Source organism: Halichoeres trimaculatus, unplaced genomic scaffold (assembly GCF_033239565.1).
Source record: "Halichoeres trimaculatus isolate MK-OKI-2021-1 unplaced genomic scaffold, fHalTri1.1 fHalTri1_scaffold_11, whole genome shotgun sequence".
NCBI lineage: Eukaryota > Metazoa > Chordata > Actinopteri > Labriformes > Labridae > Halichoeres > Halichoeres trimaculatus.
Genome location: NW_027437189.1, coordinates 15488409 through 15599588, shown reverse-complemented (window position 1 = coordinate 15599588; position 111180 = coordinate 15488409). Strand labels below are relative to the sequence as shown.

Below are 111180 nucleotides of genomic sequence, written 5' to 3'. Positions count from 1 at the left end.
ACATGTTTCCCCTTTAATGCCTTTACCTTCACAGGCAGGATGGATAACACGCATCGGTCTTTACCGGCCCCTGTATGCCCACATGTCTTGAGTTGTCCAGGCTGCTTAGATGGTTCCCTTTCCTGTTCCAGAGCTGCAGTTTGTCTTTTGATGTGAAGCACAGTGGGATGCGATTGATTACAAACCTGACATGTCAAGCGCTTCTCACAATCTCTGCTCATGTGACCAACACATAAACATGCAAAACAAACCATCTTTTCCTTCAAAAAGATAAGCTTTTCCTTGTGCTTCTTTCCTTTAAATTGCTTACACTCCTCCAGCGAGTGATTACGAGAGCAGTAGAGGCATCCTATCCTTTCAGCCCTCCCTGGATGAAATGTTGGCTCCTTGACTTCCTCAGGCGGCTCCATAGACATTACTGTGGTTGCAACAACACTGCCTTTGAACTTGTTCCTTGGCTGTGACTTGAATCTGGTTAGAGTTTTATTCCCAGTAGCATTGGTTGATTGATCTTGTATGTCACCAAAAAGAGGGTCCGAAAGGATGCTGACACGACGCTCAATAAACGTGACTAAATCGCTGAAAGTAGCTCTGTGGCCTGCGTCCTCCATTATATCATGTGCTTTGGTCCTCCATTGTTCCCTCATTTTGTATGGCAACTTTGAAACGATGGCTCTCATGTGTACAGGCATGTCAAGTTCCTGCATGTACTCTAGTTCTTCCATTACATTGCAGCAGCTGCGCAGGAATAAAGAATAGGCCTGGAGTGTTTTCACATCTTCTGATTTTATTGATTGCCAAGCCAGTGCTTTTTCCATGTATGCAGTTGCGGTCTTGTATTGGTTTCCAAAATGTTCCTGCAGTAGACCCTTTGCCACTGCATAACCACGCTCAGGAGACATATGTTGACAGCTGCGGACCAGTTCTCGTGGTTGCCCTCTTGTGAACTGTTCCAAGTAGTACAGGCAATCTGCTGCTCCTGCCTTTCCCTCCACACCTTGTTCAAAGGACTTAATAAAAGCTCTGAATTGGAGAGGATCACCATCGAATGTGGGAATATCTCTTGGTGGTAAAGACAATGAGCGCTGCTGTTGCACCAGTGCTGCTGTGATTTCATTTTGCTTCTGCATTATGGTAAGAAGATCTCCAGATGGGTTTTGATTGAAGTGCACAGGATATGTAGATTGCATTTCCTCATCTCTCACAGTTGCAGATCGACGTTGAAAAGGCTGTGATGTTCCCAAATGATTGTTCTCATGTTCATTGGGAATATGATGAGCATTTGAGGCACATTTAAACCACTGCATGTTTTCCTTTGACCATGTATCCTGTGTGTTGTCTTGGAGTAATGTCATATCCTTTTGTTGAGATGATTTGCATGTTTCCAGCTTGAATTCCTTTGCCGTTGGGTTTAAGACACTGACACCCTTTTTCCCTTTTTCTCTTTCCATATAGGAATTCATGCCATTTGAAGGTGCTTGAGATGTACTTTTCAAGTCAGGGGCATTCAATACTGCTAGCTTAGCAACAGATGCAGCTAGGTCAGTTTCCAACTGAAGCTGTTCCTTCTTCCTCTTCAGCTTTTGTTCCTCCTCCTCCAGAGCATGTTTAGCCTTTAAAGCTGAAATGCGAGCCATGACTGAAGCTCTCTCTGCCTCAGCTTTAATCCTAGCAGAGGATGTGGTACTTGATTTACTACTGTTACAACTCCTCTGACTCGAACGTTTGCTACCAACATTGGAAACGCTATCCTCTGGATTTATATTATCAACATCATCACCACATTCATCTGCTTTACTCTCACTGGAAGAAACCCACTTTTTCACACTTGCAATGCAATCATGATTTGAAAGCATTTTGGCTTTAAACCAAATTTCATGTTTTTCACGTTCATCACATGGCAATAAACACATCAAAGAATCATGCATGTCTTTTGCTTCATCACACATTTCAATCAATTTTTGAAGAGCACTTTGAACCTTAATTTTGTCACCCTTAGACATTAGATCTTGCATTTCATTTCTCATACATGTTGCTTTACTTAGTTTGGCCTTTCTGCCATTTTGTAACCTGTCCAGTTTCTCAGCAAGCGCTTTAGCAGTCAATTTAACTACTCGCTTCTGAGTCTGAGTCTCGACACCGCTAGCCACACTACCGGCTCTACTAGCAGTTCGCACACCGTTCCCGGTAGTTATGTCCGTCGCCGTATCGCGCACTTCCATGTTGAACAGTCAGTCGTCCAATTAACGATCCGCCGCAACGAAACGATAGTAAACGCGGAATTTATTATGCGCGCCAGCTACCAATGCATTGGTTTTAGGACAGATTATGTGTGCACACATTTTAGATGGCCATCAAGAGTGTAGCGCTACACATACCTCCTTGCGTTGGGCGCCGTGAGATGATCCGATGCTCCGAAGCCGTTAATAGCATTAGATACGCAGCTCCTTCTCACCCATACAGCAGCAGCCCTCCTCCAACAGCGACAGCCGACCTCCTCCAACGGCACAACGGACCTCCACGGCGGCAGCAGACCTCGAACAGCGTTAGCAGCTCTCCTCCAACAACGATAGCAGCTCTCCTCCCACAGCGGCAGCAGACCTCCAACAGCGACAGCAGCTCTCATCCGACAGCATTTCCTCCAACAACGGCAGCAACCGGCTCTAAGCTGCTCTCCGTTTCCTCCTTGCTGTTCGTTAGTCCCCAAAACGCAATGATCCTTCGCCAGAAAGTTCCAACCGTGCAAGAGTTTTTGACAGAATGTAGGAGCTAGCCCAATGCTAACTACTGAGGCGTCTTCCCCGGCGTTGCTTTATTGACGCGCTTCACCTGCTTGACTGAGCTGCATGTCCAAGGATCCACAAAAGGCTTTATGGTGCAAACAATCACATTTATTCATTGCCATTCAAGTGTACCTACAATCGAATCAGCCCACAGCATACAGCGTGCCGCGGTCAAAACCTTTCTTGCCCTCCGGGGTTCGTGACCCTTTACCTCCACAAAGACCTGCCTATATCTGTACCTGTGCCTCAGGCATATAGTGACCCCAAGTGTAGAGACAATGAACTGCATAGACCTCCTGATGCCTATTTGGCTCCTACAAACATTTTGGTTGCTATTACCTCCCAAAGGGAAAAAAGGGAATTCGTCCTGCCTGTACATGTTTTTGCATCTAGGGCAAACTTCACTTTCTCTCCTTCATTTTACTAACTACACAAGGTGAATACCTTGCTGGGTATTTCCAAATATTGTTCAGAGTTGTGGCCTCCTGGCAACTCAGTTAAAAGGTTACTAATTAGTGCAACTGGAAAGTCTGCATTTGGGTTCTCTGACTGGGCCGGATAAAATCCACATCGCAGAGCACAGAGACACTGCAAATGGCAAGCTAACTCTAGCAACAGTCCAAAGAACAAAGTGACCCTTTCCACTTGATGAAACACACAGCTCATAAGTAAATGCAGCCAACACATATACAAGAGACAAACTGTTGAAATTCTGGGAACAGAACAAAGGTCCATGAACATTTATGAATTTACACTTCATAACGCTGAAAAAAACTTAAATTAAGAAGGTAATAATACCTTTTCAAATAGGGTAGAGTTCATGAAGGCTAAAATATTTCCCTGGATTTGGCTGCAGAAATTGTTGAAAGCTGTGTTTTGGATTATAAAGCACAAAGCCAGGGATTTATATCAAATGATACTTAGACCAACTCAACTTTCAAAACTATTTTTTGTGGTAATATTGTTTTAAAATCTGAGGAGGCTTGTGACAGCAGAATCTGACTGTCCTGACTCATTTTTAATCTCTTTTTCTGTCGTACTTAACATAAAAAGGCACTGACATTATATCGTATTTATCATAACAGTGCATATTCAGTCAAGTTAGTTCAAGCAATGTAATATTTCTTTATAACATATTCAACAACAGAAAATTATACCCACATGTGTCACTTTTGGGAAACAATTTTTAGAATCTTCATCAGAAAATAAATACATCAATACAGTACCTTTACTTAAACCTGGTTGTATCTTGACTTTATATAAAGTTTTTAATTTTCAAATTCTAATCAAGTTCTGTTGTACTTTTTTCTTGTTTTGTGAAAAGTATTTTTAAATTGTAACTTAAGTTTATCATCATCAGACAGTGACCAATCAGGGTCAGGTAGTGTCATGGTAGTTGTAAAAGTATAAATGCTAGTTGTGTCCAAACCATGGACATCTTAATGGTTTGATATCATCAGCTGTCTGATAATATTGATATATCCAGCAGCTGTCAGATCAGCACAAGAGAGGGTGTCTTGTCTTGATATAGTCAAGATTGCACTTCTTACTGCAGCCTGGTCTTTCGTTTTTGTCATGTCTGGTTTTATTTTGTTGTGACTTCTCTCCTCTTGTTTCAGATCACATCACTTCCTGCCCTGGTGTTTTCCAATGGAATTAGATTTGTGTCAAAAAGAATTAAAAAAAAAAAATTAAATTGCAAAAGATATATACAAATTTGAGAGATATAATCTAACTCCAGCAAAAAAAAAAGTATTAATTGCAATCAAGATATTCATGTAATTGTGTAAATAATTAGACTTTTACTTTCCTTATCATTATTTATTTTGTTTACAGTTCTGTCTTTCTTTCTCACTGATCAGACTTTCGTTCTCAATGTCAGCTTTTTTGTTTTTGGCACAAACCTCTTGAGTGGGTGGGCTTTGTGTGGAATGCGTTCTCATTGGCTGGATAGTTTTTGGGTGACACCCCTTGCCCCAGATGTTGTTCTGTGCGGCGGGTGAGACCCTTTGGATAGTCTGTGCGGAGGGAAAACCAATGGTTCACGATAAAGAAGTTCAGCATTCTTTAAATTAAGTTTAAGCATCTATCATATATGATGTCTGTTCTGAAGTTAACGTTTTATATGACATATGTCCAACAGAAAAAGAAAACAGCGTATTCATCCGACCTCCTGCTTGTCAAAAAAATTAACACTTTTCCTGCAGTTAGAGGGATTCTTGGCATGGGCTAGTTTTTCAATCTCCTCCGGAGTTATTAGGCATGATGTGGAGTATCTGAGGAATAAAGTTACAACTTGTGACGTCACATCTGTGCCAAAACAATAATTCTCTATGGATGCGGTTGTGCTGCACGTGACACACGGTGAGAACTAGGGCTCTAATTTTGTAGACCAGGCGCAAGGGCAGGCGCATCTGCCCTGCGCTGGCCTTCACCGTGCAGACAGGGCGTGACCGGCGCACTTTGCAAATTTCCTGCAGTGCCAAGAGAGGCGCAGTCAAGGCGCAGAGGAGCGGGTGGGTTTAACACAGCCGAGCGCTGTTTTCAACAATCAAATAAGCGCCTCTCCTCACCTTTAAATGCCCTGCGGCCGAGGCACAGCGTCTGATTGGACTGAGTGATCCCCAGCACTGCGGAAACAGTGCTGGTAGCGGAGACGGTCAGAGCCTCTGTCCCTGCAGCAGGACAATGGACAGCGGGGCACATCGGAGGACACAAAGCACGTTACCATGTGGGCCAGATCCCGGGACAGATGTAATCTGTTCCTTTGTCATTATCAGGAGTACAAAATTAAGAGGCAGTTACGCAGCTGGCTTATCCATTCAGACTACTTTTGATCCACCTGCACTCCTGGTTTGTCATTGCCAAATAGCAGAACCTTTGGTGATATACCGTATACTCTCCTGGTGTCTCCGCCTCATCCTCCTTACAATAATGTACTCCATCTTTTTAGATCACGTTAAAAATAAAGACTAAAACAGAGAAATATGGGAAATCACGGGTAAATCCTGAGTGACATACATTTATTTTGTCTCTTTTTTCTTCGTCTTTTCTCTCCCTATTTTCTTTAAATTAAATGAAATGAGAGAACCAGATATACTCAGTATCAGGTGTTAAGGCTGTTTATTGTTTAATTGTAAGATGTGCATCAAACTTCCGGCTGCCGTCAGGTTAACTTTCCATTATGACAAATGGCTTTAATCTGACATCAGATGTGACGGAACAATTAGTATAGATGAAAATGTATATGCTGGCTCACACGGTTATATTAAACAGCGATTACTGTGATAGTTTTCTGCATTGAAATGTGCCTGACACTCCGGAAATTTGCCTCTTAGGCTTTGATGACATGTGCGCACATGTGCGCCCTTCACCAAATTACAGCTGCGGATGGTGCGCTCCGCCTTGCACCGAGGATAGACCAGGTTGGAGCTGGCGAGCTTTCAGCGCACTTTTTTGGCACAAAATTGTCACTGCGCCAACATGAATCTGCTGACACGTCCCCCTGGTGCGCTGTCAACTCCCCCTGGCGCGCAGTCACACCCATCTCTGCACAGACAGTCTACCAAATTGTCAAATTGGCAGCGCACGGTGGTGAGCCGCACGAAATAAGCACTGTGCGCCAGGCTTGCGACCCCTGCGCTGCGCCACAAAATTAGAGCCCCTTGACTTTACAACAATGTAAAGTAAATTTGAACGTTGCAATCACAATTTACACACACGATTATGTACTATAATCTGTCATCTGTCCGAGACGGAGGACAAATGTGTCGCTAACACAAAATAGTGTGTGTATGTGTTTGTGAGAGAGAGATAGAGGGAGAGAGAGAGAGAGCTATCATCACAGGGCTGCAAGTGTAAACTTCTAGTCTGATGTTCACACATTGCACATTGGCAGCAACTCTGGCGTTCAGTGCATTAATAGACAAAAAATACACTTTAAAATAACGACATATACTGTGAAATATAAAGTAAATACCTGATGCACCGTTTCCCCTCCTCAGTTTCACTTAAATAAAGAACTTGCAGGCTCCTTTGATAATTGAAATGACCAAGCATAAATTTTAGAATTTCTGCCAGACTGGTTTGTTTACATCCCAGAATTCCTTGCACTCAAACCAAAGTCATAAATTGCCTGGAACGCTTTCAGGTAGGAACTCGGAGATTTCAACTGGGAAACATACTAGCTACGGGTTGCCTCGAACGCAGCACACGTCCGCGTCCTGTGTCAGATTGTCCTGTCCTGTCCTGTCTGTTCTGTTCAAACCAAGCGTGAGAGTTTTTTCGGTTTTGATTTGAAATTAAGACCTTCTGTTGCTGCCTTGGTTTACCAGCTTTGCTGGGATTTTTAGTTCCTTTTTGTGATCTTCCATCCAGCTTTGCAGATGAACTTTTGATTGAACCTTTTGTGAAAATTAAAGCCCTTTCTGTTTTGACAGTTGTTGCATCTGGGTCCTTCATACAAACCTTGTCAGAGGGTAGACAGGTATGACAGCTGACAGCTTTTACTGTCCGAGACAGATATCAATGGTTTCAACTGTAACAGGGAACGAAGGAAACATATTTGTTACTGTAAGCAGATCAACATCAATTACTACAGGAAAACCTCTGATGTTGGTTTCCTGGTTTGCTTGTTCGTATTGATGGTTGGTGTTTTGGTTTGGTAGATAACACTGTTGGATGTTTTTAATTAATGTCTTTCCCATACATGTTGGCCTGTTGAGCCTCACTCTTGATCATCTATGTGTCCATCATATTTCTAAGGCTACTTGTCAAAACGCATACAATTTACTGGATAGAGACACTCATATTTTCTACCCCCCCAAGAATTGCGATAACTAATCTCGGACATGTTTGTGAAAAATGGACAGTGGTTAGACTTAGACTTTTTTGTTGTTGCTTTGTTTTTGTTTTTCTACGGGCACAAACAAGAGCAGGTCAAGATAATACATACCACATTTTTGTAGCTGGTGAGATAAGTGATTGAACTGATATTATGATCGTTGTCATGCTGTCATGAGTCGTCGTTGTCATGAGTCGTCATCGTTGTTGCTTTGTTTTTGTTTTTCTACGGGCACAAACAAGAGCAGGTCAAGATAATACATACCACATTTTTGTAGCTGGTGAGATAAGTGATTGAACTGATATTATGATCGTTGTCATGCTGTCATGAGTCGTCGTTGTCATGAGTCGTCATCGTTGTTGCTTTGTTTTTGTTTTTCTACGGGCACAAACAAGAGCAGGTCAAGATAATACATACCACATTTTTGTAGCTGGTGAGATAAGTGATTGAACTGATATTATGATCGTTGTCATGCTGTCATGAGTCCTCTTATCATTAAAATCACTGACACACCTTATTTTCAGAAGCTAAGACACATAAGCAGCTTGGAGGTGCCTACTTTATTGACCTCGGAGCATCTCAAAGCCGAGGCCTATATCACGAAGCGCGGTCAACTTATCCGTGGTAACTCACACCTATCCAGGATTGAGTAACAAGAAGCAGCTGACCAATCACAATCATGAGCGACAAAGAAATCTCCGTACTTCACCGCTGAAGAGCAGCAGCTGATAATGAAGCAATACAAGGAGGAGAGAAGCAATAACTCGGTAAGGGGAACACGGTAGCAGCGGCCAACCGCAGACAAAATGCATGGCAACGCATAGTGGACTGTGTAAATGTTACTCATCAGTGGCTCAGTATGATAGTTATCACACTTCTAAATCTCATAAAATAATAAATGCTTCTGTGCAAATGACTTGCATGTATTCCAATTATCATGTCATTCTCCCAGATGTAATCCTTCTGCAGTCAGAGGAACATGGGAGCAGATAAAAAACAAATACCAGAACATCATCACATCTGTTTCAAGCAATGGCGATTGCTGCAAGACTACGAGGGAAGCTCAGCTTCCCCTAAAATGTTCCCAAAAAAGTGGTGATATGTTCTACTGTGTGTATGCCTACATTTCATTGACAAAATATGCGCTAGAATTCCTTCATCTTTTGTTCAGAATCAGCTACCTATCACATGTAACTGGCTCCACCTCCTTCTCATTCATCCTGGGAGCGCTATGAATTCGTCCCTCGGTTACGTGAGGGCAGCAGCCACTTGATGCACAACGGGATGCCGTAAACTTGCTCAGCCGCTCCTCATCCCCGACAGAGTACATGTAGCTGCCCGTGGTAAAGAACCACAGGGCGATGCACAATGTCTGTGGGACAGTCAGTGCACCGCTCCTGCGGGTTACACGGGCAATGTACGGCTCTAATATTTCCAAGAGGTAGAGTAGTCCGGGCCGTGAGAACCTATACCTCTCATACAGGAAATCGTCGCTTTGATCGAATGGATCTGATCGATCTTTAAACACTCTTTCTCTTCATAAAGCTCTTCTTACAACTTGTGTGCCTCTGTCCACCGGGTTTGGGAGAAAAGGGCAGGCCATCGTTTCTGAGAAGCCGATTGGCCAGTGGGAGGGGCTTATTATAGGATCAGATTCAACCTCCAACCTATCCTGCTCCAGAGCAGGATAGCCGGTCAGAGTAGGTCACCATGGTGATCTACTCTGATAAAAAAGGAACCACTTCGTGCTATCGGTAATCGAGAGTTAACCCTGAAGTTATCTCGCTAAGACACTAATCCTGCTTCGTGATATAGGCCTCTGGTCAGATACTCCATTGGGTGTGTCAGCATGTGAGTAAACTCAGTCAAATCGTGGCTTGACTAATTTGCAGTAACTACCCTTCGCCCACACGTCCATTACCCGCATTCAGCAGTTGCATACAAACTCACCACCAGAGCAACACACCACACACCAGACACACACTTTGGGAATGACTAGGAGCCTGCTGCCAGAGGAGCGCAGAGTCTGTCAAGGTTCATAGGGTAAAAGCAGTCCTGAGAGATAAGAAGGCCCGAGACCATTAAGACATTTAAAAACAAGTAGAGGAACTTTAAAACTGGTTCTGAAACACACAGGAAGCCAATGCAGTGATTTTTAAACTGGTGTAATGTGGGCCTGCCTCCTGGTCATAGTGAGGACACATGCTTCTGAGTTGTGTAATAATTGTAAACCTGAAATATTTTTGTTGGGAAGACCAGAAAGCAGGGCATTACAGTAGTCTATACGACTGGTAATAAAAGCAGAATTAGCGTCTCTGTGTTAGCCTGAGAGAGAATGGGGCAGACTCTGGCTATGTTCTTTAAATGATAAAAACTTAATTCAAAACTTAGGCCCAAGTTTTTCGCTTCTGGTGACTTATTAAAAGACAGTGCTTGCAGTTTGGGTAAAAGTATGTGTGTTGTTGTATGTTGTTTCTTTTTGTTGTTGTTGTTTCTTGGTGTTGTTGTTTTTGTTGTTGTTGTTGTTGTTGTTGTTGTTGTTGTTTACTTGTTGTTGGTTTTTGTTTGTTGGTTTTTGTTTGTTGGTTGTTGCTGTTTGTGGTTGTTTGATGGTTGTTGCTGTTTGTTGTTGGTGTTGGTGGTGGTGGTGGTGGTGGTAATGTTCATAGGGTGGCATACTTAACAGGATAGCTTACAGACGCTCTTTACACAAGACAGCCAGAGCTTAACATCACTGATAGAGACATCCTTTGTGTGCAGACTGCTGGTTTCTGTCATGACCTGTGTGAATAATGAAATGAGAGTGAAATATTGACAACCCCCTCCCCTCTCCTCTAAAAGTTAAATAAAAACAAGAGCTGCAATCATTAACAATTTGAGGCTTGGATCAATCAGTATCATTTAGGAGAAAGAGGCAGCAGCTATGGATGCTGTTGAGTTGTGACATAAGCCCATGAAGAGATTTACAACCGGTTAACAACACCAGATTCAAGCATATCTAATCCAGCTGTAATGGCTTTTGATTAAACATGCCAAATCTATGAAATGTTTAAAATGTGTATTAACAAAAAAATCGTAATACCCAAATGATCTGCATTAAGCTACATGAGAAGAGTTTCAGTTTCCGTTTTACTCCACTCCCCTAGAGGTGTGGTTGCATACTTGTATGAAGCTCTATAAATGCCATAAAGATTGTTGATTCTTGTTTGGTAGATTTTGCCAAACATCATCAGCTATCACCTGATTGTTTTCAACAAATACTATTTGACAACAGTGTCTGAGAACTCTGATGACGTTTTGAGAACATGCTCCCTCTCTTTTGCAGCATACATTAACCACCCTTGTACATCTTTAATGATTTCACTTATTCCAGCTTACCGTGCAGTCATGTATTGCAAAAAAAAGGACAATGATTCAATAAAAGGATTCAACTGGGTTGTACAGTAATATTATCACGTTGTCAGCACAAAGACAGTTTGATTTTCTGGATCGTATATTTGTTTTGGCTTTTAATTGTACCACTTGACAACTGCAACAACAGGTGTTATCTACGAACCCAGGGAAAAGTTCCCTGGCTCAATAACCTTTTTTTTTTTTTTTCGGAATTTTCTCTTGGACATGCAAACTTCCAAACACCCCATCTTCCTAAGTACTTAATGTGAAAAAAGTATTAAACCATCACATTTTCTGAGTGTGACATATCCAGTGTTTCTGGTTGAAGAAAAGTAATGTTTCTTCTTATAGCACCTTTTTTTTTTTTTTGATGTATTCTCTGTTTCTATCTGAAATATCTATTTCAATGACAGAAGAGTACCAATGCAGCTACCAACCTGGTAAGTATGGTAGAGTTTTAAATACCAGGTGTGTCCAAACCCTGGGTGTGGTATGGGCAGATCTGTTTTGATGAGCTATTTAAATAGTCCATCAGCTGTGAGATCAGCATTAGAGACTTCTGATGAAAAACCCTGTTTGATCTGACCAGTGAGTATCACGAAGTGGTATGCTGTTCGCAAGAATTGGGGGAAGATGTTGGGATTTGTTTTCTGGGTTCTTGGTTAAATTCTTCTTTTTTTCATTAATGGTTGTGTAGGTTCCACTGAAAGTTGTTTTTAATCATGTCATTCCAATTAAGTTAGCCTGTTGAGACTCACTCTCAGTCAACTGTGTAGCGATCATGTTATCTAATATGACCTTTATTATCTAGCTCTTCCCGGATTGTAAGCAAGTCGAAAAAATGGCCGAAGGGTAAGTTTCTTTTCTTTCATTAATCTGCCCTTAAGAGGTACATTAATAAAGTCAGTTTCTAGTTTCTTTGCAGCCCTCCTTCTCTCTCTCTCCTACTATGAAATTATTTATCAGGGTGTTTTTTGGTTTCAGTGAGCCAGTTGCAAAGAAACCTGCAGGCAAGGTAATACACAAAAAAGTCCTCACAGAGCCCTCAGGGCAACTGGAGCTGTTTTTTTGTGCATGTGTCCTTTTAGGCATCAACACAAAGTATTTTTTGTTTTCTTTATGGGTAGGTGTTCAATGATCCCATCCATGGGCACATTGAGTTGCATCCACTTCTCATTGCAATCATTGACACACCTCAGTTCCAGAGGCTAAGAAACATAAAGCAGCTTGGAGGTGCCTACTTTGTTTACCCCGGAGCATCGCACAACCGGTTTGAACACTCCCTTGGGTATGTCAGCATTTTTCTTTACAGAAACATTTATCATAATAAGATTATGAATGGTTTACAGTGAAACACCTTATGAAAGCGTTAAAACAATTTACCGCTTCATATCAGGACTGCTGATTCTCTTCAACATTTTAAATCATTGATAAAGACACATCTTATTTCGGCCTTCAGCACTGAGTAGAGCTTAGTATTTTGGGTTTTTTTTTTGCTGTTGATTGATTTTATTCCTGATGTTCTCTTTTATTGCTGTTAGACTTTTAAACGTTTTAAACTTTTAAAAAATTAAAACTTTTTACCTGTGAAGTGCTTTGAGCTTTTAAAGTTATGAACTGGCATTATAAATAAAGTTGACATTGACATTGACAAAATAAAATTACATTGTAATTTCATCAAGCTTTACAATAGCTGCCCAGTGTTTGTTTTGTGTTTTTGTTTTGTTTTGTTTTTTTGGTTCATTGTTGTTTGTGATGTTGACAGGGTGGCATACTTAGCAGGACAGCTTGCAGAGGCTCTTCGCACAAGACAGCCAGAGCTCAACATCACTGATGAGGACATCCTTTGTGTGCAGATTGCTGGTCTCTGTCATGACCTGGGTGAGTAATGCCCCTGTCATTCATTTTGCATCATATTGACAAAAATGTACAAAAAGTACACACTGGGAATGCATGAGTCTTTATTCTTCATCGAGGTCTCTAGAATGGGCTTGTCACAGTTCAGAAAGGACCCAAGAGCAGATAACTACCAGACAGAATTTGAGGGGAAAAACTGTTCTTTGATTCCACAGGCAAAAGGGGCAAAAAACAGTCCAGCAAAACCCAGAACATGGCACATGCAGTGTTCAAAAGCCAAGAAACTAGAACAATCCAGGCAAAAGCACAAAACAAGCAGGCAAATTCCAAAACGAAAAACAGGCAGAGATCACACCTGACAGACTTTACAAGAGCTGGAACAAAACAGGCAGGAGCACTAACAACGAACTGGCAACAACAAAGGAAACTGGAGACAGCTCCAGCATTGTCCAAGCAGGAGGGAGTGGGCTGGGAGGAGCAGACAGCTCCAGCATAGTCCAAGAAAGTGAGCAGGAGGGTGGGGGCAAGGAGAAGCAGACAGCTCCAGCAGAGTCCATGACAGGGCTCTATATTTAGTGGTTGATTTTAAAATGCTTTCTCATTTCTTTTCATCATTTTATAAGCCTTTTATGCACTTATGACTGGTTGTGCTCCCTGCACCTTGTTAGGCAGTCTACTTTGTGGTATAAGCAACATGCATGCCAGTAAAAGCATTTTATTCTACTATTACTGTTATTGTCAGGGAATGTCCAGCCTAATCCTGGTCCAGATTCTATCTGCTTCAACACTCCAAATGATTTTAAAACTAGATCTGGACTTGGCATTGCTCATATAAATAATAGAAGTCTATTTCTTACACTGGATCTTGTGGAAATCTGGGTGAAATCCTCTGACCCCTATTCTTGTGTTATCTGAGACCTAGGTTACTAATTCAGTTCTTGATAAAGTGTTGCTGTTAAGGGATACAATGTCTATCACTGTGATCGCCTAAGGAAAGATGGTGGCATTGCAATTTATATAAAAAACAAATGTCACGCTGTCCTTTCCTCGGGTTCCCTGAGCAAGCAACTGGAATTCCTTGCATTGAAAGCAGAACTTTTAACGGACCATTTTATCAATATAGTGGGCTGTTATAGGCCCCATTCGCTAATAATGCGGCTTTGCCTTCTCTACTTTCGTTCATTTATTTCTCTATGTCAAGGTCATGGGCCATTCTCCCACCTGTATGATGGAACTTTCCTCAACAAGATTGCAGAAAAAAAGAAAGAGGAGGGAGATAAAGCTGAGGACGAGAGACTGAGGACCTGGAAGGTGAGAAGTAATCCTTTCAGTCAGTCATGAGTTTTAAAATACCAACTAACCTGTAAATAATTGTTGTTTACGTTAGGAATCTTGATTTTTAAAGATTTACCCACTAAGAAGAGTTGTGACTTCAATCATATTAATGATAACTGTAGATTGTGAGCCTTAACACTTGTTGACCAAATGTCACTGGTCTGGTTAGTATGTTGTATCTGTGCCGAAACCTGCTGTTTAAAAATCTTAGAGATAAGACATGCATTCTCCATCTGTGTGTCCTCTCTATCTGTTACAGTTATAAAATTATTTTCTGTTTTTTTCAGTGAGTCATTCCTTTCACTTTGTGTCTACCAGCATGAACAGGGCTCCTGTGACATGTTTGACCATCTGGTGAAAGAAAATAATCTCTTGCCACTGATGAAAGATTGTGGACTAAAGTTGGAAGAGCCACATTGTGACCTGGACTTCATCAAGGAAATGATTGTACATCCTGACAGTGACGAGAAAAACCAGGAGGTCAGTTTAGCTCACATGTAAAATCAGTTGGTATCTTTATTGTGACAACAATGCCACCAGTGTCACTACTGTCTATCATCTCCTCAGTGGCCATACAAAGGCAGAGATAAAGACAAGGCCTTCCTCTACGACATTGTGTCCAACAAAAGAAATGGTGTTGATGTGGACAAGTTTGACTACCTTGCCAGGTTTGGTTTTGATAAATATCTACTGTCAAGAAAATATATTCTTAGCTCAGAACATCTAAGACCTGTTTGTTCCCTCTTGAAAAAATGAAGTATTCTCCTGATTATTTCAAGAATATGCAGCACTCTGAAAAAAAAATATTGTTCAACTTTGTTCCTTTGTTTCTTTTACGCGTTTTCTAAATTGATTTCTCCACAGGGACAGTCACCACCTGGGAATCCAGAACAACTTTGACCACCACCGCTACATTAAGTTTGCCAGTGTGCATTTGTGTGAGAATGATGGGAGGAAGTACATCTGCACTAGAGACAAGGTGTTGATAACTCCTGCTTTATCACATTTTTAACAGAAGTCTGAATGAATCTTTTGTTTTAACTAAACCATGTGTGCTACCTCAACAGGAGGTTGACAACATGTATGACTTGTTCTACACAAGACACTGTCTCCACAGAAGAGCCTGCCAGCACAAAGTGTACAAAATCATAGAAGATATGTAAGTTGAGAGTAATTAAGCCCTTTGGGTCTCAGCCAGTGAGTCAGGGCCTAAAAGTGTGTTCCCCCTCTCCGGTCACTCACAGTGTCCTTATGATGTGTCTTATTTTTCAAGCTGTAAGATACTTTTTTGAATAACATGATGTTTGGTTTAATCATCCAGGATTGCAGAGGCTTTTTTAGAAGCAGATGACCACATCCAGTTTGAAGGCTCAAATAAGGAAAAGTTCACTCTCTCAACAGCGATGACTGACATGAAGGCATACACAAAGCTCACAGGTGTGTAGATTCTGTGTGATGTTAAGTCATGTCTGAAATCACTGAAGTTGACTCACGCTACAGGAGAACTGTGCCAGTTTGTACTCACATGGCTGTAACTAACAAACTAATTTGAGTTTTGTAATTCAGTGTTGAGCCAAGATTATTTGATAGCCTGTTAAGAGTCTTAACAATTGAATTTTTAACATCCCAAACTATTTGCTGTCTTGATAATATCTAGCATGTCTAGCGTTAGGAATTTCGAATGATTGAACCCTCAGAAGATATTCACACAGGCATTATAAGCAGAAGGACACAGGGAGACACTAAAGCCTTACTCACATGATATGCACACAATTTCTTAAAACTTCCTGAATGCAAACAGATAAGTTTTTTTTTTATCTAACCTTTGCTTTTTTCTGCCAGCTGTAACACAAAAGGTTTATGTGAAGTTGAGGTGAGAAAATTATAAGTTTAAAAAGGTGCTACAAGTAAGCAGATGCATGCACTTGATTTTTTTATGATTTGATATTGAAACAGTGTGCCAAAAAGAGCTGCATGTTCTCCTCTACTGTGAGTGTATGCTCAAACACTACAATGTAGCTGTGTGAAGAAAAAACAGGTCCACCAAAAAACAACCTGTGTGTGTGTGTGTGTGTTTGTGTGTGTGTGTGTGTGTGTGTGTGTGTGTGTGTGTGTGTGTGCGCGTGTGCGTGCGTGCGTGTATGCGTGTGTGTGTGTGTGTGTGTGTGTGTGTGTGCGAGTGCGCGTGCACTTATTTGTATTTTTTTTAAAAAGTCATGGTTGTTTGTAACCCTGGAGTGGTGGCTTTTTTCCCTTTCTTTTTTGAGGTGCAACATATCCTCCTGCACCTCAAAGAAAACCTTGCTGCTGGTCCAGTAACCTACACTGGGGTATCACTGGACCTTCAGCTTCTGCAGTGATTTGTAGTAACATGGCAGATCCCATGTGCCTTTGTCACTGATATAACTGACTTGCTGCTCTTTGTGACTTCATCAGATGTTTTTTTAAAAAACATCTGCAGGCACACCTCTGTCAGTCTTTCTTTTCCACTGCCTAGATGTTACGTCACATTATTAAAATTTAAGAAAATGTTCTGAGGTGTACATAAGGGGATGGTTATGACGCTTTTTAAAGATGTGTTACAATCCACCCCACCCCTGTCAGCCAGTGTTTCGCTGTGTTAGCATAGTGGATTGAAATTAGCATGGGAAAAATGCATCACATTTAGCCTGAGAAACTACAATTGATTCTGATACAAGTAAAATAATTTTCCCTTGAATAGAATAAATTAGAGCTGTTTCTTGAAGTAGTCTGTAGTTTCTTAAGTAATATGATTACCAAACAAAATATAGTCTAAGTCAAAAAGTATCCTTTCTTACCTCAGAATCATTTTTTTCCTCTTTAGAATCTGCATGCACCTATTTCCAGCCCTAAGCAAAGAATTTAATAATCAAAAAAAAAATTCAAAACACAAAGGAAAAAGCTGAAAACCAATACTTTTGAGCTCTGGTCTTCAGCCTACACTGCATTAAAAACAAATGTGTCCTTCAAGTAGAAGTAACCAACAGAATCAGAATCCCTTCCAGGGCGACAGTCTATGATCACAGTTTGTCAATGAATTGATAAATTGTACCTTACAAAGAAGATGCCACTTTTAAAAAAAAATATCCAGAAGCACCTTCACCTGCAGTGATTAATTGCTATTAAAACAGACCACCACTGGCTGTTTTCTGTAGGGCTGCACGATTATCGCAATCGCAATCGCAATCGCAATGTCAGCACACGCAATTATGTAATCGCAAAAGAGGATATCGCAAACGCAATCGCAATGTCAGCACATGCAATTCAGATTTTTCAGAACCAAGCAAGCGTGTAGACTCATCATGACACAACTTTTTTTATTAAATCGCAAGCACAATCGCAATCGCAATATTGTCCACCTAATCGCAAATCGCACCTTTTCCCCAAATCGTGCAGCTCTAGTTTTCTGTTATTCATTCATCCATTCATTTTCCCAACCGCTTATCCTGTTCAGGATTGCGGGTGGCTGGAGCCTATCCCAGCTGTCATTAGGCGAGGGGGGGGGTTTACACCCTGGACTGGTTGCCAGTCCATCACAGGACTGACACAGACAATTTTTCACACACACATTCACACCTATGGAGAATTTAGAGTGTTCAGTTAACCTGGTGCGCATGTTTTTGGACTGTGGGAGGAAGCAGGAGTACCTGGAGAGAACCCACACATGCACACTCTACACAGAAAGGCCCACCGGGCAAGCTGAGAATCGAATCAGTGACCTTCTTGCTGTGAGGCTGCAGCACTAACTGTTGTGCCACTATGGAACCCTGTTTTCTGTCATACTTTTTGTATCTCCATATCTGAGTTAGCTGGTAATAGGAATATACTTGTGGAGATTTTGTATTTGTTCAAATCTGGGTTGAAACATAAAGCATTTTTAAAAGAGATGTAAATTTTTACAATTTAGCTAGCTATCACACACAGGCACATACATCACTTGAAATAAACGGTATGTTGAAGTCTGTCAGGTAGGTGATACTGGTTTTGGCACAATGCTGTTCTTTAGCTGCCTCGATTTTAGATAGTGCATTTTAAATGACTTTTGGATTTAAAAACAAATGGCATATTTAGGAAACACTTGATGACACAAGTCTGAAGGGAATTTACCAAGGTTTGGAGTTGTGATTTGCAGAACAGGGGTTTATTCGAACTCGTTTCTTATTAACTTTATTGCTTTCTTTGGCTTTTAGACAGTGTGTTTGAAGAAATACTCAACTCCTCCTCCGATGAACTCAGTACGGCTAGAAGGATTCTCCAAAAAATCCAATCCAGAAAAATACCCAAGTTTCTGGTTGAGATAAAGCTGGAGGAAACCATCAAGAATTGGGAGGTATGACTTTTATGTGCCTATATCTTTTGTGTGACATATTGCCTAATTAACAGTCAAAACAACCTGGGAATGTGCTCATTTCACAGACTAAAAGACACTTTTTCTCTTGGCGATATAGTTTCAGGACATAACATGCACAACCAAACCTTTGAAATGTATGGAATACAGTTTTGGCATCAGCATGAGCATTCATAGAATAAACCAATAAAAACAAGAAACAAACAAAGTGTATCACTTTATTTACCAGCGTAATGTAGGGATAAGCTTTGTCACAATATTTATATTCTTAAGTCTTTTCCTTACAACTGTTTACATCTTGTCTGTTTCCTTCTAAAGACACTGAGTGCTGCTTTGAAACAAAAACTGGATCAACACTTAAGAGCCTTGGAAGTTTCAGTGAGTTAAGATTTTTTGTTTGTTTGTTTTTAACCTCAACATATCCTAAAAGGTATTAAAGAAAATAAAAAAAATAATAATAATTTAAAAAAGGGTAAAAATGTAACAAAAAAAATAAAAAAAAAGTTGTCTTTAACAAAGAGTGCAATCAAAACAGATCTACCTCATAGCATCTTTAAAAAAAATCTACCTATAATGTTGAGTCTTTCCTGGGAACTGCTCACATATTGTCTGTTTCCTTCTAAAGACACTGAGTGCTGCTTTGAAACAAAAACTGGATCAACCCTTTAAGACAGTAGTGTCGTTAGGCCTAATTTGAGGGGCTGAAGCCCCCCCTAAAGTATCATCATTCAAGCCCCCCCAAATGGTTTGAGGTGATTTCAACATACTACACGCACCCGCTGTGGTTTTCGCGGGAGACGTGAAATCACGAACGGTTCAAGTGTTTTGTATAGCTTTTTCAAATGAACGGTGAGAGCCGATTGACTGTCGTGAGTGTGCTGTTTGTTCTGAAACGTGCAGGCAATTTGTATTCAGTAATGGCCAGCACACAAAGGGCTGAGCCAGAGCAGCGAATCAGTTCTTATTGTTCACTGATAAGCGCTGTTCAAAAGAGTCGACACGTTAGAGAACTTCCCATCTCTCGCGAAAACCATCCCGGTACTAGTACAACTAAAGTTACGAAACAAAGCCGCTTTTTAGTACTGGAAGGAGATAACACTTTGATAGTAGAAGCTAGCTTAACTAATGAGGTAAAAACGACTCACAAAGGGCACACAAGACCGTTTGGAGGGCTGAAGAGTTTATCTGATGAGGCAGAGACAGGCTAAACTTTCATATTGATTCCCAGCGGTTGAGCTAAGCTAGGAGCGGTGGGCAGGCTTTATCCGTCTCTTCAATCTTGTTACTGGACGGACAGTCAAAAGGATGGAGGCTATCTTCTTGTCATGGACTCAGGAGTAAAGCAAGACACAAGAAGTCTTTATTTAAGCCATCAATATAGAATGGATATCAGGAAGTTTTTCCAAAAAGTAAGTATTTATCACTGATGGTAGTTAACAATTGACTCCAGCTCCCGCTAACAGTAGTTTATGATTATTATCAGTATCATCATATTATTGTCATTAATATAACAATAATAACACATTAACAATAATCACTGCGCCATCCCTTTTGATCTGTAGGAGTCAGGGCAGAGGAGCACAGGAAATGAGAGGGGAGAGACCTCCACTGGAAAGGTGAGTCTAAAGATAGAGTAATTTGTCTGTAGGACACTGAAAATAAATAAAATAAAATTTGAATAAGTAATATGGTAAAAATGAGATAGCCTAACTCGGTGGGTAATAAAAACAGCTAAAGCAGAGCAGGTCATAAAATTAGAAGTGATAGATCTGGTCTAAAAAGGAGAAATAAAACAGGTTAAGATGATTTAAATAAATAAAATTAAAACAATAAATTATACTAAATACAATCAGCTGAAAGCCAGACTAAAAAGGTAGGTCTTGAGTTTACTTTTAAAAATATGAACAGTAGGAGCTACCCTCAGGTCTTGAGGTAGGCTGTTCCACAGATGGGGGACATAATAATAGAAGGAGGCTTCCCCAAGTGTTTTAGTTCTAACTTCAGGTACCATTAAAGTCAACTACCTGATGACCTGAGAGCCCTACTTGGCTCAAATGATAAAAGCAAATCTGATAAATATAAAGGAGTAAGACCTTTAGGAGATTTTTTAGACTAATAAAAGAATCTTAAATTCTATTCTAAATCTTTTCTAGTTACTTATGTGCCGAAATTTTATCAATCTGACTTCAAAATACAAAACTATTATTGTGTTGTCTGTGAAAGTCATGGCATTAGCCTCTATGTTGAGCAGTTATTAACTCTGTGTTGTTTTCCGTTTGTTACACATTTGATCATTTGCATCTCCTGGGCCTGAAGCCCCCCCTGTCCCTAAATCCTAGTGACACCCCTGCCTTAAGAGACATTAAAGTTTCAGTGAGTTAAGATTTTTTGTTTGTTTGTTTGTTTTAACCAAGGTTAAAATAGTTTTGAATTTGTCATTATAGATTAGTTTTAGTTAGTTTTGACTTTTTTTCTATTACAGTTTAGTTTACATTAGTTTTGGAGCGGGCATTCTAGTTTTTATTTAGTTTTAATTTTTGCAACAAGGCTTAGTTTTAGTTAAGTTTTAGTTTAGTTTTAGTTTAGTTTTAGGTTTTTCATACCTTATTAGCCAGGTGCAGGATTCAAAAAGGTCAGAGTATATTAATATTAATAGTAATATTAATATTAATATACTCTGACCTTAATAATAGTAATATTTTGTAATACAGTTTATTTTCCAGTCCAACATAGTGCTCACTGCTCAGTCAATGCTGAAACTGAACTGTTGGCTGATGCCTTTAACACAAAAAAATAATATAAACTGAATATCAAAATATAAACATAAATTATATAAAATAATGTTAACATGAATTAAATAAAAATTCTAGAACCATAAATTATATAAAACAATATAATATGAGCTTTAATGGTTAGAAACTTGGACTCTGTAACAATAAAGTCAGACTCACATGAAATTAAACTATTACAGATGCTCTGATTCATTGCTCCTCTACGTTTTGTCGCAGCACAGCGCACAGCCAGTCAGTGCAGTAAACAAGCACGTCCCAGTACAGCGCTGTGATGGTGCCGTACAGCGCTGACAACTGCCGAAAACTGTTGTAAAATTGGTTGGGAAAATGTGTCGGATAAATTTAAATCCTAAAGGCTATTGATCTTGTCAAAAACTATAACTAAGGACATTTTGTTTTAATTTTGGTTAGTTTTATGAACACAAGATACAGTTTTAGTTTACTAATTGTTTTTGTTTTCTTTTCTAGTTTTTATTAGTTTGAGTTAACTGCAATGTATTTTAAATTTTAGTTTTCCTTTTTAGTTTCGTTTGTTATCTATTAACCTTGGTTTTAACCTCACCTTATCCTAAAAGGTATTTAAGGAAATAATAAATCTTTAAAAAAAAATTCTTAAAAGGGTAAAAAAAAGTTGTCTTGAACAAAGAAAATATGTTTTGATCCGATTTCTATTTAATTCCAAAACAAACAGACACCTCCACAAAAGCAATCTACGACAGTGTGCAAAGACTCTGAGCCACAAGGTGTCAAGGTAGTGCAATCAAAACAGATCCTCCTCATAGCATATTTAAAAGAAAACTACTTATGTTAAGTCTTTTCTGGGTACTGCTCACATATTGTCTGCACCCTTCTAAAGGCACTCAGAGATGATTTGAAAAGACTACTGGCTCAACCCTTAAACCAGAAGGACTTTGACGTTTCGGTGAGCAGGGTTTTTTTTTGACCTCACCATTTTGTGAGAAGAAAAACTTTATTTATTTGTTTTTATTATCTATTATTTTAAATAATATTATGGCTCTTTTTCTTACTGTTAACATCTTGTCTGCTCCCTTCCAAAGGCACTGGTACTACCCTTACCTGGCATGGAGACTCAAGTAAGTTAAGAGTTTGCTTTCACTATGTTGTAAAAAAAAGTATTTAAAAATGCATAATTGTAGCACCCTACCCATGTAGGCATAATTAACCAAATCATAAAAGAGTGTAGTGGTATTATGGGCAGTAGGGCTGGGACGATATGCTATTATTGCGATTCAATTCTATTGAGGTTTTCTGGGGTGCCGATTTGATTTAAATTGTGATTCTTTGATATTTATGCTTTTTGGGATTTTAAGTTTGCTTTTATAACACCGGACCACGGGAAAAAGTTAAACGATGATGTTGATGTCTATAGACTATATCAGGAGCCATTTTATTTCTCATAAAATGCACATCACGTGAGTCAGAGAGAAATATTTCACCCTCTGCTGGAGAAAAGTGGTACCTTTTTTCTGATTCAGTCTTTAAACAGACTGAAATAAAAAAAAATTGCATTTAAAAAATAAAACTTTTTTTTGACAAAAATCCCAATTTTGATATTGTCACACTCAAAAATCCTGATATATCGTATATCGATTTTTTTTTCTCACCCCTAATGGGCAGGGCCCTGGACATTCGTTTTTGCTTGAATTTCATAATATTTAGGGGTGCCTCTACTTAATAGGATACTATTATTTTGTGCACTTTAATCCTGCTAACAATTTATTTCTAAAAGCAATATTTTTTCTCAGGTTAAACAAAAGAGTAAATGTGATGCAAACTTTACTTACAGTTCATGTTTTATTGAATTTAGTAGACTTAAAAAATCAAACACAAGTAAACATTAAACTCACCCAAGTGCATACCAAACACTAACAAATATATCACTTTTAAAAATAAACCTTTCTACATAAGGGGGTGTTAAAGGGACTGTGAGTAGTTTCTGAGTGATCTTGAAAAAGTCTCCCTTCCAGATATATGCCTGATCATAATCCACAACTTAAAATGACATTATCAGCATCAATATAGGTTATTCTTAAATGTTATGTTTAAGCTTCCCAGTCGGGTCAAGGATTTATTTGATTCATTGATATCAAAGTCTCTATGACAACACCTCACCGGCTGATGAAGTTTTGTAATGAATAGAGAGATCTGTGTTTTTCTCAGCTGAAAACTACTAGTGAGTACTTATGTAGTAACGGTGAACACGAGAGCTGAACATTCTGATAGTAAAAGAACAGAAGAGCAGAAGAAAGCTTAACAGGAGCATGATAGAGTACAAGCCAAAGGCTAAAACAAAGGCTGAGCTGTTTGTAATAATGTTCATTCCAACCGACATACAATCGTTATTCTGCAGTGGTTGGTTCAAACCTGAGAGTCAATCAATAAAATGAAGAGTGAGGTTACCTTAGCTCTGCTTGGTAGTCCACTGGCAGGACATATCTAACCAGGATATACCAATGTTACACATTACAGACATGTCTTAGAGCACGGGGCTGTGAGTCCTGCTAAATATAGCTGGCTACTGAACAACAGTACAACACATTTGCTTGTTTTCATGTTTCTAACAACAGTGCTACATATCTGTTGATAAATACCTTACCTTGTTGCCTTGTATTTTGTAAAAAGTTTTCTCAAACAAAGAAAAGTCAGTGTTGAAAAGAGGATCCAATCTCCACTCATTTCCAAAACAAACACACGCCTTGTCAAGGGTCATGTCTTCATGGTGTTCATGAGACTCTAGACTGCAGTCCAAATAGAACAGATTCTCCTCAGTCTCTTAAAGTAAATGGTTCAAAATGCGTACTTTTGAAAATAGACTTCAACTTTGACCCTTTTCATACAGTGTAAAGTTCACACCTGATGAGCTCAAGCTTTATACGTCCTTCTTCTGTACTTGTTAAATCAAATAATGGTCAACACTTGACATTAACAGTCCCTTTATTAACATTAGTACATGCATTACCAAGCATTAATTATGTTTGGTAATCATTATACTCTGTTACCTAACATTAATTAACATATTTGTTAAGCATTAAAAAGCAGTAGTTAATGTCTACTGTTCAGATTTAATTAATAGATGGTTTAGCATTAATGAAAGTTAAATTATGCAGTTAGTTATCCAACATTAGTAGCCTGACATAAATTGCAATAAATGTATAGGAATGCCTTATAAGCATTACCTAACCATGGTTAACCATTACTGAATGCTTTTTGGGCCTTTATTGTAAAGTGTAGTACATGTGTCCCTTAGGTAACACCCATCCTGGTAACACTTTTGTTAACTACACACTATTTGGCATTAATTAAGCCTTAGTTGAGTACTAGTTTCTACTGTAAAGCATGAGTTACAAAAGCATAATGAAATTTAAGACCAGCAGCCCCTCAAGACACAACAGTAAGATGTTCATTCAACAGAAAAAAGAAAAAGACACAAGACAAACTTAAACTACATGTGTAATTGTGTTTTATTTTATTTTTTTTACAAATAAAGGTAACATTCTCTGTGTATAACCATGGTGAATGGAATAATCTTGATATTACAGTTTTTCCCAGTTGCTTTGGTTCATTTCTCAGATCAGAAGTGCAGTTCTCTAAACTACTTGTTCAATCTTCACATCATTGTGACACTTATGCACATCAAAGAAGCCCTTTCTCATTTCTTTGAAGAAGTTGCAGATGATTTGGGCTATCCATGCAAAAGATTCTGTACAATACTCTGTTTCCTACATTATCAGCTGCATATGTCATGTAAATCAAAATGGATTATCATGGGTCTCTTTTGAATAGTCTTACTCCCCACAATATTTAGTCATTAGTTCATCCCCAAGTCTTTACATGCAAAAAGGTTGTTTGACTCTTACCTGGGGGAAAGGTGAGTCTCGTTTTTCACCGTACCTCTCTCTTTAACCCCCTCTAATTCCAAGAACTGAACCCTCTGTCTAGGACAAATCCATCCGCTGAGGAGCAGAGCAACATAACGTAGGCTACAACGATACACCCGGTGGCAAGCAGGGGCGTGCCCAGACTTTTTAGACTGGGGAGCCCCGAGCAGGGTACTGAGGATTTTGTGGGCCCACACTCCAGCAACATTTATTTTTGCTTATTGTACAGGATCAGCTTTAACAATTAATGAAACTAATGGAAACCAAACTAGACTAAAATAAAAGATTTGAAAAAAAAATAATTCAAATCCAAAATTTAACTGAAACAGTGCTGTAAAACCTTTCAGTTGTATTTTAAATTCAAAATGTATAAAATGAATATTTTTGTTTTTAATTATTAAGTAAATGTTTTACAACTACCAATGTCTGCATCTTACTTTAAAATAAAACATATTGACTCATATTAATATTCATTTTAATTGCTTGTGCAATTTTTGCCAAATTATGCAGCTGGAAGTGTTGTCAGCAGCTGCTGAAAGTAACTAATAAAGTAACTTGTAATCTAACTTAGTTACCTTTAAAATTAAGTAGTCAGTAAAGTAACTGAGTTACTTTTTAAAGGAGTGATCAGTAATCAGTAATCGGATTACTTTCTCATAGTAACTGTGACAACACTGTCTCCCACAAACACTAAGATGTCACTTACTATTTCCAAACTGTCAGCACAACTTTAGGCATAGTTTACATCACAGCATCCCTCCAGAGTAAACTGTTATGCCGCGGCCACACCAAACTCGAACACGCGAATTTACTCGCTCGAATCGCCTGTCACGCGCCGCGTGAACGCCCAAGTCTCGCGGCTGGACTTTTTTTTAAAAGCTGAGGGGCGAACGCGCGTTAGCGCGGTACTGCTGCTCAGAACTCCGCTGAGGAAAACACAGTCGGACTCAGTGATAGCCGGTGCAGGCAATTCCAGCTGGGAACGAATGTTTTCAGAACTTACATTCAAAACCTGTCTCCTCAGAGACTTTCGCCCAAGCCTGATCCTGTTTTTCCGGTCTCTGTAGAGTACACACGTCGTATCGTATAACTCTGGATGATGACACACCACACAGATTGTTTTCTTCTTCATCCCCCGGCGGAGTTGGAGCCGGAGCAGGTGGCAGTTGCCCACCAATGTCGTCAAAACAATGACGTCGTGGGGGAATATTTTGAACTCGAGCAAATTCGCGTCTACCGCCCAAACGCGTGAATGCTCCTAACTCGCCGCGCCAAACGCGCCAAACGCGCCGCCTGAGGCGAATCGGCAGCTAAACGCGTCTTTGCATTGACTTTGTATGTAATCGCGCCGCAAATTCGCGTGTGGTGTGGCCACACCATTATACTCACAACATGACTAAGCAATTTGACTGTCCTACCCATACACAATGACACAAAGACTCGTCATTCTAATGCAGACATGTTTACTGACACAGAAATTTAGTTTTGAGAGATGAACAAAGGATTTTGAGAAGGAGAATGACTTTTGCAGGTAATCCAGGGTGTTTTGCTATTTGTACAAACTGTTTTGCGAAATGCACTTACTGTTTTGCAAATTGCGAGGATGATTCCAGAAATGTACAAGCAACTGAGAAAAACTGTAACTGACAATCTGCTGTCAAATAAAAAAATATCTCTGAGCTAGTGGCAAAATCCAAATGCAATACTAAATACTAATATTTAAGAAGGCACAGTAACATTTACAAAAAAATAAATGAATAAATAACACTGGCTTTATGGTTTTATGTATGATGGATACAAACCTTTATTGTTTGTCCTCCATTTGCATATTCAACATTTCATTCTTCAGTTTAGGAGTATAGCATGTGACCTGACCCATGTAGCTTTATAAAAATTTAGATAATAAAAGGGTGTTGTAATACTTTGGGTATTGTTCTCTTTATTCTAACTGTGTTTACCTGTGTAACCTATAACCTGTGTTACCTGTGTAAGCAAACTAATGACTATTAAACATTTAAAATGTCTGACGAATCTCCAAAAAGTGGCGGTGCCTACAATTAGTAGGATGGTATAAATTTGTGTATTTTGATCCTGATTATGTTTTTTGTAACCACAACATTACTTCTAAAAAAAACCCTTTAAAAAGGGAAAACAATGCAGGAACTTCACTTTACACTCACATTTTTGGAATTAAGTAAACTTGAATAATCCATAAACTCATTTTTTTTTCATTTGTTTGTCAAACCAAAATTATCTCAGATAAAATTCCAAAAGAAAAAAACTTTTGCTGGCCTGAATCGTTGCTTGGTAGTGTAGAGGACAAAACAAACAAAATGCTTGAAATTTTATTTCCTTACTAACAGCTAGAGTGACAGACCTGTCAGTTACGAGTAGGGATGGGTATCGTTGGGATTTTTACGAATACGATTCCGATTCCGGTTCTGCTCATCGATTCCGGTTCCAAACGATTCCTTATTTCGATTCCAAAATAGTAAAAAAATTGAAGGTCAATAGTTTATTTAACTAGAGTAACATTCCTTTACCTTAAGGGAAATTGTAAAAAAAAAAAAAAAATGTGCTAGAATACTAAACTGCATTGCATTCACTGTAAAACAATAAATAACGTCAAGAAATAAAGTGCATTCAGTAAATAATAGCTGCTTACTATTAGTAGATATCCCTGATAAATAAGTCAAGTCATGTCTTGGCAGTAATGAGGTTAACAGCTAACTAAAATAAAAGTAAAACATCCTTATACCATGGTCAGTGAGAATTTCAATGTCAACTGGCGTGCCAGATTGGTCTAAGGCACGCCAGTTGAAAGTTAGTTCGGCAAGTTAAATCACCTTTGTATGACTCCGCTGTGCGCGTTACCATAGCAACGCGTCACACACATTTCAAGGCATGTGAGGGCAGCCTGCGCTCCTACTGGGCCCCGTCTCTATAAAGCCTGGCTCACACTACAGGATTCTCGCCCGATTTAACCCAGATTCGGTCCTCCCGACAATCGGGGAAGAAATCTGGCCGGGGACTAAAATTGGGCCCGACGTTCGGGCAAGATTATCTTCTAGTGTGAGCGGTTGACAGATGAATCTTTAGCCCTACGATCGTCTCACAGACTCGTCGGAGCCGCCCCGATAATTTTCAAACACGTTTGATATTTATCTGAATGATTACAACATTCAGTCTCACTGAGGATGACAACAGACAATTAGAAAGAGCCCCAGAGACCGGACAACAGACAACACACGCAGGCTGAAAGTGAAACTAAAAGGATCCGGGTCAGCTGACTGCGCACTCCACTGGCCCACTCGAGACAGTTCAATAATGCCTTTAAAAAAACACATAACCACGCCATTTTCAGTAGCAAACTGTTGTTTTATCAGTGTTCGGTGTGAGATCATGCCATTATTGGCTGATACAGCAACAGTTTCACCTCTGTCCCCCTGCGTGCGCGTAATGGATGAAAGGCACCGCTGCAGACAGCTCCACTTCTCTCTCCTCCTGTCCCACCAGTGTGCTAAAAACCTCAGCTCAAACGACTGAGCACATGTGGTCCATCACTCTCTCTGGTCAAATTATTCATCATTTCTTTTAAAGTTTACAGTTTGTGGGACCATGGTATAAGCGGATTAAACAAGTCGGAAGCGTGCATTAGACCGTTCTAAGGCACGACGTGGAGTGGGAACACCACGACGCGCAGCGGAGTGGTGTTACTCCCTCGTTGTTTAATCCTTACATATATAAGTCCATCCAAGAACCGAAAAGCAGAACCGAAAGTAAATATTTTTTATGGGTACCCGGTACCCGCGGTTTTTGATTCGGTTCCTACTTAGAACCGAATTTCGGTACCCAACCCTAGTTACGAGAGCTGTGACTTTGATTGGACAAACTTGTGATCTTAATACCTTCAAAAATGCTACTTAAAAAAAAAAAAAATCACCTCTGTACAGTGTGTGCCAATCATGAAATTGACCCAAGCTGTTTTTTTGAACCATGCTATAAGTATGTTTTTTAACACCATAGAAGTCTGTTTGTTTCTGCTTGGTCTGTATGTGGCTTCTTTTCTTTCTGCAGCCAGCCTCAGGTGGACTGTCAAGAAACTCTGACTTATAGCAATTCTGCATTAGCTTCATTTTTTGAAAAACAGGTGTTGCCCCTTGGTTGTATAGTGACCATGCAACTTTTTTGTGCACAGTATTCAAACTTGTTCAAATTCATCGATCTTAATTTACACCATGACAAGAAAATCTTCTACTGTCTATTTTTTAACCCATTATGAACTTTCTTTTTTATATATACTTCCATGAACTCATTCATCATATCTATTCATTATTATTTTTATTTGTCAGTTATAAAATACGTATTTGGACTTTCTACTTATTTAGTTCTCTGAAAAGATATTTTTCAGACCAGGTTATATAATCTTAAATCATTTTCCTGGCTTAAAAGTCTTGGTGAGTTAGGGTTTTTGTTTGACCTCACCGTTTTGTAAAAAAGTATTAAAACATTTTTACAATCTTAAGGCTTTTTCTTTTATACATCTTTCTATGCACATCTTGTCCGCTCCCTTCCTAAGACACGTCCCACTGATTCAAATGCACAACAGGCTGATCAAAACGCTCCAAAAAAGAAATTCAAGATTTTGGTGAGCTGAGGTTTTTTTGTTTGACTTCACAAATTTCTATTACCCTTTTACTTAAAAAAAATGAAGATATAGGTCAGGCATTATTTACATCTCTCTCCCCTTTCTTTTAGGTCACTAAGATGGACTATGGCATGAAAGACAAGGACCCTGTGGAACACATGTATTTCTACAGCAAGTTAGGTTCTACGGCAAAGAAGCCGAGTCCAGAACAGGTCGGGACCAAATTAGAACTTTAACCTCATTATTTCTTCATGTCCAGGATAATTTTGCTTGAGTTTGATTGTTTGTTTGGAAGCCTTGCTATGGTATTACTATAAAACTAAAGTGTCCATCAATCTTGTCAGGCAACCAGGATCCGCACAACATGCTTTTCTGAGACACTGATCAGGGTTTACTACGAAGCCCCTTAGAGGAGGCTGAAGCTTTCTACAGAATTTCTGGTAAGAATTAAACCTCTGTTGTAAAACATGGAATGCTGTGGCTAATGTTTGGGGTGATGGCATATTGAGCAGAGATGAAGTGATTGCATGTCTAGAACTTGGTCTGCTCCCTGATTGACATCACAGCGCTTCCTTTCCATTCTCCTAAGATTGCTGTTCTCTTGCTTTAAGATTATGAGTCAGTTGGTAAACTCTGGGATTGCAGTTAAAGATTAGGGGCTCTAATTTCGACCAGGTGCAGGCGCAGGCGCACCTGCCCTGCGCCGGCCTTCGCCGTGCGCACAGGGCGTGACCGGCGCACTTTGCAAGTTTTTGCAGTGCCAAGAGAGGCGCAGTACAGGCGCAGAGCTGCGCGTCCACGCCTCCCTCCGCGCAAATGGCAGAGAGGGAGGAGAAAAGCCGCGAGTGGGTTTAACACAGCCGAGCGCTGTTTTCACCAATCAAATGAGCGCCTCTCCTCGCCTTTAAATGCCCTGCGGCCGAGGCGCAGCGTCTGATTGGTCTGACTGATCTTCAGCACCGCGGAGAGAGGTAGCGGAGAGAGGTAGCGGAGACGGTCGCTGTGCCTGCAGCAGGTCAATGGACAGCGGGGCACATCTGAGGACACGACGCGCGTCATTGTGTGGGCCAGCTCCCGGGACAGATGTAATCTGTTCCTTTGTCATTAATAGGAGTACAAAATGAAGAGACAGTTACACAGCTGGCTTATCCATTCAGAATACTTTTGATCCACCTCCACTCCTGGTTTGTCATGCCAAGCAGAACCTTTGGTGATATACTGTATACTCTCCTGGTCTCTCCACCTCATCCTCCTTACAATAATGTACTCCATCTTTTTAGATCACGTTAAAAATAAAGACCAAAACAGAGAAATTTGGGAAATCACAGGGAAATCCTGAGTGACATACATTTATTTCGTCTCTTTTTTTCTTCGTCTTTTTCTCCCTCTTGTCTTTAAATGAAATGAAATGAGAGAACCAGATATTTACTCTGTATCAGATGTTAAGGCTGTTTATTGTTTAATCGTAAGATGTGCATCAAACTTCCAGCTGCTGTCAGGTTAACTTTTCATTATGACAAACGGCTTTAATCTGACATCAGATGTGACGGGACAGTTAATATAGATACAAATGTATATGCTGGTTCAGACAGTTACATTAAATAGTGATTGCTGTGATTGTTTACTGCATCAAAATGTGCCTGACACTCTGGAAACCTGCCTCTTAGGCTTTGTTGACATGTGCGCCTGTCACCAAATTATAGCTGCGTGGGGTGCTCTCCGCTTTGCGCCGAGGATAGACCAGGTTGGAGCTGGCGAGCTTTCAGCGCACTTTTTTGGCACGAAATTGTCACTGCGCCAACATGAATCTGCTGACACCTCCCCCTGGTGCGCCGTCAACTCCCCCTGGCGCGCCGTCACACCCATCTCTGCGCAGACGGTCTACCAAATTGTCAAATTGGCAGCGCACGGTGGTGCGCCGCACGAAATTAGCTCTGCGCAGGCTGCGCCAGGCTTGCGCCCCCTGCGCTGCGCCACGAAATTAGAGCCCTTGGAGTTCTACATATTGACTGATTGACTTTGAACTATCAAGCAGAAACTGATTTTTAAATTAAACATATTTTCTATTTCCCACAAAAGTCAATGAACCAAAACTGTGGCATAAGGAGATCACCCTTACTTTAACTCAAAATCCCACTCAACCCATTCCAAAAATGTAACTTTTGCCTCTGTTAATCACTCTTTAACCTTTCTCTACACTGCTTTTTCTAAAACTGAATGTCTTACCTGTCTCTATGTACATACAGGATGAAGGCACATCAACTCAGCCGTCCAGCTGTATGGAATGAAACTCAAAATAATGTGCCAGAAGTTTTCAGACATGAAGATCATATTTAAAAAAGAGAAAGCTTGGGTTGATTTGGTGTTTGTATGGATTTTCTATATTGATCTATCTTTCCTCATCTACAGCATTTATTGTGGCTCATTTGTTTTTTCTTAATCAGTTCTGTGTTTTAAGATTGGCTCCTCTGAAACGCTTTGCATGAACATTAATCTAAAATTAGAACTGAACTATTTTTACCCTGATGTAATCATTTTATTACTGATCAACTGGCTTTCTTTAAAAGTAGGGAAAAAGTTAAGATAAAACATCTACAGAGGGGAAACCACACAAAGCCAAAAACTGTGTGCAAAAAGATGCTGGTGTAGTACTTCATTTGTATCTTCACTCTAACCATGAGTGAAAGTTTCCTCTGCCATGTTCAGTGTGAACACTAGAGGAAGTTGTGTGTTTCATAGAGGGTAAATGCTGTATATTCATTTGTCTAATATCCATTATTAAAGTACAAGCTCTTGCCGTGTGCATTAGCTTTAAGTTGGGACTATTAAAGGTTTATAACATCTTCTTTTTGGTGTTTAGAGTTGGGCAATATAAACGTGTTTGATATTTCCATGGATTGTGTAGAAAAATAGATGTAGCTGAAGTGACATCACCATGACTAGCAAACAGCTAGTGTCATGTTTGATGCAGGTTTATAAATCACATCAAACTATGTTAACCTATGTTTTCAAAGTTATATACTCCATATTAATAACTATGTTAATGTTAGTCATGGTCATCATGGTGTTGGGGAGTGTCAGGAAACAGTCATAATTTTCATCTTTGCATGAACATTAATCTGAAAATAAACTGAACTATTTTACCTTGATGTTATCATTCTATTTCACCTTTCATTCAAGGAGCTTCTTAGATGAGAGGTGTCATAACTGTCTCTGTAATAACTGCCATTTTCCATTGCAGCAAAAGTTCATCATCATAACACTTTTGCACTTTTGTTCTTGGACCGCATTATATTGTTGCAATTGTTGTTGCTTCAAAAAACTCAAAAACTCAATAAATGTAACCCACAAGAACCTGCTCTTTTTCTTTTATTTTTTTTTTTTTTTATTTTTTATTTTTTTTTTTTTTTGGGGGGGGGGGGGGGGTGTACAGACAAGATGAGATGTTTTACATGTTTTTTATGTTTGGGGGTCAGGAAGTTGAAAGCATTTTGTTTTTCTATAGATAATAGATATATCTTGTGAAGTGCAGCTTAGAGATTCTTATAAAATGATTTTGTTAACCTTAAAAAGGCAACTTGGAAATCTTAAAACATAATAATGTCAGGTAATGTTAGCCATCAGCTAGGATTTCTCTTTAAGTTTCCATCAGAGCTGGAGGTTATCTGGAGGATAAATCTTAGCGAAGGGGGGCAAACCATCTTTCTGGTAGCTACGACTTTGCAGAGGTGTGGGCATTCACCTGTGAACTCACCCTTTCCATGACAAATTATGCCTCCTTAAAAACATCCAACAGTGTTACACAATAGCAACATATACAACTCCTCAGCTTAAATATTAATGACATCAAAGAGGAGGAATGTCGAAGGTTGACTAATAAAGACACATTATCCCGATGTAATATGTAAATTATTATTATTAGATCATAAATAGACTGTATTTCAGAACAATTAAGGTGAAAGTCTTAAATTAGAACATTTTGGTGGCTATTACCTTCCAAAGGGAAAAAAGGGAATTCATCCTGCCTGTACATGTTTTTGCATCTAGGGCTCTGTGCTGTGATGCTGGCAACCATTTATTCTCGAGTTGGAAAAGACACAACAACACGTCTTCCAAGCCACAAGAGGGCGCCAGAGGGGCAACACATAGAATAACCCACTACCATAACAATATAGGGCCTATAAAATGGTCATAGTTCTTCATATTTCATAAATTAAAAATGATACATGTGTATTTTTTGCCTCTATTAATCATTTTATGCTGCATGGTGGCGCAGTGGTTAGTACTGCAGCCTCACAGCGAAAAGGTCACCAATTCGATTCCCAACTTGGCCAGTGGGCCTTTCTGTTTGCATGTTCGTCCCGTGCATGCGTGGGTTCTCTCTGGGTTCTCCAGCTTTCTCCCACAGTCCAAAAACATGCTCATCAGGTTAATTGATCATTTTAAATTGCCAGTAGGTGTGAGTGTGTGTGTGTGTGTGTGATTGGTTGTCTGTCTGTCTATGTCAGACTCAGCCCTGCGATTGACTGGCGACCAGTCCTCTTGCCCAATGGCAGCTGGGATAGGCTCCAGCCACCTGCGACCCTGAACAGAATTAGCGGTTCAGAAAATGAATGAATAATCACTTTTTTAGTCTTTCTCTACACTGCCTTCTCTAAAACTGGATAACTTGCCTGTCTCTATGTATTTGCAGGATAAAAGGCACATCAACTCTGAAGTCCAGCTGTGTGGAATAAAACCCAAAATAATGTGCCAGAAGTTTTCAGACATGAAGATCATATTTAAAAAGGAGGAAGCTTGGGGTGATTTGGTGATTGTTTGGGTTCTGGTATGGTTATATTGATCTATCTTTCCTCATCTACAGCATTCATTGGTGAATCTTTCTTTTTTTTTTTTAATCGGTTCTGTCTTTTAAAACTGTCTCTTCTGACATTAATCTGAAATTAGAACTGACATTTTTTTTACCCTGATGAATTCGGGGGAGACTCACATCAGGAGTCCATCCCAAGGGGCAGATCCAGTGACGGTGCTCTTGGTGTGCTTGGGGTTGCAGCCTCAAGACCCACTTCAGGAAGAGGGGCACTAGCCTGTGGCTTACAATTGTTTGGCCATCAAAATTCACATGCTTGAAGGAAATTCCTGCCGTATACACTTTTAGCGTCGAGGGACAGTGACCTTTGTCCAATAGGGACTGCAGAAACTTCAGTACCGCTGGGACCGTGTGCTTGGTCAAGTTTCCCTCCCCAACACCATTTGGAGAACAATTTCCATCTATTCTCATAGTGTTGACAGTGCTTGAACTGTTGCCTTGGGAGGCTCTGTGCAACAGCTAAGCATTGATTCTGGCTCTCCAGCAGCCACACCCACAGCTGAAGGCAGCTGGGGTTGGGATGCCAAATCTGGCCCACCAGCTGGTAAAGAAGATCCCTTCTAGTAGGAAGGAGACAGAGTGCCCCACAACAATCTCTTCAGCAGTGAGAGTCAAGTCCTGGCTTGCCAGCAAGGGAGTCACCAGGAGGAGTTGGTGACCAAGATGGAGCACCCTGATTAATGTCGGCCATATCATGTCAGAAAGACATAGAGAAGCCCTCATTAGCCACTTGTGGCACACCCTCCAAAGTTTACTTATGAACTTTGTTTTCTTGTTTTAACAGTAATGGCATTCTAATCACGTGGCTTTAAAATACTGACACTCACTGCTTCAAAAAAGATCACACGCAGTGTTGGCTTGTTTTTATTCTTCATGACAAAAGTGGTTCACGGGTCAATGAAAGGAACTTTGCATACACATAAAAAGTTGAGGACCATCACATATGCAATGCGGAGTGTGTGCATGTCAAGAACATTTTTCACAGAATGCAGACCACATAAATAGAAGTTAAAATATTATACAACAGTGGTAATTAAATTAAACACACACACACACACACACACACATCTGCACAGAGTGAATTAAATAGATTAAAAATCCATTTACATCCTTCATGGTAATATAACACATTGTTAAAGCATTTACACTTTCTAGCATAAATTCATGATCAGTCACAAATGAACACTCCAGTGCAGTAGTCCAAAAAAACCATACTATTTTGGATGTTTTCAACTACCTGCATTCATAATTGAGTAACTTTCTCACAGTAACAGTTCTCCAGAAGTGGTTTTTATTTTCAGGGGACACTGGTAAAGATTTATTAGTTGGTATTAGTCTGTGCTGGCTAAAAAGTGTAAAAGTTTTACCAAAATGAGATATCACTTAATCCAGTGCTACTGCTGCATAAAGAGTTTCCTCAAACAAACCTTCAACTACACCACAACTACAGTGTTGAATGCCTCTATTTAGAAAATGTGATGTAGCTGAAAAACAACAAACAAGGTCAAAACCAAGGCACTAAAAAATAAAGATAAAAAATCAATCAGCAGGATGTGGCTTCTTCTTTTGAACCACAATTGAGTTTTTAAAAAAAGTTTAATCCTTTATTTCCAAACAGAGTAGTTCTCATGCTGTAAAATTATTTGAATTTAAACTGGAATAATGAGAGGTGTTACAGCTCCAATGCTAACACATGCTCTGTTGTGTTTCATACCCAGCACAGGCATCAAACTAATCTATAAGCAAACCATGTTGCATCCACAGATACATGGACTTTTACACTTAATCTCTTTTCTTTGTGATTTAGACCTTTGACTAGCTAAGCAATGTCATGTTTGAGTTAACTTTGATGACATTTTGTTTTGTTTAAAATTATTCATTTTTTCTTTTTAAGTCACAACGTGCTATGAAAGTCAAAGCACTGTGAAATGCTCTTGAAATAATAGGTTCATTTTCAAAATTTGTTCCTACAAGCAGCAGCCTGTTAACACTATTAGCATTCTTTACTACAAACACTGGAAGCCACAAGGAGAGAAAATTAGCTTGCTGTGGGTAACACTCGTCCATTACGACACTGGAACTTTGGTTGCAAAAAAAAAAAAAGAAGAAGAAGAAGATGGTGACATGAGTGATGAAATGATTGCTGCTTAGCTCCACTAATAAGCAGTGTGTTAAGGAAAGTTAGATCAAGAAAAATGAGCATGGCCTGACATTTTTTTATGTAGATGTCAGTTTCAGGCAAATCAAGCCATTAATATTCTTACTTGATGTCAGTGTTTGTTAAAACTTATTTTAGAAAATGGGATGCTTAAACAAAGAACAGTAAGCAACCCCAGATTACAAAACCTCCTCACTATGTCAGAGGCTTGGTATAGCTGCAAACAGCCACTGAAAACGGCAAGTGGCATTAATTTCAAAACCCATCCCAATCCGAAACAACAGCAGGAAGTTTACAGGCACTGTCCCAATGTGGACTGCATAGTTTCCAAAGTAAAACGCACACTTAAGATCTCCCAAATCATGTTGAATCTGTGTTTGACCTGAGGTGGTGAATTTATGGCTGATTCTTTGCCGTTAATTAAACGGCATGTTTACTGACCTTCTCTTAAAGGGTGTGGCTGACAGGCAAAAGTGCCGGGGTAAAAAAGGGGAAAGAAACTGCAAAAAGGAGGAATCTCAAGACATAGCAAGCTCTCTACTTGGATAAGAAAACTGTCACTAAGGCTGTATTGTTCTGTAAAAAGAAGAAGTACCTGGGAGAGCTAGAGCAGATGATCTCATGGCTGACTGACACTAGATGATGCCAGACAGGCCAGACCAGGGTGCCAGGGAGAAGGCAAGATAGAAGACTGACAGCCTCGGAACAAATCATAAGCTTGACTCAGAGTCTGAGGGCTGCAAATACTGTACATGAAGAGTTTACAGAATAAATACTGTCGATGATTCACAACAATACACAGCCTTGAACAAGATCAGATGGGAGTTGGATCCACTCGGGACAAGACACAGTCAATGACTTCACAGAGCAATGAGCAGCACAGTGGTCTCTTCATCCTCCTCCAGGCTGCATGCAGGTTTCTCCCCTCCAGAGAAACCGAGAGGGAGGATGGGATGAAAAAGAGATTTTTTTTTTGTCTTTTTTTAAACTTTTTAAAAAAATCCATAGATCTGGTGGTTAGAGTGGGGAATGTTGCATCATGGACAGGATGTCTTGAGTCAGGAAAAAGGAGGGAGCCAGGGAGTCAACATGGAGACAGGTCCTTATGGAGACGAGGGGGTTTGGAGTAATGGAAGGAGCGTTTCAGCGCTACAGAGACAGGGTGAGACAGAGACAAAACAGAAAACAGATTTAGTCCAACTTAAAGAAATTAAGGCAAATGGGTGGGGAGGAGAAAACAGATCAATACAACATGTAATGGATCGGTAAATAAAGCGCTCCATAAACAGCTATGCAGGATGAGATGTACAAGAGTAAACAAAACAAGCAACTGATCTGAACTGCCTCTGTACAATAAACATGATTATTACAAATATTAAAGATTGCACAATTCAAATTTTAAATTTGAGACCCTTCTGACTCTGAAAGCAAGGCTTTCATCTCAGAACAAGTCCACTCAAAGTTAGCAGCTCAGCTCACAGGCCCCTCAGACTCAATGAAGTGCTTTAGAAAGATGGGAAGTTTTGTGGTTGATGAATTTACGGGATTAGTTTGAAAACAAGAGTAAGTGTCCCCCTCTTGAGATAAATTCTTGGTTGAGGGGAACACTGAGGGAATCCTAACCTGAAGACAAGCTAAGCATTAAGTACAAAAGAAAGCAGCAGCTCAGCTCACAGGCCCTTCAACTCTACTGTACCAACCAATGAACTGAATGGTCCATCACATGTAGCTGCTCATTTGTAATTTATCAGCTTTAATGACTGGATTTTTGTTTCTTAAAAAGAAAGAAGGCAACTTTTAATGATTTGTCACTGGGTAAACACCTTTGAAAAAAGGTGCAGGACCATTTTCACTCATGTTTTGTAAATTTGCTGTCATGCTAACACTTGTTCATTGCTTGATGTGAGGGGCAAATCTAGAAAAATCAAAGTGCAGAGATTCAGATTAAAACCTTGGGTCTCATCAACTAATTCTTCAAATCTTTGTCTTTTAGTGCAGTCCTTGTCCACAGAATAACAAAGAATTAATAAAGGATCTATTATTTTATCACGCCCTTTTAATGTAAATTCAGGAAAGGGCATAGATCTCTCATCGTCTGCGAGATGATTTTGAGTGTGCACTCCGGGGCCTCGCAGGTGTGCCTTGAGGTTTATTACCAGAGCTCTTCCCCACATTAGTGTGTGATTCCTCACTGGCTCTACTTGTGGAAGCAGCAAATCTACGCCGGGACTCTCTACAAATCCCCGACATCCTGGTCTTCCCAGGCAGATTGTTGGCATAGGGTGAAGCTGTTGGTGGAGGCCCTGGAGCTTTCCCATTCAACTGGGGGGACCCTGTCTCAGACTGGAGTGACTGAAGACGACCTGCAGCTGCTCCCTGAGCTGTATTAGAACCGTAACCTGACTGTTTTCTTCTAACAGAACTGTCTGGGTTTGGTTTTGGATCAGGCTTTTTAGTTTCACCCCATGCTGTAGATGTGTTAGGACGCACATACAGAGTTTTAGAAGAGGTTAGATTTTCCCTAGAAGAGGAAAAAAGAGAAGACTTGAGCTTGGTGGAAGAGGCAGGGACGACTCGAGTTGTAATGAAGGTATCCTGACGGGCAGGGACTGAAGCTCTCCGACCAGACGCACTTTTGCTTGAGCCGCTGGCTTGAGAATCTGTTTTGACTGTTAACTCGCTGTTCACAGAGCTGGTTGAGCTGTTACGCGTGGAGAAGTAACCAGGACTTGAATCTGCGTTAAAAACATCACTGACACTATGACTTCTAATGAAGGTGGCATCTCGGGGGAGACCTCTGCCCCTGCCAGAGCGCCTGCTTGTCTGGACAGGGTCATCAGGGCAAAGAGAGAGAGGGGTTCTTACAGGGCTCGTGTGGAGGCTTCTGGTCAGACTCCTCAGGTGATGTGTAGCCATGGCCGGTACGCTGCTGCCAAGAACCGGGCTGGCTCGTGGGCTGCTCCTCTGTGGGGGGCGTGCGGGACTGCTCCTAGGGCTGCGTGGGGCCCGGCCAGACTTGGCGGCCAGCTCTTTGGCCCGGGAGCGGCGAGGGCTGCTGTTCAGGCTGTGGGGAGACATGGGAGCCTCCAGGTCTTCCAAACGCTGAGTGAGAGCCAGTTTCTGCTGGATGGCCATTCGCAGGAGAGAATTCAGAGTCTTCTTCTCATCCTCAGCTGCTGCCAACTGCCTCTGCATCTCATCCAGCTGGGTGACATACTGGTCACACCTGAGGGATGCACACACAGTGGAAAAAACATGCACAAGCACGCAAGAACAAGTTAAAGTGAGGGAAAACACAACACACGCATGCTCAGTCAAGTTTTAGCAAGACTTTAAAGACAAGTAGTGACAAAAAAGATCATTTTACTGCTTTACCTACCTTAGTTTTCTAAAGCTGGTGCGTAAGTATAAATATAAAGGTGATCAAACTAATCCAAAGTTAAGAAAAAGTCTAGTCAAAACGGATCTTATATGAGTGCAGTTCCTGTAATTGTCCACATGATGGCGCCAGTAAGCTAAATCAAAAACAACAGGATCATTTAAGCTGTAATCTTTAGCGTGTTGCAACAGCCTGTGGGAGTCCTTGGCCACAGTCTGTTCTCCAATCCTTCTTAAGGGTTATTAAATACCGGCTCATAACTGTCTGGAGACAGCCTAGACTGGTAATACATCTAAAGTCTAAAGTAAGCTTCTGTGACATTCATAATACACTGAGAGAAAAAGAGAGAACCACCCCAATACAAAACACTGCTCCAAAGAGCCATTCATGCCAGCTGATTCTGAGAAGTTAGTGATTAGTGCTCGAGGTGTAAGTTTAACCCTTGATTGATTCCATCTCCCCATCCTGTCTAAAGTCCCGCCAAACTCCATCCAACCTCTCCGTTCTTAAGGTGACCTGACTTGATGAGACAAATCTGTCCTTCCCTCCTCCCCGGTCGGCACAGGGCAGAGCATGTGGTTCATAATCTTCACGTGAACCCGTGGATTGTCCAAAGGCGTAATACACATGATAAGCTCATTACCAGACTGGCAGGAAAGAGCTGTGCCACAACAAGAGCGCTATTACTAAGCATGGGGAGCACTAGCAAAGGGGCAAAGTCCAAGTAATCAGAGGTAATTAACATTTTTGTGTTCAAAATCTACCAAATCTCAAGGAAAAAGAGAAAAATGCACTTTTTTAAAATAAAATCTAAAATGTTTACAAATCTTACCGACTGGCAAACATGACTCGCAGTGATGAAAACGTGGCAGCATCCTCCTTCAAAGCTTTGAGCTCATTCCGCAGTTTCATCATGGTCTCAGACACCATGCTCTTCTCCGTCTCGTACTTAGTTTTCAGATTGGACAGGGCCAACTCTGCAGTCTGAAGAATACATTAGATCCATTATTCCTCCATCTGAATGGACACATAAAATTCATATCACAGGTGAAGACTTATACAGAGTTATATCACTACTCATATTCACCTATAAATAAATAAGGTTGATCTCAAAAGTTTTAGTTACACTCAGAAAGTCTCAGTACACCTATTCTGTGTTTGTCTTTGACAGGCGTGACAGAATGACTGCTTTGATAACCTCCACGGAATGAAAACAGGACTGTGACTGTGAAAGCTGAAGGTCTGTCGCCCTGTTGACGTGGGTAACTCTAACGCACTCATCAATTCATTAGTAACACATGTTCTGATTACATCTGTTATACAAGTGGAAATGACCGATGTACTCCTGGAAATTAGCCTCCAGGAGTGAAATCACTGAAGGTGAGCACAGCCGCGCCAAATGGATTAACTTAAGTGTCTTTGTATGTGTGTGTAATAGAGAGTGAGAGGTAAGAGAATGACAGAAGCAGGTCACGCAGTGCTCAGAGCACAGGACAGAAGAGGGGAAGGAGAGTTCAGCCTCTGAGGAGCGACAACAACATACTGTACTGAAGGTTGAGGAGCATGTGAGCCCGAGGGATTGTCTAGACGAGACGCGGATGACGTGCAGTAGGTCAGCTGCATCAGGCACGGATGATGAAGCGACTTTTAAATAATAAGCAGCAAAAAAAGAAGTCCACAAAGACAACCTTGGATAGGGAGTGATTGAATGTTTGAGTGCACGCAGTAGTCAGGATGATTCATCACAGCCGACACTGGAATACTAACCTCTAATCAGACCAAAGCTGTTTGAACACACAGTAAACACCGAAGAGTTGCTAGCTACATAGATTCAGCAGCAAAATACCTGTTTGTTAGCCTTGAGCACCGTCCTGAGAGTGGCAATCTGTTCTCTCTTGGTGCTGAGAAGAGACTTGAGTTTGAGAACCTCTTCCAAGAGGCTTTCAGCGTCCCGCTCAGCCTCTCCACTGCTGCTCAAACCAGAGTACGGTATCGCGCCCCTCTGACGACAGAGATCGACTGCCACCTGAGAAAACACAAAGATGAGTTTGTGATGACTGGTTTCTTTTTGTGTAATTATCAATCCCAAGTAACAAACTAGCAAACCATCTTTATTTTAGAATTTTTTTTTAAACATTTCATCATAAAAAAAAAATGTGTTTACAAACTGAGTCTCTTCAAGTGAAAGCAACAGTTCAAAGAGCTCCACACACAGCTCATTTCTGAAAGGATTGTCTGTAGTGAAAGCCCAACTTTAACCCCTGGTAATCCAATCCATTCAAACCGTCACACACACACATACACACACAAATGCACACGTGTCCGCAAGGTCCACTCAGGTGTTGGATTTGAACAGACACAGGAGCTTTTCAAGTCCATTAATGAGTCTGAGCTGAGCATTAGTTCTACACTGTGGTGGAAATTGTGTGAAAGAGGAAATACTGGAACTAAAATCACAGGCTGGGCTGTCAGGGACGGAGCAAAGATAAAATCTGAATTTTCAATGGCTTAATTCTCAGAGCAACAATTTCAAGCTACAGTAGAAAAGAGGAGTCTTGTGAATGTCTGACATACTGTTTGTGATTGCGAGCTGCCTTACCCGGAGGTGTTTGATCTGACAGCGGATGACTGCTACCAAATTGCGGACGTTGGAGGGGTCCCTGAAGTCCAAAGTAGGAGATCCAGGACAACTGGGAGACTCCGTGCTGGTCCCTGCACTGTCCACCTCTCCCATTAACTGCAGCGCTGCAGCTTTGGAGATGAACATCTCATTAGCTTTTGGCTTCTTCTGAGCGCTGTGCTGGGGGTAAACGTAGTGAGATCTTCGTGCACTGCCTCCGCCACCGCTCGCCCTGGCACCATCACGGTAATAGTCCAAGGTGACTCGTTTGGGCGTCAGGTTGTTGCACACACAGATGTGGTGATAGAGGTTGGACAGCTCCTCGGAGAAGGCTAGCAGCTCCTCTTGAGCAACGCTCAAATGGCCTTCCGAATCGATCGCCACTTTCCGCGTGGCCCCAATCTCCTTCTCCAGCTCTCCGATGCGCTCCTGGTCCTGCTTGCTGGACTTGATGCATTGACGGATCTTGTCGGCGAGCTCCTGGGCCTCTCCTCTCCAGCGATCCTTCTCCTGCTTGTATCTCTGTTCCAGGGTGTTGTAGCGAGTTCCCGCTTGAGACAGTTCATCCCTCAGCTTCAGGAGCTCCTCGCTGGCTGTGCGCATGCGAGCCTCCAGTACCTCCTTACTCTTCGTGTCGACCTCGTAGTCAAAAACTGCATCATCTCCATTCTCTGACTCTTCATCTCCCCTGTCGTCAGTATCCTGGTTGTGGTGCTGGCTGCTCTGCACAGCTTCGAGCTGCTGGGTAAGAGAGCCGACCTTGTCCTCCTGCTGGCTGAGTGCCTGTCTGGACATCACAAGCTGCATCTGCAGCTCCTCCACCTTGCTTGCCAGACTGGACTTCTCTCTTTCCGCCTGGGAACACAAAAACATAAAGAATCCATGTCAGTTCTGGGCCAGCATGGCATCTTGAGTATTGATCACTTTAAAGAGAAGGACAGCTTTTTGTGACAAACATTTCCCCCCCAGCCTCTTCTACTCAATGAATTATTTACTTGGATGACCCCCTTCAGCTTTGCACCCTGAACATCTGGTGTGAGGAGCTCACTAACCAAACCCCTGACTTAAGAGCATCATAAATAATTTATTTCCTTGAAACAAAGAGGGATGGCAGTTGAAGACATTTCTAATTTCTTTAAAGGCTCTGTTTGGATGATCAGTAAAAACAAGTGTTTTTCCAGGATAAAGGTATGACTCTTACCAAGGTGTGTTTGTTTTGAAGCAAATGACTTGATGATTTCTTTGTGTAGGACAACTTGTAGTGTGTATTTGATAATATTTACGTACAGCTATTTTTTTAAAAAGTGACAACAAGCAAATTTTATAAACTCAGTTTGTACCATAGTTTATTACCAGGCTATATTCATCAGGGGAATCAGGGAATCCTCGTGCTTATCTACAAACTCAAACCTCACCAAGCAGAGCTAACATAACCTCACTCTTCATTTTATTGAAATCCTCTCGAGCCTCAGCAGACCACTTCAGTATAACTGCTTCATGTGGGTTCGAATGAACATTATCACAAACAGCCTAACCTGTGGTTAAGCTTGTGCTCTATCACTCTCCCATTCAGCTTTCTTCTGCTCTTCTGTCCTTTTTCTCTCTGACAAAATTGATCCAAGAAATCCTTTTCAGCAGAGAAAAACACAGACCTCTTTTCTCACTGCTAAACTTTGTCAGCCAAGTTGGTGATGTCATAGAGACTTTGAAGTGCCATAAATGAATCTGGCACTGGACAACCTGGACAGGCAAGCTGAGAAAGCATTTAGAAATCACCTTTTTTGGCGCTGATACTGTCATTTTCAATTTGGGATTGTGATCAAGCAAATATGCATAAGTGGCATTTTTCAAGATCACTCAGAAAGTCCTCACAGGGATTTTAAGTACACTCTATAAATGTGGTAAGAGTGTATGAGGTGGTAGACACTGAAACATGCTGCCAGGTGGTTTTGAATATAACAGAACGGCTCACTCCCATTACCGACATGGAGCGGATGTGGTCTGAAGCAGGAAGTAGTCACACGACGGCTCTGACATACAAACCAACCTGAATGACAAGCTCCTGAGCTTGAGAGAAGGGTGGACTGTTTAAATAGCTGAATAAATACAAATGCAGTTCACTTCACTGAATGGCAACAGACTTTGAAAAGACGCCGTGTTCTCTGTTAATATGTGCAAAGTGTTGAAAGTCTTACACAGACTACCATTAAGTTCTCCAACAATGCTGTCACTGGTGTTGACACTGAGGACAGCCTCGTTTCATGAAGGATTACAAGTTGTCTTTAACTCAGGCGCTGGCTGGAAAGCCTGCTATCAGTAAGACTACCATTCCTAAATGACGCTGCTAAAATACAGCTAAGAAAAATTATGTTCAAGGCACAACGTTGTGAAACAGTTAAAAGCTTTTTTCATTATCTTATTGAATCAAATTTTGACATTTTTTCCATGTGTTCCCTGTACACATGACATCCAATAATAGAAGAGATGTTTTGCTCACCTGTAGGAGTTGCTGCTTTAGTTTCTGGCTGTCAGAGAAGTGCAGCTCACTCAGTAAGTCTGATACCAGCCCAGAGGCCGGAGCGCGCAGAAACACGTCACTGCTTCGTGGAGTGGAGTAGCGATGGATGAGGCCGTTACTTTTTGAGCCGCCTAAGTGAGGAGGGTGAGCAGAACCGGGAGCAGACCCAGGACCATTATTAATGCCACTGTCCTGGTCCTCTCCCTCACCTTCCCCCTCTCCCCCCTGGCCCTCCTCCTGGCTGTCGTCCAGCTGCTCCAGGTGGAGTTCCAGGTTCCCCACAGAATCAAAGGGGTTCAGGGTCAGGGCGGAGAGTTCTCGCCGCAGACTGTTCTTCTGCTCCCTCTCCTCCTTCAGGGCTTCCAGGGCCTCATCCAGCTGCCTCTCAGCTATCTCCCTCAGCCGGGCTGCCTCCTCCATCTGAGCTCGCAGCTCCTCCTGCTCCTCATTCTTCTGGGTTATCTCCAGCTTTATGGATTCAAATTCCACCTGGGGTGTGCAGACGCAGACATTTGTAAGTGCAGTACTTTATGCTACTGGATGCCAATCACACATTCAGTGAACACTGTGACATGCAAATATTCCTCTCATCACATTCATCACAAAAGTGTTAAGTCACACATCCAGACACTCCACTCCTGTTGGTCAAAGCAGTAGCAGCGTCTCTTGGAGGTGGAAACATACAATTAGATTTCATTAAAAAAATATGAACCACTCAGCTGGCTCATTATACTTTTGATTTATATGAGCAGCTCTGTGCTAATAATTATGTTAGGAACACAAATCATATCATAATAATAACAGAGCAACCCACGAGGATAGTGTGCATCCTTTCACAGAGGACTTTTGGCACACAGAAATAGATTCTAACCTTGATTTAAGAATGTAACATGAATTTGTCCTTGACACATTCAATCCATATAGTTACTACTAATTTGTACAGAGGAATAAATTACGCAGCTGTATGCTGTGTTTCTTGCAGCGCACTGCCAAAGGAATGTTTATAGGACCTGAAATTTGGCTCTCAGGCGAGGCAGCCATACTGGGAATTCACTGACACAGAAAACAAGTTGTCCAGTGCAGAAAAAATGTCCTCGGATAAGACAGGAACATCTTAATCTGGAAACATCACCATGAATCATCCAGAAACTGGCCTGTCCAGTCTCTTCAGCCTTGTGCTATTTGTATCTCAGTGGTAAGGTTATGTCAACAGACATGTGAGGGAGATTAGTTGTTACATGCCGAGCAATTTTGTTGTCATGCGGGAAAAGTGCAAAGGGAATCTTGCAGTGCACAAGAAGAATGAGCGAATAACATGTTTTGAACCACTTACCCGTAGTTTGTTATCAAACATAAACAGTAGAATGGGATGATTATGATGAAAATGTTTTAGCTATTTCTGCAGAAATTCCAATACTCTTGATTTTATGAATCTGGATGCATTTAACTGATCTAATTTTTAACAACAGTTGATGTCTTAGTGTTGACTGACCTGGTTTTCCTTGAGCACAGACACCTGTTTTTGGAGAGAGATGTTTTCTTCTTCCAGCTCACTGTTGTCCTGCAACTGGCGCAGCTCACGTACTTTATATTCCTTTATCTCATCCCTCATGTGGCCCTTTTCTGCCTCCAGACACTCACACTCCTGTAGAGCAACACTCAACGTCAAATCAGTGCAAAAAAGAAATCTTAAGGTGTACAGTTGTAAATCTGTGATTTGTAAGCTACATTTCATTTCAAAGATGAATCCGTTCCTAACATTTATAAACAAAGAAAGAAAAAACTCATTGCACTGAGGGATCCGCCCTGACCTTTTTTAACTGAGTCGAGAACACCCCCAGTCTCTCGATCTCTGCGTGAGCATTGCCGAGAGCGAGGCGCGATTGCTTGAGTTCTGACTGGACTTCATCAATGCGGGTTGCCATGGCAGCCTCCTTCGTCGCAGTCTCCTGCAGCAGGCTCTCCTCCCGGCACTCTCCATCTGCAGCTGCACGCTTTTGGCTGCTCACAGAATCCGCAAATGCCTTCACAAAAACAAAAACAGGTTTGGAGAGGATTCTGGTTGAATCATATCACAACAAGCGGGATGGTGAAGACAGGACAAAAACAGTGACGGTGCTTAAAGATGACTGCATTCTTCCTGATCGACTCACATGAAGGCTAAAATGTAGAAAGCTGAAACAAAGCAGGGAAACAGATGATCTCCTTTTATAAGATCACGGCTGGGAAACAATCAATGGTGATTTGGTAACAAGACACCACAGACAGGAAGAGCAGCTTCTGCTCTGTTTCAATCTGTTTCTCTCTGTATCTGAATCTTTCCGGTCTCATAAATGATCTTCCTCACGTTAGATTTTTCACTGCATTACCAGACACTTCTGAACAGCTGGCCAGAGCTTGATGTCTTCACACATTACCGTGTGGGGCAGTGACTGCTGCTGAAAGACCGATCAAATGCCGTGTTAAATGAACTGAAAATGCAGCTAAACATGCTCTACTAAACATCCCGGTGTGCTTATATAATGATGCTAATTCGCCACATGAGTCTGCCCAGCATGATCCAAATCCTATGAAGGTAAACATTCAAGAAATGCCGTTTGTGCAGATTATAAAAAACAGCTGACATTCTGTACCACGATGTCCCTTCAGACATAAAGAGCTTTGCTGGACATGCAGTTATAAAACATCAGCATGGAGCCATGTCAGAGTAACTCTGGCACAATATTTTTGGCTGTGCACCAAACTCCTTGTAAGCAGGATTTTTGTCCTCAGTTTAGACAGGTGGGTGGAATAATTGCAAACCAAAAATCTGTCCCCTTGATAGGATTGAATATTGTGGGATTTTCTTCTTACATAAACCAGTTTTCCCCAAACACGTTCAAAACCCATCTGGTGCTTTCTGTCAGAGAAACAATACTAACCCATTACACACATCAACCATGAATGATTCCTTCAAAGGGACATTGAATCTAAAAATGACTGAAAGTGTACAGCTTGAAACATTAACACCTAGACCATCTGTTGCTGCTTAAATAAATCTGTGAAGATCAGATTATATGATAATCTGATCTTTCACATATTGTTATAATCCATTTATTTTGATTATCTGCTGCTAACTCAGTTCAACCAATGATGCTCTGAAATAACACATCAAAACTAGTTTGCAGAGAAAAAGTGCCACGTAGAAATCACAGGATGTGCTGACTAATGGGCTGTGGAGGTTGTCTTCATCACAAAAACAGTCCTCTCCTTCTAAAGCCATCAGCATCAGCATCAGATGAGCAAAACTGACTCAGCATGCAACCACAGGCCTCTTCATTGAGAAATTATAAGAGGGCAAAGCTGGGGCAGTGACAAATGAATGGAATGAGCAATCAAACTCGTGTCACACGTCACTGGTATCAAGAGGCAACAGCAGAAACCCACATCCACACGTCGGCTCCTCAGCTTTTAAAGTGATACTCCGGGATGGAACAAGTTGGGTTCTATCACAAGGTTTAGGGCAGAAATTACCCCTACAGCAGTGATTTTGTGCAGCAGAAGCCCAGGGCGCTCGCACCAAAGACCCCCTCCCTGCTCGTCAGCCGGTTCCAATACATTCGGACGGGGCCAATTTTTACTTGACCAAAAACACAAATAAACGGACTCCCACCGAAAAAATCTGATATCGGTCTGCATTCACGCTTTATTTCGAGAATTTTCAGCGCGTTACTTTCACACAAAAACACCGCTAAATAAGGCTCTAGTTCTCATCGTGTCGTAAAACGGCACTACCTCCGCTGCAGAGCCACAGCTGGCTACGAGACGCTCGCCGCTTGGTGTATCAGTTCGCGCGCGCGCGGCGTGCCAGATATAAACAAACGCAGGTAGTCTGCCAGGATGAAGAGACACGATGAGAACTAGAGCCTTATTTGGCGGTGTTTTTGTGTGAAAGTAACGCGCTGAAAGTTCTCTAAATAAAGCGTGAATGCAGACCGATATCAGATTTTTTCGGTGGGAGTCCATTTATTTGTGTTTTTGGTCAAGTAAAAATTGGCCCCGTCTGAGTGCAGAGGAAACCGGCAGAGGAGCAAGGAGGGGGTGTTTGATGCGTGCACCCTGGGCTTCTGCTGCACAAAATCACTGCTGTAGGGGTAATTTCTGCCCTAAACCTTGTGATAGGACCCAACTTGTTCCATCCTGGAGTATCACTTTAAGAGGAACGGAGCAGCACCAAGAGCCTTTGATTTTAACAGTTTACTGTACTTAAATTAGAGTCTATGTGTACAATGCAAATAAGACCCTTGAAAAATACACTGGCATGATTGTTCTGTTCCTATTCTGCTGCTACAGGTAAACAACAACTTGTATTTCCCACAGACAAAAACTGAGAACTATCATTAGTTTTTATCACAGCGAGGAGAAACAAAAGAGGACTTGCAAATATTCTGTGAAAACTGAAAATGCAAGCTGCAACAGGGGAAAATGATCAAAAAATGACTTTATATCACCAGAAATGATCATCTTAATTCTCATGGTTTTATCAGTTTGTCAGCACCACAAAGGAATGCACGGGTGTACTGAATTCAGGGAATATGCTAAATCCTGAGGTTGATTTCAATACCTTTTTAAGACTTTTTAAAAAAAACTTTCAAAAAGTTTTAAGACTTTATCGCGACTTTGAGTTGCTGTTGGCAACCCCTCTTTTGCAGTTGTAGTTTGCATTTTTACAGAAATTAAGTAAGCTAGGAAGGAATAACGCTTGAAAGAATTAATGAAACTAAAGGCAGGTTTAGGGACAACCCTACAACAAGTAACAAGACCTATCCAAGGCCAACTTGCTGAAAAAAAGAGGAATTATTTCATCATTATCAAAATTTAGGACATGTGCCTGAGATTGTGTGATTTGCTTTAATGTTGTATTTAATTTTGCTTTTTGAAACTAGTAGTGACATCAATTTATAGCTGGTTTATATTCCTCTCACAATCTTTATTGTTGTATCTAATTGTTACTAGAGTCTTTACGTATATATTTTATTTTATTCTTTTCATTTTTTGTATTTTTCTGCTGACTCTGTCAATTTCTGCTGTGATCACAACAATTTCCCAGTTTGGGATCAATAAATTAATTCTACTCTACTCTACTCTATTTTATTTTATAACTTTATCGGCCGAATGAGGACAGTCGTGAGAAGGAAAATAAATATTCATGGATATTTTTGGAGTCAAAGCTTGAATACCTCTAAAATTTAATACCTCATAAAACCACAATTAAGACTTTTTAATACTTTTTAAGGGCCTTAATTTTCCCAAAATTGATTTATCAACTTATAATACTTTTTAAGACCCCGCGGACACCCTGTGAATTACAAAGCAGAAAGTAAGTTAATGGAAATGATGATGCGTGGAAAGCAGCCTTGTGCTGAGGTGGAATCCCACTGTGTTTACTGCGGGAACTTTAAAAGTCTTATGTTGTCTAAATATGACTGAAAGGCCTCAGGTGTTCCTACCTCTTTGAGCTGCTGTAGCTCCCCTTTCAGGGCCTCATGCTCCTCTTCCAGCTGCCTGTGTTTCATCTTCAGAGCAGCGCTTTCCTCCAGCACCACCAAGCCATAGCGGGCCGCCTGTAGCTTCTCCTCCGTGGCCTCCTGGAGCTCCAGGGTCAGCCTCGCCACCTCAGCCCTGATGTCTCCGCTCCCCATCTCTGCCCCCGCTTCTCCCTCTGCTGCCGGACCCGCTGGGTCTGCATCTGCCTCCAGCATCCTTGCCTGGCCTCCCACTTGTCTGCCAATGCTCTACTGGGACACCTGCCTCCTTCGCTCCCCCAGTCTCATTACTCCAGGCTACAAAGGCAAAGCACAGAGAAGGAGGTTATGTAAAGTACTTAGAACAATAGCAAGGGAGGAAAAGAGGTTTTGTATAACTCATATTGTTCCAACTTTTGAGCAAAGAGAGCATAATGAAAGAACTTGGGGCTTGGCTGAGTAAGAAAACACTAACTCAAAAGCTCTGAAAGCAAAGGCGGTAAGTAACAAAAGACTCAAAGTGATTTTTTTTCCCTTACAACTAATTCTAATGCCTCTTTTTCAGTTAAAATCTCTAGTTACCCTCCCCACATTTCCAGTACAGACTTGTTGATTTAGCTTTGATGCATTCAAGTGGCCTAACAATTAATTTCATTGCTTTCAAAAGTCACTACTTTCCCAAAAGCAGGACTGACTCATTTAGGTGGGACATGAACGGATGTATCAAGATGACCTTACTCTACTCCAGAGAAGTTGAATCAGAACTTTGAAGTCTGTTGTGAAAATGTGAATTTTGTGACCTGGTTCTGAGAAGATGTTAACTGAGACTGTTTGATTCAACAGTGAGGTTCAGTGAAAAATGACTAGGAGAAACATCTTCCATAAGATGGATCAGTTATCAGACAAGCAGATATAATCATTAGCAACCCTTCACACAGTCTATTCCCTGAGTACAAACTGTCACCATAACCTCCTGACTACCAGGAAAAAAAATATTGTCCAATCACAAAGTTTTTAAGATTCACCAATCTTTGTGAGGTCATTAGAATACTAAATACATTTTTTTGGAAAAAAAAAAGTTTTTATTTTTCAGATATCATGTGTCTACTACAGAGGACATTGGAACGCCAAACATGTGAAACTGAACCTTGATGGCAATCATTTAGTGCCAAAGAAAATAGCAAAAAAGTGAATATAAGAACAGGTTTAACTGTCCATTTTCCTTGGAAACACAAAGGAAAACTTTGCACTTTGTGAACATTAAATACGTTTTGCCTTTGCAGCCGGATCTGCAACATCTTGCTGCATATGTTTTAGGGATGCACAATATTATCGGCACAATATCGGTATCGGCTGATAAAAGCTAAAAAACATGTTTATCGGTATCGGCAGATATGTAGCACTTCATTTATTTGCACTGCAGAGCTCTGTGTCTGTCACCAGGTTGTTCCAGTAGCTCTAAAATAATCAAATACAACTTGGTTATGTTTAAAAATGCATTGTACATTTAAAGTTCATGTGATCTAAAGAAATTATTTTTCTGTATTTCAATACTGAATGTCTTGAGTTTGAAAAAATAATATATTTCTTATTTATGGTAGAATCAAATGTTTTTTGTCTTGTTTTATGTGTTTCTTAAGACCGTCGCAATAAGAGTAACATATAAACTCCAGTACAGGATAGACTTAGCTTTCGTTACAGTGGAAAAAACAAACAAACTTGTGATTATCAGTATCGGTATCGGCCAAAAGGGGTTTCGATATATCAGCGTATCGGATATTGGCAAAATTCCAGTATCGTGCATCCCTAATATGTTTTTGTCTCCACTTCTGGAAGATGGATGGCATGTTGGTGTTGTACTCAGCAATCTCAAGGGGCCTCGACACCTGGACAAACCTTCTGTCTTTCTTAGACCTTTTTTACTATACAAACTGAAGGTGTACTTTGGATTTTTGCTCCACAGTTGACACCAACTGAACTTAGATGTGGACCGTTCTGTCATCTGACATCTGCTTGCCCTGCCTGAGTTTCATCCTCAGAGCTCTCTGAATCATCTTCCTCTGCCTATGCATCTTGATCGTCTTCATCAGACAACTCAATATCTGAGTTTCTATCAACAACTGCAGTAAAATTCTCTCTGCTTCTGAGGATGAGTCCCTTTCTTGCCATTTGAAAAAAAACAGAACAAAATGAAGTAAATACCTACTAAAGTCCACCACAGAGGATAATTTTTAAACACTTAATTACAATACTAAAATACTGTAAAAAATATTCAGACAATGTTTAAATATGTTGTTAAGAGTCCCATATAAAATATGCCACCAAAATTTCAAGCCAATGCATATTAAAAAGTTTTATACACTTACTTTTCCTCTTCCTATAAAAATGCACATGCACTGATGGACGCCATTTTCCTTAATGAAAAAGAGAAAGGTACCAAAGCCCCACCCTTTAACATTTGGTATCATTGAAAAGCCCCAAATCTCCTCTGTAGATGGCATGAGGAGTTTATTCAGTAGTGTGAAGTAATTGGAAGATATTCAGGTTAAGAAATGTCCCCCACAGAGGACAAATTTGAACTACTGGTAGTCAGGAGGATATGACAGACATTACAACACCTGAAAGGGTATGAGAAACTACTAACCTTAAACTGTTAAACAAACAACCAGCTTAACCTGACCCCTCACAAACCAATCCAGGGAACTACAGTGTGCACTTGTTTTTCCTTCCTTTTAGTCATTAATACAAATTATGATTCACATTTCTGTGCATATGTATGACTCTTTTAATTACATATCTATATGCTCCACTCTACCCATTTTTAATAATGGTTGTTGACCTATCGAATTATTGCATCAGGTTGCACTAGTCTGTAGATTTCCTTTGCACTATTGCCCAGTGCAAATTTCCCCCCAGCTCCCATAAATAAACTGATCTAATAATCTGATAAATCCATGCCCTGGTCACGTACCCGATGCTGCACTTTGCACAGTTTATAAACCCATTAACACTTTTTTTCCAAGGCAATGGAAGTACTGTAAATACGATCAGCCGTAAAAACAACAAAGTTGGGTCCACAGTAAGTATAATGCTGCTATTCACCTCCAGCTAACCATGTTTAAACGTCATTGCTTCTGTTTCCCCAACTCAACGCATTACACTACAACAAGGCTGAAAGGCTGGCCCAACACATCACTGAGCACTCTTTCTGCGTTTCAGCATCCACATTACTACGACGGCTGCTAATAAAGGTAGCTCCGCTGTTATAGAAGCATATCAAATAATAGTGTCGAATACCCAATTGTACTCTAATGATATCAGGGATTAACTTTACTTGGACCACTCGGGTTCACAGGGTGGGGCAGACTTCCTCCACTTCCCCCATGTCTCCTTCTGTGACCGAAGATGGAAGCAACATCCACCAGTTATCCGGTATCAAGTGATGCAGCGTTAACGTTATCCTGCCAGCATCTGTTTCTTTTATAAAATAGTAACCATTAAATTAGAGAGTGTAATATTATGACGTTTATTTCGAGCATTTGGGTAGCATAAATACATTTTATCTGCCTAAATAAAGTAATGTGATGTTAGTATAGCAGGTGAATCCATACTAAAACCGTCACCGGTCATTGAATAGGACATGGCCGGACAACTAGCCAAACGTAGAAGGCAGTTCACACCAAAATGCTTCCACCACCATCAGAATCAGTAATAAACGATGGTTGACGCTGTATATATAGCTTTGTAATTAGCTTCACCCTCAGAGGCTTAGTGGAATGGCCCGACAACCAGGATTGTTCTCCTTTAATATCAATCAGACAGGCTAATTAGCTAGCACAGATAGCGACCATTAGCCACCTTGCTACTTACCCTTTGGTTGTGTTTCAAAGATGGAGCCCGTCACTGGCGAGCTAGAGTCCACCGTGTGCTCACCGTTGAAAGTGTCAGCGATAACGGTTACTAGACACGATGGTAGTCAGGGGTACCAGCCCAGGTTGCTGAACAGCCGCGTCCCTTCCACCCACCCGGTTCTCTCGTTTCAGTGAGGTCAGCGAGTGTCGAAAGCGCGCCGAAAACGTGACGGCGCAACTACACCCTCTGGCTAGTCAAGGGGGTAACGCAAGTCCATCGAACATTTCTCATTCTTTTCTACATTATTTTGGAATGTAGCATTCACTGCCTCGGTAAATTTGACGCAACTATTTAATATCTTGAATCTTTGATAAAAAAATAACCCAGAATTAAAAAAACGAACACTGAAGTAATGTTATAAATACAGTCGGCGGCCCATAAAACGTCACATCCGGTTGACAAACCTTTAGCTTGAAGCTACAATGCTGGAGGGTTGTCCTGCACCACAAATAAACTGGGGAAAAAAAAAACTCAGTTTTTTGTCTCATGTGCTGAAATGGTCAAAGAAATCCGAAACACATGCATTTGATTGTCTGAAGCCATCCGCTTTGTAACAACCCCCATCAAAATAGTGTACACTTTTTGAGTCTGTCTTGTGTTTAAATCCCTGCATGGCAGAGCTCGTTAGAAATGTTTAATGTAGTCGGTGCAAGAAGTCCATAATAATTAGTTTAAAGCCCATGCATTATAGTTATTTTTTAAAGATTTTATTATAAATGGCTATCATCATGGTATATAAGTTATTAATATGCACAGAGATTGCCAGATGAAGAAGTAAATATAAAAATATAAATCAATCAGATGGGAAAAGTTATTACATTGCAGCGAGGAATTCTTTGAAGTAATTGTATATATATATATATATATATATATATATATATATATATATATATATATATATATATATATATATATATATATATATATATATATATATATATATATTGTTTGTTTCTGTCGATTTCAATGATTCAAGATTAATTTTCAATTAATATTGAAAAACAATAGGTTAAGGGAAAGATTTGGGGTCCTGTTTGAAGAATAAAACATTGAGAAGAGCGACGATTTTTTTTTTCACAGCATAACTTCATCATATTTGTTTTTTAATAGAGTTGAGAACATTCCGTGTGGAGCCGAACCGCTCATACACTTACACACTTCCGCTCTTCCCCTTCTTAGTTTCCGTTCTACTTCCGGGTTTGGACTTCAACCCGTACGCAGAGTCTCATTGATAAAAACCTTTGTTAACTAAGTATTCACTGCATTATGAAGATCGTTACCTGGAACATTAATGGAATACGAACTTTCAGAAGTGGTATTAAAAATGCGCTTGACTCACTGGACGCTGATATCATCTGTGTTCAAGAGACCAAAGTAACAAGTAAGTGTTCGCTCCAGAGCTGAGAGAGCGCGGGATTTATCATGTCACTTTACATAACCAGAAGTCTGTTATAAAATCTGTAACAGAGATCTGTCTCCCACAGGAGACCTGCTAGATGAAAGAACTGCCATTGTTGATGGCTATAACTCCTACTTCAGCTTCAGTAGAGGACGCAGTGGCTACTCAGGTTGATTTTATTTTAATAACCATTCATTTCTTACTTAAATCAAGCAAGGGCTCCGCGTTTTTCAAACATATCGAAGGAAACAATGAAACTTGGTCATGCTCTTGCTCCTTTGTAAACCTACTGCAAACACTTGCATTTGCATTAAATTTGTAATATTTTCTCCTGTCATCCCTAATACAGGTGTTGCCACCTACTGTAAGGACAGTGCCACACCATTTGCTGCTGAGGAAGGTCTCACAGGTCTGCTGACCTGTCATGAAGGTGCTGTAAGATGTTACGGGGACCAAGCTGAGTTCAGCAGCGAGGAGCTGCAGCTTTTGGACAATGAAGGACGGGCAGTTATCACACAGCACAGAATAATGTAAGGAAGGCACTGATTTGCCCTTGCAGTCTTTTCTGGCAACTGTATTATTGTAAAACCATAAGGTGGTTTTAAATGTGTTAGTGCTTTGTCAGCATTTTTGAATTGTAGATGTATGTCCCTCTTCTTAATCCTTTTCATAGGTGCCAGGACAAAGAGCGAACAGTTACTGTAATCAATGTATACTGTCCACGTGCTGACCCTGAGAAACCAGAGCGAAAGCAGTTTAAACTACAGTTCTACAAGTTGCTTCAGTGTCGGGCTGAAGCTTTGCTAAAAGATGGAAGGTTGGTATGAATAAGTTTCATCTGACTCAAGACGTAAGTTTGTGGTTATAGCCAGACCCAGGTGTTTCCTGTGCCTACCACATCTGTGGCACTGTTTTCAATACAGTAGTTAAATTTCAAGCTTGCAGCAAGGACACACATTCACCCTGTATTTAGTTAATACTTATATTATTAAAGATAATTATTTGATTTACAATAACACAGAAAATGTGATGTTATGAGAGCCTTACTTTCAGCAGGTATTGGTGATTGTTACTGATGTGACACTGTTTCCTGTGCTGCGATCAGTTATATTTTTGACGATGTATCACAAGACAGCTTGCGGTTTGCTCTGTTATTTTCCTGTTTTCTTCAGAATCACAGAGCTCATGGTTTTGTCTGTGTTATTTTTCAGCCATGTGATTGTTTTGGGGGACATAAACACATCGCACCGTCAAATGGATCACTGTGACCCCAAAGATATTGTAAGTAGGGGATAAAAATACTGAAAAAAAAGCTTTTATTTTGGGAGAAATATGCTTAAAGACTGTGAATTGATTGTAAAATAAAGCAGCAAAATATCTGTATTAAGTTGGAAAAAAAAAATGTTTCAATTTTTTATATATTTAATTATAAGACACAGGGTGGATGTTTCATTTATTTTCCCTTAAATATTTTTTTGAATAATATGAAAGCAGTAGCTTTATGTATTTATTCATTTATCTTGTGTGTACTTTATATTTGTTGGCACACAGGTAAAACTCTTCCTATGCCATTTTTCTTATTACACAGGAGGACTTTAATGAAAACCCTGGGAGGAAATGGCTGAATAGCTTTTTACACATGGGTAAACAAGAAGAGAAAAGTATTGAAGATGAACCTGATGAAGACTCTGAGATATCTTTAACAGACTCCATCCACAGTGGAAAATTTGTGGATACCTTTAGATATTTCCACCCAACTCGCACAAATGCCTTCACTTGCTGGTCCACTCTCACTGGAGCGCGGCAGACCAACTACGGCACACGCATTGACTACATATTCGCTGACTGCCAGCTGGCTGAGGAGCAGTTTGAGGCTGCAGACATTATGCCAGAGGTGGAGGGGTCAGATCACTGCCCTGTGTGGGGGAAAATGAGCTGCTCCCTTGTACCCAGCTCCAAACCTCCTCCTCTCTGTACTCGCTATCTGCCAGAGTTTGCTGGCAAGCAGCAGAAATTGTCCCGCTTTTTTGTAAAGGTGGACCAAAAACCAATTCAGTCAGAGCTGGGGGAAGCGTTACCTGGGTCCCAGGAGGAGGAGGAGACTAGGGAGAATTTAAACCCAGTTGGAGCTGGGAAGAAACGGTTACTAACATCAGACACTGCTCTTCCAAAGGGGAAAAAGGCTAAAATGGTAAAGGCTTCTTTAAAGCCACAGGGCAGCCTGCTTAACTTTTTTAAACCCAAACTCACGAATGTTCCCTCAACTAAAGACGTTTGTGAAAAAACACTCAGTCCATGTGAGGTTGCCTCCTCACAATCTTCCCAAAGAGCATCCATCGTAGGTGAGGAGAATTTATCAGTCACAAGCACAGTACCTGAAACTACTGAACCTGTCCTTGAGGATTCAACAAAGCTCCTCACCACTGAGGAAAATAACAAACAGGTGGTGAGGAAACAGTTAACTTCACAGCCTTCTGGTGGTAAACCAGAGCCCAAGAAGGGGGCATCATCTGTGTTCTGGAAGTCGGTACTTCATGGACCACCTCCACCACCTCCCTGTAAGGTCCACGGGGAACCCTGTGTGCTTCGCACTGTAAAAAAAGAGGGGCCCAACATGGGAAAACAGTTTTTCGTCTGCTGCCGACCTCAAGGTCATGTCTCTAACCCTGAGGCTCGGTGTAATTTTTTTATGTGGGTGGAAAAGGGGAAGTGACTGTAAGCTGAGACACCAACATAACCTCAAACACACTTTAATACTACCCTTTAGTTTCTGGATTCTCACATAGAATTGTATTGTTTATTTTATGTTTCTTAGTTGTATAATAAATGGTTTTATAGTTTTCTATTAGCTTGAGATTGGTCTTATTTGTTTCTGTACTATCAGAAAAGAAGTACATCAACAGCAAATTTATCAGCAGTGACTCAAAGGATTTTTTTAAAGATGCCTCTCCAATAGATTTTTCAATAATTTTTTAATGTCTTGGTTCTGTCTTAAAACACACAAATAATAGTAATACTAATGATAGTAATTGAATAGTTATACTGTATATCTTCTGCAGTAGGACAACATGTTTCAAAGTGTAAAGCAATTTGAGATTTGTATTGATCATTACAAACAGAGAGAAACTGTTGTGAAATGGGTAAACCAGTAAACAATTTAAGAGCAGAGAGACATCCTCCACCCTAAAGGCTGTGAAAATGGTTTCAAACTTTGTTATTGTTATTAGTAGTTATTATCATGTCATGCAGTTAAGTTCAGTTGGAACCACAAAACCTAAACACTTTGGTCAGTTAGATATTGAGGTTTAGTTAGCTTACGTTAAAACAGGCAGAGGAAACCCTTTCTGAGGGGCTCCTCTTGACTTTTTAATGCATGAATACATCAGACTTAATTTCCCATTTTTCAAAATGTCTCCGTGAAAAGGGGAGACTTTGACCATATTTGTCATGAGAACTCATTTTTTATATCCAAAAAGCAGTAACAATGTTATTGTTAATATCTTTATTTATACTTCTTAGGAAAATACTGCACTGAAAATACACCCACACATACACACACAAACGCTTACTTTAAACAATGTTTTTGGACTTTATTTTTTAAGGGCCTCACGCCATATGCATGTCACTTAATGAACAAGCCACTAGGTGTCAGTGTTGAGCCGCTTTACACAAATCTGAACCTAAAAAAACTTATGAAAAAGTAACTTTACAACTATACTACAATACTTTTTCTTGCCTCTACTAGCAGCAAAGCAATGGTTATACAAAGACCTCGTTGTGATATAGACCAAATGGGATCGATAGGTTTGTATCAGAACTGGGATGTTCCTTCCAGTTTTAGAGTTACATTTCAGTACAGACACTGACCCAAAACTATCTGAAAATAAAGCCCTGGGATGAGTAGTGCCAGTTTGAACATATATATTACGTTTTTATTATTTCACTGTGTAACAGAGGACCACATGTGGCAGAAGCAGTCTTGGACAGGGAGGAGCTTGAACTTGTGACATGGCAGGAAATTTTTTTTTTAACGCGCGCAATTACTGCCTCCCTCCTTCCTCCTCTCTTTTCTTTCTCACTCCTCTTCCAGCTGAGGAGAGGCTCCCTGCTCTGGGAAAAAGACGACTCTGGAGGTGACTTTTACCCTGAAACTTCTGCCTGGACTAAAGACATCCCCTTTGTGTGACTACTCCTCAAGAGGTGAGTACCAGAAAAAGGCCCTCAAGTCACAACTCTGCTGCTGCTCGAGCATGCGGGTCTCTCGACACAGTTTCCCATTCATACATGAGGCCAGATAACTCTGACAGCCTCTCTCGCTTCCTGCTGGTTATGAATTGTATCAAGAGATGAAATGAGGATAACGTTCTTTTCAGGTGTTCAATTCTTCGGCTGAGGATATATTTAAGCTTTTATTTGTAGAGGGACATTCTGGCAAAAGCAGAGAGGAGGGCTTTAAATGACTCACTGAAATGGGAGAGTTCCTTGGCTCAACATGCTGGCATGAATGCTCTGTACCAAAATAATGTGAAGTGTTTGATGAATGCTTTTAGCGAGACAGAATGGCACCTAGTGAACTATATTTTAGCCTGAATGAGGTAGCAGCTTTGTTTTGGATTAGTTTAAAATGACTTGTTAATATGGATTCAAGTATGTAAGGTCAATTAAGGTGATCAAGATGTTACTCATAAGGTTTAAATTATGGCAGCCCAGATGAACTTGTAAATCCTTTACAACAGGAACACACATTTCCTCTAACACTGAATGGGATTGGTGTCATTGTAAGATAAAGAAAACTTGGGTGTTTCTTGGGTGTGCAGCCAAAGTTCATAGTTTATCAGCCAACTGAAATCTTCTCCCCAGAGGTGGAAGACATTTTTTTGTCCTGACGAAAAAGTGGAGCTCATTTGGCTGCCCATTCAGGAAGTTTAAAAGCAACAGAGCATCCCAGTATCACTAAAGAGATCTTGCATGCCTTCTTAATGTGTCCCATTACGTGTCAACGCAGGTCTTACGGTGAGTTTTGGGTCAAGCACATGATGAGTTTGTAAGCATGCACAATGTTTCCACTCCTAAGCACAATCACATGTGGGTAATCTTAAAAAAGCACTTATCTCCTAAGCTAATTAGCATCACTGTGACTTCCAGCAGGATGCAAACTGTCAGTGAATATCCGCCCATGCTGTAACAAAAACCCCTCTCAGATGACACCCACTTCACCCCTCCTTTTCCACTTGCATATGCTGTAATGACATGGTAATGAGCCTACACCAGACACCCTGTTGGTTTAGAGGTTTCTGGGGTTACCTGCAGCTTTGAACTACAGGCTCCTTCTTTGTTTGGGCTGTGGTGTCGACACCTTTTGGGAGCAGACGCCTGGAGAGAGAGGATCCATCCAATCAGCCTCTTTGCAATGCTCAGACTCTACCTGTATGTGGTTGAACAAAGGGTTAAGTATGGGTGTTCCCATTTCCCGCTCACTCCCCCTCAGCCTCTAATCTCTCTCACTCTCTCCTCTCCTCACTACCAAGGAGCTTTGGAGAGACTCCTAAGAACAAAGCTATATATAAACACTGGGGAGGGAAACTGAAGGAACTTGCTCAAGGATTGAATTTCTCATTTTTCAAACAGGAAAAATAGCTTTGTTTCTAGGTCACCAGGGTAAGTTGCTGAAAAATGTGGAGTGTGTGTGTTTCCTTGTGTATTAGATGTTGAGGAAGAGAAGGGAAGGGCTAACTGTCATAGTAAGCTGCTCTTGCGTCAGACAAGAGCCATGTGGGCTGTAATGCTGGAGAGTAAGATAATGGTAATGTCTTTGTTTAACTCAGGGATGTTTTTCATTTGAGAAGTATTTAAAAAACTGTTAAAAGTTAAATTTAAGGGGGGGTGGGTGATTGTTTGGGGAAAAATGTTGTCTAAAGAGTTGGATTTAAACAGTACAAGAACATTTTTTCATTATCTACCAGTTTTTCAGTCCTTTAAAGTTTTCACTGAGTAAAAACTTCCCTCTAGACAAATGAGACTTTTTAAAGTTAGTTTCTAGTTAACCAGGTTAGTCAAGTTTCACCATCTCAGGATTCACAACAATCAGGTCCAAAATGTAAAATCAGCTTTTAACACAATGAAACTGGTCTCTCACCCACCAAAACTGACTCTTTGTGATGTTAAACGGCACTCAGCCTGCATTTCACCGGCTGTGTGTGTTGGCTGTGCGCCATGGGAAAGTCGCCGGGTATGTAGCTAAAGAAAGTAACTCCAACCAGAGTTGACCTGAGGCAAGTATGCATGGGGAAGGCTACTCTGTATTTAGCTAAATGGCACCATTTAAACAAGAAGCCTTTGTTTATCTCTGCGGCCTGCTGCGATCAGCTTCCAAAGCTGTTTAGATTATTGTGCATCAACAGGCCTGTTTCTGTGATGAGCGTAGGATTTTTTTTGAGTGAAACTTCTCAGGAATGGCACATTGTGGTGCGAGTGTGTCCTTAGGGGTCACATGTGAAAATCCTGAGGGCAGTTTGACCCACAGAGAGGGGAAGTATCCCATGACCCCACCGGCAGGAGAACAGACCTACGCTCATTCCCAGAGAGCGCCCATGCCAGCTTTGTGTGGCCCACAGATTAGAGCAACATAAGTCCTCTGACAACATTTGTTATGCAAAGACTTACAGCTTCAACTAGACCTTCATCTCCGGCTAATATTCTCCTGTTTTACTCTGTGGTTTGGAAGGAATTTTATCTGAGCAGGATTCTAAACTAAGACAGGGCTGAAGGATTTCTGCATAGAAACTTGAAACATTCTGGTTGCTTCTGGTAATAAGAAAAATTACAGAGCTGTGCGTTTCAAGGCTTTATAAATAGGGCTGCCCTTTTGGAGCCGCATTGCACTTTATGTTTGGATTACATCTGTCACTGTGTTTCTTTCCTGCAATGGCGTCCTTCTGTTTGAGTTAAAACGACAAGTCTATTTACCTTTAAAAGGCCAAGTGTATCCACACTGCCTTTGTGATATTGCTCTGAATTTATTACATTGTACTAAGCCAACACATTGCATGTATCTGCTAACAGTATTGCATAAACTTAACGTTTTTCTTCAGCTTCCTGGACAAGTTTGTACAAGATAGAAAGGGTGATTCATTCAAAAGAAATTTAAGAGATTTTGAGACGCGTGATGTCCTCATAGTTTTCTTTACGGGTCCAGCAGAGTCAGCAAAACCTTCACAATGCATGAATGATGAACAGAAAAGGCCAAAAGTGGATCAAAAAAGTTGATACTTGTTTTTTTTATGCCAGGTAAAAGTCTGAAGAGGATTCTTTAAGTAAATCTCCAGAGTCTGTTAAGTCACAATCCCAGTAAGAAAAATGGAGCTTCAGAAGATGAACGGACACAGCAGAGATGACGGGTGAGTATCACAAAAAAAAAAAAAACAAGTTTACAACTGACACTTTTTTGTTATTTTTCTGAGGTAGAAGCAAACACAGAAGCTACTATGAATGTGCAGCCTTCAGTCAAATTTCCATTTGTTTCAATTGTAGGTTTGATGGACTTGAAGCTGTGACTGAACACGAGGAGTTTCTCCCACACAAACCTGGAGCCAAGAAAGAAATCCACTTCACGGATGTGAGTGCTGATGTTTGACGAAGCTGTAACTGCATTAAAATTATAAAACTCACTAATGATGCTGCTGATGTTATTTTCATCTATGTATTGATTCATTTTACATCCTCCATTGTCTCCTTTCTGCAGTTTGAGGGAAAGACTTCATTCGGCATGTCCATCTTTAACCTCAGTAACGCCATAATGGGCAGTGGGATTCTGGGATTGGCTTATGCAATGTCGAACACTGGAATCATTCTTTTTATGTGAGTATTCAAGCTTGTGCTCTCTTCTGTGGGTTATAAAAAACTTGAAATGTTCTTTTTTTTCACCAAAGTAAGCTTGTGCATTTGCTCAGGGCTAACAGTTTTAATATTGTCTTTTCTTGTGCAGAGGAGAAAAGAACATATTGATTTTAGTTTGCAATCTATTTTTATTCAGGGTATTTAGGTGACATTTTCCCAAGCTACAAGAATAGAGCAGGGCTGTTTGTTGTGTGTTAGTGAGTGTTTGAGTTTACAAGCTGAAGAACAGCAGTGTGAGGATTTTTGCAAACTGAAGTCATTTTTGCAGAAAGTACTTGAGGTACTAGTTTTTCTTTCTGGCTTTCCTTAATGTGATTTTTCAACTTCTTTTGCTCACCCTTTTTTATCTGTTTAGATTTTGTTACATTATTTTAAATTTTATGAATTAACGGTTGGTTCTCATTATTCTGGTCAAATGTGAACATCAGAATTTGGATTAAGTTCATGCTAGTGGATAGAGTTAATGGAGGGTCCATATAAGGTGAGAAGTGCAGCTGGTGTGTGTATCATCTGACTGTGTATTTGTGTTAGAGCAGGTATGTCTACAGGCAGGGGGATGGGCTCTGTGCCTGAGTATACGTGTGTTTCTGTCCGTCTCCACCTGTGCGAGGTGTTGGTGTGTTACTGTATTTACATTCAGCTCCTACCGTGCAGCAGCAGCCTGATCTGTCAGAACATACATTAGAGCTCACACACACGCAGCTTCACTAAATCAGATTTGAGCAGATAAAAATAGCTCGTAGTGATCGGATCCAAGACACGCCTGGCTTGGATCAGTCCTGGGCTATGTGGCGGGGGGAGAGAGGTGGAGGGTGGGTGGAGAGCTAGTCTCTTATTCATGTGGGTGGGGAAAAACAATAAACTAAAGAAACGGTTGTTAACAATGTTTGGTTTCTGCAGAGCAGCTTCATTATTCTCTTGCTTTGTTTACTTGTATAAGAGAGGACAGACTGTTTTGAAGTCAGAAAACTAGTTTCTTTTGATACTTTTATAAAGGTGCAGCAGGACTTCTGAGACCCAAACTGCAAAGCTAACAAACTTCTACCCCTTAGCCACCAATTACCTGAAAATAATAAAAAACACTGCCCCACAACATGTGCTCCCCAAACCCTGCTCTAAAACAGGATATAAATACCCAAGTGTCTTTTTTTTTCAATAATATTAAATGACTGGCTTGTTTAATAAAGTCTAACTCTTTCTTGTTTGTGGAGTGATAAATATGAAACACTTTTATATTTTTATTTTCAGTTTTGGCAGTTCACACATTTTGGCAATGGAAGTATCGCAGAGTACAATAGTTTGTGAAGCTATGTTTTTTGTTTTCAACATAACATCACTTTGATGGATGTTCAAACACCTCCCAGTTTAGCGAAGTATCTGTGAGTGAATTGAAGACATGAGTTAATGGACAGATATTCAGTGGACAGAAGCTTTCATTCTAGAAATTCAGCACATACACTTCAAACGGTTCAAAAATGCTCATGCTTATAACTGCATCATCTGTGGACACTTAAAGATACTTATCATTATGACCCAGGTCTCTCTTCTGAGGTCTAGGAGCCAGATACTGTGTCCAGACAGAGAATTGCGCCAAATATCATTGTAATAATGACTCTTCATTTAAGGGTTGTTAATTACAATATTCAATAGTTTCATAATATACCTAAGTTTTAATTTTAGCATTAAATCTGTTCCCATTAATCGCAATTTGCCATTCTCTCACTATGTACTCTCAATATTGCATCGTTCTTGTCGTTTTTCGTCATAACCCTGGTCCAAAACCAATGTTTTGACCAATCACACAAAGTAAAAATTTGATTTAGAATATCAGCAGTTAGTAACACTAACTTGTTGTCAAATCTGGTTGACTGGGGTTGGATACAGAAATCACATTTAGTAGTAGTTAGTGGCCCATGTGAATAGTCATTACTGGTGTTCCAGTGTAAAGTGTGACCCTGTTAACTGGTGACTGTCAGCCAACAATCACCAACACATTCAGCTGAGGGTTGCCAGTTAACATGATCACTCTTGACTCTGGTCAGAACTCGATTGAAGTTGACTTGGTGGTACAGTATCACATCTGACTGCCAATCACTGAGAAGACATTTTTAAGCTGCTCACAGCTTTAGTGTGACTTTTACTATAACTGGTCTTTATGAATGGACTTAAACACATCTCTCGTTGTCAAATACATGCACGTCTTTCTGATAATGTAGGTTGAAGAGGGGTCTAGGCGATGAGTGGAAAAAGTAAATGTAAAACCCTCAGGGATGCTGGTTTCAGACTCATTGAAGAGAAACTGGTGATAAAACTTAAACAGAAGCCATCATCCACTGCAGATGGTAACAAGCAAAAGAACAATGCGTCTAGTTGTATGGTTGTGAAAAGTGGTCATGAAACAAATGGTCTATTGACAGAAAAGTAAAGCATGGAAGATTTTCAAATGAGAGAGTACAATTACACAAACACTAGTGGTTGGGTTTGAGTTTCATAAAATTAGCTTAATTACATGTTAAACCTGTCTTCAGTGATTGCTACCTGATACCTTCAATTCCGGTCTCTCACAAAAGGGACCAAGCTGACCAGGATCCCTCTGGTTATGAATGTATTGACAAGTGTCCTCTACAATATTACTTGTAAGGTTTTAAATTTACTATTTTTAGGGAAAAGCACAGTGAATTTTGCAGAGAAATGTACAATTCCAAGTAGGCCATGCCAATTTTTGTCTCTGTCACATCAGTTGCAAACATAAACTACATTTCCCAATCATTGCTCTTGTGTTTCAGAACCCTGTTGGTGTTCATCGCCATTCTCTCTGCGTATTCAATTCATCTCCTGTTGAGAAGTGCTGGAGTCGTCGGTAAGTAGCAGCACAAATTACACCACAGGTTGCCACAGAGTCAATTTATTTCTATCTTTTGTTGTGTGTGTGGGATTATTATTTGGATTTTTTTTTGTCTTATGTGAATATGAGAGAGAGATGGGAAATTCAGGCAGAATGTGGGAATAGCAAGCACTGAATCTTGCAGGGACAGGAATCAGTGCTAAAGTGAATCTCCCTTTAAGTTAATTCTGTATTATGACTTGTTTTCACTTAAAATATGAAAATTGGACCTAACCATCTTGACAAGACATATTGTCCTAACACCTTAAATAATATTTTAAGTGTTCCTGTGTTTTTTTTACAATAAAAAGTGACCATCTTGGTTTTAAAAAGTGGAGCTTGCGACTAGCAAAGGGAAGCCAAATGCTGAAATATTACTGCCAAGCTCTCACTTTAAGGGGGTGATTAATTGGACAGTTAAACAATGAGTGTAACACAAGTTGAAGCTGTTTTTAGCCTTCACCAGAGTGAGCTGACCTGAGTTGTGTATTGATTAAACTGAAAAATTAAAGGACTGGTGGAAACATGTTTAGTTTGGCCTCAAAATTTGTCTTTTTTAACACCAAGCCATATGAAGCCTGACTCACTTTAAAGACAATCTTTATGGGACTATTGGTGACTGCAATCCTAAGCACTTGTGCTTTTGCAAGCATTCTTTTCAAGCTTGTAAGATGATGATCATTCACTCATTCAATAAAATATAAAATTATGTGTTTTTTCAGGCATTCGAGCTTATGAGCAACTTGGGAATCGGGCTTTTGGTCCCCCGGGGAAAATGCTGGCAGCCTGCATCATCACGGTACACAACATTGGAGGTAGTTTCTGCCATTTCTCATCTTTAATTCATCTGTTAGTGAAAGCATGTGCATTTAATCTGGATATATTAGACATGCATTAAATAAGACTGCTTCCATTTCCTATTAGCCATGTCCAGCTACCTCTTCATCGTCAAGTCAGAGCTCCCGCTGGTTATTCAAGCTTTCCTCAGCAAACATGAAAACACAGGGTGAGAATCCAATGCTACTCTGTCTACACTCTTTTCTCATCTGTAGTCCTTTAGTTTTTTTAGTTCCACATTTAGTGTCATCAGATTTTAGGTTGATGTATTGATTTTCTTCATCTGTTTGTCCTGCTGTCTCTTAGAGAGTGGTTCTTGAATGGAAACTACTTGATCATCATTGTTAGTGCTTGCATCATCCTTCCTCTAGCACTCATGAAACAACTTGGTATGTTTTTCATTCTGTCACCACATTTTCTTTTTATCTAGATGTCATCAATATTTCTACAGTTAATGTTCTTGGGTTTACTTTCAGAAATATGAGCGATCTCTTCCTAAGTGAACCAAAGCTCAGATTGCACATCTTATTGTCATTACAATACAGGTTATTTGGGCTATACAAGCGGCTTCTCCCTCTCCTGCATGGTGTTTTTCCTAATTTCGGTCATCTACAAGAAATTCAACATCCCCTGTCCGCTGGATGATGAGCACACCAACATAACAGAATTTATTGATGATCACAGTGTCATTAACGGGACGGATGACCTCTGCGAGGCCAAGCTTTTTACAATCAACCCACAGGTTAGATTAAAGCACTCACATGTTTCTGTGGTCTGTAAATTCAGCTGTATATTTACTTCTCAGTTAGATTAACAGCTTCACTACCTCATGTTCCACACCAGAGCTTGTTATGTCAACAGAGTCAAGACATGTGTTATGTCAACGGCAGTGTTGGGTTTAAAACAAGCACCTAATTGTGCTACTTTGCTGGACTTTGGGGATGACTCAGTGACCTTTGTGTTTGGTTCTTAGACGGCATACACAATCCCAATCCTGGCCTTTGCTTTTGTCTGCCATCCTGAGGTCCTGCCAATCTACACAGAGCTTAGAGAGTAAGTCAAAAAGTTATTTGCAGTTTCTTTTTAGAAAGTAAAAAAAAAATCCTAATTTTTATTCAATGTGAGTTTCTGCTTTTTTTTTTTTTTTTGCTCCAGTGCCACCAAGAAACGTATGCAGAATGTCGCAAACTTCTCCATCCTGGCCATGTTTGTCATGTACCTGCTAACTGCTCTTTTTGGTTACCTCACTTTTTTCGGTAAGAGACTCTTTCCTCCTAAGAGTCAAAGATCAGCTTGTTCTGGTGTTGTGAATGGAAAGATCGCCACATGAATGACTCACTTGTACCCAGAGCTCATATGCATTTTCCAGTGTTGTGATTGAGGGATTAGTCCACGTGAGATACGTCAAATGGTGTGCGTGTGTGTGTGTTTGTGTGTGTGTGTGTGTGTGTGTGTGCGCGTCTCTCTGTGCGTAGGTGCTGTGGAGTCTGAGCTGTTGCACACCTACAATCGAGCAGGTCCTCTGGACGTCCTGATTCTCTGTGTCCGTCTGGCTGTGCTGGTGGCTGTAACACTCACAGTTCCTGTGGTTCTGTTCCCTGTAAGTATAAGAGAGAAAGGCTATGTCAAAAATAACAGGAGAACAGATATAACTTTGTGACTTTCTCCCTGTTCTGCTCCTATAAACACAGTGGTATTCAGGTTATTGAAATGTAGATCCAAAGCAAACAAATCAAGTTACTTTGCTCAAATTAGAGATTACACAGATAGAAGTTAGGTTTAACAACAGATTTATCAATATGAACAAAAATAATCTGCTTTTTTGATTAGACATTTGTTCATTTTTCAGAAATTCTCCACAAAGCCAAAAATGTTTCCAGCATATCAAATTTCAGTAATTCTAACTTTTATATATTTATATTGTATTACTTATTCATTTTTCAATGCAAAATATAAATTTTATTCAAATCTTTTGAAAAAAGAAAAGTATCTAATAATAACCATATATTCGAAAAGACTAACTTAAAAACAGTGACCCTTAGTGGTAGTGTCCGAAAAGTAGAGGAACTAGAATGAAGCCCTGCTGCACTCCACATTCATTGTTTATTCTTTTATACAAGACATTTCCTTTAGAAATAAAAAATTCCTGGCTGAATACAAAGTCTGAGTCTTTGTGTTTTTGCAAAGGAGCTTTGGAGACTTTGGTCAGAACCAGTTTTAGGGCGTAAATAAGATAGTGAAAAGTGAGGCCAATGTAACACTTTATTTGTACAACTTAGAAGAAGCTGTGCTAACATTTGTTGTCAAACTTTTACTTCTCTTGTTTTTGTATCTTAGTGTTTCTTTTTAATTAACCTTTCTTCAGATTATGTGTTAATATACACCTTATATTCTTTGTTCTCCATGTCTATTTGATGCTGTTTTGTGTTGCTCATATTTTGCATGGTAATTCTAGTACAGTTCTCTCTCAACCTTTCTTTTTTCTACTTCATACAGTAAGACTTTTGTGTTGTCACAAGTGGAACTGCAACCTGCAGACTATCTAAAATATAACATGCATATTTAAGCACTTCTCATTTCTTGACATTTCTGGTTATCACTCTTAATGCTTGATATATGATGAGGTTTTATATTCCATATTTCCTTTCTTCCTTTGTTGCAGATCCGCCGGGCCTTGCTCCAGATCTTCTTCCCAGAAAAACCTTTCCACTGGGCCATTCACATCACCATCGCATTTTGTCTCATCTTTGTGGTCAACCTTCTTGTCATCTTCGTGCCCTCCATTCGTGACATTTTTGGCATCATTGGTATGTTGACATCAGCATTCTGCTCTGTGCTTTCCAACAAAACACACATTGAACCACTCAGTGTAAAATGCAGAAATAATCTCACTTTCTCTCTGATCTTCAGGAGCAACATCTGCCCCCAGCCTCATCTTCATCCTGCCTGGAATTTTCTACATTCGGATTATTCCTGAAGAACAGGAACCTTTACTGTCTCGACCAAAGATTCAGGTAGGACGGGGTACCCACAGCTATTTTTTTGTATTCTTTGTTAACATGTTGTTAATAGAGATGTGGTCTCCTTCTGTCCTCTCCTGTAGGCTGCGTGCTTCGCTGCACTTGGATTTGTCTTCATGGTCATGAGTTTGTCGTTTATCATCATTGACTGGGTGACTGGGGAGTCAAGAAGTGGAGGCGCTCACTAGCAGCAGTGACTGAAAAGACGTACCAAAAACAGAATGCCAACCAAAGCTCCCTCCCTGTCTTTTAAAATACCCCAGATCTGCTGAGATCTCATTCGAAGCCAAACGGGACAGTTGGGTCACACAAGATGAAGGACATGTGAAGAACCTTTCGCCTAGAACAATAAATCAGAAAGCATTTTGACATGTGACAGGGCAGAAAAAGGCCCTGTAATGGAGAGGAGAACACAGGAACAGTGTTTTCTGACTGAATAAAACCCATGTAATGGCTTGCAGTGAGGTTCTTGTTTGGAGGCATGTATAGCGATGCTTAAAAGCATGAATGGGAACAGCATGACTCAAATGGAAATCCCATTTTAGAGTATGGATGGGTGCAGTTCTCTGGAATAGCTCAGTCACTGCCAAATCTTTGATCTACTTCCCTACATTTCAGGTTTACAGGGAAGAAATTATAAAGTGTCGCAATACAAATGTAATGAATGACTTTAACAACAAAATCACTTCATCATGCTTTTTCAATCCACCTTCAGGGCTTTCAAACCCGCTGGTGCAATGTTGTCCACACTTTTTTAACATGTATTCATTAAAGGGTTAGTCTGCAGATTCACACTAACCCTCCCAAACCACAAAATAGTGCAACTTTCAATCACTTTCAAATCGTAATGTGATTTCATGTTATTCTATTAATTTAAGATGATCCTCTTCAATCTGAGTCTGTTGTGACCTTTATTTGTAAATAATCCAACAGAAATGGTGCAATTTGTGGTGTTCAGCTGCTATCCATGAAGGTCAAACAGACAGTCACAGACAATCAAATGTGAGTGAACAGACACCGGAAGTTGTTTGTACAATTTTTAAGTTATTCCTTTAAGAAAAGAATCTAGTGGTAAACCAAAGAAGTTAATTTTTGTGTCGTATAAACCTTGGTGCAACACATTATTTTTGATGTGTTTGCAAAGGCCTGTTAAAAGTTGTACATAAAAAATGCAGTGTTAAATTGACATATCTGTTTTAGCAGTCCATGAACTCAGTGACTTATGACCTTTGGTTTTTAAGTTAAAATGAATGGAGCCTGTTTTTGTTCCTTTTTTGGTCTTGAAATCGGACTTAAATATTTTGATTTTTTTTTCATCCTGTATATTTTTAAATTAATTTGAATGTTATCTGTCAATAAAATATGTCATTCATTTGTACACTTTGAGGGCTGCTATCACATATTCTATTGTGTCACTGGAGTCGTTTTTTAACTTGATGGAGCAACAGCGCACAGCCTCCCTCTGAAAATGGAAGTAACACATTCATTTGTGATGTGCGTCTGAGAGAAAGAAGAAAAACGGGGGTTAGAGAAGTGCGGTTGGCCGTTTCCTGCTTTGAGTTTATGTGTGCACAGAACAGAGAAGAGAAACTTCCTTGACTGTAGAGCTCCGTTAACAGACAGTGTAGCAAGATCGCTTTTTTACAAACGCTGTTCACGTTAATTTAAGATAAAGAGGGAGCTTTTACAGAAAACCATGAGCCGTGGATTGAAGAATAAAACAGAGGGCGCGAGGAGCTCTCTGCTGAGCCTGCAGGAGAACGAGAGGCTGGAGGAGCTGCTGGGTAGAAGGTGTGCTGTAAGTCCTGAACTGATGGCTTCTACTTAACGGCTGTACTTGACTTTTATCTTCACTGTAGGATAAAGTTTTTGTTGAATGAATAACTGAGATATCTTTGACAGGGCAGGTTGTTCTAGTAGCTTCAGAAGAGTGTAAATAACCTTAGGCCTTGGGACTTTCTCTGTGGTTAAACATCATATCCTGAATTTGAATGATCACAGTTGGTAGTTGAACCTAGATATTAGCCCTTTTTAACTTCATGTAGGAATACTTTTGGTTTGAATCATAGTGTGACTGTTCTTTTGTTAAATATCTTGATCAAATTTCAAAATCAAGAAAAAGTACATTTTATTCCTACACAGTACACAAACTATCCAGAGTGGCCTGCATTTAAGTAGATGTAGTCAAAATGAAGTGCTGACATTAGGTCATCATAAAGGAGGTAGCTGTAACAGGAAATGGTGGCTGAACTGTTTCTTCCTCTGGTGTCAGAATTAGACTGTGTCGCTGGTTTCAGACTGACAGTGAGAAGGAGGTTGCTTTGTTCCTGATTTTTTTTAAACCTGCTGATTTGAATATAACAACAACAGCCATGACAGACTGGAAACCCAACAGAGCAAAGTAAAACAACGAGCTATATGTCTGAAGGAGTTTTATGACATTTGAAGTGTTATCAGAGCAAATGAAAGTGTAAGAGGAAGTCAGTCCTCACCACAAAATGTAAATATGCAAGTGTAGCATAACATTCTCACAACTGCTAGGGTGCTCTTAACTTGTTTAATGTGTGTTTGTGTGTGTGTGTGTGTGTGTGTGTGTGTGTGTGTGTGTGTGTGTGTGTGTGTGTGTGTGTGTGTGTGTGTGTGTGTGTGTGTGTGTGTGTGTGTGTGTGTGTGTGTGTGTGTGTGTGTAGTCCATGGCTACAGCAGTAGCACAGCTGTTCATGGCTCTGCCCAACAGCCCATCCATGTGGACCCTGCAGCTGACAGGCGTGGTCTGCTTCGTCAAAGACAACCCTCAGCGCTCCTACTTCATCCGCATGTATGATTTGAAGGTATCTTCTCAAACTGTACAACCACAACAGGAGAAATTTCAAACAAAGCAGCAAAAAGACTGATGACAGATTTGAAGTGTGTATTTTAAAGTTGCAAAACACTGACACAAGATTACTCACATCTTCTGTGAGTAATACCAACGGATAGAAATAATAACCATGTTTTCCACAGACGGGGAGGCAAGTGTGGGAACAGGAGCTTTACAACCAGATTGTTTACTTCTCACCACTGCCACACTTTCACACCTTTCCTGCAGACGTAAGTACAACTGCATTTGACCTATGCAGTTGAATTTGTTTGTGTTACACCCACCATAAGCAAAAAATAATAATAATAATAAAGTTTTTTTAATGGGATGTATTTATTCACTTTATTTGTACTTTAGGACTGCCAGGTCGGACTGAACTTTGCTGATAAGCAGGAGGCAGAGACTTTTCAAAGTGCAGTGCTGGAGAAAATCAACCAAAGAAACAATCGGCAGGGTGAGTAAAGAAACCAACTGACACAATGTCAGTTATTTTTAAATTCATAGTATATTATATTTTTAGAAGGTAAATTTTGACCATACTGTGAAGTCTTATGCAAAAGAAACCTACTGCAGAACTGTATGCATTTTTTCATTACAGATTGTGATAAATTGTCAGGGTTATCTTGTAAACATTTCTTTATTGAAATTTAAAAAAAAAACACTATTTTCTCATTTTGAATACAAGGAAACCGTTTTGTATGTATCTTAGCTGGATAAATGATGTGCTTTGATGTTAAGTGGGTGAGATTTAATTGTAAGGGGTTTTCGTGTCTTTGTCCTTTAAAGATAAGAAACAGCGCCCTCTGCCGGCCAATGGTAAGATGATATCACATTTCTTCACGGTGTGTCTGTATTTTATTTTAACACGATACTTATCATGTATTGTTGGAGTATAAATAACTCTCGTGTTTTTTACGGTAGACAGAGGTTCCCTGCCTCCACTTCCAAATGATAAAGGTAACTTCCTCTTCTTAACTTTTCTCTCCTGCGACCTCTAAATGAGAAACCTCTTAACCATGTTCTGTTTCCCCTGAAGGCTCACCTGGCGGACCAGGCTCTTACCGCATGGCTACAGTTGACATCCAGAACCCAGACATCCAGTCGTCCCGTTATCGCTCCATGCCCTCACCTACGGGTGCCTCACTGGGTCTCAGCGGGAAAGCAAAGAAGGACAAGAAGAGCAAGAAAAAGGGCTCGAAACTGTCCAAAGCAGACATAGGCGCCCCGAGTGGATTCAAGTGAGACTTCTAAGTTATCGGTGTTCTGAGTGACCTTGATGTCCACTCGAAGGACAAGTTAATTGACAACATAGCTTTTTAAGCCAGTATTTAACTTTTGAGAAAATTAACAATGGCCCCTCTTTAAAAAGTTGTTTGAATGTTTTTGGGTTTTTTTTGTTTTTGTTTTTTGTTTTTGTTTTTTTTTTTTTTTTTTTTTTTGGGGGGGGGGGGGGGGGGGGGGGGGTATTTATCTATAAGTATCACTTTACCGAGGATTTATCAGAAATTGAAGTATAACAAATCACAAGACAGACCAAAAGAGTCACATAATTGTGCGTGGACCAAAACACTCAAAAAGTTCAGCTTTCACAGGAAAGTGTGCAAAAACATGTTTGAATTTCTTTTGTTTTGTTTTCTTTTTCATAGCTTTTTAGGCCAAGTAAAAACAACAAGAACAAAACACTTGTTACAAATTTTATCGGTGACCGTCAAAAATTAATATTATCTAAGATGCAGTGCTGTAAGGTTCAGTCACTGCGAATAGAGCCATAAGGAAATGTAGTGGATGTGTTAAAAAAAACCTCAATTTTTAAAGTTTTAAATTACTTAAATCTTTGAAAAATTAAGATATACATATTATATTATCATTTATTGTTTAAAATGCTAAAAAGGGTAGAATTTACCTCTTTGGCACTAATTAACAAGCATCTGTCAATAATGAAATAAAACAATTCATTTCATTTGTATTGAAATTGGCAGAACTTAGATTTTTAATTTGCCTTTTCTGTAGTTAAAAAAAACCTTTTGAAAGTTCATGGAAAACAACAATAATTATATTTTGGGATTAAAGATATCAAATTCATTAAGAGATTGCACAAACTGGTGGGTTTAACATTCCAGAAATGTTTTTTTTTTATTATTACATGGTTATCAGAAATATACTGTTAATTTAGGGCAGTGGGGGCAGATACTTTGCACTGGGAGGTGGTCTAAAGATTTTTTGCATTAAAATTTGGCTGCAGGAACAATTTATTTTATTTATATTCTGAAAACAAATAGTTTAAAAAGTTTCTTTCAACAATGAGAAAAAAATGACTCATCTGTGTGAATTCTTTCGCAAAAAAGTTGTTGCCAGTTTATCAGCAAAACGCTAAAGAAAGTTAAACAGTTCAACTCTGTGTCATGCAACAACTCTGAAAGTGTGTGTATCTGTATCATATTTTCTCTTTTTCTTTCTTTCCTTTCAGACATGTTACTCATGTGGGCTTTGATCCAAATAACCTGGACCCTGACCTGTGGCAGCTGCTGTCCCAGGCTGGGATCAGAGAGGCTGATATGAGGGATGAACAAACCTCTCAGCTCATCTATAACGTCATCGAGCAGTCTGGAGGGATGGAGGCCGTCAAAAGGGAGGTCAACAGAGCAGGTGAGTGTTACTCAGGTTCCTTTTTCAGGCTGTTTTCACATAAAGGCACAAAGGTTGAACCTTGTTCTGTTACTCTTCAGCCTCTGGACCTCCACCACCTCCACCTGGCAGACAAGGACCTCTGCCTCCTGTTCCAGGCTCTGGTCACTCTGCTCCGGCCCCTCCACCATCACGTGGCCGCTCTGGCCCCCTTCCTGCTATCCCAGGCCAGCAGCAGCGAGGGAGCCCTTCCTCCCATCCACCAACAGTACGAGGAGGAGTCCCACCTCCACCTCCTCCAACAAACAGAGGTGGTCCTCCTCCTCCACCTCCACCAGCACACTCGACATCTCACTTCACACCACCTCCTCCAAAATCCTCCTCACACAGCATGCCTCCTCCCCCGCCACCATCCAGCCAACAGCGCTCCATGGGTTTCCCACCTCCTCCTGTTCCATCTGCACCAGGCAGAGGAGGTGGAGGACCTGCTCCTCCTCCCCCTCCACCACCCCCTCCTGCACCTGCTCCATGTTTAGATTTTCCTCCCCCTCCTCCTTCTCTTTCTTGTGGTCCAACCCCACCTACCCCTCCATCCAGTGGCGGAGGAGATGGCAGAGGAGCTTTGTTGGATCAGATCCGACTCGGGAAGAAGCTCAGAAATGTAAAGACGCTTTTCTTGGCTCTAAATTATACTTATCTTGTTTTCTTGACGCACCAACCTATTCTTATTTCCTTGTTGAATTCAGCAAAGATTTTATTGTTCAAGTGCTGCCTCTGCTTGGATTCATGTTGTAGGTTACAGAAAATCCTGATCCAGCTCCAGTTTCACCACCGGGGCCTGGTGAGGGCATCGTGGGTGCTCTTATGTCGGTCATGCAGAAGAGGAGTAAAGTCATCCACTCGTCTGGTGAGTATAAAAACAGTAATTAAACTGTACAGAGACGTAGGACTAAACCAAAGGGCAGCACATGTCTCACATGATTATTTTCTTTTCCTTTCAGATGAAAGTGAAGACGATGGTGGGGATGAGGATGATGACGATGATGAATGGGATGACTAATTTGTATTCTGAACCAAGCTCACATCTGATTTTAGAGTTCACTGTTTTACTTTGCTTTTTTTTATTATTTCCAAGTTTTAAATTTGAAAATGAATTGGATATGACTGAAGTCAACAAAAATATGGACAATGTGACAGCTCCCCAAAAGTGAAGTCCAAACATTGGAGTACAGTATTGTTCATAGGCACGCCTACTTCATTTTAACAGATGGGTGAATAAAATAATAAAAACACATTAAGTGATGTGTTCCCAAGCATGTTTTTTTTTTTCATTTTAAGTTCTCATCGTGCTTTTTTATGTCTACATTTTTATTTTTTCTATATTTGGATTTAATTGTTCAATTGGTTGTTCAATGCATCCTTCAGGGTTGAATTGTTGATCGTTGGGTAAAACGATTTGTTATTTCAGGTTAGGGTGAAGCTGTGAAGCGACTCACAGGACCTCCTGCTGACTGGCTGCAGCATAGGTCATAAACTCCGCCTCTTGAATAATTCTTTCCGGGACGATTGGTCAAAATATACAGTTAAAATACACAGTTAAAATACACTTAAAATAAATTTCGACAACAATAGTTACTTCTTGTCATGCTGATAGGTGAAAAGTACTATTTTTTTTGTTTGTAGTAGTTGTTGGTTTTAAAAAGAGAGGAAGTGACATCATGATTGACAGTTCCCTGGCTACTGCTGCACACCGTACCAGATTATGGGAGTAGTTGAAGAAAAGTGAGAAAAAAAACTCTACCACAAGAGTCACTGAACTTTCCAAAAACCATAAATATTTGCTTCAAATTGGCACAAGACTTTTCTGCTATGGGGATATTCAACGTTTAGTATTGGTATGATAAATGAGTGTTTTGTTTAGCGTTGGGAAGCGATGTCAGTCCCTCCATGCAGTCAGTCTGGTCATTTGTGTACATGCATTGGCTCCAAGGATGCAAATGTTAGCCCCCTTTTGGAGGCAATCTTTCCACATCAAAGCTCACAATGGGCAGAAATGAAGGACCATTCTGTAAACAGACAGAAAAACAAACATAAAAACCATTGACCTTTCTACTACCACAGGTGTCTGCTTCAAACAACACTGAAGCTTCCAGAGCTAATCCCTTCCTTACATATACTGCCAACAGCATGAGCTGTCAGCAGCTGTTTCACTTGCTGGTTTCACTTTTGTCCTACAGGAGAGGGTGAGGATGACTTTACCATCTGTATTTACAGTCAGTTGACAGAAACTGTCTGGGGGATGGATTAAAAAGCAGAAAAATCCATTAAAAATGGATTGAAATGAAAGAACAAACAAGTGAAAGAGAATTCTGAAATGTTTATATCTTTTTTCAAACATTTCCAGTGTAGGATTCATCAGTAATAACAGCACTGTGTTACTCACAATGAAGGTGAACGCAGGCTCTGACTGGAAATCTCTTTTGCTTTTTTAAAAAGAGCCATTTTTTAAAATCCTGTTAATACAGCTTATGACAGAACACCAATAATCAGTAATAAATCTGATCCATGTTCATTCCCATTTTTATAACATACTGTACATAAAAAAACAACATCATGTTCTGGTATCATTTCTCATACATCTGTGCAAAGATCCCCATTTCCCTCTAATCCCACCACCAACAAAGTGCATAACTGGAAGAACACTATACAAATCTTTAACACTCACATACAGGAGGTCACAAGAGCACAGGACAGTATGGGAGTCATTATATGACAACATCCACTGGAATTAGCTTAGCAGAACACAATACACCCAACAAACATTGTAACACACCACAGTCCAAAACAGCAAAATGTACAACTTGCCACAAACGACGAGAGAAATGCATGCAACATATGCATTTATATCATAACATCTTCATACAATACAAGAGTAATCCAATGACCATATATATTATATTCACAATCAATATATTACATTTCTGTTTCAAGATACTTTAAAGTACAACACCTGTGGTTTTGCACGTCGAGCCTATCAACTATACACTGCATGTACGTAACATCACAGTCTGAGAGTGAAATACGATGACCGTTAAGAAGAGCAGTTTATTTTTCACCACAGTAACAATGTGCTTAATAGATGGGAACCAGCTGTCATTAAAAAGCCCTTACTGATGCATTCAAGGACAGTCGCAAATGTAACACTTAAAGCAAGCATGAGGAACTTTTATTTTGTGTCGATTTAGGCGACTCTATGGACAAAGAGATGGATATCCTGTGTGTGTTTGTGTGTGAATGTTTGTGTGTGTGTTGCCTCTCCTCCTTTTTAACAACACTGAAACCTTCCTGGGGAAATCCTAAACAAACTCCCCTTTGGTCTACTTCCTCTTTATCATCTTGTCTGATACTTTTCTGGTGGTTCATACAATAAAAACAGCCGTGGAGAAATCTGTTTTGTTTTTGATGCTCTTGTTTATTTTGTAGCTCAAGTAAGACGTCAAATCTAATTTAAAAGAGCACCTCATGGTATTTTATAAAATTAGCAGCTGAATTCTTTGCTGTCACAAATTCAGAAGACAACTGTAAAGCTGAAAATGTTTGTTTCCTTCTTTTAGTTTTTTTTTTTTTTTTTTTGCTTTAAAAGCACCAATCTATTGCTGCAAGTTAAAGATATTAAATCATTTCCTCTGTGTTTCTGAACACAACATCCGTAAACCCCAATGATTGTGGAAAAATCGTGAGGAAGTCTACTCTCAAAGTTAGTTTCAATTTTAACCTTTAACATGAGTTTTTTTTAGAGATTGACGACTCTTTCAAAAACATATCATATTTTTTATAGCGTCAAATATTCACAATTTGTAATTTATAGGCAGAAACCTGCAAAACCACCATCATGGTACTGAAAGGACAGCATGGCAGCATCACCTGCCTAAAGAACAGAAGTGCTGCACAAACATGCTGTCAAACATAAAAGTCCACTAAAAGTCCAAACAGGCCAGTGCTGGACATGCGTCGTGTCGTCCTCTAGCCGAGGCCTTGGTCCTGGCTCTCTGTGTGTCTGCGGCTTGTGCGTTTGCGCTGCTGCTGCTGTTTAGGGTTAAGCTGTTCCCAGTAGGACTGGCAGTACTGGTTAATCAGTCTGATCTCAGGTGGGAAGGGTGTGGAGGCGAGGGGGGATTGTGAGTAAGGTCCTGCGTGACGTGTTTTCGGCCCTTCGTCCTCGTCTTGAGCGGTGAGAGCCAAGACGATGTCTCGGTCCAGGATGCGCAGCGCCACACGGGCCACAGTGTGTTTGAAGTTGTTCTCGGTGGCGAGGCAGTGGTAAAGCCCTGCATCTGATTGGTTGAGATTCTTTAAGAGGATGCCATGGTTGGTTTTGAGAACACCTCCAAGACGGTTAAGCTGTAGATAAAAGAATACAACAGAAAGAAAGTCTAAGAGAGGGCAGACAGTGTCAGGATTACGATGATCTCTAAAGGAACAGTGTATAACTCCTGGTGATGGGATCGCTCAGTAAAAGATGCTTAGTGTAGTGGAGGTTTACAGTTGAATCATGGACGTTGTTGTTCTAAAACATCCTTTGCAGATCCTAAGCAGAAATCCTGTTCTCAGTGAATGAAGCCTTTAGTCAAGCTAAATTTCCTCAAGTTTTATTTTCCCCACTGTCTGATGCAAACCAATGTTTGGACTTTCTGTTTCCTTGAATCCAGTGGAAAGATTTGAGATAGTGTGTCAATAAAAAGTAGTGGAGCATTGTATTGACATCAAGGGAAACTTACTGTATTACTCTCATCCTTATTGAATACATACATATAATGTTACAATGTTGAATGTCTGACCTAAACCTGAGCAAAGTTTAAAAACAGATACATTTATGTGTTTGTAATTCTTTGCCATGTTTTCCAGCTTCTCTGAACAACTTGTCTGTAAGTGTCCATTTGGTTGTGAAAGAAAATTACAGGTATATCATTTTCCCAAAGACTAGGAGACAGTGGAAAGTTTTTGTGTTTACAGGACAATAATAGCCTAAGCGTAGCTGTTGGTGATCACCACTTTACTGAACGCTCCTTTGTAAACAAAAGTCAGAACAAGCTGGATTTTTGTCTCCACTGTTACTGAATCCTGTCCTATCTATAAAGATCTTCCATAAAAACCCAGATTCATAAGCTTTAAGTTACATAATCAACAACAGCAACTACAAATCTGAGTTAAAAGTAACCTCAACACACTGTGTCAAACTTAATGTCGCTGAAAAAGCTGCTAAAACAAAAGGTTTTGAGCAGAGGCTGAATAGTACTATAATGATAAAATAAAATAAACAAGTTTTGTTTTAAAGGCAAAATATTATATTACAATCAGTACCTTCAAAACTCACTTGTTTATTTAAAAGTAATATTCTGGAGAAGAAATGTACATAATTTTTTAAACTTATTTATCAATCTACTTCTTAATTTAATTTACTAAATTATATTTTCTAATTTTATCTTTTTTTTATTAAATTATTTATCCATCCATTTTTTATTTAATTTACTAATTAATATTTTCTAATTTTGTCTTTATTTATTTTTAAAATTAAAACATTTATCTATCTATTTTTTAATTTAATTTAATTAAATCTTCTAAATAATGTTTTTTAATTTTACCTTTATTTTTTAAATTAAAGTATTTATTTTATACAGAAAACATTTGCTTGTATGCTGTCAGAATCCCTTTGGTATTTGAACCTTTCTTGTTGACTTCACTTTATTCTATTCCCGCTGTCTTTCCTATTGTTATTGTTCTGATAAATTGTTCATTACTTGATTCTAGTTCTGTTTGGTTGGATGTACAAACATAATTGCAAAACAAAAAATGACTAAATCAAAAGTCACAAATGAGATCTAAATGTATACCTGGAATTAAGGTCATACGACTCCTCAATAGAAAAATAATTCAAAGGAAAAAATAAATAAATATTTTTGGTTCACAGACTGCAAATAACTTTCTCTATTTAAGTAATATGTAACTCTTATTTTTCCTCACCACTTTCCTCTTCCCATCCCTCTGGAAAAGCCACTTCACCGTGGCCTGAGGAGAGCGGGGCTGACACTCCAAGAAGGTGCTGCTGTCCTCCACCCCAAACTGCACAGTTTCTCTCAGTCGTTTCTCCACTGCACAAAAAAAAAGCAAAGAAATGTCAAAAACCTGCAGAGAGAGATGGAGAAGTGTGTGTGATGTGATGTTCAAACACAGTGGGACATTTCCTCACCTTTTGCATTGAAGCCTCTGCACTGCCTCAGCGGGTCACCGTGTTTCACATCCTGTCTCCTGCTCCTCCTGAGAGAAAATTGATAAATGGGATTAAGTTGATTTTCTCACTTTATCACCCAGAAACAGATCACAGCACTGTCAAGATTAAAGGATGGATTTAAGGCATCCCTGACCTCTTGGTGGACGGGGTGAAGGCAGAGCAGCTCTCTCCATCCCAGGCACAGTAGGGGTCTCGGGCCAAGCAGCAGTCAGAGCAGGCTCTGCCGTACACGCCACAGCGATGCAGCGACACCTGGGTCAGGCCAGCGTCTGAAGACACGTACAGCTGTTGCTACAATGACAGAAGTAAAAAAGAATTAGAGTGACTGTGATGAAACTGTTTAGATATCCACAGTGAAATTTGTATCATAAAGTCAGAAACAAGGATTAACTTACTCTTTTGGAGGAAATCTTCATGGTTTTGACTGGAGCTCTGCTCTGTTTGTCGATAAGTAAAAAACAGATTAACTGTTAAAGTAAAAGTCTTCCATGAGTTAAAGTATTGTGTTTTTTTGTTGATAACATACCCTGAAAACCTCCACTTCCTCCAGTGTCAGCTCCTCCATGCTTGTCGGGTCTTTAGGCAGAACTATCACTTTCTGAACAGTTCCTCGGTCTAGAGGTGAGAGAAAATACACTTTATAATGCCCTTTTCTTGCAAAAGTAGTTGTTATCCCAAGTATTCTTCAGCTGCCTCACCTGTCCCCAGGAATAACACCTCATAGCGTCCATCCACAGCATCAACCTGGTCCACCACCATGGCTGTGAAGCGGTAGTCCACACCAGTTCTCACCACCAGGGGGCGTCGGTGGACGGGATAAACTGGATGGTACATGAGAGGGTGTGCTCTGATGAAATTCACAGCCTCATCTGAAAAGTTCTTGGAGGAGCGGATACCGGGAGTGAAGGTTCCTCCTGGACACTGGATTAAGAAAACAAGAAGTGATGCACTGAAATTTAAAGATTAAGATTTGTGCGGCTGATGAGGAGGTTTTAATTTGGAGATAACCAAGACGTACTGTTCCAGGCCGAGGGTAGGGAATCTTGCCAGTGTACTCTGTCCATTGATAATTATGCCCGTGTTTGTGGGCAAATGGTCCGTTGAAGACATTTCGGATATCAGCCATGGAGTACACACACACAGCTGAGCCCTTGAACACAGAGCTGAGCAGAGAGAGACAAGAATTAGGGTAATTAAAGCAACAGTTACAGCATGAATCAACCACAAAAATGTGTGATTGGGTTGGGTGAGGTTTGATTTTATCTCTTAGAATTGACTCACCCAGCTGTGGTGAAGAGAGCGTACACTGTCGGATTTCGTTCATCCTGTGTTGGCTGGATAAACACATCCCCTGGAAGATAAAAAGGCACAAAATCAATAACAGGAAGGTAAAAGCCGCTGCAATTAAAATGCTATCAGCTTAAAGTCAGAGCTGATTTCATTGGAGCCTCACGTAGTTCATCAAACCGCGTCTCCACTCCATCTTCTCCAATAACTGAACAGATAAGACGAGCTTTCAGGAACGTCGTCCAGCGGTTCACCAGGGACTTCTGCCCTCCTTCATCATTCTAGACAGGAAGGAAATTGGGTCAAGGCTCAATTCCTACAATGGGTTTCATTTCACAAACTAAGATAGATCTGTTATCACAACCTATGAGATGAGTTTTTGCTCACCAGACACACCCTCCCCACCCGGGCCAAAACACTGGGGCTCGCCCCGCCGCTCGAGTCCAGGGTCTTCTCACGGAAAAAGAAGTAAAGTTTATCATCGTTCCTTTCTGCACTGTCAGGGATCTGCTGGATCTGAACAAACACCGGCTCTGAGGATAAAGACACATAAGCGGGGAGAGGATTGAGCAAAGTGGTTGTCAAATAAAATGAGAGGAGCCATAACCTGTAATCAGAGACATTTACCTCCTCACACCCAGAATTACTCACCGTTGAGCCACCTGGAGTCATACTGCTCCGTCCTGATGGCTGGTCGGCCTCCCATGGTCCTAAATAGAGCAGCATCTGTGCTCATGAAGTCAATATGGACACCTGCGTATAGATTACCATCTGCAAGGGGTAAAAAAACAAGAGAGTGAAACAGTGAGACTCTCTGGAGAAATGAATTTTGATAAGATTTGGTGTTTTTCCACAAAAAAAACTGAAGAATATCTTACTGAGTAGAACTGCAACGCTCTCCTGTTTGGGATCGTAAGAACATTTCCCCTTCCCCGAGTCCATATACCCAGGGACCAGCCGAAACAGGTAGTCCTGCACAGCCAGATAAGACAGGAAGAAGACGCATTAAAAATAGACGTCACAGGGGAACATGGGAAAATCATAAACAAATCACTGTCCCAGTTTGTAGTCCTGAAATATTTATCAGGACGAAGCTTTCCAGGCCTGCTGCCACAGCAGAGGGAGTTTTGCAGTGAATCTCGCTCTAGGGGGAAAACGTAAACGTCTCTGTGCTCACCTCTGCCCTCCAGCCACGGTTGATAAACGTGCAGATCGGCTGATACGCCCCCGTCCCACAGGTGTAGAGGTGGGTGCGGTTCCACGGCTCTATCAGGCGCACAAAGTTGGCACATTCACCCTGAACAAAGAGGAGTAAGACAAATGGTATTCAAGCATCATCATCGTCATTGTCCCGTCTTGAACAGTCAATTTTTTTTTCTTTTTCTCCACACAGCCAGGTGTAAACACAAGATCCCACCTGTCTTCCTTTTCCTGTCATCTGACATTCCCCTTTCCTCTTCGCAGACGCCGGCCAGTGGATCTGTGTTTGTGAAATACAGGATTATTAAGGATCACTGCATACCGCCACATAACGAATAGCAGACTGGATTTATGAAACAGGAAGCCGGTGGAGTTTGAACGCACTATAAGAGGCTCCTTGTTGACGTTGTGCATGTCCAGAGCCACCAGGTACTCCCTGCTGCCCAGGTACAGACGGCCCTGATCCTGATCCATCAGCAGGATGCGATAATCGCTGGTGTTGAAGGAGAAGCTGAAGGGCCGGGCTGCTTTTGTATCCATCAGTTCTGTGTGAAAAGTGTGCCAGCTTTGTTATTCAATCCAAGCTTTAATACAGACTCTAGGGCCAGATAAAAGACAAGCAAATATAGAATAATTCCCACACTGAAACACAAAAAAGTCAGGGTAGAATATGTAAAAACGTAATGTCCTTCAAAGAGGCAGCTGTAATGTTAGCTGCATCTTATGCTTGAGGATACAGATTTTTTCATTTTCTGGAACATAAATGGATCTGATAATGTCTAATCGCTCACTAGATGGTACTCACTGTACAGGGGTGGTATCAAGCTGTGTTGCCCTCTATCTCTTTTTCCTATCTCTGTTAGTCGTTGAAACTTAGCTGATGAAAATTTAAAAAATCTCAAAAGTCATAATAAAAGAACAAATAAAACAGATTAAATGAAAACAAAGGTACATTTCAACCCAAAGTACCAGGAACTTTTTGTTCTTGGAGCTCTTAAAAAGGAAAAAATAGTTCTTCAGGCCCACTGTTGACTTGATAACAGCACTTCCACCTCAAAATCCTGTGAAGATAGTGCAGATTAAGAGAATGTATCCTGTAATTTCCCCTCTGGGATCAATAAAGGATATCTAAATCTGAAATCCACCAGTCCAATAATTTGGTAAGTGAAGCCATTTGTCCACCTCTGTACCTGTGTCTTTTCGAAAGCTTTCACAACTCGCATTGGAAGCAGGAGAGCTGTATTATTTATCAATAAACATAATTTTTACTTGATGATTTTTACTCTTGTGCAACCTCCCTCTTCAGTCTGCCTCTTTCTCTGCTCAGCTGGTGTCTGAGTGAAAGTCAAGCGCCCTTTTTAATGAAAATTCAATGATTTCCCCAAAAAGACCAGCCTCCAAAACTGATACAAAACCCCAAAGCAGCCTCCATACGGAAAAAATGTACACAAAACAAAACCATAATTTATGTAGGAGCACGGTTTCACTGATCAAATAACAAAAGGTTACACAGGATGTGTTCCAAGGATCTTTCTCAAAATGACACTTTTAACTTTTTACAAGTAAAGCCTGGTTCCTGCTATAGACTTCTGTAAGAAGTTCCTAGTTCCTGAGAAAATTTCCTGCAGTGGAAAAGCCTCCTCAGATATATTTTTGGCACCATGGCCAGTTAAATAGATTTCATTCCATCATCTTGGAGATGCTCTCTGCTTGCAGAAAACCCTGTAGGTTGCTTATAAAGTAACCACATAGAGCCATTAACAGGAATCTGGATGCATAGATCCATCTTTTGAAGTCCCTCCACCAATAATGGTATTAGGGCCAACACAGATCCAGTTTGATACAAGAAATAATTTCTCATTCTGTATTCCTCAATATGAGACTGGCAGTAATGTTTTTGTAAACTTCCGGCTTTTCTATCTTTTTCAACCAAAATGGAATAAATATCCATTTAAACTAACCGTATTCATTTCTTGCTCGTTTTAGGCTGCAACGAACATACTAAGACTTCAAAACTGTTGAGAGACAAAGTGAGCTTAAAACCATGTGACAATGTCCAAATACATTTTCTCGGTTCATTTTACAAAATAATCTAGTATGAGATCAAAACATGGCTTAAAAATACAAAAGGGGTGACGGCAACATCATTCAACAGAAAATATCCAAACCACACCCCCTCTTTGTCTGCCCCACTACACAGCTGAATGGGAACAAGTAGAGGTAAACCATGCCTGTGTGCAAATGATGTCAAAAATATAAAAATGAGTGAAACATGGCAAATAATCAACACAGGAAAAGCTTTTATTATACCTCTAGCAGTAAGGTTGGGATCTTGAATGTGCTCTGTACAGAAAGGAAAGAAAAGCTCTTGACAGAAACGTCCTGACTGTACACACTCAACCTGTGTAAAAGACTGTTTGCTCGAGCACACAGCATCGTCCGTAAATATCCCCATCATCATCCTTCACTTGTGCTGTGATAAAATGTCAAAGACACTTGCAGGTACAAGATTATCAACAGACTATTAGAAGTCAGGGAGTCTGACACATTTTTCTTTCTTACTGGATTCGTATTTGATATCTGAGTTGTTTCACACCACAAACAGAACAAATAGTTCAAAGTGTGCTCATCTTCAGCAGCTCCTGACAAAGGAAAGCAGGATATTCTGCACAAAAGAATGGTTCTCTTCATTATTACCCATCATGCACCCAGTGTTACAGGCTTAAGTTGCTTAAAGAGTTGGTCAATATAAAGATTTTGTTAAAAAAGGAAACAGCTCTTTGAAAACTAGCAGCAGGGGGAGCAGAGGTAACCTCTGTAAACCTTTCACATTACTCCCTTTATGCCTTTTACATGTTTGATCGCTGACTTGGCTGAACTTGTGGCCCCTTTAACAACACCTTTCTCACTTCTTTTCTGGAAAATGTGTGTCACTGATTAAATATAACTCAACCTGGTGCATTTTAAGAAACACATTCGCTTTTAAGATCTTAATATTTTATGTGTCCTGCCTGTGTGATTGAGTTTAAGGCACCACGTGCCCTGTAGAGTTGGACGAAAAAGCAGGTCTCTGAGGGAACACGGTCAGTGGAACTCGCTGCTAATTCTTAAGATCAGGATTGTGTTCAGCCGAGCGTAACCTGTTAAGACACGCCGCAGTGGAAAATGTTCCTGCTTTTCTTTTTTTGTCCTCCTGAAAGCTTTGATTGAACAATTTTCATGTGCTGAGCGAGCTGCGTGCTGCACTCTGCCTCTGAATGTGACTTTTTTCCATTCTTCTGTTCAACTGCTCCATTTAAAAACATGAAAAGCAGCACAGAGACACATGTTCATGGGTATTGTCCAGCATGTTTGCACACTGGGACGCGATGTAGGCCCAGTAAAGACAGTCGGCTTATATAATGACAAATGTTCGCAGAGACCCCTCAGAAGCCAGCTTACAGGGATTCAGCAGGAAGCACAATCTTTATTTACATCAAAGTGCCGCCATCTTCCTTTTGAGGTCACTGTTAACAGGATGTAGTCAAGGTGTGACTAAAATAAGCTGTGCAATCGGATCTCCGGACGACATGACATGGAGCCGCGGAGGTGGGAACGGGGGTCCGGTCTTGTTCCTGAGAGGTAAACACAGGATAACAAGCCTCTGGACCAGCTCCACTGGGCCGTAGTGGATTCACAGTAGGAGCTAAAAGTAGAAACACCACACCCCTATACATGTCTCCATCCTCCAAAAATAGCAAACAATGTACTGCCATCATCTGGTAAACATTCAGCTAACACTTATCCCCTGACAGCATAGTGACAGTGACGGGGAAACACTGGGAAGGACGTACAATTCGAGCATGGAGCTTCAGCTGGGCCACTATTATAAGCTCTCGTGTTACAACTTGACAACATATTGTCACTGAGGCTCTAATGACCACTCCAGTTTAGTCCCCAGCCTATCTCAAGTATGAGTAAACTGGTGACAGCGCAGTGAGGGCCTGGGATTTTGTACGAGGCTTTAATTACACCACACATTTTGCTCTCGAGCGATGCTGACTAATTCTATCAAATGAGGCTGAGGGAAGCCCTTTGAAGTGTGTCTGAGTGACACAACTTCCCAGCGACACGGGAAACAATGTTAGATCTGTATCCTCCTGAGTGTCACTCAGGCCGGCTATATGAGAGGTCACATGTCCACCAGCCGCTCCGAAAAACCTCCTCCACAGGCGCCTCAGGGGAACAAAGGGACCCGGTGTCACAAACAATGAACAATCAATCCTTCGGGTGGCAGAAAACAGTCGGCCAGTAAATCCAACTTGTTTCTTTCTGTTTGTCCGCTCCAGGGGGGGAGGAGTGGGTGAGTCATTTAAAGTGTTGGAAACTTTATCAGCAATCTGAAAGTCGGACAGATGCTTGGAAGGAGCAACTTTATCTGTGAGGAGAGCTCTCTGAATTCCTGTATCTCACAGAGGGAGGAACACATCAAGTTCAAGACCAAACTTGTGTAATTGGTCAGGCTGTTACATTCGGAAACACACACACACACGCACACAGGAAAAAAAAGAAACACGGGTGAATGTAAGCTGTTTACCGAAAGGGGATTAGTGTTTAAGTTCATATAGGAATGCGCAGAAATGACTCTCTTGAACCTTGAATTGAAATGTTGCTGCATAACCACACACTGCGTGGAAACAGCTGTTTTCAGTTGCACAAAATCAGCTTAACTCAGAACAGCAATGACACATCTCATGATTAGCTCACCTCTAATCTACATCAGATGTCTTCCTCATTCAAATTTCATGAAATAGAAACTTTGCTGTTTGGGCGTTTTTGCTCATAAAGCTCTGTTGCATTTGGACAAGGTTGCATGTTTCCAAACTCAAATCTTTTGTTTATCACATCTGAAAGCATGTTCATGGTTGTGTTTACATGTATAAATGTAAACAACATGAACATACAGGTATTATTATCTGTATTTCCCTTTATCAGAATAAGCATTAAAAAAAACTCAAGGTTTAGTGGGATAAATATTTGAAAAATGGGATATTAAGATGTGAAATGTCTCCAGCGGTGCAGCCTATTTCCTGCAGAGCATTATTCGCCTCAGACAAAACTTAATCATCCTCTAAATAAAGAACCACAACATAAAAAAAGAAGCAAACCGCGACTTACTGGAGATAAGACACCAAACATGTTGATGTTGTCTAGACCTGACTCCAGACCACAACATATTTTGACCCACCTCCACATGAAAGCACTGAAGAATGTTATGAACCTGATTCACGTCTCTAATTCTCACTTACACCAACTTCAGGTGTGACATTTGTGCTTGCAGTGACAACATGATAGGATGTAGAAATAACTGTAATCATGAAGCATTGTTTTGATCAAAGGTGTCACTGAAATATCTGGAACATGAGACTTTGATTTTACGGGCATTTGGGAAAATCCCTAAATCCTACAAAAAAGGTTTTTAAATTGATGATCCAGCCCCAGTTTTCAACCTCGCAGCCAAACTTTGCACTTCTAAAGTATCCTTTTGTGCCTGTGATCAGATTTCAGGTGTTTCCTTCTTGTGTCATCATGTCTGACATCAAAAACAAAGAAGAGACAGGTCAGGCTGGAGAGTGTTGGCTTCAGGGTGTGGGTAGAAACTCGGTGGAAGGGCACAACCAGTAACCCTCCACACGTAACATCCACCTTTTGTTTTCAGTGTTGGGCTGTTTGACATGAGGCAGGAAGCTCGTTCTTTACATATGTAACAAGAGGAAACAAGAGCGTCCGTGTGGATGGGTGCGTGGGACCGTGCCTGATTGACTCGGTGGGAAATGAGTAAGAGAAATTACGACAATCCTGCCTGTCAGAGGAGTTAGGTCTGATCTGTGTGAGCTCACCTTTGAAGGAGAGGCGAACCCGTGGAGCAGACTGCTGCAGGGCCGAGCCTCTGTAAACACACAAGGCCAAAAGGAGGAGCTGGGCTCCAGATGCTGTCATGGTAACAGTCATGCAGGTAGCCCACAGAGATCTAAATCTGGAGGAGAAAAAAGAAAGAGGAATGAACTATTATTACAGAGTGCCCCTTGAGAAATGGGAGACAGAAAAAGAAGGAAGGACAGGAAAGAGACTCTGTCTCTCTTTCTCTCTGATCTCTTGGATCACAAGTTTGGCCTGCAGCCTTCTAAGGGGAGACGTATAGTTTGGCAGGACGGAACAACGTCCAAATCTTCACACCTGCTCTGGAAAATATGACAGGCCTATTATTTATTTAAAGAGTAAATGTAGTGAGGTATGTGTTGAGACTGTAAAAAAGCCTTGGTAGGCACATTCATGAGGGAAAAAAAGTCTGAAAAAAGGTGATTAACGTCTCCTTGTCATCTTGTACATGCTCTTAAACATGTTATGCTTTCTTAAACATATATTTATCCGTGTTTGGTGTAAGAAGATGATTAAAGAAAGAGTCTGATGCCCATCAGTAATTCCGTCTGCTTCTCTCAACAAAGCACGTCAGCATTCTTCCAGGAGTTGACGAGTGAAATACATGACAGTTCAAAGAAACAGGTAGTCCTCGCTGAAACAATTTCTGACAGTTTCAGGGGTGTTGAAACGTGGCCTAACTGTTAGACCTTAACTCAAGCATTCATTATGCATCTGCACTTTGCTGGAGAGGATCCCATATAAATTATGAATACTAAAAGCTGAGTCCACAACATCCATTAAATTGTCTCCCTGAAGGTGTGCTTTCTTTGGCCTATAAGCCATCCCACGGGCTTTTCTCTTTTCCTCATGGCATCCTTGTAGCTTTGGCCTCCGGTGGCACAAGGTACAAGCGTGGAAGAACAAGGGCTTTTAAGGGGGGGAGGCATTCGTGCAGAAAACAAGTGAGAGATTTCGCAGAATGATTTCATTATGTTTCACAATAACAGGAGGATTTATGTGCGCCACATTGTATGAAAAATATGTCCCCTCTGAAAAATATGAACATTGCGATTAAAGTGAAATGACTGGCATGCCTGAATGTTTGGGAATTGAAAACAGAAGCCAGGGGGAACGCCTCGCAGGCTTCCTGGCATCATCACACAGTTGCCATATATCTGCTCACCAGGGGAGCTTGATCTCCATTCCTCCCATCAAACGCTGTATATTTACTGCTGATATCTGTTGATCACTAGAGGGGAAGCAAATTTGAAAGGAAGTAGAAAATATCACCCTTAATCCATACTTTAATTTACTGCTGAAGTAAATTATGACTGCTTAAGATGTTTTTTTTGCCCTTTTAATGGATATCATGTGCAAAATGTGATCACCTGGTTGTAAAGGGTAACAGTAGTCTTTCTTTGTTTGCCTTGTTTATAATTTTTCAGATTTTGAAACATGAGACTGTTATTGAGTGAAGTATAGAAATACATGTGTGAAATAAGAGCTTTGTGCACCATTAGTGATAAAAAAAAGAGATGGTAACACATCATCTGTCCAATAAAATCATACAGATTTTTCACCCTAAACAGATGAAACCCTAAAATAAATGACACCTATGTATAAATGTATCAATGTTGTCAAAATAAATGACAAAATATCAAAGTGAAATGAGAACAGAACACATTTTCATCTCATTTGCAGATTGTTTTTAAAATTTGCAATGTACCAGAGCAATGGGTGTATTATACTATCTCAGTATGATCAAATTTAACACCTATACGTCATGTTTTAGTTTTCAAGATTTAAGATTAGAGAGTTAAACAACCATAAATCAAAAATCCTAAAATCAGGAATCAGGAACTACATCAGAATAATGAGCCTGAAGGTCTCCATGCGTGGTGGCCTGAAAGACGGTATTCCTGCTGGTTTTCTGTGCTGGGTGGTACCGTCAGTGCAGATTAAAGTTCAGCTGTAAAAACACATGGTACCCATTTGGAGCGATATAATTACAGATTTTCAATAACCTTGCCTTTTTTCGTGGAGGAGTTCGCCCTTACCTGTGAACTCAACATCCAGAAATAGGAGCCGAACAAATGCGCGCAGGACTTCAGTCAAATAGCACTCAGAGTGACAGAGTAACCAGACAGGAGTTAAAAGTTAAACCACAGAGAAGTTAAATGTCCTACCTTGAATCCGGACTTTCTCGATACGCGTTAGAGATCCCAAAACTTGCGGGATGTTACCGCTGCATTCCCCGCGTTTTGTGCCTCGGAGCTGGGTCTGAAAATTTCCTACAGCAGGAGAAGGAGCAGCTCTGCGCAGGCTTAAACCAATCCGATAGGTTTGTAAAATTCCCTTGGAGAGAAAGAAAATAACTAAGCCTGATCAGTCCCAGTTAACCGGCTGATTTCTTCCATGAAACAGTAAAAAACACAGCTGATCCCTGAAGGCGTCTCCCACTCTTTCCAAAAGTTTACGCCTGGATTGAAGCAGACATCTCCTGGATGTGAGCAAGATGTTGGTCCGCTGATCCTTGAGTTAGAGTGTGAATCAAGTGACCAGGTGCAGGTGTTGGGAGAGAGTCTGCCCTGCTGTCCTCTCCCTTCTGTTCTGCCCCCACCCTGCCTTTCCTCTCCTGTTGGCCCACAGCAGCATTGGACCAAACCCCTTGGTACACCATATGGGTATGATTAACCCTGTCACTGCTGGTGTGTGCTCCTCTCTGATGCAAACTGCTTCATATTAGCAGCCAAACTGAAATTAAAGGAAAAGTTAGAAGCGGCAGAATAGTGCTGTTTAACAACACATGCAGCTACTTTATATCAATGCTATGCATGCACCAGCAGAGCCACAGACTATTCTTATACATGATCCAGGGGCTGAAACACACTATTATAGAGGAGCTGGGGGCTGCCCCGGACAGTGTCACTATGAGAGCCAGGTCAGCCGAAAAAAGATTCCTGGGATTCCTCTCAGGCTGGCTCCAGCACTCATGACAACAGTGACAAAGCAACGAGAAGGGGGTAGGACTGGACGTAAAGGACATCCATCCTCTTCACAGGAGAGCTTGAGCTTGAAATTAAAACAGCTTTCAAGGCTCATCGTAGCTGGCTTTGTGGTGGGCTGTGACGCGGTATGGTGGTCTAAAGGGACAAAAGAAAGAGAGGGAATGTATTCACAGCCAGACAGTAAAATAGGATAAACATGAGGCAAGGTGGTGTGTCACTGTGTAAAAGGTCACAGAGGATGGCAGTTTGCTGGCAGGCCTCAGAGAGCTGTGATGGGAACTTTTTGGGAGTTTTACCCCGAAGGCCTGTCAATGTTGGATGTCAACTGAAATATAGTAACTGGTAACTGCAAGTATAGACCCATTTGATACCATGATGATTCAATTCTCCAAGAAAAAAACAAAAACAAACATAGTCTATCACTTGATGCTCAGCATAAATCTCAAACCTCATAAACAGAATGAATTCTTTGTATCTTTAGAAAGACATTCAGCTGACCTTAGATTCAGCAAATGCAGCTTCACAGCTGCTAGCTAGCTTGCCATTGTAGCTAGCGTGCCATTTGTTAGCTTATTGTGCCATTATCATGCTGACTTAAAAAAAAACTTTTCTCATAAAAAATGTGGCTTTAAAACCAAACGCTTACATATGATACAGTTAGCATACCAGTTAGCCTGCTAATATCACAATAACCTAAGTATAAATCCTTTTTACTTGCTAACATTACTGTAGCTAGCTTGCCATTTGCAAGCTAGTGCCCCCCCCCCCCCCCCCCCCTCCAAATTACTGCAACTTGTATAGTTTTCAAATGATTTTTTTTAATTTTAACTTTAGCTAATGGGCATTCCTACTAGCAAGCTGATGACAGATAATTTGCTGTCTAACCATTGTTTTCTTTATAGAAACATTAGCTTGTATACGTAACTGTTATCTTACACACCCAATAGCCAGCTAATCATGTAAGTCACAAAAACTAACTTTAGAATTCTATCATTTACTTGCCAGACAGAACAGTAGGAACGATCTTATTTTTCCATAAGGCTTGCTCAGTAGCCAGACAGATAACTTTAAAGTTAAACTTTTCTTGCTAAGATTTTATTGAAATTTAAAGGGGCTGTGAGGAGTTTGAAAGTGATCTTGAAAACAGGTTCCCTTCTAGGTACAGTATATGCTCTATCATAATCCACACTTTAAAATGAGATTATCAGCACCAATGTAGGTACGTTAGCCTATGGATATGTCGTAGCATCAGGCTGCTATTAGAGCTAAATATAGCCGGGTACTGACATACAGTACAAATTTACAACATTTGCCTGTTGTTATGCTTCAAACAACAGTGTTGCGTAACTGTACTGATATTTACCCTGTTTGGTTGGTAAAGAGTTGACTTGAACAAAGAAAATATGTTCCAAAACAAACACACACCTGGTTAAAAGTAACATTTTTACGACAGTGTACGCGAGATTCCGGGCCAGAAGGTGGCGTGGAAGTCCAATTAAAACAGATACTCCTCATAAAATCTTTAAGTAAATTAGTTTACACATAATTTATTTAACATTAACATTAGCTAACTGACATTCATGGCAGCAAGCTAGTGACATATTAGCAGCAGTTAGAATTTAACCTTTTTTTTTTTCTTTCATTATAGTACATTTTATTCCTATTAGCTTCCATACTTTACTGTTGGCTTGATTTAACACCCTTTCCCCAGCTATTCACGGATAAGTAATTTGCCAAAGCTAACTTTTAAGCTTCACTATTTCCCTGCTTACTAATTTTACCATTAGCAAGCTAACATTACCATCAGTTGTAATGTTACAATTTCAATATTCCATGCTAACTAAGCTAAATTACCATTTGCTTATTAATGTTAGCTAGCTTATGCCAGAAACTAACATATTTAGCTGGTGGAGCCAAGCCATGTGCAGAAGCAATACAAACCAGGATCAATCCTTGTGCTGATGTGAAGCAGACAGTTATGGTGAAAACTCATGAGTTGGGGTTTTTTATTTTCTTGTTCTGTTCCTCTTTTACTTTGCTAATCTGGTTCAAAACACCGTCAGAGATCATCAATCATTGAAACTAGCTAATACTAAACTCCTAAAAAGTCTGTCATTGCATATAAATCAGCATTATAAGTACTATAACAGAAACCATGTCTGAGAAAGAAATATACTTGACATGATTTTATACAGTTTAACCTTTGTATGTTCTCAGTGTTAAAATGAGGAAGGCAGAGTTTATGACCTATCATGCAGCCAGTCGGCAGTGTAGGGGGGGCTAATGCTTTTGGCGTCAGAGTTACTGAACACTTAGGGTGATTATTATAGGATTCAGTCTTTTGTTAATACTTAAGTCTTGGTTCTGTGGTCATCTCTGGTTTAGCACATATTCTGACGTTTGACTCATTGAGTGTGTAAGCAGTGACCTTATCTCAAGTTGAGTATAAGCCAAATATAAACTACCGGCGCTAGAGTGTCATGATGATGTGTCCAGAAGGGAGTTTTTGTTTCATGCCCCACAGGAGGTATCTATCTGTTTCCAGCTTAGGAAATGAGTCAGAAGTGTGCCAAGTTCAGGTTTCCGGATACTCTCAACTTTAGCCAAGTATGCCAGTACAATGACCAGCTCTTACCTCTTGTTATCGCCACATATATCGCTTTATAGTACCAACCTACAGTCTTATCTGACTAGCATGTACCCCATCTCTGCCTCAACATGTTAACAAGATAGCAACAGCCCTTCATCCGCAAGTGAAATGTGTATTTTTGCCTCCATGTACGTGAGCATGAGGAGCAGGAAATAGGCCTCCAACATGATGGATGGGTTTTTGTATCATGGAGACAGACAGTGTTGAATTAGAAAATAAACACGGAGCCTGTTTTCTGGTCCACAAAAAGCTCCGTCAGGAAGATCTCTTTGTCTAATGGATAGGTAACGTGAAATGGGAGGTAGACATTTATCCCTGTAGGCCAAGCAAAGGCTCCGGATAAATCCCAGGCCCACAGACACATCAATCACAAGTACGCTAGGGGCAGAGGATTGTCCCCTTGAGGAAAAACAACCCATTATTTGACCTGCTGATGGTCTTTCCTGGAGTTTATTGATGAATTGAAGAGTGTTTGAACATGCCTGTTGCAGAAAAGCAAGTGCAAGACGTCACGAATGTTTGCTGGGATGGACTACCTTGACCCTGAGGGTAAATTGTAGGGTGGAGAAAGTAAGGCTAGAATTATTCTCGGGGATTATTTTCTTTATTTACAACCAGAACACCTCTCACAGAAGCCTCCTAATTATTATCTTAAAAGTGAGGGAAAAATGTAAACATCCAAATGCAAGATAAGCACAAAGGGAACAGGTGTGTGTGTGTGCGTGTGTGTGTGTGTGTGTGTGTGTGTGTGTATGTGTGTGTGTGTGTGTGTGTGTGTGTGTGTGTGTGTGTGTGTGTGTGTGTGTGTGTGTGTGACATCCATGCACTTCACACACCAGTGATTATCAAAGGAGAGCTACTTTGGAAAACATCTTCAACATGAAGGGTGCATACGTGGCGCACATTCCAGTTGCAGCTCGCCTGCTCCACTCTCACTGTTTTGGACGTGAGGTGATTGCAGGTTTTTACAGACATACAGGAATACTGTAGCTGAAGCCTCCCTGAGACTGAGCACCGTCTGGAGTCGTCCAACATGCCACGTGTCCAGCAGGCCAGCCAGCCACCATCTGCCTTGAAGACAAGACTGGCACTCTCCCTTGCTATAAAATGCAGCTGGGTGAATCAACAGCTGTCAAAGAAAAGCTCTTTTCCTAATAACAAGAAGTGTGTGTGTAAGGGAGGTAGTGAAGGAGGGAGGAGGGTTACTGTACATGAAAAGGAGGATAGAGAGGATGTGAGGGGGATGAGTTGAAGATAGTGTTTGAGTCTGAAAAGATAAATCTGTCAGCGCTTTTGAAAAATCCCTTCATAAAAGCCAGTTAACAGTTAACAGTTACGGGTTGGCAAAAACAATAAAAGCTTTTTATCATGAGGGCCATTTTGAAAGCCAATATTCAACAAAACCCCCATTTAGGGTAAAAATTTCAAAGGTTTTCTGTGAAGTTAATATCAGACTGTTGTGTCCAGGGCATGAAAGTCATTTAAAATGAAGAGAATAAAGATTTTTATTCATTACCTGCGACCTACTTAATTGACCTACAACCAAAATATATCCTAAAGTAAAAGTGCAGAGGTTTTTGGGCCATATTTCAGAACAATATAGAACATTTCAACAGAACAACAGTGAAGCCATTACCACTAACTTTAGCAGTCAACTAGCACATACTACTGTAGCTGAAATTAGCATTAGCTATAGCCAGCAATGAAATGAAGGAATTGAGATTAAAGTTAGCAGTTACATCACTGTTAATTACTTCACATTATAGTCAGCTATCTAAAAGTGTAGGGTGTAGTAGGCTATTTAGCAGCATTTAGCAAAACATACTCAGAGTGTGTACCCTTCTTCAGAGGCTGCCATCTTGGACTGCCTTGTCTCTACAGCTGCACATAAAGGACAAACTAGTAGTACTGGTGTTTTTGTATTTAGTGAGGAGCTGTAAAAAAAAAAATGCGCTGAAGAAGAAGAGTGTGTTGTGTGTCAAAGACTTTATATGGGTGGATGTTTTGGATTGTAAAAACTTGACTAATGGAGGGTCAGACCAGTTATTCGTCACTGGAACTTTGTTACTTCTCTAACAGGAGGGGTAGGCAAGGGTGCATTTCAGTCTAACCCTTGAAAATAGCACTAACCTAACCTTAACCTTCAACTGTTATAGCTAGCTCACATTGTTAGCTAGAAATAAGTCCCTTAAAAAATATCTTTACTGCTAGCTTTAAGGTTGTTTAATTCAAACTATCTTTTGATGTACTTACCATCAGGTGTATGTCGCTTCACCAAAAGTGTTTGCTAAACTGAAAATTGTAATCGTAAAATTTGCTGTAATAATGGCAGTTTTTTTTAATCATCTCTTGCTAAATAACTAAGAATGGTGATCTGTTCTTTTTGCTTTCTGTCAGGTTCCTTATGTTAAGTCAACTTCTAAACTTGTTGCACAGAAGTTTACCGTTCAAACTGCTTTTCAGCTACCCACTCTCAGGGTAACATCAGAAAAAAATGTTACAAGCAGACAGTGTTTGTGCTTTGAGAACTCATAACGGAGAATGAAAAGTGAGACTAGTGAGCTGTAGTCAATTTTAGAAGCCTCCAAATAGTGTACACATGCAGACGCGAGGATGCAAACACAAAAAAACACATCATCTCTACTAACATCACAGACAAACACACAAGCTTCAGTTGAAAAACTAAAAATTGAGAGGAGGTTGTGCTTTCTTTGGTATCAGAGTTGCATGCCAACCTACATGTGTACAGTGTTAGTATGCAGCTATGGGATTCACATGCACACACACACCTACACATAAACTCGTACGTACTGTGTACATGCTCTGCAGCTTCAATTAAAAAAAAACGATTTCTCTTATCTCCCTCTACACCCTTCCTTTCTCCTGCCTTTGAGCACATCCTTGAGACACCGGACTCCAGGTGAATTTCAATGTCAAAGTCATGAAGGTAAAGCAAGCACAGCAATCTGTTCACTCTGTCAAGTGGTTGTGTGTAGGTGTGCGCGTGCACCCGAGTGTGTACTGTACGTGCAATGTGATTGGTGGGGGGTAGGCCTATTCATCTGTCTGGTGTGATCGTAGCTATGTGTAACTGGGCCTAGGCGTGAGTATGCACTCTGTGATCTCCCAGATAAGAGTCATCCATCTGCTGTGTGTATCTGTCAGGGCCCAGGCAGCTCTGCTTATCACTGCACTCATCCATTTCCCCTCAATCATACTCACTCTATTTCGCTCTGTTTTCACCTCTGCACAGTTCAAATGCGGCGCTTTATCTTGATTAGCTGACAAGCAGACAATCAGGCATAGGTGTACCATGGTGCTGAAAACCTGCAAGTATGCAGGTGACGTGCAGCTTCTACGAATGTGCACACATGCATAGAGGTGCTTAAAAAAAAGACTGCAAGCTTAATGAAACACAAAGGGGAAAATACGCTTATAACACACACACTGAATGGGCACAAAGTGGGCTTCAGGCCCCGCCCCGAAAACCTGAGTCTTGACAAGTGCCCTCTTGGTTGGTACTGATTCAACAAGAAAATGTATACAGTCAGTCCTTTTTTATTAGTATCAATAAAAGAAGCCACAGTCTCAATGGACAATTTTTGTTTGTCGTTAAACATTGCTGTAATTTAACTTGTCAGAGTTGGTTATATTTGCTTTATGTATATTTGTTGTGTATATCAATGCTTTATGAAATTACGTAATCAATCTCTCATTAATGTGGGAAAGAACAACAAAGCCATTAGGCATTTATGTTGTAATGTTTTTGCAAAAATAACACATAGAATGAGAGCATTAAAATGGAATACACAGTTACACCACTTCAGATTTAATCCCTTGCTGTCCTGGGACTTTTAATGTTCCAGGACCTCCCACTTGCTGCCCTTTCTTTCCTTTCCATATTAAAGTTTCTTTAGCAAAACATAACTGTGGTTGTGTGTGTGTGTGTGTGTGTGTGTGTGTGTGTGTGTGTGTGTGTGTGTGTGTGTGTGTGTGTGTGTGTGTGTGTGTGTGTGTGTGTGTGTGTGTGAAAGGCTTGGAGCTCAAGTGGTAAACAAATGAGAAACAGTACTGCTAGGTCATTTTCACCGTGGATGCTAAAAAATTGCTAAAAACTCTTTTTGGTCCCATGCGTGATGAACATCGAGATGAGCTCTAGCTAACGTAGCTTACATAGCTAACTACCGACCATGTCAGTAATTTAACAATGTAATACAGATTTTCATTTCTAGACTTAATCAGACATTTCAAAGCTTGTAAACTCAAAGCTTTTAGGGAAATTGAACTTTCTCTGTCATGTCATAAATACCATAAGATGTGTATCTTATGAACATGGTAAACACGGCCATATTTGATGGCACAACAAGACAGAAAAAATAGCTAAGGTTCTTTGTGTGTATGATACACTGAAGTAATTTGATTAAATGTTGTGAAACCAACCACTACCCTCTGGTATGTTTTATTGACTGTAAAAAATGACTGGGCAAACAATACACAAGCTAACAACTGTATAAGAGGCACTTATATTTTCACTGGGTAGAACATATTAAACAAGACAAGTTGGTTTCCAGTAGTTGTATTAAATACATTTTAAATACAGATGGCTTGGGTCTAAAAAGATTTAAAAAGAAAAAAGAAAGAAAAAAGACAGTCAGTGATCAGTCCTTTGTGAAAGCTCAAAGTCTTTTTGGATGTGCTTAAATCGTACAATTAGCCGACATGTTGATCTTCTGTGACTGATGAGCTGACTGAACTGGTCCCAAAGACTAAGTAAACAGCAAAGACAATAAATCACAAGTTTAAACTTTGTGGATTATTCTGGGAAGACCCCTGGACCCAGAACAGAGTGGTTCTCCTAATTAGGATAAAAATATAATAGATGTGGCCCCTGACCCTTAAAAAGTCATTCGTGTCCCTGTGTGTGTGTGTAGTCAATCTGTCACATTATCTCTGGGTGATGTGCCTCCAACTTTAAGAATGAGCTGCTGTGTGTAATCTTCTCATTTTCCACTCCACAGTGAATCCTTCAGATTCCGAGCACGGTCAACCCTGTGAGACGTGAGAGCATGAAGCAGCATGACAAGATGATTTGTGTACAGTAGCAACACAGGCTCAACCCAGGGGAGTGTAGTTTACACGGGGGAATCCTTTTAGGCTTCTGCCTCCCCACACATAACAAAGGCTTCACAGACAACCCTCAGACCGCAAAGCAGCCCGAGGACGGCTTTGTTGTCCCAGCAATCTGTACTTAGTTTGTCACGATCAATATTGTACGAACCAAAGCCATTATTAATTCATAGTCATAAAAACATGTGCTCTCTGAATAAAGCTGCTTCAAAGCAGAGACAAACTCTGTGTTTCACGTGGGAGCATTTCATGGGGTAGAACGCGTTAGCATCACCAGTATTAATAGTATATGCCCGTCCTAGACTGCATACCCTGGGTGCTGCTGGGCCTACAGCACGACAGGTTTTTGCCGGTGGAATATTTATAGCTGTGCATTAAAAGTGGAATCAAGGGTTTAAGTGTACCATTGCAACACTGCTGCCGTTCCTTTGTCTGGGCCTGTCCAAAAATGTCTTGCCCAGAGCTATTTGCAGTGCTACATTCAAAATGTCAGATATCACAGGCTGGCGTCATATCAAAGACAGAATAGATTAAAGAACAGCTGTAGCTCACCGAGTCCTGTTTGATTTGTTAATGTTGCAGCTGAGCATGACAGAGGTGTGACTTTTACGTCAATGAGTCACATGTGTGCTTTGTCATTGGGAGTTCTGAGGATTGGAGACAGTTGAGTAAAAGCAAGACGTCTTAGGTGCTTATTTATGTGCACATTAAAGCTTTAATGGGGACATCAGAGGGCTGTGTGATATACTTCATTCACTCATTAAAAGAAATTAACACCTTGTTCTTAGAGGTCTGACCATAATCTGAACCACACTGCCACCTTGTGGTTCTTTAAGAAAAAAACTGACAATCTAATCTCAACATTTTAAAATCTACTGTCTTTTAAAACTTTCAGATTTCATGATCTGCATATTTTGATTTGCTACTGTTGTAGAGCAATTTTTCATTCTAAAGTACTTTATAAATCAGGGTTGTAAATATTTTTATTTTGCATAAAGAATAACAGAAAACAAAAGTTAACAATTGCCTATTTATTAGGTCTGAGTCAAAAGGTGAACATTTATCTTTAAGCAAACAAAATTAACCAAAGCAACAAACAGGTCAGTATCCGTAAACTACAGTGTTCTATAAAACACAGCACACAAAATATACCTTTCTGATCATGTTTATGAAAAAGTCCAGATTATTCGATAAATTTATCCATGGATTAAATATGTCTTGTCCAAAAGACAAAGCTGAAGTATATTTACAGGTCATTGCTAAGAAAAGTAAGCAAATACAAATACTAATTTAGTTACAGTGCACCTTGTGGCATCGGTGTGGGTTCAACAACATTTACCAACACTGCACAGAAAAAGAAAAAAGGCTTAACATAATCATCCTGTCTCACAGTTCATGCTCACAGGCATGCCATGATGTGGAAGTGTAGAAAAGCCAAGTAATAAATACAGTCTTTTTAAAAAGAAGAGAACACAACAGACCTTAAAACACGTTACAACAAATCAAACTGTCAATGCTTCAGAAAGAAGATTCAACTTAGATGGAGAGAAATACAGGACTACTTGTTGTAGGATCATGTTACATGAAGGAGTACTCACAGAAACATGTAAAAATTATGCAATGATTTCAACATCCGAGATGATTTACAGGTTCAGGGTTTGTGTGACAAGACTGAGAGGTGAAGGAGAAGCACGGGTAGCATATTAAAACAATATCTGTTCCTATTTACTACAGTAGAGTACACATTTCCTTATACACAACCTACAACAACCAGAGTGTGAATGTGAAGAAATCTGTAATGTCTGATCAATAAAACTACCACCATGATCATCCCTGAGAGCTAATTTTGGTTCAGTGCATGTTAATGTACTGTCATTTCATCAATTTAGCTTTTTAACATGTTTCTCTTTTTACAGAAACAGGAAAGAAATCTCCTGCAAATGATCATTATTAATGCCACGCTAAGTCTCTGCAATTCTTTTCCTTTGAAGACGTGTGTGCATGTGTGTTTGTGTTGACTTTACAATATGTCCCTCCTCTGTAAAAGAACAACATTTATGTATGAAGTGACCGGCGTTGACGTGCCATAGAACCAGTTTAGAAAACAATATCTGCAAAAAATGAATCAGAGTACACCAGATTACACAGCACTGACTATATAAAATAGAAGGGAAACATGCTGCCTTGGCTTTATTTTGACAGTTAACCCTGATTTAAAAGGCTGTCTATGATTTTTGGGTAAAAAATGAAAAAAAAGAGATTCTGTGCATACAAATGAGAATTAATTGCTCTGTCTCTTTGCCAAAGTAGGCATGCTCCTAATCTTCCTGGTCTCTGGTCCTGGTCCCACACATGTCACCTCTTCCTCCTCTCAGGCCTCCTCCTCTTCTTCCTGCTCACTGTCATCAGAGCCTGGGTGATAAACATAAGTTGAAATTTCAAGGTAACCTTGCTGATTGGGACAAAGATCTGCTGCTCTAAACAAAGCGGTAAAGTCAGTCAGAGTGTGAAATACAGAGTAACTAAAGAGTACAAATTAAAGGTGAACCTTTAACTCTCCAAGTTCCCAACCTCTTATTAATCTTTAAGTGGTGAATTTGCAGCAGTGGTGTCTTACCGTCGATCACAATTTCTCCAGCATCATCCTCCTCACCCTCCTCTCGGATCTCATCTGAAGGGGACATATTTCCTGTCTATTCAGTTCAGGCTGCATTACCCAGACATTCCTATTACAGCTACAAGACAAGCTAGTGAGACCCTCTGCCTCTCATTTAAAGGGATATTTCAGCTTTTTGAAGTTAGGTTGTATGTGTTACATGTGACGAGCAATTGTTCAAGCAACTACAGATGTTGGTCAGCTTGCCCCACTCATCTGCCAAGCAAACAGTATGCATCAGTGTTCTGATGGGGCTGAGACGACTCCGACCTAGGCTCTTTAATGAGATCTCTGTTTTTTGCACAGTTTGCAGAGGAAAAGGTGACTAAAAAGGATGAAAAAAGTAGGGGTGAAACGAAATAGCCAAGTCATAATTTTATACAAAATACCATATAGGGTTCACGATATGGTACAAAAATAGTCACATTCAAGGAATCACAGCAGCTATTTTCCTTGGGGCTTGTCTTTTCACTACTGCTCAAAGAAATGAATTTTGTGTCTTGCTAACATAACCAGCATCACTATCTTTGGAATTAGGAGTAATATTAGGATTCATGACATATTTACATAGGGATGGGTACCTTTCACATTTGAAACCATACGGTATCGATCCCCGGTGCCTAGCAACCGGTATCGGTACTCAACAGTACCAATTTTCGGTACTTTTGTGTGCATATGTGGAAATAAAAATCTATTTGTTTAATAATAAAATGTAAATTCTTTTTAATCTAACATATTTATTCTTCAATATATAACCCTATAATGCTGTGTTCATGTCCAGCATGGAAAATCACCTACTCTTCCACTCCCTCACAGTCACAAGGATACACGTAGGTACCTAAACATGGTACCTTTTGATTTTACCTGAATCGGTACCCGGTACTTCTGATAGAATTCGGTAGGTACCTTTAAAAGTACCTCATTCGGTACCCATCCCTATATTTACAGCACAATAGATAGCACAGAGTTGCCTGTTAAAAATAAATGTCCCACTGTGATGAAAAATGATGCCCATCCACAATAGCTATTCAACCAACAGGGCAAACAGGAAGAGCAAATCAAACCCTTTCCACCACTGTGTGTGTTTATGAAGCATCTGACAGCTCCCATTGGATCACTATGAAAACGCACAGTGAAGTCATATCTCCGATTCAGCCTCTTAGAATTAAAGTGAACACCTTGAAAAAAAATATATGAAAACACCAGTACTTAACAAAATGGGGCTAATAGTTTACCGCATGTACTTAAGCCCACGTGAGTGTCAGCTGATGAGAAGGAGCATTGACAGATAGCATTTTCTCAAACTCGGATACAGACATATCAAAGCAGGGCAAAGACACTGAAATGGGCAAAACTTTGTGCCACGAAATTATGTTACATTCCTAAAAAGGTGACAAAAGATCAGAGCTAGCAGGAGAACAGCAGAGATCCCAAATCACCTGGATATGCAGGCATGTAAAGTGCGCTGATGAACACAAAATAGTGTTCTCGCTAATCATTGCTGCTACTTCCCACTCGCAGGAAATCTTATTTCACAACAGCTCTCTGGTGTTCTTGTATTTTTTTAATAATTGCGTCCATCATTGATCAGTTCCTGCGCTTTCTACTATGTAGCCAAGATGGCCACCGTTAGAATTAGAAGTATTCAGCGTTTTACCCCTGAGATTGGCAAAACCGGAATGAAGAGATATCAAAAGTCACAATGTATGATGTGTGACATGTATACAATACAAGTAAGCGGTGTAAAAATAGTATGAAGACAAGAGGGCTTTCCGATGGCGCAGTAAAAGACTGAAAAAATCTTGGTAGAGTACACACTTAAACTGAGATGAATGCTTGGGTTGGAGTCTCTCAATGCTAGCTGAATTAAGTGGTGGACTTAGCCCCATCTGCAGCAAGTGACATGTAAGCTCCAACAACCCCACTTGAAAAAAAAAACACTGAACTATCCCTTTATTATCTTAACCAGAAATCAAAATAGCTGATAAAGACAAAACTAGATTCAAATAAAAACAAATCTTGACACTATAGGTAACCATACCCCAACCAGCTCAATGAAGCAATGGGGTTCCAGCTGTTCTTCCAAGTCCTACTTAATCACTCACCAGCACTTGCCCCCCTCTCTTCCTCTTCTTCTTCCTCCTCCTCTTCTTCCTCTTCATCATCCTCTTCCTCCTCCTCCCTACTGTGGCCTTGTTCCGCCTCACCAGCCTCCTCACCAGGCTCCTCGTCTGAGTCAGAGATCACTACACAATCGTCTCCATTGCCGTTGTCAGCTGGTCTGGCCCCGCTGCCACCACTGGAGAAAAGATACATACATACACGTTAATGTCAACAGTTAAAACACTCTTCCTGTATGCACTCACCTGGTCTTACCAGGAGAAAAGAAAAAAAATCGGGAAACTGTTAAGATTTGAGACATGACCGACTATTTCAAGGCCCTGGGGCTGGAAATAATTCTCGACTTTATAGTCTAATAGAGGGTTGTTCATAAGTTACTCTGTAAACACACGCTTTACCTGCCGTTCTCCCGCGGTTCCCAGAGTGGAGTGAGGTAGTATCTCAGAGGGTCTCTAAACAGGTCATCCTTGAGTATCTAAACACAAGCACAAATGTTATTTTAAAACATTTAAAATAACCAGTTTGATCCACCACACACAAAGTTGCTATTCTGAAACTAAGGATTGAACTTTGATATCTGAAAGCTAAATTTTGATTGTTGAAATATCCTTGAACCATTTTTAGCTGATCATTAACTTGCTAAAAGTTGAATGAAAGAAGAATAAATTACATTATGTGCAAAAATTTAAACTTCAACCCTGACCTCAAACACATCCAGTTCACACATAGTGGATGAGAGAAACAGTTCTACTGGAAAAACTGCATAAATTCATCAGCATCACACTGAAAAATGGATTATCTCAAAAGATCAAAGTGAGCCAAATGTTCCTTTGTGTAATTCTGAAACTATGTGGAGGTGGAATGATTCGTACCTGCGCTACATCATCTTGTCCTGGATTGCTATGGTCACCAAACCAGCTGAAAAAGGTATGGTAGACCCCACGTGATGACTTCCTGGGTTCGCTGTTGGCTGTAAGGTTCTGACCACGATGCCACAGGATTGGATTAGAGAAGGACATGGGAGATCCTGCAAGAGAGTCAACACGTTTGAACGGAAAGAAAGATTTCAGATGATGCTGCAGGATGTGAATTTACTATTGATGACCCAAAGTTCACACTATGGATATGAATGGAAACAACATACATACTTAGCCTGAGTTAAAAGAAGATCAACTTGAGAGGCTAACTGTTTGACACTGTGTAGCCTAAACCATCATGGTTAAAAACATGTAACTGCCTGGATTGCATCAGCAACAAATAATTAAACCTTCATATATTATTAAACTTACTCAACCGCCTATTTACAGTACATCTAGAACTCAATATGATCAGATGCAGGTGTTCCTCAGCTGAAATAGTTATTTTACACTGAAAGTTATTTTTCACCCAAGAAATCTCCTTAGTTGATTGCCATTGATGAAGAAGTGACACCTGTGATTTTGCTGTCATCTAAAGGGTTTGAAATCACGAGTAAACTTTTAGTTTCCTGATGTTGTTCCTTAATTAACATCAGAGATGTGATGTAGTATTGGTTTTAGAAATTTGATCTGTTCTTTTTACTAACTACTATCCTCATAATTCTATTCAACAGCTCTGAAACTGATTATTTGACTATGGCTACAGCAGACTTGTCATCACTCACAGTGTTGTCCAAGCTGTTTTATTCAGTTATGCAAACATAACAATAACAGCTCCAATAGCATGACTATCACTTTGTTCTGGCATAAACAGCATGGATGCAGTTTGTTCACCATGGGTGTGAAGCTGACAAGTTTGTTGAACTTTGTGTTCAGTTTTTTTTTGGCTCGCTACTCGTCACTCTCAGCACTTGATGACATTTATTCAAAAGAAAGGGAGGCTATGTGTAGTTTGAACCAAATGTTGATACTTTTAAAAGTGAACACTATCTTATATTTATTTTTACCTCCCATCCCCAGGTGCAGCTCCTTCATGATGATGTTATTCTGGAAGTACGGGTTTCGTCTGAAGTGGAAACGGATCCTGAAGCCCAGTTTGTTATTCTTGAATGACTCAATCTGAAAGAAATATCACAAAACAACTGAATTTACTGCTGTTCAAATACAATAGAAGGGTGAAAATTTCAAGAAGCATCAACCCTTCTTACCTCAAGCTCAGTCATGTAACTGAGAGCATCTTCATCTGACTCATCAATGTGAGCAGAGAGATGAGGATGGTTCAACAGCTGCCGGATCACAGTTAAGGAAATTTCCAATTCACATTTGTGTGATTACTCAAACTCAACTACAGAATGGACAAAGGGACATGTTTTTTAAAGGATACAGCTGTCACCCAGAAGCCTGGGATAGTTTTCATGATGGAGCTGCGCTGATCCAGATGCGGGCGCCGCAGACGACTGATCTTCAGCTCCAAGCGTTGGTGAAGCCGAGCGCTTTTCTTCTCAAGAGCCTCCAGTCTCATCTGTACCTGTGCTAGAAGAGCCACGGACTGTCTCATCTCTGGGGCCATCTTTACAGACACAATGGCACACTCCCCATCATCATTATCCTCATTATCTGATGGGAATGATGAGCTTGGGTCAGAGGAAGATCCGGATATGGATTCATCACCTTCATCTGCTTCTGGCATGTCATCTGCATCTTCTCTGTCAGTGCTGTGCACAGACGTGGAGCTGTCTGCTGCAGCTGCCTGTGTTCTAGAGCCCCCTTTTAACGACTGGTGGCCCCCACGTTGTTTAAATCTGCTCCCCTGTTTCACCTGTTTGGCCTTTTCAGATGAGCAAGGAGTCTCTTGGCTGTCTTCTCCGTCTCCTCCTGTGAGACTGGCAAGTGCTTCAGCAGCTGCTATGGCTGCTGAGTCTGACTGGTCCAGAGGAGTAGAGGAAAGCTGCTTTGATACCTCTGTCTTTGAAACATCTTTCTTTGTATCAGTAGATACCTGTGCATCTGAGGATTCTGGCTTTTCTGAGCTGTTGGCATCGTGACCGTCAGTGCTGGAATTACTGATGGGCAGTTTTGAGGTGCCATCTGCACCGTTTGAACTCTGATCCTTTCCCGCAGCATCTGGTTCTTTTGCACTATCTTTTGACTGACTTGCAGTTATTTCTTTGCTCTCCGCTTCTCTGTTTTTGCTGCTTTCTGAGCTGACCTGCGCCTCGTCTGACGCGTCACAAACTTTGGACGACTTGCTAGGAATCGTGCTACCTTCGTCCTGATCGGGTGATGGACACCGTTTCCTCGGTGCAGAGTCTGCGGACTGTGTGCAGCCCGTCACTTCACTCATACTAGCTAGCTAGCCAAAGAGCTAACGGGCTGGGTAAGGTATAAACTCAACTAAATCAAACTTCAATGCAATCGCTGACTCCTCTAAACGTGCAACTTAGATAGCCGTTCTGTTTTCTTTTGTACTCGTAACGTGATGTAACCTACATTCTCAGTGCAGCAAGAGCAGGAAGCAGCTCGCGTATCGCTCTGCGGCCTTGCGGAACGTTGAAAATTAGCAGGCAGTGGCTAAGTTGGTTAGCTCGCCTCACTCAATATGTGGCTCCTCCTGGTGATCGCCGCCACACATTTCCCAAGTTAAAAGTCCAGCATAGAAGACTCGGTAAAAACAATCAAACCCTTTCGTGTTACTAAGCCTTGTGCAATAATTCACGATCTTTATGTTAGTTTAACTTTGCATTATCCGTTAGCTTACTATCCCTGCACCGACGTGACAGAAAAACAATCCTCTGATTGGCTACGGCACGCCGCGCTAAATTCTCTCCACCAATCATTTGCAAGGGTGTGTTTACACGGTAATCTGGATGTAGCAGTGGTGTAACTGCGCACGCGAGCTCAAGAAGCTGTCAACGGTCGTCACAAGATACATTAAGCCCCAAAAATAGTTATTTAGGAAAATTACGAAGGTATACATAGCCTTTTACATGTTTTACTTACTATTCACGAAATAAACATGTGGTTGTTGTTAGAATAATAAAACATGTTCCTAGTTTTTGGTTTGAAAAGCAGTCAACGGTTGATACGGGATGTAGACAAATGGCTGAGTAGACAAATGGAGTGGACATCGTTTTTTTTAAACATCTGGTACTCACTATCAACGGGAAAAAAGATTTAATGGATGATGTTAAGATAATAAATATGCATTTTGCTATGGATTCAAAGAAGCAGTATGTTTGATAGTGACCAGTTTTGGATGGCAGCTTCTCCATGTAGAGAAAATGTTTACAACAGTCAGACGAGGGTTATTTTCTTAATTTTAAAAGCTTCTTAACATTGTTGGAAAAAGTTCACCAAAACCCTCCTAGTCAACATAAAAAATAAGAACATGGAGCGCAGATGACCTAGTGGTTAAGGTTGCGCCCCATGAGGTTTGCCCTTGCACAGGTGGCCTAGGTTCAGCTCCATCTTGTTGCCTTTTCCCTGCATGTCATTCACCACTCTTGCCCTGTGTCCTGCTCTATCCCCTGGCCTCTCTACCATCTAATTAAAGGCACAAAAGCCCCCCAAAAATAGCAATAAGAAAAAATAAATAAAACAACAAAAACATTCTTCATTTACAG

General features: G+C 40.4%; 7 protein-coding genes across 10 annotated transcripts; 4 read left to right on the top strand and 3 right to left on the bottom strand.

Annotated features, from left to right (window-relative positions):
- The first annotated feature begins 11860 nt into the window (after positions 1-11860).
- LOC141798764 (deoxynucleoside triphosphate triphosphohydrolase SAMHD1-like) lies at positions 11861-35447 on the top strand. Its single transcript, XM_074680590.1, has 13 exons — positions 11861-11871; positions 12004-12034; positions 12147-12307; positions 12785-12900; positions 14078-14187; positions 14530-14691; positions 14779-14879; positions 15076-15190; positions 15279-15370; positions 15533-15648; positions 18423-18562; positions 30030-30131; positions 35277-35447. Exons 1-13 carry the CDS (start codon positions 11861-11863, stop codon positions 35445-35447), a joined length of 1428 nt encoding a protein of 475 aa, XP_074536691.1.
- Positions 35448-35647: 200 nt separating this feature from the next.
- Positions 35648-55031, bottom strand: LOC141799165 (protein bicaudal D homolog 2). The gene is made up of 10 exons (XM_074681299.1): positions 54839-55031; positions 50954-51286; positions 47276-47488; positions 46957-47109; positions 45444-45953; positions 42926-43801; positions 42173-42352; positions 41159-41310; positions 39813-40173; positions 35648-38096 (listed from the first exon to the last, which is right to left on the bottom strand). The coding sequence occupies exons 2-10, from the start codon at positions 51203-51205 to the stop codon at positions 38091-38093; spliced, it is 2703 nt and encodes a 900-aa protein (XP_074537400.1). The 5' UTR covers positions 51206-51286; positions 54839-55031; the 3' UTR covers positions 35648-38090.
- A 1015-nt stretch (positions 55032-56046) lies between these two features.
- apex2 (APEX nuclease (apurinic/apyrimidinic endonuclease) 2) lies at positions 56047-59077 on the top strand. The gene is made up of 6 exons (XM_074681699.1): positions 56047-56261; positions 56365-56448; positions 56629-56809; positions 56953-57096; positions 57491-57560; positions 57868-59077. The coding sequence occupies exons 1-6, from the start codon at positions 56147-56149 to the stop codon at positions 58990-58992; spliced, it is 1719 nt and encodes a 572-aa protein (XP_074537800.1). The 5' UTR covers positions 56047-56146; the 3' UTR covers positions 58993-59077.
- Positions 59078-60333: 1256 nt separating this feature from the next.
- On the top strand, positions 60334-72222 carry slc38a5a (solute carrier family 38 member 5a). Of its 2 annotated transcripts, none has more exons than XM_074682343.1 (15): positions 60334-60479; positions 63567-63676; positions 63810-63894; positions 64021-64136; positions 66962-67035; positions 67782-67874; positions 67984-68065; positions 68203-68285; positions 68442-68638; positions 68870-68949; positions 69052-69152; positions 69372-69496; positions 70559-70703; positions 70807-70910; positions 71000-72222. In XM_074682343.1, the coding sequence occupies exons 2-15, from the start codon at positions 63636-63638 to the stop codon at positions 71102-71104; spliced, it is 1431 nt and encodes a 476-aa protein (XP_074538444.1). In that variant the 5' UTR covers positions 60334-60479; positions 63567-63635; the 3' UTR covers positions 71105-72222. The 2 variants fall into 2 exon arrangements, with proteins under 2 accessions (XP_074538444.1, XP_074538443.1); XM_074682342.1 differs by lacking the exon at positions 60334-60479 and adding an exon at positions 61806-61937.
- A 252-nt stretch (positions 72223-72474) lies between these two features.
- Positions 72475-77655, top strand: wasa (WASP actin nucleation promoting factor a). 2 transcript variants are annotated; one of them, XM_074680918.1, is made up of 11 exons: positions 72475-72714; positions 73607-73747; positions 73920-74006; positions 74134-74230; positions 74563-74592; positions 74698-74733; positions 74813-75014; positions 76244-76422; positions 76503-77062; positions 77197-77308; positions 77403-77655. In XM_074680918.1, exons 1-11 carry the CDS (start codon positions 72613-72615, stop codon positions 77459-77461), a joined length of 1605 nt encoding a protein of 534 aa, XP_074537019.1. In that variant the 5' UTR covers positions 72475-72612; the 3' UTR covers positions 77462-77655. The 2 variants fall into 2 exon arrangements, with proteins under 2 accessions (XP_074537019.1, XP_074537020.1); XM_074680919.1 differs by having other exon boundaries at positions 72571-72707.
- Positions 77656-78792: 1137 nt separating this feature from the next.
- On the bottom strand, positions 78793-93739 carry sema3ga (sema domain, immunoglobulin domain (Ig), short basic domain, secreted, (semaphorin) 3Ga). Its single transcript, XM_074680917.1, has 18 exons — positions 93265-93739; positions 91057-91193; positions 85562-85722; positions 85395-85457; positions 85155-85274; positions 84856-84949; positions 84629-84748; positions 84365-84510; positions 84144-84258; positions 83972-84041; positions 83709-83853; positions 83389-83611; positions 83217-83305; positions 83086-83127; positions 82824-82981; positions 82649-82716; positions 82423-82550; positions 78793-80802 (listed from the first exon to the last, which is right to left on the bottom strand). Exons 2-18 carry the CDS (start codon positions 91166-91168, stop codon positions 80425-80427), a joined length of 2232 nt encoding a protein of 743 aa, XP_074537018.1. The 5' UTR covers positions 91169-91193; positions 93265-93739; the 3' UTR covers positions 78793-80424.
- A 9139-nt stretch (positions 93740-102878) lies between these two features.
- Positions 102879-110413, bottom strand: tspy (testis specific protein Y-linked). Of its 2 annotated transcripts, XM_074682092.1 has the most exons (8): positions 108942-110413; positions 108766-108843; positions 108565-108676; positions 107513-107667; positions 107039-107115; positions 106625-106818; positions 104481-104534; positions 102879-104275 (listed from the first exon to the last, which is right to left on the bottom strand). In XM_074682092.1, the coding sequence occupies exons 1-8, from the start codon at positions 109899-109901 to the stop codon at positions 104235-104237; spliced, it is 1671 nt and encodes a 556-aa protein (XP_074538193.1). In that variant the 5' UTR covers positions 109902-110413; the 3' UTR covers positions 102879-104234. The 2 variants fall into 2 exon arrangements, with proteins under 2 accessions (XP_074538193.1, XP_074538194.1); XM_074682093.1 differs by lacking the exon at positions 104481-104534 and having other exon boundaries at positions 102880-104275; positions 108942-110411.
- Between the last annotated feature and the right edge of the window lie 767 nt (positions 110414-111180).

What these genes read in the sequence shown, in the direction of transcription:
- LOC141799165 (XM_074681299.1), bottom strand. Translation starts at nt 51,205, where the DNA reads ATGCTGGAGGCAGATGCAGACCCAGCGGGTCCGGCAGCAGAGGGAGAA. An exon ending in CTGTGCTCAAGGAAAACCAG is followed by an intron (nt 45,954 to 46,956) that starts GTCAGTCAACAC and finishes TGCACACCCCAG; the next exon opens with GTGGAATTTGAATCCATAAA. An exon ending in TAAAGCAGCAACTCCTACAG is followed by an intron (nt 43,802 to 45,443) that starts GTGAGCAAAACA and finishes TTGTGTTCCCAG; the next exon opens with GCGGAAAGAGAGAAGTCCAG.
- tspy (XM_074682092.1), bottom strand. Translation starts at nt 109,901, where the DNA reads ATGAGTGAAGTGACGGGCTGCACACAGTCCGCAGACTCTGCACCGAGG. An exon ending in GTTACATGACTGAGCTTGAG is followed by an intron (nt 108,677 to 108,765) that starts GTAAGAAGGGTT and finishes TATTTCTTTCAG; the next exon opens with ATTGAGTCATTCAAGAATAA. An exon ending in GACAAGATGATGTAGCGCAG is followed by an intron (nt 107,116 to 107,512) that starts GTACGAATCATT and finishes GCTTGTGTTTAG; the next exon opens with ATACTCAAGGATGACCTGTT.
- LOC141798764 (XM_074680590.1), top strand. An exon ending in GTGACGAGAAAAACCAGGAG is followed by an intron (nt 14,692 to 14,778) that starts GTCAGTTTAGCT and finishes TCATCTCCTCAG; the next exon opens with TGGCCATACAAAGGCAGAGA. An exon ending in AGAAGCCGAGTCCAGAACAG is followed by an intron (nt 30,132 to 35,276) that starts GTCGGGACCAAA and finishes GCTCTCCAGCAG; the next exon opens with CCACACCCACAGCTGAAGGC.
- sema3ga (XM_074680917.1), bottom strand. Translation starts at nt 91,168, where the DNA reads ATGACTGTTACCATGACAGCATCTGGAGCCCAGCTCCTCCTTTTGGCC. An exon ending in TGAAGATTTCCTCCAAAAGA is followed by an intron (nt 82,982 to 83,085) that starts GTAAGTTAATCC and finishes CTGTCATTGTAG; the next exon opens with CAACAGCTGTACGTGTCTTC. An exon ending in GGGATGGGAAGAGGAAAGTG is followed by an intron (nt 80,803 to 82,422) that starts GTGAGGAAAAAT and finishes TTTTATCTACAG; the next exon opens with CTTAACCGTCTTGGAGGTGT.
- apex2 (XM_074681699.1), top strand. Translation starts at nt 56,147, where the DNA reads ATGAAGATCGTTACCTGGAACATTAATGGAATACGAACTTTCAGAAGT. An exon ending in TCAAGAGACCAAAGTAACAA is followed by an intron (nt 56,262 to 56,364) that starts GTAAGTGTTCGC and finishes TGTCTCCCACAG; the next exon opens with GAGACCTGCTAGATGAAAGA. An exon ending in GCTTTGCTAAAAGATGGAAG is followed by an intron (nt 57,097 to 57,490) that starts GTTGGTATGAAT and finishes GTTATTTTTCAG; the next exon opens with CCATGTGATTGTTTTGGGGG.
- slc38a5a (XM_074682343.1), top strand. Translation starts at nt 63,636, where the DNA reads ATGGAGCTTCAGAAGATGAACGGACACAGCAGAGATGACGG. An exon ending in GAGAAGTGCTGGAGTCGTCG is followed by an intron (nt 67,036 to 67,781) that starts GTAAGTAGCAGC and finishes GTGTTTTTTCAG; the next exon opens with GCATTCGAGCTTATGAGCAA. An exon ending in AGCACTCATGAAACAACTTG is followed by an intron (nt 68,286 to 68,441) that starts GTATGTTTTTCA and finishes ATTACAATACAG; the next exon opens with GTTATTTGGGCTATACAAGC.
- wasa (XM_074680918.1), top strand. Translation starts at nt 72,613, where the DNA reads ATGAGCCGTGGATTGAAGAATAAAACAGAGGGCGCGAGGAGCTCTCTG. An exon ending in TCGGGAAGAAGCTCAGAAAT is followed by an intron (nt 77,063 to 77,196) that starts GTAAAGACGCTT and finishes TTCATGTTGTAG; the next exon opens with GTTACAGAAAATCCTGATCC. An exon ending in TAAAGTCATCCACTCGTCTG is followed by an intron (nt 77,309 to 77,402) that starts GTGAGTATAAAA and finishes TTTTCCTTTCAG; the next exon opens with ATGAAAGTGAAGACGATGGT.